Source organism: Bos indicus x Bos taurus, chromosome 3 (genome assembly GCF_003369695.1).
Source record: "Bos indicus x Bos taurus breed Angus x Brahman F1 hybrid chromosome 3, Bos_hybrid_MaternalHap_v2.0, whole genome shotgun sequence".
Lineage (NCBI taxonomy): Eukaryota > Metazoa > Chordata > Mammalia > Artiodactyla > Bovidae > Bos > Bos indicus x Bos taurus.
Genome location: NC_040078.1, coordinates 13,040,895 through 13,185,073, shown reverse-complemented (window position 1 = coordinate 13,185,073; position 144,179 = coordinate 13,040,895). Strand labels below are relative to the sequence as shown.

At 41.6% G+C, this 144,179-nt stretch overlaps 1 protein-coding gene across 2 annotated transcripts; it reads left to right on the top strand.

Annotated features, from left to right (window-relative positions):
- Nucleotides 1–38,558: 38,558 nt before the first annotated feature.
- LOC113884691 lies at nucleotides 38,559–88,078 on the top strand. 2 transcript variants are annotated; one of them, XM_027529553.1, is made up of 5 exons: nucleotides 38,559–38,699; nucleotides 59,081–59,458; nucleotides 78,470–78,766; nucleotides 80,227–80,361; nucleotides 87,503–88,078. In XM_027529553.1, exons 1-4 carry the CDS (start codon nucleotides 38,627–38,629, stop codon nucleotides 80,307–80,309), a joined length of 831 nt encoding a protein of 276 aa, XP_027385354.1. In that variant the 5' UTR covers nucleotides 38,559–38,626; the 3' UTR covers nucleotides 80,310–80,361; nucleotides 87,503–88,078. The 2 variants fall into 2 exon arrangements, with proteins under 2 accessions (XP_027385354.1, XP_027385346.1); XM_027529545.1 differs by lacking the exon at nucleotides 87,503–88,078 and having other exon boundaries at nucleotides 78,470–80,317.
- Nucleotides 88,079–144,179: the final 56,101 nt, after the last annotated feature.

The following is a 144,179-nucleotide window of genomic DNA, read 5'->3' as shown; positions in this document are numbered from 1 at the left end:
GAAAGAAAGAAGTAGTGAATCTTAGGGAAGAAAGAAATAGTGAAACTTTAGTTGTTTTTGGTACTTGTTGATGAGGACTGGAGAAGGAAATGGCAAACCACTCCAGTGTTCTTGCCTGGAGAATCCCAGGGACGGGGGAGTCTGGTGGGCTGCCATCTATGGGGTCGCACAGAGTTGGATATGACTGATGGAACTTAGCAGCAGCAGCAGCAGATGAGGACACTTAAGCAGAGTTCCATTAAGTCATCACATTGTTTCTCAGCTTACCCCACATGCCTAGAGCTGTGGTGCCTAGAATAGGCTTGCCCATCCCCACCCCTCTCTCTGGCCGCTGACCAGTGGAGATACTCCTCTTATTTCCCTATAACTTCTCATCACACTGTATTGCAATGTTCCATGTTCCTTTTTTAGTATTATATTGAACCTAGTGAGAAATAGGAAGGATTCTTCTCTCATAGGAAATAAATGCAGAAACAATCACTGCTTGAGTATTCAGGCAATACATGTATTCTTTCTTTAGTGGGTAGGTTATAGTATTAACAGCATAAGCTGGTTTACCTGAGTCTAAAAAATTCATTGAAAAGTTATCTTCTCTTGTATAGCAAATTCTTTTTTTTTTTTTCACCACCAATATTACCCCTCAGTACAAATAAAGAAAGTCCCCAAAGTTTGCTATGGGGAGGGAGGTGGGAGGGGGGTTCAGGATTGGGAATATGTGTACACCTGTGGTGGATTCATGTTGATGTATGGCAAAACCAATACAATATTGTAAAGTAAAAAAAAAAAATAAAGAAAATAAAATGCAAACAAATCAAAATTGTGTCTCTTCTCTTTCCTTCAATCTTCCCAGCTTAGCCTGCAAGCTCCACCTAAATTAGATTCCCAAAGATCAGAAAGAATCATGGGAATCTATCATGCCAATCCCAGCCTCTTCAAACAAGCACACACACACAAACCCAGATACACACACACACATATATACACCAACACACCAGCCCCCCAGTCATGCAGCTGTGTCAGTTATTACTAAAGCCGCCCCCCAAACTCAGATTACAAATAGAAAGGAGGACACAAAGTACTTGAAATGCAATGTTCTCAATGGATAGGGACAAAGTTGCTTCTCTGAATTGTACAGTGAATGCATTGAACTGGATTTCTTCCCCTAAAGTTTTTCAGAAGCTCAGCTTTGCTAGTGGAGGGGAATAAGAAGGAAGAATTCGACAGGACATAAGGTGCACTAGACACGGTATATAGGATATTCTCATTAAGTACTCTGCAAACAATCTGTGGGAGAAGTGCCCCAATTTGAATTTTAAAAAAATTCATATTTTCAATATAGACTGAATGGTAATGGGGATGGATTGGGAACTAGAGGTGAGTACCTGAGGCCAGGATAAACCTTCAAATCCTGTTGGGGCTCTGTTCCACCAGTGCCTACTGAACTCTCTTGATCACTACGCACAGCTTGCTAGATGATCTCTGTCCCTACAGATTTTTTCAAGAATCTCAATGGACTTCCTGCAACATGGAATTAAAACTTTTAAACCTGGTATCTTTCATTAGTACACAAAAGTATGTTTTTTTTCCTCCGTTGGCCTTTTTTTCTTTTAATCTTAGTAAACTTATTAGTTCTAGAAAGCTTTCTCCATAGCCAAGCATTTTGTCTACAAAAATGTTTCGTTTCCCACCCCCTGCCCTTTAAGATCTGTATACTTTTTATTTATTTTATTGTCTTAGTGGATAGATAGAACAGTTAGTATGATGTTGAATAGAAGCGGTTTACCAGAACATCTTTTTTTTTTTTAATCAGGTAAAAACTTTCAGTTTTTCACAATTAAGTGTGATTTTAACTGTAGTTTAAAAAATGTATACCTGTTTTTAGACTTATCAGTTTTATCTGCTCTGATATTTGTTTCCTTTTTTTTTTTTTTTTGCTTGTTCTAAAGTTAGAGCATGAAGTATTAATCAGCTGTTTCTTCTTTCCTAATCTAAATCTTTAATTCTACAAATTTCCTGCTAAGTGCTACTTTAGTTTCAGTTCATGAATTTTGACACATTATGTTTTAATTTTTATGAAAAGTTTTCAACCCATTTTTAGACTTCTGATGGCTAGGTTTCCACCATTGTTTTTACATACACAAGACTATTGATACTGAGATATATTGGGGCCTAGGCAAGGAGTTGAACCTCTGTTTTGCTGGCATGGAATGCAAGCAGAGATAGCATGATTAGAGAGTAGCATCTCTTGATACTGCAGATTCCTGTTCATGGCAGAGGCAGCAACTGTTAGCAGCCCAGTTCTACAGTGTGATTCCAGATGCCGTTTCTGGGATCTCTGATTTGAATTTGTTTCTTTGATTCTACAAAAAAATCATTGATATAAAATATGCCTTTTAGTAAAATTTTTTCTTAGAACTAGCTAAGAGAATGCTTCAGTCTCAACTAAAATTTTAAAACTGTAATAAATTATATAAAAGATAGTTGATGGTGAGAGAATCTAAAGAAAGAGTGTAAAATTTCTATCTGACCCAGGTGGGTTTGAAGGCCATTTGGATATGAATATGTTGTTTAACTTATTTGCTGCAGTATCAAAGATAAAATAAAAACAGCTATATTGTTCCATGTGACAAATGAAAATTATCTCCATTTTGTATGACTGGGTCCATGAGAAACTCCTGTAGAGATGCTGGGCTCCAAAAGGTGGATGATAAGAGGTCCTGGGTTCAGGTTAATGAAATGGGACCCTGTGTCCATGGCAGTGAAATAGGAATACTGCTGGTGCTAAGATCTAAAGGGTTAAGGATGTGAGGAAGCTTGATGTGGATAAATGAGGTCACTGCTTAATCCACTACCGCGAAATCAACATAATGGACATTTCCTCTGGTCTCGGGCCACTTAGGTAATCACCATCAATGCCTGCCACCTCCGGCACAGCAGGTGAGAAAAACCTGAAAAGGGGGCGAGCCCGTAGTGAAAAGACAGACACGTGTAATTTGTTAAGTGGGGAGTCAAGGGACCCTCTTGCTCCCCATGGCAGGAAGACAAAATGGCTCCTTTCAGCCTGCACTTTTATTGGTAGAAGTCACATGAGATCTTTAGGAAATAGCTATATTGGGGAGTTTGATCAGTGCACCATAAAGCAGGAGTAAAGTTAAGGCTCTGCTGTTGATCAGGAACATCTTGTTTTGTTTCCAGGGGGCCGGACGCAGGGGCAGGCAGTGAAGCAGAGCAGAGAGCACCACCTACCACAAGTGTGTCCCTTTGGCATGCTTACCAGCACAATCATGACGGCACAGTTTGCTGCACCCTCGAGTCATGGGGCAGGTTCTGGTCTCTGCTCCACAAGGCTGCAACAAATACCCATCATTTGCCCATCAGCGTCATATCATAGCTTTTGGTATGTATGTGAAACACTTTCACCCATGAGATGCAGATAGGTACAATTGTGATCACTTCCCATTTTCCAGGTGTGGAAACTGAGGATCCACAGACATTAATAGACAAGCCCAGGGTCTGCAAAGTCAGTACATGACAAAGTCAAGACTGGGACCAGGTCTCCACTACCCAGCCAAAGGTCTTTCTGAATCCAAGTCTCTTTCATCACAGTGAATCTCCCACACTAAGCCTTGAAAAAGGCTTTTCAAGGTTTCAAGCCTTGAAAAGCCACATGAGGGGAAGGAGGCCAGACCTGTCCCAGCACAGCTTCTCACTTCCCTCACACCACCTCAGGAGAGGAACAAAGGCCTGTGATGTGTCTCAGTAGCCTCTGAGAAATAAAGTGGTATTTGGCCAAACACAGCCACTTCCCTCTACGCTCAGTGCGTCACAGATAGGCCAGAACCTCCAGCCTCTCCCACACCTGCAAAAGCCACTAGCACAAGAAGCTCAGCTGGCCTCCCAGTGGGGCCTAGGGACCCTCACTGTCTGAGAGCCGAAGGCTAGATGATCCTGCTGTCCTTCCTGGGGCAGTGAACTCTCTTCCTAGAGAGTCTCATGGTCCAGCTTTCACAGGGCCTTTTCATCTTAGTCTAACCACCATCTGATCAGTCTCACCAACTATATCACCTTTTAAACCCGGAGAAGTCCCCCATGGTAGAGAGACTGCTCCCACATTGTGCTTATACCCCATGCATGGCTCCTGCCCAACCATAGTGTGTCGGTGACTCTCCCCAGGCACATTGGTCAGGCCTCTTTCTGCAGGGCTTCCTTTACCACACAACTTCCCTCTTAGCTCTTGGCTGGACTGGTTCTGAGCATCTCTTTTCTCTCCAGTGTGAGAACAGACCACAACATTCGACACAACCTTCTACCCACCCCAGGGACTCAGATCACACTACTCTACCTCATAGGGAAGAGAGCAGGCTTTTCAGATCCCTACTCACAGCCTCTGAGGACTTGCCCAAGATCTTTGAGAATCACAGTGGGGACAGGAGGAGAAGGAGAGCCCCAGGGGATGCAGTTAATTGGGAAAAACCTTTCCATATTAAGGGTTAATAGCCCTTATGAGCCTAAGTAAAGAAACCCCATCAGTCTCCAGACTGCATATCTGCTCCCACTCCCTGGAGTAAGACCCTTTCCTCCCTCCTCTTTCAAATAAAGCTCAAATGACCTCCTGGGAGCCTTCCCCATGCTGCCCCAGATGGAATTAGGTGCTCTCTTTGCTGGGCTCCCACAGCACTTCAGCAAGTTGTCTGTCATTTGTGATGTGACCAGATCACTGGCTCTTGCCCTCCCCCTTGTGGTGCAGACCCCTGGCCCTGTGCACAGAGAAGGCAAGGAGATCCCACTCTCTGGCTGATGCAAGTCCAGGGTTAGCACCTGAGAGTGGGAGTCTTGTCGTCTCACTTTTGTCCCAGGCCTCCTGTGAGAATGCTGCAGTGTCACACATGTTCCCTAAGGCAACCATCTTTCACTTACACTGCAAGTGGCAACTTGGGCTGTATTTCACCTAGCACGTATTTATTGATCACTGTTGTGTCTCTGCACAAGCAGGGCCCTCCTTTCCAGTCCAGTCACTGCTTCAGTCACTAAGCCCTGAGCTGGCTTAGTGTCCCATATTTGGGAATTTCCTACCAGACTGGAAACACTGCTCTGGGGCACAGGTTGCTGGTGACCTTATTCTGGGGACACATGCTGACCTGCATTGCTTCTGCCCTGACCAGTGCCTTTCATATTATAAACTCTTTACATGTGCTGGTTCCATACTCTGCTGTCTTGGAAAACTAGGGCTTTGGGACCTGACAGAATTATGTCTGAATCTCATCTTATTCACTTATTATATGAATAACCCTGGAAACTGCTGAACTTATTTGAGCCTGTGAGCTTTTCACAGCTGTGGTGCTGGCAGGGGGAATATTTATCTATTTCAGCAGTCTATGAAGGGTTTAGTAAGTCGCCCCCTTGATCATGCCATCAGTCAGATCACTTGTAGATGTTCAACAACATACCTGTTTTTATTTGAATCCCCTGTCTATGAGCTATTTCTTTCATTATGAAGGTGTTGATTGTACTAGTAGATCAGAATTACAGGGATTCCCTTTCGTGATACTACATTTTCAATAAAAAGTAAAATGGTCATTGGGGATGGTAAATACTGAAGATAGGCACATACTAAGTCCTTCATCCAACTCAGTTCTATATTTTAAAATGTGAGCCACTGTTTCAGTACTTACAGTTAATGAAAAATGTGAATGTGCTTCTATAACATATCTGCTCACACATAGTAGATGTTTCACTTACCAGAAAGAAATGTCATAAACCTAAGCAAATGGATAAGCAGACAGGATTATATACTTATGGACAAAGAATGAGGAAGGTCAGGTCAGAAAACAAGAAATATAATTATTTCACATGTACAGTAGATGGGGAATGGAATAACTTTTCGCTAGGTTTGTAGCCTCTGGAGTGAAGTTTTGAGTGTATGGCAGGCTCCTATGTTGCTTCATCAACTATAAGAGAGATAAAAGATAGTATGAGGCAGAGACCCCTGTGTATCACTTGGGAGTTTATTTAGAGAGGACAGGTTTTTTTTTTTTTTTTTTAATTTCCCCATCATTTGAAATACCAGCTCCATCAAGGAGTTGATGCTTTCTTCCTTACTGATCTTCACAGTCCATGGTACAGGGCAAATGGTACTGGCATCTACCACCAAGCTCCTCAAAACCTACCAGATGAGTAATGGAAGAATATGTCCTTCCAAGGACAGTGCATAATGATCAAGGGATTAATGCAAGAAGAAGACATCAGACAGTCAGTACAGCTGCTCAGTCATGTTCGACTCTGCAACCCTATGGACTGCAGCATACCAGGCTTCCCTGTCCATCACCAACTCCCGGAGCTTACTCAAACTCACGTCCTTTACAATTGATGGGTTTGATCTCCTTGCTGTCCAAGGGACTCTCAAGAGTCTTCTCCAACACCACAGTTCGAAAGCATTAGTCTTTGGCACTCAGCTTTTTTAATGGTCCAACTCTCACAACCATACACGGCCACTTGGAAAACCATAACTTTGACTAGATGGACATTTGTCGGCAAAGTAATGTCTGATTTTTAAAATGCTGTCTAGGTTGGTAATAACTTTTCATCCAAGAAGCAAGCGTCTTTTAATTTCATGGCTGCAGTCACCATCTGCAGTGATTTTGGAGCCTCCCAAAATAAAGCCTGTCACTGTTTCCAAATCTTTTTGCCCTGAGGTGATGGGACGAGATGCCATGATCTTAGTTCTTTGAATGTTGCATTTTAAGCCAAATATTTCACTGTCCTCTTTCACTTTCATCAAGAGGCTCTTCAGTTCTTCACTTTCTGCCAAAGGGTGGTGTCATCTGCATATCTGAAGTCATTGATATTTCTCCTGGGAATCTTGATTCCAGCTTGTGCTTCATCCAGTCCAGCATTTTTCATGATGCATTTGCATTTTGCATAGAAGTTAAATAAGCGGGATGACAATATGCAGACTTTATATATTCTTTTCCCAATTTGGAACCAGTCCGTTGTTCCCTATCTGGTTGTACCTGTTGCTTCTTGACTTGCATACAGATTTCTCAGGAGTCAGGTAAGGTGGCTTGGTATCCCCATCTCTTTAGGAATTTTCCACAGTATGCTCTGATCCACACAGTCAAAGTCTTTGGCATAATCAAAAAAGCAGAAGTAGATGTTTTTCTGGAACTCTTTTCCTTTTTCTATGATCCAACAAATGTTAACAATTTGATCTCTGATTCCTCTGCCTTGTCTAAATCCAGCTTGAACATCTGGAAGTTCATGGTTCAAGTACTGTTGAAGCCTGGCTTGGAGAATTTTGAGCATTGCTTTACTAGTATATGAGTGAGTGCAATTGTGCAATAGTTTGAACATTCTTTGGCATTGCTTTTCTTTGGAATTGGAATGAAAACTGATGTTTTCCAGTCCTGTGGCCACTGCTGAGTTTTCCAAATTTGCTGGCATATTGAGTGCAGCACTTTCACAGCATCATCTTTTAGGATATGAAATAGCTCAACTGCAATTCCATCACCTCCACTAGCTTTGTTCATAGTGCTGCTTCCTAAGCCCCACTTGATTTCATATTTCAGAATGTCTGGCTCTAGATGAGTGATCACACCATCATGGTTGTCTGTGTCATTAAGATATTTTTGTATAGTTCTTCTGTGTATTCTTTCCACCTCTTCTTAATATCTTCTGCTTCAGTTAGGTCCGTACCGTTTCCATCCATTATTGTGCCTATCTTTGCATATAATAGTCCCTTGGTATCTCTAATTTTCTTAAAGAGATCTCTAGTCTTTCCCAATCTATTGTTTTCCTCTATTTCTTTGCATTGGTCACTGAGGAGGGCTTTCTTATCTCTCCTTGCTATTCTTTGGAACTCTGCATTCAGATGTTTATATCTTTCCTTTTCTCCTTTGCCTTTATTTTCTCTTCTCTTTTCTCAGCTGTTTTTAAGACCTCCTCAGACAACCATTTTGCCTTTCTGCATTTCTTTTCCTTGGGGTTGGTCTTGATCCCTGCCTCCTGTACAATGTCGTGAACCTCTGTCCATAGTTCTTCAGGGATTCTGTCAGATCTAATCCCTTGAATCTATATGTCATTTTAATGTATAATTGTAAGGGATTTGATTTAGGTCATTCCTGAATGGTCTAGTGATTTTCTCTACTTTCTTCTGTGTAAGTCTGAATTTGGCAATAAGGAGTTCATGATCTGAGCCACAGTCAGCTCCTGGTCTTGTTTTTGTTGACTTTATAGAGCTCCTCTATCTTTGGCTGCAAATAATATAATCAATCTGATTTTGGTATTGACCATCTGCTGCTGCTGCTGCTGCTGCTGCTAAGTCGCTTCAGTCGTGTCCGACTCTGTGCGACCCCATAGATGGCAGCCCACCAGGCTTCCCCGTCCCTGGTATTCTCCAGGCAAGAATACTGGAGTAGGTTGCCATTTCCTTCTCCAATGCATGAAAGTGAAAAGTGAAAGTGAAGTCACTCAGTCGTGTCCAACTCTTAGTGACCTCATGAACTTCAGCCTACCAGCTCCTCCGTCCATGGGATTTTCCAGGCAAGAGTGCTGGAGTGGGGTGCCACTGCCTTGGTGATGTATATTTGTAGAGTCATCTCTTTTCTTGTAGCAAGAGGGTGTTTGCTATAACCAGTGCATTCTTTTTGCATAACTCTGTTAGTCTTTTCCCTGCTTCATTTTGTACCCCAAGGCCAAACTTGCCTGTTACTCTAGTTAGCTCTTGACTTCCTACTTTTTCGTTCCAGTCACCTATGATGAAAAGGACATCTTTTTTTTTTTTTTTGTGCGTGTGTGTTAGTTCTAGAAGGTCTTATAGGTTTTCATAGAACCATTCAACTTCAGCTTCTTCACCATTACTGGTTTGGGAGTAGACTTGGATTACTGTAGTATTGAATGGTTTGTCTTGGAAATGATCAGAGATCATTGTGTCATTTTTGAGATTGCACCCAAGTACTGCATTTCAGACTGTTTTGTTGACTCATGGGCTACTGCATTTCTTCTAAGGTATTCTTGCCCACAGTAATGGTTATAATGGTCATCTGAATTAAATTCACCCAGGCCAGTCCATTTTAATTCACTGATTCCTAAAATGTCAGTGTTCACTCTTGCCATCTCCTGTTTGATCACTTCCTATTTGTTTTGATTCTTGGACCTAACATTCCAGTTTCCCATGCAATATTGTCCTTTGTTGCATCAGACTTTACTTCCATCACCAGTCACATCCACAACTGGGTGTTGTTTTTGCTTTGGCTCTAGCTCTTCATTCTTTCTGGAGTTGTTTCTCCACTCTTCTCCAGTAGCATATTGGGCACCTACTGACCTGGGGAGTTCATCTTTCAGTGTCATATCTTTTTGCCTTTTAACACTGTTCATGGGATTCTCAAGGCAAGAATACTGAAGTAGTTTTTCCATTCCCTTTTCCAGTGGACCATATTTTGTCAGAACTCTCCACCATGACCTGTCCATCTTGGGTGGCCCTACGTGGTGTGGCTCATTGTTTCATTGAGTTAGCCAAGGATGTGGGGCATGTGATCAGCTTGATTAGTTTCCTGTGTTTATGGTTTTCATCCTGTTTGCCCTCTGATGGGTAAGGATAGAGGCTTATGGAAGCTTCCTGATGGGAGAGACTAACTCTCCCATCAGTTTCCCCCCCCACTCTTTCCCCAGTGGGGGAAACTGGGTCTTGTTCTGATGGTCAGGACCATACTTAGTAAATCTTTAATTCAATTTTCTGTTGAAGGGTGGAGCTGTGTTCCCTCCCTGTTGTTTGACCAGAGACCAAACTATGGTGGAGGTAATGAAGATAATGGCCAACTCCTTCAAAACGTCCCATGCACCCACTGCTGCACTCAGTGCCCCTGACCCTGCAGCAGGCCATTGCCAACCCATGCCTCCACTGGAAACTCCTGGACACTCACAGGCAAGTCTGGCTCAGTCTCTTGTGGGATCATTGATCCTTTCTCCTGGGTCTTCTCCTGGTTCTGTTTGTGCCCTCCAAGAGTCTGTTTCCCCAGTCCTGTGTAAGTTCTGTAATCAAGTCCCACTGGCCTCCAAAGTCAAATTTCCTGTGGGTTCTCAGTCCCTTTGCCAGATCCCCATGTTGGGAAATCTGTTGTGGGTCCTAGAACTTTCTCAACTGTGTAAGAATTTATTTGGTATAATTCCGCAGTTTGTGCGTCATCTGCTCAGTGGCTCTATGGTAGGGCTACTGGTGATCTCCTCTGGGAGGTTTTATGCCACATGCTGTGTGACCCAAGTCTGGTACACCAGAGCCCCTGCCCCTGTGGCAGGCCACTGCTGACCTGTCCCTCTGCACAAGGCACTCAAACTCTCAAAGGCAAGTGTGGCTTAGTCTCTGTGGTCTCTGGGTCCTGGGGTGCACAAGGTTTTGTTTGAGTCCTCTGGGCATCTCGGGGGTGGGTATGGGGTTTGATTCTAAACATGATTTTGCCCCTTCTTCCATCTTGCTGGGGCTTTTCCTTTGCCCCACCATGGCCAAGATGGCAGAATGGAATGTGTGCACTCATCTTCTCCTGCTGGAACTCCAAAATTACACTCACTGCTGAGCAAGCATTGACAGGAGAATGTTGCATCCTATGAAAAAATCATACCCGACATCCAAGGGCAAAGGGGAAGCAAGAAGAAGACATAACAGTTTTAAATATTGCACTCAACATAGGAACACCTAATACAGAAGGCAAAGACTAACAGACATAAAAGGGGAACTTGACAGTAACACAGTAATAGTAGGGAAGTTTAACACCCCACTTACACCAATGGGCAGATTATCAAAGCAGAAAATTAATAAGGAAACACAAGCCTTGAATGACACATTAGACCTGGTGGACATGATTGATATCCTCAGAACATTCCATCTAAATGCAGAATATACTTTCTTCTCAAGTGCACATAGAACATTCTCCAGGATAGACCACATCTTGGGTCACAAATAAAGCCTCAGTAAATTTAAGAAATTAAAAATCATATCAAGCATCTTTTCTGACCACAACACTAGGAGTCTAGATTTCACTTACAGGGAAAAGAAAACTGTAAAATACCAAAGACATAGAGATTAAACAATATACTTCTAAATAATAAATGGCTTACTGAAGAAATAAAAAGGGAAATAAAAAATTCCTAGTAACAAATGACAAGAAAACACGATGATGCAAAACCTTTGGGGTGCAGCAAAATCAGTTCTAAGAAGGAAATTTAAAGCAATACAATTCTACTTCAAGAAACAAGAAGATCATCAAGTAGACATACAGATGGCTATTAAAGAAAAGAAAAGATGCTCGACATTGCTCATTATTAGAGAAATGGAAGTCAAAACTATAACTTCAAAATCACCTCTCACTGACCAGAATACCCATCATCAAAATATGCACAATCAATAAATGCTGGAGAGGGTGTGGAGAAAAGGGAACCCTTTTGCACTGTTGGTGGGAATGTAAATTGATACAGACACTATGGAAGACAGTATGGAGATTATTAAAAAAAAAAAAAAAAAACAAGGAATAAAACTATCATGTGTTTGTGTGCTAAGTTGCTTCAGATGTGTCCAAATCTTTGCAACTCTATGGATTATAGCTCTCCAGGCTCCTCTGTCCAGGTAATTGCCCATGGAAGAATACTGGAGTGGATTGCCATGCCCTGCTTCAGGGGATCTTCCTGACTCAGGGATCAAACTTGCATCTCTTATATGTCCTGCATTGGCAGGTGGGTTCTTTACCACTAGTGCCACCTGGGAAGCCCCATATGACACAGCAAGCTCACTACTAGGCATATACCCTGAAGAAACCAACATTGAAAAAGACACATGTACCCTAATGTTCACTGCAGCACTATTACAATAGCTTGTAATGGAGCAACCTAGATGTCCGTCAACAGATGAATAGACAAATAAGCTGTGGTATATTAATACAATAAGATATCACTTAGATATAGAAAAGAATGCATTTGAGTCAGTTCTAATGAGATGGATGAACCTAGAGCCTATTATACAGAGTGAAGTAAGTCAGAAAGAGAAAAACAAATATAGTATATTAATGCATGTATTTGGAATCTAGAAAGATAGTTCTGATGAACCTATTTGCAGGACAGCAATGGAGAGGCAGACATAGAGAACAGACCTGGATTGGGGTGGGGAGGGGTGGAAGGAGAGGGTGGGACAAATGGAGAGAGTAGCATGGAAGTATATACACTATCATATATAAAATAGATAGCCAATGGGAATTTGCTGTATGATTCATGGAACTCAAATCTGAGCTCTGTAAACCTAGAGGGATGGGAAGGGGTGGGAGGTGGGAGGGAAATTCAAGAGGGAGGAGACATATGTATGCTTATGGATGATTCATGCTGATGTATGGCAGAAACCAACACAATATTGTAAAGCAATTATCCTTCAATTAAAAATAAATAAAATAAGAACAGAGAGAAAAAAGAATATGTTCTTGCTAGAAATAGCTCCTACTGTGGGCTGAAACCATCCACATACTTAGATCTGCCTCTGAGTCTCGGCAAGCCTCTGAGTCTCTTCAAGCGTGTCAAGAGAGCTGGCCTTTGTGCATTCTAATAATGTATTACTATGTGACACTGTTTACCTTTTCTTTCTCCTGAGCCTTCTGCTAGGGAATATATGGAGGAGAGAAGTCGAGTCCACTCCACATTCTCTGTAGGGTTGGCAGTCTAGGAGGATTAATTTATCAGAATCTAGGCAATTGATCAACATCTCCATCCCCACTTGTAAAACACATCTGCCATTAATTGTTCAGCCTGGGTATCACTATATTTTGGCTCTTGAAATAGTTTTGATCCATATTCTAAAACTAGTCTCACTAAAAGCCAAAAAATTGCAAGCATATCTGTGCAGAGAGTGCAACTGGTGGGCAGAGGCTGAGGCGTGCATGGCTTTTGGGGTTCCTCTCCCTGCACCCTAGAGTGGGTACCACCATGGGCCCTTCAGGTGAGCACCAGTCTCTGGGAGCTGTGAGTTGGGGGCAGACCATCGTGGCACCAGGACCATGAAGCTGCACAATCAGGCGCCCACTTCAGGTGGAAGAACTTGGATGTGATCTTGTGGGAGGATGAGGTGCTGAGCTTGTACAGCTAGCAGGACATTGAGGGCTGGCTCAAGGGGATCAATAGCCTTGGGGCCCAGGTTTCTTCTTGGCCTCGTACGTGAAGGTGATCCATACCCCTTAGCCTGGACTGACAGGCAACAGTGGCCTGGGCCCATCATTGCCTTCACTGCACGTACCTAGAAAGCCATTGGTGAGCTCTCAGAGCAGACCAGGCAGTACCTGGACCCCATCATAGACATGTTAGTGCTGTATCAGAGGCACCTGGCCAATTTCCCTGACATCATCCAAGTTCAGAAAAGAGCTCTTACCAAAGTAAAGGAGAATTGGCAACACAAGGAAGAAGGGAAAGATGGAGGTGCTGATGGCCTTGAGGATTGCTGTTGCACTGTTTCTATTTGCCACTTTGGCTGAAATTCATTACTTTCATCAAATTCCAATAAGAGACTTTAAATCACAGATGCAGCATTTCTTACAGCAATAAATAATATTTTTCCCAAAAGTGACACGGAAGTTAGAAGATGCTCTTCATAAATATGGTAGTATTTCATGACTGGACTTGGATTGTGGACTGTTTCCCAGTTCAAGGATAATTTCTACAGTAGAGTAAAACCTGCTATCAAAGAGTTATTACCAACTATCAGTAGTGGCACAAGGATGGTTCATGTTCAACTAAAACTTGGCTGAATAGATAATTATGTAGGAAAAAGCAGTTAATATGATTATATAATAGAAACAGTACCACATATTGTAACCAAATTATACTGTGTATGCCTACACCACTTTTGCAACTTTCAGAATGATGATTATACTATTTGTCTTATCGCTTTTTAAAGTATAGTGCATATTTTGTAGACTTCAAAACCTATGGAGGGTTTCAAAGAAGCTGACTGGTTAAAAGCCTACTGTGGATGCCTTTTTACTCTCATAGGTTGGGATTATTAAATTCAACCTATTCTCTGTTTCCAGACTCCAACTAGAGCAGCTATTGGACTTTGTGCCTTTAGACTCTTGGATTTTCATTTCTCCACTCCCACCCACTTTTTAATGTAACCACAAGTTTTCTGATTGAAAGAGTGAAAGTCCAGTATACACAATGATACACTGCTGGGAACCTCCTATTGGTACTGGAGGTGGGGTAGGAGGATCACCTGTCATCAGTCTCCTGATAACATGCTGGGAAGTGCAGTGGAAGGAGACTCATGCTCATCTTGAATATGGTGTCTGTCAGGGAAGAAAATGGTGCCACTCTGTTCTCTTAGATCCTAGCATAGTCTGTCCACTCAAGTGACCTGGAAACTTGGTGTAGAGATTTAATCAAACATGTCTTATAACCCGAAGAAGGAGTTTAATCAGTTGGGGACTTGAACACAGAATCAGTGACAACACACACTAGGTTTTAATATTTAGGATGGCTACTTTTTCTTTTCTGACTTGTATGATGTGAGCTCTCATTATAGTTTTGATTTGCATTTCTCTAATAATTAATGATGTTGATCATCTTTCCATGTGTTTGTTGGTCATCTGTATAGAAATGTCTGTTTGGGTCTCCTGCTCATTTTTTGATTGGCTTTTTTTTTTTTGGATATTGAACTTCATGAGCTGTTTGTATATTTTGGAGATTAATCCGTTGTCAGTTGCTTCATGTGCAAATACTTTCTCCCATGCTGAAGATTGTCCTTTCATCTTGTTTATGGTTTCCGTTGCTGTGCAAAAGCTTTTAAATGTATTTAAGTCCCATTAGCTTATTACACTAAGAGGTGGGTCATAGAAGATCTTGTCACAAGTTATGTCAAATAGTGTTATGCTTACGTTTTTCTCTAAGAGTTATTATAGTTTCTGGCCTTATGTTTGAGTCCTTGATCCATTTTTTTTTCAGTTTTTTTTTTCCTAATTTTATTTTATTTTTAAACTTTACATAATTGTATTAGTTTTGCCAAATATCAAAATGAATCCGCCACAGGTATACATGTGTTCCCCATCCTGAACCCTCCTCCCTCCTCCCTCCCCATACCATCCCTCTGGGTCGTCCCAGTGCACTAGCCCCAAGCATCCAGTATCGTGCATCGAACCTGGACTGGCAACTCGTTTCTTACATGATATTTTACATGTTTCAATGCCATTCTCCCAAATCTTCCCACCCTCTCCCTCTCCCACAGAGTCCATATGACTGTTCTATACATCAGTGTCTCTTTTGCTGTCTCGTACACCGGGTTATTGTTACCATCTTTCTAAATTCCGTTCTAATGAGGTGGATGAAACTGGAGCCTATTATACAGAGTGAAGTAAGCCAGAAGGAAAAACATAAATACAGTATACTAACGCATATATATGGAATTTAGAAAGATGGTAACAATAACCCGGTGTACGAGACAGCAAAAGAGACACTGATGTATAGAACAGCCTTGATCCATTTTGAGTTTATTTTTGTATATGGTGCTAGCGGGGCTTCCCATGTGGTGCTGGTGGTAAAGAACCGACCTGCCAATGCAAGAGACAGAGGAGATGTGAGTTTGTTCCTGGGTGGGGAAAATCCCCTGGAGGAAGGCATGTCAACTCACTCCAGCATTCTTTCCTGAAGAATCCCATGGACAGAGGAGCCTGGCAGGCTATAGCCCATAGGGTTGCAGAGTGTCAGCATGCCTGAAGCGACCTGCATGCACGCATGGTGTTAGGGAATTTTCTAGTTTCATTCTTTTACATGTAGCTGAGCAGATTTCCTAGCACCACTTACTGAAGAGGCTGTCTTTGCTCCATTGTATTTTTTGTCATAGATTAGGTGACAATAGGTGGGTGGTTTTGTCTTGGACTTTCTGTATTGTTTCATTGATCTATATTTCTCTTTCTGTGCCAGTGCCATACTATCTTGATTACTGTAGCCCTGTATTACAGTCTGAAGTCAGGGAAAATGGTTCTTTCAACCCCATTTTTTTTTTTTTTTTTTTGCTTCAAGATTGCTTTGCTATTCAAGGTCTTTTGTGTTTCCATAGAAATTGTAAACTTTTTCTCTAGTTTCGTGGAAAAAGTCATCGATAATTTGATAGGGCTTGCATTGAATCTGTAGATTGCTTTGAGTAGTATAGTCTTTTTCACAATATTGATTCTTTAATCCAAGAACTTGGTATATCTCTTCATCTGTTTATAACATCTTTGATCTCTTTCATCACTGTCTTCTGGTTTTCAGCATGCAGGTCTTTTTCCTCCTTAGGTAAGCTTATGTCTATGTATTTGTTGCTGTTGTTGCAATGGTAAATGGGATTCTTTCTTTAATTTCTCTTTCTGATCTTTCATTGTTAGCGAGTAGGAATGCAAAAGATTTCTGTATACTAATTTGTATTCTGTGACTTTACTAAATTCATGGATTAGCTCTAGTTGTTTTCTAGTGGTATTTTTAGGATTCTCTTTACATAATATCAAGTCATTGGCAAACAGTGATAGATTTATTTCTTCTTCTTCTTCTTTTTTTGTCAATTTAGGTTTCTTTTACTTCTTTATCTTTTCTGATTGCTGTGGCTTGGACTTTCAAAACTATGTTGAATAATAGCAGTGAGAGTGGACACCCTTATCTTGTTCCTGATCTTAGAAGAAATACTTACAGTTTTTCACCATTGAGAATGTTTATTGTGGATTTTTTACATATTAAATATGACCTTTATTATGTTGAGGTAGGTTCCTTCTGTGCCCAGTTTCTGGAGAGTTATCTAAAATGGGTGTTGAATTTTGTTGAAAGATTTGTTGCATCTGTTGAGATGATCGCATAACTTTCATTCTTTAATTTGTTAATATGGAGTATCACATTGATTGCTTTGCATATATCAAAGAATCCTTCATCCCTGCAATAAATCCCACTTGATCATAGTATATGATCATTTTAATGTGTTAACGGATTCATTTTCTAGTATTGTATTGAGGATTTTTGTGTCTATCTTCATCAGTGTTGTTGGCCTGTAATTTTTTTCTTTATGATATTTTTGGTTTTGTTATCAGGGTGGTGGTGGTCTTAAGGAATGAGCTTGGGAGTGTTCTTATTTCTGCAATTTTTGGAAGAGTTTGAGAAGGATAGGTGTTAATTCTTCACTAAGTGGTTGATAGAATTTACTGTGACCATCTGGTCCTGGACTTTTGTTTATTGGATGATTTTTAACCATCAGATCAGATCAGATCAGATAGGTCGCTCAGTTGTGTCTGACTCTTTGTGACCCTATGAATCCCAGCACACCAGGCCTCCCTGTCCATCACCAACTCCCGGAGTTCACGCAGACTCACGTCCATCGAGTCAGTGATGCCATCCAGCCATCTCATCCTCTGTCGTCCCCTCCTCCTCCTGTTCCCAATCCCTCCCAGCATCAGAGTCTTTTCCAATGAGTCAACTCTTCGTATGAGGTGGCCAAAGTACTGGAGTTTCAGCTTTAGCATCATTCCTTCCAAAGAAATCCCAGGGCTGACCTCCTTCAGAATGGACTGGTTGGACCTCCTTGCAGTCCAAGGGACTCTCAAGAGTCTTCTCCAACACCACAGTTCAAAAGCATCAATTCTTTGGCACTCAGCCTTCTTCACAGTTCAACTCTCACATCCATACACGACCACAGGAAAAACCATAGCCTTGACTAGACGAACCTTTGTTGGCAAAGTAATGTCTCTGCTTTTGAATATGCTACCTAGGTTGGTCATAACTTTCCTTCCAAGGAGTAAGCGTCTTTTAATTTCATGGCTAGAGTCACCATCTGCAGTGATTTTGGAGCTCAAAAAAATAAAGTCTGACACTGTTTCCACTGTTTCCCCATCTATTTCCCATGAAGTGATGGGCCAAGATGCCATGATCTTCGTTTTCTGAATGTTGAGCTTTAAGCCAACTTTGTCACTCTCCACTTTCACTTTCATCAAGAGGCTTTTTAGTTCCTCTTCATTTTCTGCCATAAGGGTGGTGTCATCTGCGTATCTGAGGTTTTTGATATTTCTCCCGGCAATCTTGATTCCAGTTTGTGTTTCTTCCAGTCCAGCGTTTCTCATGATGTACTCTGCATTTATGTTAAATAAGCAGGGTGACAATATACAGCCTTGACGAACTACTTTTCCTATTTGGAACCAGTCTGTTGTTCCATGTCCAGTTCTACCTATTGCTTCCTGACCTGCATACAAATTTCTCAAGAGGCAGATCAGGTGTTCTGGTATTCCCATCTCTTTCAGAATTTTCCACAGTTTATTGTGATCCACACAGTCAAAGGCTTTGGCATAGTCAATAAAGCAGAAATAGATGTTTTCCTTTCCAAGAAAAGGAACTTTCTTGCTGTTTTGATGATCCAGTGGATGTTGGCAATTTGATCTCTAGTTCCTCTGCCTTTTCTAAAACCAGCTGGAACATCAGGAAGTTCATGGTTCACATATTGCTGAAGCCTGGCTTGGAGAAGTTTGAGCATTACTTTACTAGCGTGTGAGATGAGTGCAATTGTGCGGTAATTTGAGCATTCTTTGGCATTGCCTTTCTTTGGGATTGGAATGAAAACTGACCTTTTCCAGTCCTATGGCCACAGCTGAGTTTTCCAAATGTGCTGGCATATTGAGTGCAGCACTTTCACAGCATCATCTTTCAGGATTTGGAATAGTTCAACTGGAATTCCATCACCTCCACTAGCTTTGTTCGTAGTGATGCTTTCTAAGGCCCACTTGACTTCACATTCCAGGATATCTGGCTCTAGGTCAGTGATCACACCATTGTGATTATCTGGGTCATGAAGATCTTTTTTGTACAGTTCTTCTGTGTATTCTTGGCACCTCTTAATATCATCTGCTTCTGTTAGGCCCGTACCATTTCTGTCCTTCATCGAGCTCATCTTTGCATGAAATGTTCCTTTGGCATCTCTGATTTTCTTGAAGAGATCTCTAGTCTTTCCCATTCTGTTGTTTCCCTCTATTTCTTTGCATTGGTCAGTGAAGAAGGCTTTCTTCTCTCTTCTTGCTATTCTTTGGAACTCTGCATTCAGATGTTTATATCTTTCCTTTTCTCCTTTGCTTTTCGCTTCTCTTCTTTCCACAGCTATTTGTAAGGCTTCCCCAGACAGCCGTTTTGCTTTTTTGCATTTCTTTTCCATGGGAATGGTCTTGATCCCTGTCTCCTGTACAATGTCACGAACCTCATTCCATAGTTCATCAGGCACTCTATCTATCAGATCTAGGCCCTTAAATCTATTTCTCACTTCCACTGTAAAATCATAAGGGATTTGATTTAGGTCATACCTGAATGGTCTAGTGGTTTTCCCTACTTTCTTCAATTTCAGTCTGAATTTGGTGATAAGGAGTTCATGGTCTGAGCCACAGTCAGCTCCTAGTCTTGTTTTTGCTGACTGTATAGAGCTTCTCCATCTTTGGCTGCAAAGAATATAATCAATCTGATTTCGGTGTTGACCATCTGGTGATGACAATGTATAGAGTCTTCTCTTGTGTTGTTGGAAGAAGGTGTTTGTTATGACCAGTGCATTTTCTTGGCAAAACTCTATTAGTCTTTGCCCTGCTTCATTCTATAGTTTCAACTTAATTATTTGTGATTGGTCTGTTGGTATTTTCTCTTTCTTCCCTGTTCAGTGCCTTTCTAAGAATTTGTCCATTTCTTCCAGGTTGTCCATTTTACTGTCATACAGTAGTAGCAGTGAAGCTCGTAGTAGTCTCTTATGATTCTTTGTATTTCTGCAGTGTCAGTTGTAACTTTTTTCATCTCTAATTTCATTGATTTGTAGCTTCTCCCTTTTTTCTTTATGAGTCTGGGTAATGATTTGTCGATTTTGTTTATCTTCTCAAAACATCAGCTTTTAGTTTTATTGATCTTTGCAATTTTTTTTTCATTTCCATTTCACTTATTTCTGCTCTAATCTTTCTGATTTCGTTCCTTCTACTAACTTTGGTCTTTGTTTGCTCTTCTATCTCTAGTTGCTTTAGACATAAGGTTAGAGTGTTTATTTGGGATTATTATTGTTTCTTGAGATAGAGTTGTATTGCTATAAACTTCCCTTTTAGACTGCTTTTGCTGCATTCCATAGATTTTGGTTCATTGTATTTTCATTGTCATTTTTTAAGGTATTTTTTTATTTCCTCTTTTATCTCTTCAGTATTCTCTTGGTTTATTAATAGCACATCATTTTGTTTCCATGTGTTTGTGTTTTTTACAGTTTTTTTCCTGTAATTAATTTCTTTTTTTTGGGGGGGACAGTTCTTCTTTTTTAATTTGTGTGTTTTTTTAAAATTTTATTTAATTTTTAAACTTTACATAATTGTATTAGTTTTGCCAAATATCAAAATGAATGCACCACAGGTATACATGTGTTCCCAATCCTGAACCCTCCTCCCTCCTCCCTCCCCATACCATCCCTCTGTGTCGTCCCAGTGCACTAGCCCCCAGCGTCCAGTATCGTGCATCGAACCTGGACTGGCATCTCGTTTCATACATGATATTTTACATGTTTCAATGCCATTCTCCCAAATCTTCCCACCTTCTCCCTCTCCCACAGAGTCCATAAGACTGTTCTATACATCACTGTCTCTTTTGCTGTCTTGTTCACAGGGTTATTGTTACCATCTTTCTAAATTCCATATATATGCGTTAGTATACTGTATTGGTGTTTTTCCTTCTGGCTTACTTCACTCTGTATAATAGGCTCCAGTTTCATCCACCTCATTAGAACTGATTCAAATGTATTCTTTTTAATGGCTGAGTAATACTCCATTGTGTATATGTACCACAGCTTTCTCATCCATTCATCTGCTGATGGGCATCTAGGTTGCTTCCATGTCCTGGCTATTATAAACAGTGCTGTGATGAACATTGGGGTACACGTGTCTCTTTCCCTTCTGGTTTCCTCAGTGTGTATGCCTAGCAGTGGGATTGCTGGATCATAAGGCAGTTCTATTTCCAGTTTTTTAAGGAATCTCCACACTGTTCTCCATAGTGGCTGTACTAGTTTGCATTCCCACCAACAGTGTAAGAGGGTTCCCTTTTCTCCACACCCTCTCCAGCATTTATTATTTGTAGACTTTTGGGTCGCAGCCATTCTGACTGGTGTGAAATGGCACCTCATAGTGGTTTTGATTTGCATTTCTCTGATAATGAGGGATGTTGAGCATCTTCTCATGTGTTTGTTAGCCATCTGTATGTCTTCTTTGGAGAAATGTCTATTTAGTTCTTTGACCCATTTTTTGATTGGGTCATTTATTTTTCTGGAGTTGAGCTGTAGGAGTTGCTTGTATATTTTTGAGATTAGTTGTTTGTCAGTTGCTTCATTTGCTATTATTTTCTCCCATTCTGAAGGCTGCCTTTTTACCTTGCTAATAGTTTCCTTTGATGTGTAGAAGCTTTTACGGTTAATTAGGTCCCATTTGTTCATTTTTGCTTTTAATTCCAATATTCTGGGAGGTGGGTCATAGAGGATCTTGCTGTGATGTATGTCAGAGAGTGTTTTGCCTATGTTCTCCTCTAGGAGTTTTATAGTTTCTGGTCTTACGTTTAGATCTTTAATCCATTTTGAGTTTATTTTTGTGTATGGTGTTAGAAAGTGTTCTAGTTTCATTCTTTTACAAGTGGTTGACCAGATTTCCCAGCACCACTGGTTAGATTGTCTTTAATCCATTGTATATTCTTGCCTCCTTTGTCAAAGATAAGGTGTCCATATATGCGTGGATTTATCTCTGGGCTTTCTATTTTGTTCCATTGATCTATAGTTCTGTCTTTGTGCCAGTACCATACTGTCTTGATAACTGTGGCTTTGTAGTAGAGCCTGAAGTCAGGTAGGTTGATTCCTCCAGTTCCATTCTTCTTTCTCAGGATCGCTTTGGCTATTCGAGGTTATTTTGTATTTCCATACAAATTGTAAAATTATTTGTTCTAGCTCTGTGAAGAATACTGTTGGTAGCTTGATAGGGATTGCATTGAATCGATAAATTGCTTTGGGTAGTATGCTCATTTTCACTATATTGATTCTTCCAATCCATGAACATGGTATATTTCTCCATCTATTAGTGTCCTCTTTGATTTGTTTCACCAGTGTTTTATAGTTTTCTATATATAGGTCTTTAGTTTCTTTAGGTAGATATATTCCTAAGTATTTTATTCTTTCCGTTGCAATGGTGAATGGAATTGTTTCCTTAATTTCTCTTTCTGTTTTCTCATTATTACTGTATAGGAATGCAAGGGATTTCTGTGTGTTGATTTTATATCCTGCAACTTTACTATATTCATTGATTAGTTCTAGTAATTTTCTGGTGGACTCTTTAGGGTTTTCTATGTAGAGGATCATGTCATCTGCAAACAGTGAGAGTTTTACTTCTTCTTTTCCAATTTGTATTCCTTTTATTTCTTTTTCTGCTCTGATTGCTGTGGCCAAAACTTCCAACACTATGTTGAATAGTAATGGTGAAAGTGGGCACCCTTGTCTTGTTCCTGACTTTAGAGGAAATGCTTTCAATGTTTCACCATTGAGGATAATGTTTGCTGTGGGTTTGTCATATATAGTTTTATTATGTTGAGGTATGTTCCTTCTATTCCTGCTTTCTGGAGAGTTTTTATCATAAATGGGTGTTGAATTTTGTCAAAGGCTTTCTCTGCATCTATTGAGATAATCATATGGTTTTTATCTTTCAATTTGTTAATGTGGTGTATTACACTGATTGATTTGCGGATATTGAAGAATCCTTGCATCCCTGGGATAAAGCCCACTTGGTCATGGTGTATGATCTTTTTAATGTGTTTTTGGATTCTGATTGCTAGAATTTTGTTAAGGATTTTTGCATCTATGTTCATCAGTGATATTGGCCTGTAGTTTTCTTTTTTTGTGGGCTCTTGTTCAGGTTTTGGTATTAGGGTGATGGTGGCCTCATAGAATGAGTTTGGAAGTTTACCTTCCTCTGCAATTTTCTGGAAGAGTTTGACCAGGATAGGTGTTAGTTCTTCTCTAAATTTTTGGTAGAATTCAGCTGTGAAGCCATCTGGACCTGGGCTTTTGTTTGCTGGAAGATTTTTGATTATAGTTTCAATTTCCGTGCTTGTGATGGGTCTGTTAAGATTTTCTATTTCTTCCTGGTCCAGTTTTGGAAAGTTGGACTTCTCTAAGAATTTGTCCATTTCTTCCACGTTGTCCATTTTATTGGCATATAATTGTTGATAGTAGTCTCTTATGATCTTTTGAATTTCTGTGTTGTCTGCTGTGATCTCTCCATTTCCATTTCTAATTTTATTGATTTGATTTTTCTCCCTTTGTTTCTTGAGGAGTCTGGCTAATGGTTTGTCAATTTTATTTATCCTTTCAAAGAACCAGCTTTTGGTTTTGTTGATTTTTGCTATGGTCTCTTTTGTTTCTTTTGCATTTATTTCTGCCCTAATTTTTAAGATTTCTTTCCTTCTACTAACCCTGGGATTCTTCATTTCTTCCTTTTCTAGTTGCTTTAGGTGTAGAGTTAGGTTATTTATTTGACTTTTTTCTTTTTTCTTGAGGTGTGCCTGTATTGCTATGAACTTTCCCCTTAAGACTGCTTTTACCGTGCCCCACAGGTTTTGGGTTGTTGTGTTTTCATTTTCATTCGTATCTATGCAAATTTTGATTTCTTTTTTGATTTCTTCTGTGATTTGTTGGTTATTCAGCAGCGTGTTGTTCAGCCTCCATATGTTGGAATTTTAAATAGTTTTTCTCCTGTAATTGAGATCTAATCTTACTGCACTGTGGTCAGAAAAGATGCTTGGAATGGTTTCTATTTTTTTGAATTTACCAAGGCTAGCTTTATGGCCCAGGATGTGATCTATCCTGGAGAAGGTTCCATGTGTGCTTGAGAAAAAGTTGAAATTCATTGTTTTGGGATGAAATGTCCTATAGATATCAATTAGGTCTAACTGGTCTATTGTATCATTTAAAGTTTGTGTTTCCTTGTTAATTTTCTGTTTAGTTGATCTATCCATAGGTGTGAGTGGGTTATTAAAGTCTCCCACTATTATTGTGTTATTGTTAATTTCTCCTTTCATACTTGTTAGCATTTGTCTTACATACTGCGGTGTTTCCATGTTGGGTGCATATATATTTATAATTGTTATATCTTCTTCTTGGATTGATCCTTTGATCATTATGTAGTGACCTTCTTTGTCTCTTTTCACAGCCTTTGTTTTAAAGTCTATTTTATCTGATATGAGTATTGCTACTCCTGCTTTCTTTTGGTCCCTATTTGCATGGAAAATCTTTTTCCAGCCCTTCACTTTCAGTCTGTATGTGTCCCCTGTTTTGAGGTGGGTCTCCTGTAGACAACATATGTAGGGGTCTTGTTTTTGTATCCATTCAGCCAGTCTTTGTCTTTTGGTTGGGGCATTCAACCCATTTACGTTTAAGGTAATTACTGATAAGTATGATCCCGTTGCCATTTACTTTATTGTTTTGGGTTCGAATTTATACACCGTTTTTATGTTTCCTGTCTAGAGAATATCCTTGAGTATTTGTTGGAGAGCTGGTTTGGTGGTGCAGAATTCTCTCAGGTTTTGCTTGTCTGAAAAGCTTTTGATTTCTCCTTCATACTTGAATGAGATCCTTGCTGGGTACAATAACCTGGGCTGTAGGTTATTTTCTTTCATCATTTTAAGTATGTCTTGCCATTCCCTCCTGGCTTGAAGAGTTTCTATCGAAAGATCAGCTGTTATCCTTATGGGAATTCCCTTGTGTGTTATTTGTTGTTTTTCCCTTGCTGCTTTTAATATTTGTTCTTTGTGTTTGATCTTTGTTAATTTGATTAATATGTGTCTTGGGGTGTTTCGCCTTGGGTTTATCCTGTTTGGGACTCTCTGGGTTTCTTGAACTTGGGTGATTATTTCCTTCCCCATTTTAGGGAAGTTTTCAACTATTATCTCCTCAAGTATTTTCTCATGGTTTTTCTTTTTGTCTTCTTCTTCTGGAACCCCTATGATTCAAATGTTGTAGCGTTTAATATTGTCCTGGAGGTCTCTGAGATTGTCCTCATTTCTTTTAATTCGTTTTTCTTTTATCCTCTCTGATTCATTTATTTCTACCATTTTATCTTCTAATTCACTAATCCTATCTTCTGCCTCTGTTATTCTACTATTTGTTGCCTCCAGAGTGTTTTTAATTTCATTTATTGCATTATTCATTATATATTGACCCTTTTTTATTTCTTGTAGGTCCTTGTTAAACCTTTCTTGCATCTTCTCAATCCTTGTCTCCAGGCTATTTATCTGTGATTCCATTTTAATTTCAAGATTTTGGATCAGTTTCACTATCATTATTTGGAATTCTTTATCAGGTAGATTCCCTTTCTCTTCCTCTTTTGTTTGGTTTGGTGGGCATTTATCCTGTTCCTTTATCTGCTGGCTATTCCTCTGTCTCTTCATCTTGTTTAAATTGCTGAGTTTGGGGTGTCCTTTCTGTATTCTGGTAGTTTGTGGAGTTCTCTTTATTGTGGCTTTTCCTCACTGTGTGTGGGTTTGTACAGGTGGCTTGTCAAGGTTTCCTGGTTAGGGAAGCTTGTGTCGGTGTTCTGGTGGGTTGAGCTGTATTTCTTCTCTCTGGAGTGCAATGAAATGTCCAGTAATGAGTTATGAGATGTCTGTGGTTTGGGGGTGACTTTGGGCAGCCTGTATCTTGAAGGTCAGGGCTGTGTTCCTTTATTGCTGGAGAATTTGCTTGGTATGTCTTGCCCTGGAACTTGTTGGCCCTTGTGTGGTGTTTGGTTTCAGTGTCGGTATGGAGGTGTTTGATGAGCTCCTGTCTATTAATGTTCCTTGGAGTCAGGAGTTCCCTGGAGTCAGGGTTTGGACTTAAGCCTCCTGCTTCCGGTTATTGGTCTTATTTTTACAGTAGTTTCAAAACTTCTCCTTCTATACAGCACCATTGATAAAACATCTACATTAAAGATGATAAGTTTCTCTACTGTGAGGGTCACTCAGAGAGGTTCACAGGGTTACATGGAGAAGAGAAAAGGGAGGAGGGAGTTAGAGGTGACCCAAATGAGATGAAGTGGAATCAATTGTGGAGAGAGTGGGGTAGCCAGTAGTCACTTCCTTATGTGCACTCCACAACTGGACCACTCAGAGATGTTCACGGAGTTATACAGAGAAGAGGAGAAGGAGGAAGGAGACAGAGGTGGCCAGAAAGATAAAAGGGGGGAATGAAAAGGAGGGAGACAGATCCAGCCAGTAATCAGTTCCCTAAGTGTTCTCCACCATCTGGAACACACAGAAACTCACAGAGTTGGGTAGAGTAGAGAGGGGTTAGGGAGGAGACACAGGCGACCTGGTGGAGAAAAAGGAGAGTCCAAAGGGAGAGAGAGCAGTCAAGCCAGTAATCTCACTCCCTAGTGAAAAATGGGTCCTGAGGATTGGGTTCTTAAAGGTACAAAATTGGTAACAAATACATAAAAGCAAAAATTAAAAATCTAGAGTAGAGTTTGGAATTTCAAAAATACGATGTTAAAGAAAAGAAGAAGGAAAAGAAAGAGAGAAAAAACGAACAAAGAAAAACAAACAAGGTCGCGAAAATTATAAAGAAAATACAGGTACAAAATTGATAAGTAATACCAAAAAGCAAAAATTAAAAATCTAGAGTAGAGTTCGGAATTTCAAAAATACAATGTTAAAAAAAAGGAAGAAGAGACATAAAGAGAGAAAACAAACAAACAAACAAAAACACACAATGTCGCAAAATTATAAAGAAAATACAGGTACAAAATTAATATCAAATACCAAAAAGCATAAATTAAAAATCTAGAGTAGAGTTTGGAATTTCAGATATACAATGTTATATAAAAGAAGAAGAGAAAGAAACAGAAAAAAAAAAAAAGTCACAGAAATTATAAAACAAACTATAGGTACAAAATTGATAACATATACCAAAAAGCTAAAATTAAAAAACTAGAGTAGAGTTTGGAATTTCAAAAATACAATGTTAAAGAAAAGAAGGAAAAAAAAAAAAAAACAAGGTCAAGAAATTATAAAATATATATATATGGAGTTTGCTGAAGAAGAAAAAAATTAGGGTCTTTTTTTTTTTTTGCAAAGTAATAGGTTATAAGAGTGAAAATTAAAGGAACAATAGAGGACTTAAATTTTTTTTTCCTAAAAATTAAAAAAATAAAAAGAAAGAAAGAAAGAATGATCGTAAATATAGTAAAAATATATCTAGGACTTTTTCTGGTTTTATTTTGAGTATTGTGGGTTTAGTTCATTTTTGGCTAGTTCCTTGGTCCAACTTATATTTCTCTAGATCTATAGGCCCCTTCCTATGTAGTCCGTAGTAACCATGGGGTTTTAATCTATTGCCCGTAGCTTCCAAGGCGTTTCCCTCTGTTATAACTTCTTCTGTTTGCTGGTCTCTTCAGTGTCTGGTTACCGCCCTGACACAAAGGGGGCGGTGGGGGAAACTTTTTTTCTTTTTTAGGCTCACTTGTTCATTCGCGCTGTGGGGAGGGAGGGAGGGATGCTGCAAACAAATAACACTGGCGTGCGCTCGCAGTGCCTCAGCCACCCTGGGTCTGCCCCCGCTCACGGTGCGTGTAGCCTCCCTGCCCACGCTGCTCGGTCTCTAGGTTGTTCCGCCGGGAACAATCCGAGGCCGGCCCTGGGCTGCATGCACCTCCCAGGTCCAAGCCGCTCAGGTTCAGGCACTCGGGTAGTCCTCAGAGGCGCAGACTCAGTTGGGCCTGTGTTTTGTGCTCTTCCCTGGTCCAAGCAGCTCAGGTGATGAGGTGTTTGGCGAGCGTCAATGCTGCAACTTATCGCCTCCCCGCCACTCGGTTATCTGGGTGTAAAACTGGCGCACCTTCTCAGGCAAATGTTGACCATCCAGACCCCCAAGAAGTTTTCGTTAGCAAAGAAGCCTGCTTACAGTTTTATAGATAATGTCTCTCTGGGGCTGAGATTGCCCCCTTCCGGCTCTGGCTGCCTGTCACCGGAGGGGGAAGGTCTGCAGCCGACTCTCTGTGTTCAGTCCTTTGTTCTGTGCGCGGGCCTGGCGGTGTCTTAGGTTGGGGCTGGCTTTTCGCATGGTAGATACCCCACAGTCTGGTTTGCTAGCCCAAATTATTTCGCTCAGATAGTGCTCAGGGTATTCAGGCCAGATTCTTACTCTGAGCGATGCAGCCCATGCCGCGCCTCCCTGACCAGCCCCCGCTTGCTAATGGCGTGTGCAGGCATCTGCGCTGCTTCTCCGCTGGGGGCATTACCGTAGGGCTCGCAATCTGCGAGTTTTAATTGTTTATTTATTTTTTCTCCCTGTTATGTTGCCCTCTGTGCTTCCAAAGCTCGGCACAGATTCGGCAGTGAGAAGGTTTCCTGGTGTTTGGAAACTTCTCTATTTTTAAGACTCCCTTCCAGGGACGGAGCTCCGTCCCTCCCTCTTTTGTCTCTTTTTTTGTCTTTTATATTTTTTCCTACCTCCTTTCGAAGACTTGGGTTGCTTTTCTGGGTGCCTGATGTCCTCTGCCTGCATTCAGTAGTTGTTTTGTGGAATTTACTCGACGTTTAAATGCTGTTTTGATGAATTTGTGGGGGAGAAAGTGTTCTCCTCGTCCTACTCCTCTGCCATCTTGGCTCCTCCCTCTGTAATTAATTTCTAATCTCATAGTGTGGAGGTCAGAAAAGACACTTGATATGATTTCAATATTGTTTACTTTACCAAGCCTTAATTTGTGACTCAAGTTGTGATCTAACTTGGCGAATGTTCTGTGCGCACGTAAGAAGAAAGTGTATTCTGCTGCTTTGGAATGGAGTGTCCTGTAAATAGCAATTAAGTCTATTTGTTCAATTGTGTCATATAAAGTTTGTGCTTGCTTATTAATTTTCTGTCTGGATAACCTATCTATTGGTATAAGTGGAATGTTAAAGCCCCCCATTATCTTTGTGTTACCATCAGTTTCCCCCTTTATGGATATTAGGATTTGTCTTGTATATTGAGGTGTTCCTATATTTAATGTATAAATATTTACAATTTTATCTTTATATTTATATATATATATAAATTTGTATATATATAAAGATATAAATATTTATCTTCTTCTTGAATTGACCCTTTCATCATTATGTAGTGTCCTTTCTTGTCTCTTTTAAAGAGACAAAACTCATAAAGATATGAGTTTTGCTACTCCAGCTTTCTTTTGATTTCCCTTTGCACGAGATATCTTTCTCCATTCCGTCTCTCTGTGTCTTCAGGTCTGAAGTGGGTCTCTTGTAGACAACATATATACAGGCCTTTAAAAAAATATCCATTTAGCCAGTCCATTTCTTTCTTTCTTTCTTTTTTTGGGGGGGAATCTTTTATTTATTTTTTTAACCATTTATCATTTATTAATTATTATTATTTTTTTTTACTTTGCACCACCCTGAACGTGCCCGATCTCATCTGATCTCGGAAGCTTAGCAGGGTCGGGCCTGGTTAGTACTTGGATGGGAGTCCATTTCTTTTTATTGGAGCATTTAATCCATTTAAACTTAAGGTAATTATCAATATGTATATTCCTATTACCGTTTTCTTAATTGCTTTCAGTTTGTTTTTCTTGGTCTTTTTCTTCTCTTGTGTTTCCTACCTAGAGAGGTTCTTTTAGCATTTGTTGTAAAGTTGGTCTGGTGGTGCTGAATTCTCTTAGCTTTTGCTTGTCTGTAAAGTTTTTGATTTCTCTGTCAAATTTGGATGAGAGCTTAGGTGGATGAAGTAATCTTGGTTGTAGCTTTCCCCCTTTCATCACTTTAAATATATTCTGCCACTTACTTTTGGCTGTAGAGTTTCGGCTGAAATATTAGTTGATAACCTTATGGGGATTCTCTGTCTGTTATTTGTTGATTTTCCCTTGCTGTTTTTAATATTTTTTCTTTGTATTTATTTTTTGATAGTTTGATTAATATGTGCCTCAGCATGTTTCCGCTTGGGTTTACCTTGTATGGCCCTCTCTGCACTTCCTGGACTTGACTGACTATTCTCTTTCTTATGTTAGGGAAGCTTTCTACTATAGTCTCTTGAACTATTTTCTCAGATGCTTACACTTTGTCTTCTGGGAACCCTATAATTTGAATGTTGGTGCATGTAATGTTATCCCAGAGGTCTCTGAGGCTGACATCAATTCTTGTTTTCTTTTCTTTTTTTATTCTGCTCTGTGGCAATTATTTTCAACATTATATGTATCCATCATTTTATTCAGCTCATTCATTCTACCTCAGTTATTCTGCTATTGGCTTCTTCTAGTGTATTTTCAATTTCAGTTACTGTGTCCTTCATCATTGATTGTTTGTTCTTTAGGTTCTCCAACCAGTCCATTCTAAAGGAGATCAGTCCTGGGTGTTCATTGGAAGGACTGATGCTAAAGCTGAAACTCCAATACTTTGGCCACCTCATGCGAAGAGTTGACTCATTGGAAAAAACTCTGATGCTGGGAGGGATTGGGGGCAGGAGGAGAAGGGGACGACAGACGATGAGATGGCTGGATGGCATCACCGACTCGATGGACATGAGTTTGAGTGAATTCTGGGAGTTGGTGATGGACAGGGAGGCCTGGAGTGCTGAAATTCATGGGGTCACAAAGAGTTTGACATAACTGAGCGACTGAACTGAACTGAACAGAGTTTACGGGAAAACATATCCTTGAGCAAGATGAGTTGTTTTGTTGTGCAATCGTCAGTTCTGGCAGAGAAGGCAATGGCACCCCACTCCGGTACTCTTGCCTGGAAAATCCCATGGATGGAGGAGGCTGGAAGGCTGCAGTCCATGGGGTCGCTGAGGGTTGGACACGACTGAGCAACTTCACTTTCACTTTCATGCATTGGAGAAGGAAATGGCAACCCACTCCAGTGTTCCTGCCTGGAGAATCCCAGGGACGGGGGAGCCTGGTGGGCTGCCGTCTGTGGGGTCACACAGAGTCAGATACAACTGATGTGACTCAGCAGAGGCAGCAGCAGCAGCATCAGTTCTGGCGTTATAAGAAAAAAAAGTTTGTCCTTTTCTCTTCCTTGAGAACTCCAGACCCCTATCTTCTCCTTGAGATCCCTGGACTGGTTTCTCCTCCTTGGGGACCCCAGACTTCTTATCAACATGCCTAGGAATTGACTGTCTCACTCTTTCATCTCCATCAAGGGGCTGTTTTGCTCTTCTTCAACTTCTGCCATTAGAGTGGTATCATGTGCATATCTGAGGTTGTTGATACTTCTCCTGGCAATCTTGATTCCAGCTTGTGATTCATCCAGCATGGATTTTACATGATATACTCTGAACAGAATTTAAAGGAGCAGGGTGATAATATACAGCATTTTCATATTCCTTTTTATAATTTTCAACCATTCAGCTGTTCCATGTCTGGTTCTAACTGTTGCTTCTTGATCCACATACAGGTTTCTCAGGAGACAAATGAGGTGGTCTGGTACTCCCATGAATTTAACAATTTCCCACAGTTTGTTGTGATCCACACAGTCAAAGGCTTTAGTGTAGTCAACGAAGCAAAGGTAGATGATTTTCTGAATTCCTTTGCTTTCACCATGATCCGATGAATGTTGGCAATTTTATCTCTGGCTCCTTTCAAAACACCCTCACTCCCCAGTTTTCCCTTATAAGACTTTAATTAGTCTATAGTGGGCATTAACTGTTTTTCAATACTTTGGGAAGCTCAAAGGAATATCCCTTGTTAGGGCAAATATAGATTTTTTTTTTTTTCTTGCAAGTGGGATCTTCCAGAATACCAACAGGTATGTCAAATCATGACAGATTTATTGGGAATAAAACTCTGAATTGGCTGTCTGTGGTGGCTACAAGGTCTCTGGTGTTTACCAAGAATACAGGCTATTCTTTTTCCGGTGAATTATGCTACTTGGGAACATAGAGCAAGTTAAAACACCACAACACTTCCTGTTCTTATTGGGATTCTGTTGTTTTTCTTGAATAAATGCCCCATCATCTTACTGTGTGTCATAGTTATTTTCCAGAGTTCTGAAAAAGTGATCTACAAGGGAAGCCATTTCTCACATTTGTTTTATAAAGGAGAGAATTTTCTTACTCTGAAATTTTATGCCTTTCACATTTTAAGATGCATGTTGAATTATTCATTGTTTTCTATTTATGGCTATAGTTGCTCAATATTTACCTACTTTTCCCTGAATGACTCATTGAAAGCACCCATCATCCTCTTAATAATTTAAAAATTTTTAGTGCTGTTTATTTTTCATTAAAAATATTAAATATAATTTTAAACTGGAAAATTATTAGTTCTATTACAAAGGAAGAGAAGAGGAGAGGAGGATTACTGATGGCTAGACTCTACCTGCTTATGTCTGCTTCTCCTGCAAGCCCAACTCTAGGAATTCTCTGCTGTTCTGTGGTAAAAAATGCATGGCTGGCTTGGTGCCTCTTGTCTTTCACCCAGGAAGGGTGATTGTAGAAAAGACTAATGAGATCCTCTAGCCCCAATTTTTCTTTACCTAGGCTACCTAATCCTTCTCCCAGAGCAGCAGTTTCCTCCCATATAAGGAAAGAGCCAACCTCTAACTCCTCAGGCCTTTCCCAATCATGATGTAAGTTCCTCAGAAATTACACTCTCCTGAGCAAGTCCATGGCTGGGCTGATGTCGATCCTTGTGACCAACTTTTCGGTTACTTAAAACACAACCTTGAGCAAGTTATTTAATCTCTTTGTAATTTCAGGATGATCTTTCATTAGATGCATGCAATACTTAGGTAATATAATGTTTTGAGGATTTAATTAAGCATATATTGTAGGTAAGGTTTTATGTGTAATTTTTTTGCACATAATTATGTATAACAACAATGTGCAGTTAATTTTAATGTATAATTAAAAACACACAGAATATATATTCAATAAAAGTATTCTTCACATAACTCAGCTCTCCACTGGAATAGTTTGCTTTTGGAAATTCAAATAAAAATAGATATGATCACCCATCAAGTCTCTTGGACATCTAGAGTTCCTGACAATTTCTGTGCATTTTCTTGGGCTTAATTTCTCTTGGTCATCTCTCAGATCTCTGTTTCCTGGACTCTTTATATCACTGGACTCTACACTTTCCTCCTATCTGATCTTCCTGACACACATTATGCAGATCCAGGTCTGTCTTCCTTTAATTCCCCAAAGATTCCTAGCACCAAGTGTTTGTGTTCAGTAAACTCTTTGCAACGTTTCTGAAGTTGGTATGTGTGCTTCTTTATGTGTTATGCCTAGTACAGGATGGTTCAGTTCAGCTCAGTTCAGTCACTCAGTCATGTCCAACTCTTTGCGACCCCATGAATCGCAGCACGCCAGGCCACCCTGTCCATCACCATCTTCCAGAGTTCACTCAAACTCACGTCCATCGAGTCAGTGATGCCATCCAGCCATCTCATCCTCTGTCGTCCCCTTTTCCTCCTGCCCCCAATACCTCCCAGCATCAGAGTCTTTTCCAATGAGTCAACTCTTCCTATGAGGTGGCCAGACTACTGCAGTTTCAGTTTTAGCATCATTCCTTCCAAAGAAATCCTAGGGCTGATCTCCTTCAGAATGGTTGGATCTCCTTGCAGTCCATGGGGCTCTCAAGAGTCTTCTCCAACACCACAGTTCAACAGTATCAATTCTTCGGTGCTCAGCTTTCTTTACAGTCCAAATCCCACATCCATACATGACCACTGGAAACACCATAGCCTTGGCTAGGAGGACGTTTGTTGGCAAAGTAATGTCTCTGCTTTTCAATATGCTACCTAGGTTGGTCATAACTTTTCTTCCAAGCAGTAAACATCTTTTAATTTTATGGCTGCAATCACCATATGCAGTTATTTTGGAGCCCCCCAAAATAAAGTCTGACACTGTTTCCACTGTTTCCCCATCTATTTCCCATGAAGTGATGGGCCAAGATGCCATGATCTTCGTTTTCCGAACGTTGAGCTTTAAGCCAACTTTTTCACTCTCCACTTTCACTTTCATCAAGAGGCTTTTTAGTTCCTCTTCACTTTCTGCCATAAGGGTGGTGTCACCTGCATATCTGAGGTTATTGATATTTCTCCCGGCAATCTTGATTCCAGCTATGCTTCTTCCAGCTCAGCATTTCTAATGATGTACTCTGCATATAACTTAAATAAGCAGGGTGACAATATACAGCCTTTATGTACTCCTTTTCCTATTTGGAACCAGTCTGTTGTTCCATGTCCAGTTCTAACTGTTGCTTCCTGACCTGCATATAGGTTTCTCAAGAGGCTGGACAGGTGGTCTGGTATTCCCATCTCTTTCAGAATTTTCCACAGTTTATTGTGATCCACACAGTCAAAAGCTTTGACATAGTCAATAAAGAAGAAATAGATGTTTTTCTGGAACTCTTTGCTTTTTCAATGATCCAGCAGATGTTGGCAATTTGATCTCTGGTTCCTCTGCCTTTTCTAAAACCAGCTGGAACATCTGGAAGCTCTCCATTCACGTATTGAAGAAGCCTGGCTTGGAGAATTTTGAGCATTACTTTACTAGCGTGTGAGATGAGTGCAATTGTGCGGTAATTTGAGCATTCTTTGGCATTGCCTTTCTTTGGGATTGGAATGAAAACTGACCTTTTCCAGTCCTATGGCCACAGCTGAGTTTTCCAAATGTGCTGGCATATTGAGTGCAGCACTTTCACAGCATCATCTTTCAGGATTTGGAATAGTTCAACTGGAATTCCATCACCTCCACTAGCTTTGTTCATAGTGATGCTTTCTAAGGCACACTTGACTTCACATTCCAGGATGTCTGGCTCTAGGTGAGTGATCATACTATCGTGGTTATCTGGGTCCTGAAGATCTTTTTTGTATAGTTCTCCTGTGTATTCTTGCCACCTCTTCTTAATATCTTCTGCTTCTCTTAGGTCCATACCATTTCTGTCCTTTATTGAGCCCATCTTTGCATGAAATATTTCCTTGGTATCTCTAATTTTCTTGAAGAGATCTCTAGTCTTTCCCATTCTGTTGTTTCCCTCTATTTGTTTGCACTGATCGCTGAGGAAGGCTTTTTTGTCTCTTCTTGCTATTCTTTGGAACTCTGCATTCAGATGCTTATATCTTTCCTTTTCTCCTTTGTTTTTCGCTTCTCTTCTTTTCACAGCTATTTGTAAGGCCTCCCCAGACAGCCATTTTGATTTTTGCATTTCTTTTCCATGGGGATGGTCTTGATCCCTGTCTCCTGTACAATGTCACGAACCTCAGTCCATAGTTCATCAAGCAGTCTATCTATCAGATCTAGTCCTTTAAATCTACAAGCGCGGCAGCTGTGACAGCACACAAGCGTGGCCAAGAGGATCTACCCCGCGTCCGAGGTCAGGGGCCACGGTGGAGAGGAGCTACTTCGTGTCCGAGGTCAGGGGCGGTGGCCGAGAGGAGCAAACCCATGTCCAAGAGTGGTGGCTGCCGGGCGCAGGAGGGCCAGAGAAGCTACTCCACATTCTAGGTCAGGAGGGGCCCTTACCCCAGGACCAAGGTAAGGAGCAGCAGCTGCACTTTGCTAGAGCAGACGTGAAAAGATACCCCATGTCCAAGGTAAAAGAAACCCAAGTAAGATGGTAGGTGTTGCAAGAGGGCATCAGAGGTCAGACTCACTGAAACCATAATCACAGAAAACTAGTCAATCTAATCACACTAGGACCATAGTGTTGTCTAACTCAATGAAACTAAGCCATGCCCTGTGGGGCCACCCAAGACAGGCAGGTCATGGTGGAGAGGTCTGACAGAATGTGGTCCACTGGAGACGGGAATGGCAAACCACTTCAGTATTCTTGTCTTGAGAACTCCATGAACAGTGTGAAAAGACAAAATGATAGGATACTGAAAGAGGAACTCCACAGGTCAGTAAGAGCCCAATATGCTACTGGAGATCAGTGGAGAAATAACTCCAGAAAGAATGAAGGGATGGAGCCAAAGCAAAAACAGTACCCAGTTGTGGATGTGACTGGTGATAGAAGCAAGGTCCAATGCTGTAAAGAGCAATATTGCATAGGAACCTGGAATGTTAGGTCCATGAATCAGGGCAAATTGGAAGTGGTCAAACAGGAGATAGCAAGAGTGAACGTCAACATTCTCGGAATCAGTGAACTGAAATGGACTGGAATGGGTGAATTTAACTCAAATGACCATTATATCTACTACTGCGGGCAGGAATCCCTCAGAAGAAATGGAGTAGCCATCATGGTCAACAAAAGAGTCCGAAATGCAGTACTTGGATGCAATCTCAAAAACGATGGAATGAACTCTGTTCTTTTCCAAGGCAAACCATTCAATATCACAGCAATCCAAGTCTATGCTTCAACCAGTAATGCTGAAGAAGCTGAAGTTTAACGGTTCTATGAAGATCTTCAAGACCTTTTAGAACTAACACCCAAAAAAGATGTCCTTTTCACTATAGGAGACTGGAATGCAAAAGTAGGAAGTCAAGAAACACCTGGAGTAACAGGCAAATTTGGCCTTGGAATACGGAATGAAGCAGGGCAAAGGCTAATAGTATTTTGCCAAGAGAACACACTGGTCATAGCAAACATCCTCTTCCAACAACACAAGAGAAGACTGTACACATGGACATCACCAGATGGTCAACATCAAAATCAGATTGATTACATTCTTTGCTGCCAAAGATGGAGAAGCTCTATACAGTCAGCAAGAACAAGACCGGGAGCTGACTGTGGCTCAGATCATGAACTCCTTATTGCCAAATTCAGACTAAAATTGAAGAAAGTAGGGAAAACCACTAGATCGATCAGGTATGACCTAAATCAAATCCCTTATGATTATACAGTGGAAGTGAGAAATAGATTTAAGGGACTAGTACAGGCCGGTTAGTATGTTGAATATGAGATAGGCTACCTCAACTTTTTAAAAATTCTAGGTGTTTTGCCAGCATATAAATTCCACTGTGTGGCTCTCTCCCAGTGTCCTTGGCCTGTACCACATTGCTGCTTCTTTCTCTCTAGGCTCCTCCGTCCCAACCCCCTTTAGCAAATGATTTCCAAAACCAAACATTTCTCACACAAAGATTGCTCACAACAGATGTAGGGACATGACAGAGAAGGGCATACCAGCCTCATTCATCTTCACCCTGAGAATGACCCGTGGATGAGCTGCCTGGATTTTGACGGCATACAGAAGTTAGTGACCACAGGACCCACAGACCATCTTTTGAAGTAATTCCTCGATAATACATTGGGTTGGAGGCAATGAGCCTGGTGGATATTCTCTTGTCTGAGATGTTACAGAGCAGTTTAAGGGAGCAGAAAATGGACTCTTGTGAGTTGTTTGAGGTCACAGAGTGGGATGGGACAGTGGCTGTGATGTAGTGAAATTTTTTCTAGAGTTTGTTGTTGAGAGTACATACCTTTCCCTGATTCACTGTGTGATTTTTTTGTAGGTCATGCAGCCACACTTGATCTCGGTTTTCACATCCAAAAATGGGTTTAATGTACCGTGCTATGAATACCTTGAGTGCATGACTGAGTGCATGCCAGTCTTGTGGATGCAGCATTGGGTCTGGGCAGCTGAGGAGAAAGCCTCAGTGGGGAGAAGGAGGCATGGACCAGGAGTTAGGTAGATAGGGCTGCTCCTGTGGAGTGTGGGATGAGACAGTTCTCAGGTGTGGGGACTCAGTCTAGGGAGAAGACACCAGAGCCTGAGCCTCAGTAGGTGGAAGTGAGTCTGAGGCAGCTGAGGCTGTGGACAGGAGGAGTGTAGATATCCACGCCTGCTGCTCTGTGATAACAGGAGCAGGGCTGGCAGAGGATGAAAGGGAAGTGGTGGGTGTGATGCAGACAAGAGCCTATCAGAGACCATGGAGTCTGGCTTTGTCCTGTGTGTAGGGAGGATAACTGCTACTAGTGACAAGCAAGAAAACCAGAAGAGTGCAAGAACAGATATATGCTAATATTTGTACTGGGCATATGAGAACTCGACACTTTTCACAACAACTTTTAGTTTCTTTTGCTAATGGCTTCTGACTTGGGCAACTGATAGTTGAAGTTCACAGAAAATCAAACAGGAAATTTATCTCATTAAATGGTATAAAGAAGAAGATATCTTGCCCATCCTGGGTTTAATAGTGTAATTTCTGTGCTGGATCATAAGTTGATATTAGTGGCCAAGGATGCCTGGACTGAGCTGTTAACCAGGGGAAACTAGTAAAGGGATTATAATGAGGGTAGGGGTAAGGAGTGTGAGATCACCAAACTAGCATGACCAGAGGAATGGGGCGCCTTGCCAATACAGTATCAGTTCAGTTCAGTCGCTCAGTCATGTCTGACTCTTTGCGACCCCATGAAATGCAGTACACCAGGCCTCCTTGTCCATCACCAACATAGGTATATCATAAAGTAGAGTTGTTTATATATTTATTCTGCAATAGTTTATTGAGGTCCATTGTAGGTTCTGGGGATAATATGAAACATCTGAATGGCTTATTGGAGCCCTGTGAGCTGATATCCAGAACTAACTTGTTAGCCCCACCCTTGGGGTGGAGATGAGCCCAAGAACTCTTAGGAGTGAAGCATTTCCCGCTCTCTTGCTGTTCCTCCTAAATGTTTCCTCTGTAGCTGCATAAGCTGGCAGGCAGCCTGAGATGGAACCCTCCTCAGAAGACCCCCACCTCTACTGGACCACCCGGCTCCTGGGACTCACTAGCCTGCTCCTCAGTGAGTAGCCTGGGCTCTTTGTGGCAGGGGGCAAGATACAGGGACCCCTTCTCTCTCTGATGTCTTAAGTTGTGTTGAGGCTGGGACCCCTGATTGGAGGCAGCCTTGGCTAGAGTAAGGGATCCATTACTAGGGAGGTGAGGTCACTACTGTTTCAATAACAGGGAAGCCAAGAGAGCCTGGAGCTACTTGGGGAGAGGAATAGAGAGAGATACAGAAGCAGCTTCTGGGGACCAAATGGAGTGGGAACAAGGTCCCCTTGACCTGACAGAGGGAATGTAACAGGCTCTGACAGTGTCCATGGAGAAGGGGCAGACCTAGAACACTGTATCTGAATTGGAAGAAGCACCTGGAGTCTAGTTTTCTTGGGCCGATGCAGGATGTTGAATACAGTAAAATTCTAATTTCGTAAAAGGAGGAGCAGCCTCCAAAATTTAAGGGTGTCTGTATAGCCACGTGTTGTAAAAGAATGAAGAAACCATGGAAGGAACAGTAAACTGCTAAGTGGGTTGCAGCAGGGGGTGAACTTGGAGAAGAAAGAAAGGAGGGTGAAGCAGAGAGGATGGAATTAAGCCAAAAGGGAACTTAAAGAATGATAGTCATGAGAAAGCTATATATCTCATTTATTTATTTTTAGCTTTCTATTTATTTTTTTACATTTAAGGATAATGGCTTTATAGTATTTTGTTGTTTCCTGTCAAACCTCAAGATGATTCAGCCATAGATATACATATATATCCTCCCTCTTGAAATTCCCTCCCATCTCCCTCCCCATCCCACCCTTCTAGGTTGATACAGAGCCCCTGTTTGAGTTTCCTGAGACATACAGCTAATTCCCATTGTATATCTACATTACATATGGTAGTGTAAGTTTCTTTTTTTTTTTTTTTAATTTTTATTTTATTTTTAAACTGTACATAATTGTATTAGTTTTGCCAAACATCAAAATGAATCCACCACAGGTATACATGTGTTCCCCATCCTGAACCCTCCTCCCTCCTCCCTCCCCATACCATCCCTCTGTGTCGTCCCAGTGCACTAGCCCCAAGCATCCAGTATCGTGCATCGAACCTGGACTGGCAACTCGTTTCTTACATGATATTTTACATGTTACAATGTCATTCTCCCAAACCTTCCCACCCTCTCCCTCTCCCACAGAGTCCATAAGACTGTTCTATACATCAGTGTCTCTTTTGCTGTCTCGTACACAGGGTTATTGTTACCATCTTTCTAAATTCCATATATATGCGTTAGAATACTGTATTTATGTTTTTCCTTCTGGCTTACTTCACTCTGTATAATAGGCTCCAGTTTCATCCACCTCATTAGAACTGATTCAAATGTATTCTTTTGAATGGCTGAGTAATACTCCATTGTGTATATGTACCACAGCTTTCTTATCCATTCATCTGCTGATGGACATCTAGGTTGCTTCCATGTCTTGGCTATTATAAACAGTGCTGCGATGAACATTGGGGTACACGTGTCTCTTTCCCTTCTGGTTTCCTCAGTGTGTATGCCCAGCAGTGGGGTTGCTGGATCATAAGGCAGTTCTATTTCCAGTTTTTTAAGGAATCTCCACACTGTTCTCCATAGTGGCTGTACTAGTTTGCATTCCCACCAACAGTGTAAGAGGGTTCCCTTTTCTCCACACCCTCTCCAGCATTTATTATTTGTAGACTTTTGGATTGCAGCCATTCTGACTGGTGTGAAATGGTACCTCATAGTGGTTTTGATTTGCATTTCTCTGATAATGAGTGATGTTGAGCATCTTTTCATGTGTTTGTTAGCCATCTGTATGTCTTTTTTGGAGAAATGTCTATTTAGTTCTTTGGCCCATTTTTTGATTGGGTCGTTTATTTTTCTGGAGTTGAGCTGTAGGAGTTGCTTGTATATTTTTGAGATTAGTTGTTTGTCGGTTGCTTCATTTGCTATTATTTTCTCCCATTCTGAAGGCTGTCTTTTCACCTTGCTAATAGTTTCCTTTGATGTGCAGAAGCTTTTAAGGTTAATTAGGTCCCATTTGTTTATTTTTGCTTTTATTTCCAATATTCTGGGAGGTGGGTCATAGAGGATCCTGCTGTGATGTATGTCGGAGAGTGTTTTGCCTATGTTCTCCTCTAGGAGTTTTATAGTTTCTGGTCTTACGTTTAGATCTTTAATCCATTTTGAGTTTATTTTTGTGTATGGTGTTAGAAAGTGGTCCAGTTTCATTCTTTTACAAGTGGTTGACCAGATTTCCCAGCACCACTTGTTAAAGAGATTGTCTTTAATCCATTGTATATTCTTGCCTCCTTTGTCGAAGATAAGGTGTCCATATGTGCGTGGATTTATCTCTGGGCTTTCTATTTTATTCCATTGATCAATATTTCTGTCTTTGTGCCAGTACCATACTGTCTTGATAACTGTGGCTTTGTAGTAGAGCCTGAAGTCAGGTAGGTTGATTCCTCCAGTTCCATTCTTCTTTCTCAAGATCGCTTTGGCTATTCGAGGTTTTTTGTATTTCCATACAAATTGTGAAATTATTTGTTCTAGCTCTGTGAAGAATACTGTTGGTAGCTTGATAGGGATTGCGTTGAATCTATAAATTGCTTTGGGTAGTATACTCATTTTCACTATATTGATTCTTCCAATCCATGAACATGGTATATTTCTCCATCTATTAGTGTCCTCTTTGATTTCTTTCACCAGTGTTTTATAGTTTTCTATATATAGGTCTTTAGTTTCTTTAGGTAGATATATTCCTAAGTATTTTATTCTTTCTGTTGCAATGGTGAATGGAATTGTTTCCTTAATTTCTCTTTCTGTTTTCTCATTATTAGTGTATAGGAATGCAAGGGATTTCTGTGTGTTGATTTTATATCCTGCAACTTTACTGTAGTCATTGATTATTTCTAGTAATTTTCTGGTGGAGTCTTTAGGGTTTTCTATGTAGAGGATCATGTCATCTGCAAATAGTGAGAGTTTTACTTCTTCTTTTCCAATTTGGATTCCTTTTATTTCTTTTTCTGCTCTGATTGCTGTGGCCAAAACTTCCAAAACTATGTTGAATAGTAATGGTGAAAGTGGGCACCCTTGTCTTGTTCCTGACTTTAGAGGAAATGCTTTCAATTTTTCACCATTGAGGATAATGTTTGCTGTGGGTTTGTCATATATAGCTTTTATTATGTTGAGGTATGTTCCTTCTATTCCTGCTTTCTGGAGAGTTTTTATCATAAATGGATGTTGAATTTTGTCAAAGGCTTTCTCTGCATCTATTGAGATAATCATATGGTTTTTATTTTTCAATTTGTTAATGTGGTGTATTACATTGATTGATTTGCGGATATTGAAGAATCCTTGCATCCCTGGGATAAAGCCCACTTGATCATGGTGTATGATCTTTTTAATGTGTTGTTGGATTCTGATTGCTAGAATTTTGTTAAGGATTTTTGCATCTATGTTCATCAGTGATATTGGCCTGTAGTTTTCTTTTTTTGTGGGATCTTTGTCAGGTTTTGGTATTAGGGTGATGGTGGCCTCATAGAATGAGTTTGGAAGTTTACCTTCCTCTGCAATTTTCTGGAAGAGTTTGAGCAGGATAGGTGTTAGCTCTTCTCTAAATTTTTGGTAGAATTCAGCTGTGAAGCCGTCTGGACCGGGGCTTTTGTTTGCTGGAAGATTTTTGATTACAGTTTCAATTTCCATGCTTGTGATGGGTCTGTTAAGATTTTCTATTTCTTCCTGGTCCAGTTTTGGAAAGTTGTACTTTTCTAAGAATTTGTCCATTTCTTCCACGTTGTCCATTTTATTGGCATATAATTGTTGATAGTAGTCTCTTATGATCCTTTGTATTTCTGTGTTGTCTGTTGTGATCTCTCCATTTTCGTTTCTAATTTTGTTGATTTGATTTTTCTCCCTTTGTTTCTTGATGAGTCTGGCTAATGGTTTGTCAATTTTATTTATCCTTTCAAAGAACCAGCTTTTGGTTTTGTTGATTTTTGCTATGGTCTCTTTTGTTTCTTTTGCATTTATTTCTGCTCTAATTTTTAAGATTTCTTTCCTTCTACTAACCCTGGGGTTCTTCATTTCTTCCTTTTCTAGTTGCTTTAGGTGTAGAGTTAGGTTATTTATTTGACTTTTTTCTTGTTTCTTGAGGTGTGCCTGTATTGCTATGAACTTTCCCCTTAGGACTGCTTTTACCGTGTCCCACAGGTTTTGGGTTGTTGTGTTTTCATTTTCATTCGTATCTATGCAAATTTTGATTTCTTTTTTGATTTCTTCTGTGATTTGTTGGTTATTCAGCAGCGTGTTGTTCAGCCTCCATATGTTGGAATTTTTAATAGTTTTTCTCCTGTAATTGAGATCTAATCTTACTGCATTGTGGTCAGAAAAAATGCTTGGAATGATTTCTATCTTTTTGAATTTACCAAGGCTAGCTTTATGGCCCAGGATGTGATCTATCCTGGAGAAGGTTCCATGTGCACTTGAGAAAAAGGTGAAATTCATTGTTTTGGGATGAAATGACCTATAGATATCAATTAGGTCTAACTGGTCTATTGTATCGTTTAAAGTTTGTGTTTCCTTGTTAATTTTCTGTTTAGTTGATCTATCCATAGGTGTAAGTGGGGTATTAAAGTCTCCCACTATTATTGTGTTATTGTTAATTTCTCCTTTCATACTTGTTAGCATTTGTCTTACGTACTGTGGTGCTCCCGTGTTGGGTGCATATATATTTATAATTGTTATATCTTCTTCTTGGATTGATCCTTTGATCATTATGTAGTGACCTTCTTTGTCTGTTTTCACAGCCTTTGTTTTAAAGTCTATTTTATCTGATATGAGTATTGCTACTCCTGCTTTCTTTTGGTCCCTATTTGCATGGAAAATCTTTTTCCAGCCCTTCACTTTCAGTCTGTATGTGTCCCCTGTTTTGAGGTGGGTCTCCTGTAGACAACATATGTAGGGGTCTTGTTTTTGTATCCATTCAGCCAGTCTTTGTCTTTTGGTTGGGGCATTCAACCCATTTACGTTTAAGGTAATTACTGATAAGTATGTTCCCGTTGCCATTTACTTTATTGTTTTGGGTTCGAGTTTATACACCGTTTTTGTGTTTCCTGTCTAGAGAATATCCTTTAGTATTTGTTGGAGAGCTGGTTTGGTGGTGCAGAATTCTCTCAGGTTTTGCTTGTCTGAAAAGCTTTTGATTTCTCCTTCATACTTGAATGAGATCCTTGCTGGGTACAATAATCTGGGCTGTAGGTTATTTTCTTTCATCATTTTAAGTATGTCTTGCCATTCCCTCCTGGCTTGAAGAGTTTCTATTGAAAGATCAGCTGTTATCCTTATGGGAATTCCCTTGTGTGTTATTTGTTGTTTTTCCCTTGCTGCTTTTAATATTTGTTCTTTGTGTTTGATTTTGTTAATTTGATTAATATGTGTCTTGGGGTGTTTCTCCTTGGGTTTATCCTGTTTGGTACTCTCTGGGTTTCTTGGACTTGGGTGATTATTTCCTTCCCCATTTTAGGGAAGTTTTCCACTATTATCTCCTCAAGTATTTTCTCATGGTCTTTTTTTTTGTCTTCTTCTTCTGGAACCCCTATGATTCGAATGTTGTAGCGTTTAATATTGTCCTGGAGGTCTCTGAGATTGTCCTCATTTCTTTTAATTCGTTTTTCTTTTATCCTCTCTGATTCATTTATTTCTACCATTCTATCTTCTAATTCACTAATCCTGTCTTCTGCCTCTGTTATTCTACTATTTGTTGCCTCCAGAGTGTTTTTAATTTCACTTATTGCATTATTCATTATATATTGACTCTTTTTTATTTCTTGTAGGTCCTTGTTAAACCTTTCTTGCATCTTCTCAATCCTTGTCTCCAGGCTATTTATCTGTGATTCCATTTTAGTTTCAAGATTTTGGATCAATTTCACTATCATTATTCGGAATTCTTTATCAGGTAGATTCCCTATGTCTTCCTCTTTTGTTTGGTTTGGTGGGCATTTATCCTGTTCCTTTATCTGCTGAGTATTCCTCTGTCTCTTCATCTTGTTTAAATTGCTGAGTTTGGGGTGTCCTTTCTGTATTCTGGCAGTTTGTGGAGTTCTCTTTATTGTGGTGTTTCCTCGCTGTGTGTGGGTTTGTACAGGTGGCTTGTCAAGGTTTCCTGGTTAGGGAAGCTTGTGTCGGTGTTCTGGTGGGTGGAGCTGTATTTCTTCTCTCTGGAGTGCAATGAAATGTCCAGTAATGAGTTATGAGATGTCTATAGTTTTGGGGTGACTTTGGGCAGCCTGTGTCTTGAAGCTCAGGGCTGTGTTCCTTTGTTGCTGGAGAATTTGCTTGGTATGTCTTGCCCTGGAACTTATTGGTCCTTGTGTGGTGCTTGGTTTCAGTGTCGGTATGGAGGCATTTGATGAGCTCCTGTGAATGAATGTTCCTTGGAGTCAGGAGTTCCCTGGAGTCAGGGTTTGGACTTAAGTCTCCTGCTACCGATTATCGGTCTTATTTTTACAGTAGTTTCAAAACTTCTCCTTCTATACAGCACCATTGATAAAACATCTACATTAAAGATGATAAGTTTCTCTACAGTGAGGGTCACTCAGAGAGGTTCACAGGGTTACATGGAGAAGAGAAGAGGGAGGAGGGAGTTAGAGGTGACCCAAATGAGATGAGGTGAATCAATAGTGGAGAGAGTGGGCTAGCCAGTAGTCACTTCCTTATGTGCACTCCACAACTAGACCACTCAGAGATGTTCACGGGGTTATACAGAGAAGAGAAGAAGGAGGAAGGTAACAGAGGTGGCCAGAAGGATAAAAGGGGGGAATGAAAAGGAGGGAGACAGATCCAGCCAGTAATCAGTTCCCTAAGTGTTCTCCACCGTCTGGAACACACAGAAATTCACAGAGTTGGGTAGAGTAGAGAGGGGTTAGGGAGGAGACACAGGCGACCTGGTGGAGAAAAAGGAGGGTCCAAAGGGAGAGAGAGCAGTCAAGCCAGTAATCTCACTCCCTAGTGAAAAATGGGTCCTGAAGATTGGGTCCTTAAAGGTACAAAATTGGTAACAAATACATAAAAGCAAAAATTAAAAATCTAGAGTAGAGTTTGGAATTTCAAAAATACGATGTTAAAGAAAAGAAGAAGGAAAAGAAAGAGAGAAAGAACGAACAAACAAAAACAAACAAGGTCGCGAAAATTATAAAGAAAGTACAGGTACAAAATTGATAACTAATACCAGAAAGCGAAAATTAAAAATCTAGAGTAGAGTTTGGAATTTCAAAAATACGATGTTAAAGAAAAGAAGAAGGAAAAGAAAGAGAGAAAAAACGAACAAACAAAAACAAACAAGGTCGCGAAAATTATAAAGAAAGTACAGGTACAAAATTGATAACTAATACCAGAAAGCAAAAATTAAAAATCTAGAGTAGAGTTTGGAATTTCAAAAATACAATGTTAAAAAAAAAAAAAGAAGAAGAAGAAAAATAAAGAGAGAAAACAAACAAACAAATACGAACAATGTCACAAAAATTATACAGAAAATACAGGTACAAAATTGATATCAAATACCAAAAAGCATAAATTAAAAATCTAGAGTAAAGTTTGGAATTTCAGATATACAATGTTATATAAAAGAAGAAGAGAAAGAAACAGAGAAGAAGAAAAAAAAAAGTCACAGAAATTATATAAAAAAAAACTATAGGTACAAAATTGATAACATATACCAAAAAGCGAAAATTAAAAATCTAGAGTAGAGTTTGGAATTTCAAAAATACAATGTTAAAGAAAAGAAGAAAAAAACAAAAACAAACAAACAAAAAAAACAAGGTCAAAAAATTATAAAATATATATATATGAAGTTTGCTGAAGAAGAAAAAAATAGGGTCTTTTTTTTTTTTTGCAAAGTAATAGGTTATAAAAGTGAAAATTAAAGGAACAATAGAGGACTTAAAATTTTTTTTTAATTAAAAAAAAAAGAAAGAATGATTGTAAAAATAATAAAAATATATCTAGGACTTTTTTTTTTTTTTTTTTTTTGTGGGTGTTGTGGGTTCAGTTCATTTTTGGCTAGTTCCTTGGTCAGATTTACATTTCTCAAGATCTATAGGCCCCTTCCTATGTAGTCCGTAGTAACCACAGGGTTTTGATCTATTGCCTGTAGCTTCCAAGGCGTTTCCCTCTGTTATATCTTCTTCTGTTTGCTAGTCTCTTCAGTATCTGGTTTCCGCCCTGACTCAAAGGGCACGGTGGAGGACACCTTTTTTTTTTTTTTTTTTTTTTAGGCTTACTTGTTCAGTCGCGCTGTGGGGAGGGAGGGAGGGAGGGATGCTGCAAACAAATAACACTGGCGTGGGCTCGCAGTGCCTCAGCCACCCTGGGTCTGCCCCCGCTCACGGCGCGTGTAGCCTCCCTGTCCACACTGCTCAGACTCTAGGTTGTTCCACCGGGAACAATCCGAGGCTGGCCCTGGGCTGCATGCACCTCCCAGGTCCAAGCCGCTCAGGTTCAGGCACTCGGGTAGTCCTCAGAGGCGCAGACTCAGTTGGGCCTGCGTTTTGTGCTCTTCCCAGGTCCGAGCGCCAATTTGCTCTTCCTAGGCGAGCGCCAATGCTGCGACTTATCTCCTCCCCGCCACTCGGTTATCTGGATGTAAAACCGGCGCACCTTCTCAGGCAGATGTTGACCGTCCAGACCCCCAAGAAGTTTTAGTTAGCAAAGAAGCCTGCTTACAATTTTATAGATAATGTCTCTCTGGGGCTGCGATTGCCCCCTTCCGGCTCTGGCTGCCTGTCACCGGAGGGGGAAGGTCTGCAGCCGGCTATCTCTGTTCAGTCCTTTGTTCCGTGCGCGGGCCTGGCGGTCTTAGGTTAGGGCTGGCTTTTCGCGTGGTAGGTATCCCACAGTCTGGTTTGCTAGCCCAAATTATTTCGCTCAGATAGCGCTCAGGGTATTCAGGCCAGATTCTTACTCTCAGCGATGCAGCCCACGCCGCGCCTCCCTGCCCAGCCCCGGTTTGCTAATGGTGGATGCAGGCGTCTGCGCTGCTTCTCTGCTGGGGGAGTTACCGTAGGGCTCGCAATCTGCGAGTTTTAAATTGTTTATTTATTTTTTCTCCCTGTTATGTTGCCCTCTGTGCTTCCAAAGCTCGGCACAGATTCGGCAGTGAGAAGGTTTCCTGATGTTTGGAAACTTCTCTCTTTTTAAGATTCCCTTCCCGGGACGGAACTCCGTCCCTCCCTCTTTTGTCTCTTTTTTTTTTGTTTTTAATATTTTTTCCTACCTCCTTTCGAAGAGTTGGGTTGCTTTTCTGGGTGCCTGATGTCCTCTGCCGGCATTCAGAAGTTGTTTTGTGGAATTTACTCGACGTTTAAATGCTCTTTTGATGAATTTGTGGGGGAGAAAGTGTTCTCCCCGTCCTACTCCTCCGCCATCTTGGCTCCTCCCCTCGGTAGTGTAAGTTTCCATGTTGCTCTCTCCATACATCTCACCCTCCCCTCCCCTCTTATCATGTCTGTAAGTCTGTTCTCTGTGTCTGTTTCTCCATTGCTGCCCTGCCAATAAATTATTTGGTACCATCTTTCTAGATTCCATATATATGCGTTAGTATACAATATTTATTTTTCTCTTTCTGACTTACTTCATTCTGTATAATAGGCTCTGTGTTCATCCACCTCATTAGAACTGACTCAAATGCATTCCTTTTTATGGCGAAATAATATTCTATTGTGTATATGTGCCAAAACTTCTTTATCCATTCATATGTTGATAGACATTTAGGTTGTTTCCATGTTCTAGCTGTTGTAAATAGTGCTGAAATCAACAAGGGGATATGTGTGTCTTTTTCAATTTCGTTTTCCTCATGATATTGCCTAGAAGTGAGATTGATATTTCCTCATGTATATGCCTAGGAGTGGGATTGCTGTGTCATATAGTGGTTTTATTCCTAGTTTTTAAAGGAATCTCCATACCATCTTCCTTACTGGCTGTATCAATTTACATTTGCACCAACAGTGCAAGTGTTTCCTTTTCTCTATACCCGCTGCAGAATTTCTTGTTTGTAGACTTTTTGATGATGACTTTCTGTCCAGTGTGAGGTGATTGTAGTTCTACAATGAATGTACTATCTCATTGTAGTTTCGATTTGGATTTCTCAAATAATAAGCGATGTTGAGCATCTTTTCAGGTGTTTGTTAGCCATTTGTATGTCTTCTTTGGAGAAATGTCTCTTTAGGTCTTTCCCCCGTTTTTTGATTGGGTTGTTTGTTTTTCTGGTATTGAGTTGTATGAGCTGCTGGTATATTTTGGAAATTAATCCTTTGTCGGTTGTTTCATTTGCTACTATTTTCTCCCATTCTGAGTGCTCTTTTCACCTTGTTTATAATTTCCTTTTGTGTGCAAATTTTTTAATATAAATTTATTTATTTTAATTGTAAGTTAATTACAATATAAAATTTTAAAGTTTAATCAGGTCTTTACTTTTGTTTTTATTTCAATTACTCCAGAAGATGTGTCATAGAGGGTCTTTCTTTGATTTATGTCATTGAGTGTTCTATGTTTTCCTTTAAGAGGTTTATAGTTTCTAATCCTAAATTTAGGTCTGTAATCCATTTTGATTTTATCTTTGTGTATGGTGTTAGGAAGTGTTCTAATTTCATTCTTTTACATGTGACGGTCTAGTTTTCCCAGCACCACTTATTAAAGAGGCTGTCTTTGCCCTATTATATATTTTTGCCTCCTTTGTCAAAAATAAGGTACCCATAGATGCCTGGGTTTATTTCTGGGCTTTCTATCTTGTTCCATTGATCCATATTTCTGTTTTTGTGCCAATGTCATACTGTCTTGATGACTGTAGCTTTGTAGTATAATCTGAAGTCAAGAAGATTGATTCCTCCAGCTCTACTCTTCTTCCTCAAGACTGTTTTGGCTATTTGGGGTCTTTTGTGCTTCCACATGAATTGCAAAATTTTTTGTTTTAGTTCTGTGAAAAATGCCATTGGTGATTTGATAGGGATTTTATTCAATCTGTAGATTGCATTTGGTAGTATAGCCATTTTCACAATATTGATTCTTCCTACTCAGGAACATGGAATATCTCTCCATCTGTTTATGTCATTTTTGATTTCTTTCATCAGTGTCTTATAATTTTCTGTATACAATTCTTTTGTCTCCTTAGGTAAGTTTATTCCTAGATATTTTTTTGTTGTTGCAATGGTGAATGGGATTGATTCCTTAATTTCCCATTCTGATTTTTCATTGTTAGTATATAGGCATGCAAGTGATTTCTGTATTGATTTTGTATCCAGTGACTTTGCTAAATACACTAATTATTTCTAGAAAATTTCTGATACTATCTTTAGGGTTTTCTAGGTATCGTATCATGCCATCTGGAAACAGTGAGAACTTTACTTCTTCTTTTCCAGTCTGGATTCTTTTTATTTCTTTTTCTTCTCTGATTGCTTTATCTAGGACTTTCAAAACTATGTTGAATAATAGTGGAGAAAGTGGACACCATTGTCTTGTTCCTGATTTCAGGGGGAATGCTTTCAATTTTTCAACATTGAGAGTAATTTTTGCTGTGGGCTTATCATAAATGGCCTTTACTATGTTGAGGTCAGTTCAGTTCAGTTCAGTCACTCAGTCATGTCTGACTCTTTGCAACCCTATGAACCACAGCACGCTAGGCCTCCCTGTCCATCATCAACTCCCGGAATACACCCAAACCCATGTCCATTGAGTTGGTGATGCTATCCAACCATCTCATCCTTTGTCGTCCCCTTCTCCTCCTGCCCTCAATCTTTTCAAGCATCAGGGTCTTTTCCAATGAGTCAGCTCTTCACATCAGGTGGCCAAAGTATCGGAGTTTCAGCTTCAACATCAGACCTTCCATTGAACACCCAGGACCGATTTCCTTTCGGATGGACTGGCTGGATATCCTTGCAGTCCAAGGGACTCTCAAGACTCTTCTCCAACACCACATTCAAAAGGATCAATTCTTCAGTGCTCAGCTTTCTTTATAGTCCAACTCTCACATTCATACATGACTACTGGGAAAACCATAGCCTTGACTAGATGGGCCTTTGTTTGCAAAGTAATGTCTCTGCTTTTTAATATGCTGTCTAGATTGGTCATAACTTTCCTTCCAAGGAGTAAGCATCTTTTAATTTCATGGCTGCAATCACCATCTGCAGTGATTTTGGAGCTCAGAAAAATAAAGTCAGCCACTGTTTCTCCATCCATTTGGTATGAAGTGATGGGACCGGATGCCATAATCTTCATTTTCTGAATGTTGAGCTTTAAGCCAACTTTTTCACTCCCCTCTTTCACTTTCATCAAGGGGCTCTTTAGTTCTTCTTCACTTTCTGACATAAGGGTGGTGTCATCATATATGAGGTTATTGATATTGCTCCTGGCAATCTTGACTCCAGCTTGTGTTCTTCCAGCCCATCGTTTCTCATGATGTACTCTGCATATAAGTTAAATAAGCAGGGTGACAGTACACAGCCTTGACGTACTCCTTTTCCTATTTGGAACCAGTCTGTTGTTCCATGTCCTGTTCTAACTGATGCTTCCTGACCTGCATATAGGCTTCTCAAGAGGCAGGTCAGGTGGTCTGTTATTTCCATCTCTTTCAGAATTTTCCACAGTTTATTGTGATCCACACAGTCAAAGGCTTTGGCATAGTCAATAAAGCAGAAGTAGATGTTTTTCTGGAACTCTATTGCTTTTTCCATGATCCAGCGGATGTTGGCATTTTGATCTCTGGTTCCTCTGCCTTTTCTAAAACCAGCTTGAACATCAGGAAGTTCATGGTTCACATATTGCTGAAGCCTGGCTTGGAGAATTTTGAGCGTTGCTTTACTAGCATGTGAGATGAGTGCAATTGTGTGGTAGTTTGAGCATTCTTTGGCATTGCCTTTCTTTGGGATTGGAATGAAAACTGACCTTTTCCAGTCCTGTGGCCACTGCTGAGTTTTCCAAATTTGCTGGCATATTGAGTGCAGCACTTTCACAGCATCATCTTCCAGGATTTGAAATAGTTCAACTGGAATTCCATCACCTCCACTAGCTTTGTTCATAGTGGTGCTTCCTAAGGCCCATTTGACTTCAAATTCCAGGATGTCTGGCTCTAAGTTAGTGATCACATCATCGTGATTATCTCGGTTGTGAAGATTTTTTTGTACAGTTCTTCTGTGTATTCTTGGCACCTCTTAATATCTTCTGCTTCTGTTATGTCCCTACCATTTCTGTCCTTTTTTTGAGCCCATCTTTGCATGAAATGTTCCCTTGGTATCTCTAATTTACTTGAAGGGGTCTCTGGTTTTCCCCATTCTATTATTTCCCTCTATTTCTTTGCATATATCACTGAGGAAGGCTTTCTTATCTCTCCTTGCTATTTTTTAGAATTATGCATTCAAATGGGTATATCTTTCCTTTTCTACTTTGCGTTTCACTTCCCTTCTTTTCACAGCTATTTGTAAGGCCCTCTCAAACAGCCATTTTGCTTTTATGCATTTATTTTTCTTGGGGATGGTCTTGATTCCTGTCTCCTGTACAATGTCATGAACCTCTGTCCATAGTTCATCAGGCACTCTGTCTATCAGATCTAGTCCATTAAATCTATTTCTCACTTTCAGTGTATAGTCATAAGGGCTTTGATTTAGGTCGTGCCTGAATGGTCTAGTGGTTTTCTCCACTTTCTTCAGTTTAAGTCTGAATTTGGCAATAAGGAGTTCATGATCTGAGCCACAGTCAGGTCCCAGTCTTGTTTGGCTGACTGTATAGAGCTTCTCCATCTTTGGCTGCAAAGAATGTAATCAATCTGATTTTGGTGTCAACCATCTGGTGATATCCATGTGTAGAGTCTTCTCTTGTGTTGTTAGAAGTGGGTGTTTGCTATGACCAGTGCATTCTCTTGGCAGAACTCTATTAGCCTTTGCCCTGCTTCATTCTGTACTCCAAGGCCAAATTTGCCTGTTACTCCAGGTGTTTCTTGACACCCTACTTTTGCATTCCAGTCTCCTATAATGAAAAAGACATCTTTTTTGGGTGTTAGTTCTACAAGGTCTTGTAGGTCTTCATAGAACCGTTCAACTTCAGCTTCTTCAGTGTTACTGGTCAGGGAATAGACTTGGATTACCGTGATATTGAATGGTTTGCCTTAGAAATGAACAGAGTTCATTCTGTCATTTTTGAGATTGCATCCAAGTACTGCATTTCAGATTCTTTTGTTGACTATGATGGCTACTCCATTTCTTGTAAGGGATTCTGGCCCACAGTAGTAGACATAATGGTCATCTGAGTTAAATTCACCCATTCCAGTCCATCTTAGTTCGCTGATTCCTAGAATGTCAATGTTCACTCTTGTCATCTCGTGTTCGACCACTGCCAATTTGCCTTTATTCATGAACCCTAACATTCCAGGTTCCCATACAATATTCCCTTTACAACATAGATCCTTGCTTCTATCACCAGTCCCACCTACAACTCCATGTTGTTTTTGCTTTGGCTCCATCCCTTCATTCTTTCTGGAGTTATTTCTCCACTGATCTCTAGTAACATACTATGCATCTACCGACCTGGGGAGTTCATCTTTCAGTGTCCTATCTTTTTGCCTTTTCATACTGTTCATGGGGTTTTCAAGGCAAGAATATTGAAGTGGTTAACCATTCCCTTCTCCATTGGAGCACTGCTTTGCTGTAGCCATGAAGAGATATTCCGCATCGAAGGTAAGAGAAACCCAAGTAAGATGGTAAACGCTGAGAGAGGGCATCAGAGGTCAGACAGACTGAAACCACAGTCACAGACAACTAGCCAATCTGATCACATGGACCACAGCCTTGTCTAACTCAATAAAACTAAGCCATGCTGTATGGGGCCACCCAAGATGGATGGGTCATGGTGGAGAGGTATGACAGAATGTGGTCCACTGGAGAAGGAAATGTTGAGGTAGGTTCCTTCTATGCCCATTTTTTGAAGAGTTTAATCATAAATGGGTGCTGAATTTTGTCAAAGGGTTTTTCTGCATCTGCTGAGATTATCATATGGTTTTTATCTTTAAATTTGTTAATATGATGTATCACACTGATTGATTAGTGTTCATTGAAGAATTCTTGCATCCCTGGAATAATCCCAACTTGATCATGGTGTATGAGCTTTTTAATGTGTTGTTGAATTCTATTTGCTAAAATTTTGTTGAGGATCTTTGCATGTATGCTCATCAGTGACATTGGCCTATAGTTTTCTTTTTTGTGTGTTGTCTTTGTGTGATTTGGTATCAGGGTGATAGTGGCCTCATAGAATGAGTTTGGAAGTGTTCCTTCCTCTGAAAGTTTTTGAAAGAGTTTTAGAATGATAGGCATTAGCTCTTCTCTAAATGTTTAATAGAATTCTGTGAAGCCATCTGTTACTGGGCTTTCATTTTTTGGGAGAATTTTGATCACAGCTTCTATTTCAGTGCTTGTAATTGTGTTGTTCATAATTTCTATTTCTTCCTGCTTCAGTCTTAAAGATTGAGTTTTTCTAAGAATCTGTCCATTTCTTCCAGGTTATCCATTATATTGCCATATAGTTGTTCATAATAGTCTTTTATTATAATCCTATGTATTTCTGCATTGCCTTTTAACATCTCCTTTTTTATCTCTAATTTTGTTGATTTGATTCTTCTCTCTTTTTTCTTGATGAGTCTGGCTAAAGGTTTGTCAATTTTGCTTACCTTCTCAAAGAACCAGCTTTTAGTTTTATTAATCTTTACTATTATTTTTTTCATTTCTTTTTCATTTATTTCCACTCTGATCTTTATGATTTCCTTCCTTCTGCTAATTTTTGGACTTTTTTGGTTCTTTTTCCAGTTGTTTTAGGTGTAAAGTTAGGTAGTCCATTCAAGGTTTTTCTTGTTTCTTGAGATAAGATTGTATTGCTATGAACTTCCCTCTTAGAGCAGCTTTTGCTGCATCCCATGGATCTTGAGTTGTCATCAATTTGTCATTTGTTTCTAGGAATTTTTTGATTTGACAAATGGCAGTTACAAAATCAGGAAAGTAATCATTTAAATAATGGAATATACACATATACATATACACCCCTAAGCAAAATCAAAACAAACAAAAATAAAGTACAATAGACTGACCTGGTGAACAAAGGAAACCAAAAATGATATCTACCAGTTAAGAACACAACTAACTGAAGCAGACACTGGGAAAAAAAAGCCAAAGCAAGGTGCCCCTGGATTTCACTTGTGAAACCCCCTTGGCTCCACCCTCGATTCATGACTCAGCAGTTTTGCTTTGCTTCCATGGCTGCTTGAGTTTCCCCACAGGCATTTCCCACCACAACCTGCTGCCTCATGTCCCCTAGGTTTGCCTCTCTGCAGTCAGCAGCAGCCCTCACCCTGGGATTGCTCCACAATCCCTGCACTCCAGCTCCCAGACACTGTGCCTTCTGGGGGACCTGTGTCCCTGTCTGGGGTATGACTGTGCCAAGGACTGTCTGATTCTCCTTCCATTTAGGCTGCCACAGATCAGCTGTTTCACTCTCAGCCTTAAATCTTTCTCCTCTTACCCAGATAATTGCCCTGATATGGGGTCAGACCCCTGCTTCATTTCCCCCAACCACTGAGGGCGGGTCCAGTCCCACTGTTTTCCCCCCTCCCCCCAGTTCCTTCATCCTACCGAGTTTTTCATGCTTCCATATATGCTTTTCCAGTGGCCAGGCACTCCTGTCTGCTCTCAGGTGGTGTTCCACAAGCACTTCTGTGTCTGAAGGTGCGTTCCTGATGTATCTGTGGAGGGAGATGTGCTCTGCATCCACCTACTCCTCTGTCATCTTGTTCTCTGTATATCTCATTTATGACTTCATCACAGATTATGTGTTTATAGTGAAATTAAATAAAAATTGATGAGAAATAATAAGACCCAGTGAAGTATCAATTCTGAAGAAAGTTTGGAAAACTTTTATTGTTTTAATTTTTGGATTTAGTAGCTCAGTCATTATATGAACTTTTCGGAGTTATACAAAATTCAGTGGATTAGAGAGCATTTGCAAACATTCATTCTATGTTGCTTCAGTTGTATCTGACTCTTTGTGACCCTATAGACTATAGACCTCCAGGCTTCTCTGTCCATGAGATTCTCTAGGCAAGAATACTAGAGTCCACTGCCATGCCCTCCTTCAGGGGATTTTCCTGACCCGGGGATCGAACTCATGTCTCTTAAGTCTCCTGCATTGGCAGGCCAGTTCTTTACCACCAGTGCCACCTGGAAAGCATTTGTAAACAGATGTTTTGAAACAACAATGAACTTTGCATGACATTGCATCCTGTTTGATTAAGTACCTTTGTGTCAACAGTAAAATGTAAGCTTTCTCTTCTGTGAATTTTATTTCACTAGAGAGATATGTTAGAGTTATTTTGTTTTTCCTATAGTTCCTGAGACTCAAAGGTTACATAAGAAAGACAGACAGACATGTAGAGATGGTGGAGAGAGAAAGGGGGAGAGAATGGTGGAGGGGAGAGACAACTTCTCTCTTCTTCTTCTTCCTTTATAGGCACTAATCTCTTCATGAGAACCCCAAATCTGGATGACGTAAAAGAACAAAAATGTATGGTTTCAGTTCTCGTGCTCACAAGTCCAAAAGCAAGGTGTCAGCAGGAATATATTCTCTCTAAAACTTGTAGGCTGTGTTACACTGCATGGACTGCTAAAACAAGATGCCACAGACCAAGTGGCTTAACAACAGAAATTTGTTTTCCCTTAGTTCTGGAGGTTATAGTCTAAGATCAAGTTTTGTGCCAGCTGTTTCTGATGAGAGAAGGATAGGGCTCTGTTTCATGGGCACCTGCTGGCCATGGTGTTTGTGTCCTGATTTGTTTAGAGGGACTGGTAGCAAAGTTCTGCCCAGTTCTTCTCAACTGACCTTCTGTGAACTGTGTGGGGGGGCCCATTCTCACACCAGGGTGTGTGCTTTACAGTGGGGGCTCCCAATTCCTGGGACATGGACAAGCACTGGTCCCTGGCCTGTTAGGAACCTAGCCACAGAGAAGGAGCTAAGTGGCAGGTGAGTGAGTGAAGCTTCATCTGTATTGACAGCCACTCCCCATCACTCAAATTACTGCCAAAGCTCAGGAAAACAAGCTCAGGGCTCCCACTGATTCTGCATTATGGTGAGCTGTATAATTATTTAATTATATGTCACAATGTATTATTATGATAATAAAGTGCATAATAAGTGTAATGTGATTGAATCATCCTGAAACCATCCCCAGTCTGTGGAAAAATGGTCTTCCATGACAGCAGTCCCTAGTGTCAAAAGGTTGGTGACTGCTGCTCTACAGGGCAGCAGTCCTTTGCACCAGACTTAGTCTTGCACTAGGGTCTCATAGGGGAGTGAAGTGTGGAAAGAAGGGACAAAAGAGGAGCTCTGAGGAGCCAGACAGGATATATGGATGAGTGAATACCTTTGCTCTCATGAGCCACTTTCCCTAATATACATGTTGTGAAGCCTTTTGACCTGGGACTAAAAGGTCATTAAGGTCAGTGTGAAGGTCTGTAAGAGGGTCTATGAGTTCTGTAAGAGGAGCTGAAAGGACTGTGGTGAAGGCCTGATCCTGAGGAAATGCCTTCTTAAATGAGTTGATGATTAAATGAATACAAAAAATCTGAAACACCTGTGCATATGAATGCTGGTATGAGCTATTCTCTGCTTCCAGTGAGCCCAGGAATGGGTATTAGTACAGCAGGAGGAAGGCAGGTTTGAGATGAGAATGTACTGATTTGGAGAGAAGACTGTGTCTCCGGCAGTCAGAGGCCCACCCAGGCAAATCTTGACATGCTGGAAGAAGGAGATTGTTTTTCCTTTCAGGATAAAGTTATTCTGTGGCACTTTCCCTGTCCTACCTTGGTCTCCTAAAGGGCAGAGAGTATCAGGTCCCTGGAATGTAAGCCTCAAGGTGGAAAGTAAGTTCTGGAGCAATTGGCCCTGAGGGTAATGTGCCAACTGGTCACAGTTCTGCACTAAAGTGTCTGAGTAAGGCCCACTGCGATCTCTCAGAGACTCTTTGGGAAGTGCTGACTTGGTGGCATGGACTGCAGAGTTCACTAAATGCTCACTTGCTCCCTCTCATATTTGAGTAGCTGGCAGTTAGCCAGGGCCTTGTGACCAGTGCTGGCAAAAAAGCAAAAACAGAAATCAAACTATTTCTGGACAGAAGCAGGAAAACTCTTGGGTGATTCTCCTGTCTCCCCTCCCTGCTGGGGGGTTGGGAGCCTGTGAGGATGCTGTGAGTTCCATGGTGCAGCTACAAGGAGGTGGCACCTCCTCCATGTGTGATAGGACTTCTCTCTCACTCTCTTTTGGGACCTGGGGTGGGTGATATAAACACCCCTTGTTCTAAGACCCTGAGGTATTATAACTGTTTTTTACACAGCACAGTCTATCTGTCCTGACTACTACACTGCCTGTAAAGGACAGGAAGGAAAGCAGCCTTCATATTTGTATTAGGTGTCTACTGCTGTATAACCTGTCACCCCAAAACGTAGTGTCTTAATCACCACCCAATATGGTTTCAGAGTTTCCGTGGGTCAGGGCTTAGGGGTAGTTCAGCTGGGTCCTCTCTGGCTCAAAGTGTCCCCAACTAAAATCAAAGTCTTGGCTGGGGCTGCATCAGCCCTAGGGTCATCTGAGAAGGATCTGCTTCTAAGCTTACTTGTGCAGTTAATGATGGGAGGGTTTCTGTGCTTGTTGAGATGAGGGCCTCAGTTCCTCCCTGGCTGTGGGCCAGAGGCTCCCTCAGTGCCTTGCCATGTGGGCCCCTCCTTAGGGCAGCTGACAACATGATAGCTGGGTTCCTCAGAGTGAGAAAGAAAGAAAGTTAAGGAGAGAAAGAGAGTGAAGGAGAGAAAGAGAGTGTGTGTGCAAGGAAGAGGGACATCACAGTCTTGTGTAACCTAGTATCATGTAGTGACATCCATCTGTGTCCATATTGTGTTCCTTGAAAGAAGATCACTAGGTGCAGCCCATATTCCAGGGGAAGAGGTGTCAAAACGGTGTGAACAGGACGGGGCGGGGGTGGGGGGGGGTCTTTGGGAGACACTTTGGGAGCTCCTTCTACAATTTCACACTTATATGTACCTGAAAATGTGATTCAGACCATGATCTGACATAATTCACACACATCAATATCAGCCAAGCAAGGAAAATCTGGGTTAGCAAGTTTAAGTAACTTGTTCAAGGTTAGGCACCATGAGAACCAGGATTAGATTCCAAAATTATTTCAAATTGATTGTACTTGCATTCCAAGAATCAGGAGAATATATTGGATGGATTTCATGAAAAAGATGAGTTCTGTTGCTTTCTCTTTTTTTCTTAAAAACTTTCTGAAAAACTACTCACATTTTCTATGTCCATTGTCCTAGGCATCTGTAGCACAGTGGCCAGTAATTCTGTATCACATGGTTCTGAAGCTCAGGATCCTGGATTTGTTCCTATGTATGGGACCCAAGGAGGTTCTGTGTTGTTTCATGTGATCAAGAAGCAAGAAGCTGACCCAGAGGAGATCTCATGGGGCTTTGGTCCTCAGTCAAACTACAGAGTCCTGCTGCGAGTCCACCGTGGGGCAGACACCCCAACCTGGGTCAGCCTCCAGGACAAGTACCAGCAGAGGGTCCATGTGCCCAATGTGACATCCTTGAAGATTGAGAACCTGACCCGAGAGGACAGTGGGCAGTACCGGGCTCGAGCCAGGTTCACTGGAGGAAGAGAACTTACCCAGGTTTTCCACCTCACTGTCTATGGTAAGTGACACCTCCTCACCCAACCCTAAGCCTTCCCTCCTGCTTTTGTGCTAGGAGTTTCACACAGGCCCCATTTTTCAGGATCCCTTCAAGACACCAGTCTTCATATCCTATTTTCTCATTCAGAATTAGGATAGGTAGGTTCACCACAAATGAACAGAGCTGAGATTCAAACCAGGGATAAAATCACTTCAGTGTTTTGGAAAAGGAGAAAGAAAATTTGGGGTAAGTGTATTTGTCATCAGTTCAGTTCAGCTCAGTCACTCAGTCATGTCTGACTCTTTGCGACCCTATAGACTGCAGCATGCCAGGCTTCATTGTCCATCACCAAGTCCCAGATCTTGCTCAGACTCATGTCCAATGAGTGAATGATGCCATCCAGCCATCTCATCCTCTGTCTTCCCCTTCTGCTCCTGCCTTCAGTCAGTTCTTCACATCAGGTGGCCAAAGCATTGGAGCTTCAGCTTCAGCATCAGTCCTTCCAATGAATATTCAGGACTGATTTCCTTTATGATTGACTGGTTTGATCTCCTTGCAGTCCAATTGACTCTCAAGAGTTTTCTCGAACACCACAATTCAAAAACATCAACTCTTTGGTTCTCAGCTTTCTTTATGGTCCAACTCTCACATCCATACATGACTACTGGAAAAACCATAGCTTTGACTAGATGGACTTTTGTGGGCAAAATAATGTCTCTGCTTTTTAATATGCTGTCTAGGTTGGTCATAGCTTTGCTTCCAAGGAGCAAGTGTCTTTTAATTTCATGGCTGTGATCACCATCTGCAGTGATTTTGGAGCCTTAGAAAATTAAGTCTGTTACTGTTTCCATTGTTTTCCCATCTATTTGCCATGAAGTGATGGTACTGGATGCCATGATCTTAGTTTTTTGTTGTCGAGTTTTAAGCCAGCTTTTTCACTCTCCTCTTTCGCTTTCATCAAGAGGCTCTTTAGTTCCTCTTTTCCTTCTCCCATAAGCGTGGTGTCATCTGCATATCTGAGGTTATTGATATTTCTCTTGGCAATCTTGAGTCCAGCTTGTGCTTCATCCAGCAGAGCATTTTGCATGATGTACTCTGCTGCTGCTGCTGCTAAGTCACTTCTGTAGTGTCCGACTCTGTGCGACCCCATAGACGGAAGCCCACCAGGCTCCTCCATCCCTGGGGTTCTCCAGGCAAGAACACTGGAGTGGATTGCCATTTCCTTCTCCAATGCAGGAAAGTGAAAAGTGAAAGTGAAGTCGCTCAGTCATGCCCAACTCGTAGCCACACCATGGACCACAGCCCACCAGGCTCCTCCGTCCATGGGATTTTCCAGGCAAGAGTACTGGGATGGGGTGCCATTGTCTTCTCCATGATGTACTCTGCATAGAAGTTAAATAAGCAGGGTGACAATATACAGCCTTGACATCCTCCTTTCCCAATTTGGAACCAGTCTATTGTTCCATGTCCCATTCTAATTGTTGGTTCTTGACCTGTGTACAAATGTCTCAGGAGGCAGGTAAGGTGGTCTGGTATTCCCATCTCTTTAAGAATTTACCACAGTTTGTTGTGATCCATACAGTCAAAGGCTTTAACATAGTGATGCAGCTGTACTTGTTTTTCTGGAACTCTCTTTCTTTTTCTATAATCAACAGATGTTGGTGATTTGATCTCTGGTGGTCCCTTTTCCTTTTCTAAATCCAGCTTGAACACCTGGAAGTTCTCAGTTCAGATAAAGTTGAAGCCTATTTTGGAGAATTTTTAGTATTACTTTGCTAGCATGTGAGATGAGCACAATTTTTCAGTAGTTTGAACATTTTTTGCATTGCCTTTCTTTGGGATTGGGATGAAAACTGATCTTTTCCAATCCTGTGGCTGAAGAGGAAAATTTAAAATTTACACTCAGTTAGAAATAACTTCATGCTCATTCTGCTTCTGTTAGATATTTTTGCTGGGCCAAGATGGTACACAATGACCTAGCAATCAACTACTACCATAAGTTATTCTGATAAGTATGGAATATTCTGTTCCTGCTTCTATGAGTTTCTGTTTGGAAATTTCCTGCATGTAAGCCATAGCAACTCCTGTGCTCTGTAGTTGCCCATAATCCATAGTAACCAGGTAACCAATCAACCAGTGCCAACTGTAATTATGTGTACTGACCCTATAAGAGTAAAGCTCATCCTGAACGCGGGCCCCCAGAACCTCAGAAGTTTAGCTTGTCTGAGACCACTGGCTTAATAAACCTGAGTTCTCCAACCCTCAAAGTGTGATGCTTGGTTTCTTGATGGTCTGACTTCTGAAACATTTCTGGAAGCCCCAGGGAGATTCCAGCCGCACTGGTCCCTTGAGACACTGCACTGGTGGCTTGGCCAGTTTGGAGTGGAGTAACTCCAAAACAAATGAGGAGAACCTTTATGGTTTTCTGGGTTCTCTTTTGGACTGGCATTCTGACTCTCCATGTGGCCGAGCCCTGACTGGACTCATTGGAGGGATGGGCCAGTTCATCAGGCAAGACTTCTCAATAAGGTAAGGCCCCAGAGCCAGTCCCCAGTCATGTCATACCTCAATGGGTAGAAGAGGAGATTGATCATCTCCTTGAGCAACAGTTAGGGAAACCCGGGAACTATGGAGAAGGGAGGTATTGTGACGACCTCTGCTCTGAATGTGTGTGTGAGTGAACTCCCTGGTTTGTCCTCATTCCAGGGTGACTGTGTGGCTACATGGCCCTCATGGCTTTGGATTCTGAGTGGGTCCTAACCTGCAGTTCCGTGGTGACCTCATATGGCTCAGGGCAGTGTCTGTCTCTGAGGGACCCTGTCCCTCCCTGTGAGTCAGATTCTGGTCAGGGGCTTATACTGACTTGCCAAAGCTAAGAGGTATCTAAGTTCCACATGGAGACATGGCCAGGTGGGCACCTGAATGGTCTCCTCCTGGAGGGGGAACCCACACTTGTTTGTCTTCGTGCCACCAACACAAGGAAGGATACACAGGGAGGGGGAAAACTGGTTACTGATTTGATTTAGAAGTTGTGTATGTCCAAATGGCTCTTTTGCCCTAGGACCCTCTGTCAAAATTATTTTCTTAAAATTTTGAACTCTCATTTCCCCCTTCCATCAGCTGACTCTGAGCCAATTATTGAAAAATTGAATTTTCCTCAAAAAACTTGCCTCTTTTGCCAGGCAGTTCTGCACCTCCTTTTCTCTTGGTCCCTTGAGCCAGCCCGTGTGGAGGGGCACACTCTGACGTGCTCCTGCATACTTTTGGATTCTCATTATGAGGCTGCCTTCCTCTTTCACCTTTTCCTCATGATTCCCTGATTCCCCAAGGGTTTCAGGCCCTTCACCTAGGCAAGGAGTATGCATACTGCTCTCTCCACTTGCTCAGTGCCTTTGAGAGGGTCAATCAAAGGCACTGAGCCCCACCTGAAATTATTCCTCCATGAATCCCATTACAAGGGATTGCCTCCTTTCAGTCCTGTCTCCCTGAGGCATTTAGTGATCAGGGCCATCTTCAAGGAGACCTGTAACTGCGCTGTGTGGGAATACTGGGCTTTCCAGGAGTGGTGATGTCATTGCTACCTAGGCTTTAAGGCCCTAAGACAAGGCCCTTCCCATGTGCACCCCTCTCCTTCCTGGTCAGAGAGGTAGATTACATTTATCAATATGGGGGAAGCTACTCTAAGCCAACTGTTTTAGATCGTATGATGAAAAATTTTAAGAAAAATTTCTCTGGAGACTATGGGGTTAAGATGACCTTGGGAAAGCTCTGCACCCTGTGTGAGTCAGAATGGCCCACCTTCAGGGTGGGTTGGCCTGCAGAGGGTACTCTAGACATTCCTACGGTTAGTGCTGTATACTGAGCAGTGACAGGGACCCCTGGGCACCCAGACCAGTTTCCATACATAGAGTCCTGGTTTCAAACCACCAATCAGCTAACTCCTTGGGTTCAGTTCTGTGCAAACCGGCAGGGACATTGTAGGGTCTTTGTGACCCCGCTGGCTCCAAGAAAAGGCAAAGAAGGACCAAAAAAAGGTTACCCACCAAGGGGACCCTGAAGAAGAGTCCCCTGTGCCTCTGCACTACATTCCAACTGCTCCACCAGTCCTCATTCAGCCTTCTCACCATTTACCAGACAGCTGTTTACCATCTGTGTCACCATCACCTCCAAATCCAGAGCACCCTCCGAGCCCACAGCAACTTTGCTCAGACAACCAGCCGGCTCAACAGCCCTAAGCCCTGCTGATATCTTTACGAGAGACCTGAGGCCCTCTCTAGATTAATGAGGATGACTCTGTCCAGCTAGGATGCCCAGTCCTTTATTACCAACCCTTTACCACTACCAACCTCCTCAACTGGAAACACCACACTCCATCTTACTCAGAGAAACAGCAGGCAATGATTGATCTTTTTCAGTCTGTTTTTCACACCACCAACCTACCTGGGACAACTGTTGTCATCTTTTGCTGACTCTCTTCGACACTGAGAAATGCTGCTGAATCCTTTCAGAGGCTCAGAGATGGATCCAAGGGCAGGGATCAGCTGGTACAGTAGATCCTGCAGCCTGGGCCCTGGGGGCTACCCTGGACCTTCAGCACAACTGAGACTTTAGTGCACTGGATGGAAAGGACTCCCTCAACATGTCCTGGAAAGCACTGCTACAGGGACTGAGGGCAGGAGCAAGAAAACCAACCAATATGTCTAAGACAACAAAGGTGCACCAGAAGCCAGGTGAATCACCCATGGAGTTCTATGAGAGACTGTGTGAAGCATTCTGGGTGTGTACCCCTTTTGACCCTGCAGTGCGAGAAAACCAACACATGTTCAATGCGGTGTTTGTGGCTCAGTCTTACACTGACATCTGACATAAGCTCCAGAAACTTGACAGCTTCACTGGAATGAATGCCACTCAGCTGCTGGAGGTTGCAAACAAGGTGTTTGTGAACCACTATGAGAAGCCCAAAGGATGGCTGACAAGCAAATGAAGCAGAAGCTGTGGCTGCTGGCTGCTGCACTGGGGAACCCAGATCCAGTGAAACAGACTGTTCCCCCTTGGAAAGGGAAAGACAAGAAGAGACCACTCTTACATCTTGACCAGTGCACCTATTGCAAAGAGACTGGACACTGGAAGAATTAATGCTTCCATTGCAGAAGGATGTGTGAATGGTCAAAGAAGTTCAATCAACTCAATAAAGGAAGGTACCAGCCTGAGCCAGTCATCCAAGACTTTATTGGCCTGGCAGGGAAGAATCAGACTAGGAAGGACCAGACTCCCTGACCCTGGTCTCCTGGCAGCCTATGGTGGCAATGAAAGTAGGGAGGGCAATTAGTGACTTTTATGGTGGACTCTGGAGCTGAATGCTCTGTGATAATCACACCTGTGCTCCCCTCCCAGGTCGAACAGCAATTATCATCAGGGCCACAGGGGACAGGACTGCCCACTCATGCCAGCAAGTCCCCTAGTGACTCATGAATTCCTGTTCTTACTGGAGTGCCCTATTCCCCTACAGGGCAGTGATTTACTGACAAAGCTTGGAGTGCAGATTACCTTTGCCCCCAGGAAGCATGTGAGCCTCATCCTGTGGAGCCAATCAACTCTGATGATGGCTGTGACCATGCCCAGGGAAGATGAAATTTGCCTCTATTCTTCAGACAGAGAACAGACAAATCCAACCAACCTGCTAAGAGTTTCCTGCTGTCTGAGCAGAAAAGGGGCCCCCAATTTTAGCCAAAAATCACACACTCATCATGGTGGACATGAAGCCAAGGGGCACTCCTCTCAGAGAAGCAATATCCAGTGTCACAGGAGGCATGCCTGGGAATTTGAGACCACACCCAATGCCTGCATGGCACCAAAATTTTGATTGTCAGTCTCCCTTAAACACTATGCTCCTACCAGTTAAGAAACCTGGAGGGAACTACTGTCTCCATAACCTGTATCTCAGCACCATCATCAACACAATGATCACTAGCCATCCAGTGGTCCCAAACCCTTACACACTCCTGAGCCTCTTACCCATCTATGCAAGCTGATTCACCTGTCTCAATCTCAAGGACTCCTTCTTCTGTCTCCGCTGTCATGGGCCAGCCAGTCCTTCTTTGCCTTTGAGTGGGAAGACCCACACACCAGGAGACAGACACAGCTGACTTGGACCTGACTGCTGCAAGGCTTCAAGAACGCACCTACCCTGTTTGGTGAAGTCCTGGCTATGGGTCTTGCTGCCTTCCCCAGAGAAACCTTGAACTGCACCCTCCTCCCGTACATAGATGACCTGTTTCTAGCCAGTCAAACCAGAAAGGACTGCTAGAAAGCCACCAAAGCCCTGCTGGCTCTACTCTCCACCACAAGGTACAAGATGTCATGGAAAAAGGTTCCGATCTGCAGACAGGAGGTCAGTACCTTGGGTTTATTATCTCTAGAGGCCACTGGGCACTTGGGCATGAGAGGAAACAAACTATCTGCTCAATACCTCAGCCAGGCACCAAGAAATGTTTGTGAGTTCCTTGGGGCTGCCAGATTTTGCCGGATCTGGATATTCGGTTTTTCTGAAATTGCCAAACCATTGTATGAAACCACAGCAAGGTCTGGTAAGGACCCCCTAGAGTGGGGGCCTAAACAAGAAAAAGCCTTCAGGGAGATAAAGAGACTTTTGACCACCGCTCCAGGATTAGAGCTGCTAGATGTGACGTGGGACTTTAACCTCTTCGTGCATAGAAAAATCACACTGCACTTGGGGTCCTCACACAGTTGGGCCATGGCAGTGCCTGGTCACATATCTGTCCAAATGACTGGATCTTGTGACCACGGGATGGCCTCCATGTCTCCAGGCATTAGCTGCCACTGTGGTCCTGGTTAGAGAAGGTAAGCTTACACTGAAAGTGAAAGTGAAGTTGTGTTCAACTCTTTGCGACCCCGTGGGCTGTAGCCCACCAGTCTCCTCCATCCATGGGATTCTCCAGCCAAGAACACTGGAGTGGGTTGCCATTTTCTTCTCTAGGGGATCTACCCGACCCAGGGATTGAACCCGGGTCTTCCGCATTGTAGGCAGACGCTTTACCGTCTGAGCCACAAGGGAATGCTTACACTAGTACAAAATATAAATGTAAAATTTCCCCATGCTATTATGGTGCTGATAAACAGCCAAGGGCACAAGTGGCTCACCAACACCAGGATGACTCATTGTTATGGACTACTCTGCAAAAACCCACGGGTCCACTTTGAGACTGTGCAGATGCTGAATCCCACTATCTTCTTACCTAAGGAGGCGTGAAACCCTGATCATAACTGCAAAGAGGTCATAGATGAAATTTACTTGAGCAGACCAAGCCTGATGGATATTCTCCTCCAAAACCCAGAACTGGAACTGTTCACTGATGGAAGCAGTTTCGTCAGGGCAGACAACACAAGGCAGGTTATGCAATAATGACAACAGACAAGATAGTTAAGTATGAGGCTTTGCCACAAGGGTAGGCAGCACAACGGGCTGAGCTATGGGCACTTATTCAGGCACTAAGGCACACTGAAGGAAAGCGAGTCAATATCTACACTGACTCAAGGTACGAGTTTGCTGCTTTACATGTTCATGGAGTCCTTTATAAAGAAAGGGGACTACTGACAGCAGGGGGAAAGGAGATCAAAAACAAAGAAGAAATTCTTCAGCTGTTGGAGGCAGTTTGAAAGCCTTCCCAAGTGGCAGCCATCCATTGCAAAGGCCATCAAAGAGGAACTGATCTAGTTAGCAAAGGGAATCTATTGGCCGACCAGAGAGCCAAGAAGGCAGCAACCCAACCAAGTCCCACAGTAGGCCCTGAGCCAATTTCTAAGGTACTCTTGGCACCAGAATTGCCTCCATTCCTGAGATATACCAAGGAAGAAGATCAATGGGCTTTAGATGAGGGTGGAACAAAAGAAAAAGAGGGTTGGTGGAGGCTTCCAGACCAAAGGGTCTTTGTCCCCAGCAATATAGCAGTCCAGCTGATGAAACAGCACCGTGAGACAACTCACTTAAAGAAAACTGTGCTGGAAAGTTTACTGAGCTGCTACTATTTCGTTCCTAAGTTCCCAACCCTGTGTCCCCAGATCAGTGCTAGGTATGTGACTTGTATGCAAAACAATGCCAGCCAAGGACCAAGACCCAGCCCAGGAGTTCACACAGTTGGGACACTGCTCTTTGAAGATTTAGAAATTGAATTCACAGAAGTCAAGCCCTGCAAGTGTTCTAAATATTTAGTTGTGGTAGTCTGCACCTACTCGGGATGTGCTGAGGTCTATCCCAGGCATGTGAGGTGGCCAAGGCCCCACTAAGAGAGATAATCCTGAGATATGGGCTACCTCTCTGTATAGGGTATGACAACAGGCTGGCCTTTGTGTCTGAGATAATCCAGACTTTGTCCAAGACACTGAGAGTCAAATGGAAGCTCCACTTTGTGCCTGCTTACAGGCCACAAAGCTCAGGGAAAGTTGAGCACATGAATCAGACTACGTTAGTTAAGCTCTGTCAGTAGAGAGCCAGTTACCTCGGGTCGACATGCTACCTCAGCTTTGCTCTGAGCCCAGTGCTCCCGGAGATCCTCAGGCTATTCTCCCTTAGAGGTCGTATACGGGAGACCACCCCCAGTGATAGGGAAGCTCAAGGGAGACTCCCAACAACTAGCTGATCTGAAGATGTCCTGACACCTCCAGGCCCTGGGAAGAGTCTTCCGCCATATCACTTGAGAAACCTTAGAAAGGACCCCCTGTTCCTTTGGGGAATTGGGTTCATTCCTATAAGCCAGGAGATGAGGTACGGGTTAAAGATTGGAAATAGGAACCACTTCAGGCAGTCTGGACAGGCCCTCAAACAGTTGTCCTGGTGACCCCTACTGCTGTTAAGTTACATGTGTCACTCCGTGGATTCACCATACCTGGGTGAAGATAGCAGCACCTCTAGAAGTGCAAGAGAACTGGACTGCTGAGGCTCATCTGAACCAGCCATTTTGGGTCTTCCTTCATAGACACCCAAATCCTGCCCAAGATCTTCAACCCTGCTCCAGTCACTCCAGGGTTGGCTGGTCCACACATGATGGAAATTGAGGAATTTGATAAGGGACATCTGAAAGTCAGGGTTATGATGACACCCTGCCAAGTAAGGACTGGTTGCACCACTGGCCTTGATGCTTTCTGTGGGTCAAACATGAGGGATTGCTTTGGCTACAATCTATCCCAAAATTAATGGAATTAATAATGGAATCAAATGTTTTGTATAATAGCAGTTTATATCCTGCTGAGCTATAGTGTATTAGAAAGTAAAACAGACCCCACATGTACTCCATGCATTCACATGACTAGATCAGGTCAGGGGGTAACTTGGACCTTGCTTCACCATACTCACTTCCCCAGCCAAGGAGAGGCCCAATGAAACCTGTGTTCATAACAAGGCAACCTATTCTATTTGTCAACAAGAAGGCCAGTATATTTGTTTTGACCACCAGATTCCCCTCCTAATGTAGATTGGTTAGAGGTTTGGCACCAAGAAGGAGGGCTTCTGACTAACCAGATACGAATTACAAATTTAGAATTTCTGGTGTCAGTTCACTTTGATGTGTGTGCTGCTATTAACAGAAACCCCTCAGTTCAGTTCAGTTCAGTTCATTCGCTCAGTTGTGTCCAACTCTTTGCGACTCCATGAATTGCAACACGCCAGGCCTCCCTCCCTGTCCATCACCAACTCCCAGAGTTCACTGAGACTCACGTCCATCGAGTCAGTGATGCCATCCAGCCATCTCATCCTCTGTCGTTCCCTTCTCCTCCTGCCCCCAATCCCTCCCAGCATCAGAGTCTTTTCCAGTGAGTCAACTCTTTGCATGAGGTGGCCAAAGTACTGGAGTTTCAGCTTTAGCATCATTCCTTCCAAAGAACACCCAGGGCTGATCTCCTTTAGAATGGACTGGTTGGATCTCCTTTTGGTCCAACGGTCTCTCAAGAGTCTTCTCCAACACCACAGTTCAAAAGCATCAATTCTTTGGTGCTCAGCTTTCTTTATAGTCCAACTCTCACATCCTTACATGACCACTGGAAAAACCATAGCCTTGACTAGACAGACCTTTGTTGGCAAAGTAATGTCTCTACTTTTGAATATGCTGTCTAGGTTGGTCATAACTTTGCTTCCAAGAAGTAAGTGTCTTTTAATTTCATGGCTGTAGTCACCATCTGCAGTGATTTGGGAGCCCAGAAAAATAAAGTCAGCAACTGTTTCCTCATCTATTTGCCTTGAAGTGATGGGACCAGATGCCATGATCTTAGTTTTCTGCATGTTGAGCTTTTTCTTTTTTTCCTTGCTGCAATATTTTTTAATATTTTATTTTTTAACTTCACAATATTGTATTGGTTTTGCCATATATCAACATGAATCTACCACAGGTATACATGTGTTCCCCATTCTGAACGCCCCTCCCACCTCCCTCCCCGTACCATCCTTCTGGGTTGTCTCATTGCACCAGCCCCAAGCATCCAGCATTGTGCATTGAACCTGGACTGGTGACTCATTTCAATTATGATATTATACATGTTTCAATGCCATTCTCCCAAATCATCCCACCCTCTCCCTCTCCCACAGAGTCCAAAAGACTGTTCTATAGCTTTAAGCCAACTTTTTCACTCTCCACTTTCACTTTCATCAAGAGGCTTTTGAGTTCCTCTTCACTTTCTGCCATAAGGGTGGTGTCATCTGCATATCTGAGGTTATTGATATTTCTTCCTGAAATCTTGATTCCAGCTTGTGTTTCTTCCAGCCCAGCGTTTCTCATGATGTACTCTGCATATAAGTTAAATAAGTAGGGTGACAATATACAGCCTTGACGTACTCCTTTTCCTATTTGGAACCAGTCTGTTCCATGAATACTATAAAATGTGGGGCTTATCATGGGACAAGAGTACGTGTTTAATGACAAATATATGTGTGAATTAGCATCCACCCACTCCTCTTGCTATGGTGATTACTGGGCTTACTGCTCTCACTGGAGTTGTGTCATATGGACAACCTGAAAAGATAAAAGAAGATAACTCTCCTTCAAAAGGGAACTGTTGGCCCCAGTTGAGAACTAGGGCTGAGCACCGAAGAATTGATGCTTTTGAACTGTGGTGTTGGAGAAGACTCTTGAGAGTCCCTTGGACTGCAAGGAGATCCAACCAGTCCATTCTGAAGGAGATCAGCCCTGGGATTTCTTTGGAAGGAATGATGCTAAAGCTGAAACTCCAGTACTTTGGCCACCTCATGCGAAGAGTTGACTCACTGGAAAAGACTCTGATGCTGGAAGGGATTGGGGGCAGGAGGAGAAGGGAACGACAGAGGATAAGATGGCTGGATGGCATCACTGACTAGATGGACGTGAGTCTGAGTGAACTCCAGGAGTTGGTGATGGACAGGGAGGCCTGGCGTGTTGCGATTCATTGGTCGCAAAGAGTCGGACATGACTGAGTGACTGATCTGATCTGATCTGATCTAATCCTGTCAGTTTCACTATCTTCAACCCTGGGAACTCAAAATGAAAAAACATGGATTCAAAATTGGTAATTATATCAATGGGAGAGGTGCTGACCCAGGAACTGTGTTGGATTTCCAGAGTATTTCTGTTTCATTCCTGGCATCTACACACAAGCTCTTCCATTCTTTTTATAAAGAGATAGAAAGTGGTCCCCATCCTGTTTCAGTTCAAACTAAAACCCTGTTCTTAGCTCTAGCAGAGACCATAGCCGACATTAATGGTTATTTCTTGCTATGTGTGTGGGGTAACTATGATGGGAGAAAAATGGCCCTGGAAAGCTAAAGAATCAGATCCCCAGAGACCCTTCAACAGCTCAGGGGAATTCAAGAAAACCAGGGTCAGAATTTGGCATTTGAAGGCTTCCATAATTGGCAAGAACTGTCTGGTGCTGTGGGGCCCAATATTCAATGTTCCGGTAGGAAGCCTCATTGTCTTGGACAAAGATATTATAATGCAACTACTCACATCTCTGATTGATGGGGAAACACAAACCATACAGAGCCTAATCCTCACCCTCTAGCAAGCTTCCCCAGTTTAAAGACCAGATGGGATGACTTGTCCACTGAAGGCCATTGGCCTGCTCCAGAAGGATTATTATACTGGATTTGTGGGGCTAATGCATATTCAATTTTGCCAGCCAGCTGGTCAGGAGGTATGCTTATTGGGGACTTTCCATCTCTCCTTTTTCCTACTTCCCCTAGCCCAAGGTGAATCATTGGGAGTCCCAGTTTATAAAGACAGAGGCCTCATCAAAAAGCGCAGATCTCTACAGATTGGAAATTAGAAAGTTGATGAATGGCCTCCTGAATGCCTAATCCTATACTATGGGCCAGCTAATTGGGCAGAAGATGGGTCCTGGGGATACCAAACCCCAATTTACATGCTTAACAGAATTATTTGGTTCCAGGCAGTGGTTGAGATCTTTACTAATGAAATGGTCAAGTTTCATAACTTATTGGCAGAACAACAAATCAAGGTGCATAATGTTGTCTATCGGAAACACCTGGCTCTAGATTACTTACTGGCTACAGGGGGTGGGGGTGGGGGCATCTGTGGGAAGTTCAATCTTAGCAACTGTTGTCTACAGATAGATGATAAAGGCAAGGTCATAGAAGAAATAACCAGGAAAATGACTAAAATAGCTCATGTTCCAGTCCAGACTTGGAAGGGATGGAATCCTGGAGAGCTACTTGAGGGATGATTTTCTTATCTAGGAGGATTCAAAACTCTAGTATGAATAGTCCTACTCTTCCTTGGGACCTGCCTCCTCTTATCGTGCCTTTTGCCATTCATCAATCATGAGGACAGTTTCCAGCCTAGCAGAAGCTGCCGCAGATGGAGGGCACCACACACCTCCTAGCCCTGAGAGGTTATTAGCCCCTGGGCCAAGAAAATCAAGAAGTTGATGCCTTATATGATTTAAGGGGCTTCAAGAGGGGAGACTGAGGAGGAAAATTTAAAACTTACATGCAGAAATAACTTCATGCTAGTTCTGCTTCTGTAAAATATGCTTGCTGCACCGAGATAGGAACAAGATGACCTAGCAATCGACTATTACCATAAGATGTTCTGATAAGTATGGAATGTTCTGTTTCTGCTTCTATGAGTTTCTGTTTGGCAATTCCCTGCACATAACCCATAGCAACTCCTGTGCTGTGTAACTGCCCATATCACATAGCAACCAGGTAACCAATCAACCAGTGCCAAGTGTAATTGTGTGTACTGAACCTATAAGAGTAAAGTTCACCCTGAGTTCAGGCTCCTAGAACTTCAGAGTGCTAGGTCATCTGGGACCACTGGCTTAATAAACCTGAGTTCTCCAACCTCCAGGTGTGGTGCTTGGTTTCTCAACAGTCGTATTTTTGCAACATGGCCACTGATGAGTTTTCCAAATTTACTGGCGTATTGAGTTCAGCACTTTAACACTATCATCTTTTAGGATTTGAAATAGCTCACCTGGAATTCCATCACCTCCACTAGCTTTGTTTATAGTGATGCTTCCTAAGGCCCACTTGACTTCATACTCCACGATGTCTGGCTCTAGGTGAGTGATCACACCACCATGGTTATCTGCTGCTGCTGCTGCTAAGTCGCTTCAGTCGTGTCCGACTCTGTGCGACCCCATAGATGGCAGCCCACCAGGCACCCCATCCCTGGGTTTCTCCAAGTAAGAACACTGAAGTGGGTTGCTATTTCCTTCTCCAATGCATATAAGTGAAAAGTGAAAGTGATGTCGCTCAGTCGTGTCTGACTCTTAGCGACTCCATGGACTGCAGCCCACCAGGCTCCTCCATCCATGGGATTTTCCAGGCAAGAGTACTGGAGTGGGGTGCCATTGCCTTCTCTGGCCATGGTTATCTGGGTCATGCATATTCAAAAGCAGAGACGTTACTTTGCCAACAAAGGTCCGTCTAGTCAAGGCTATGGTTTTTCCTGTGGTCATGTATGGATGTGAGAGTTGGACTGTGAAGAAGGCTGAGCGCTGAAGAATTGATGCTTTTGAACTGTGGTGTTGGAGAAGACTCTTAAGAGTCCCTTGGACTGCAAGGAGATCCAACCAGTCCGTTCTGAAGGAGATCAGCCCTGGGATTTCTTTGGAGGGAATGATGCTGAAGCTGAAACTCCAGTACTTTGGGCACCTCATTTGAAGAGTTGATTCACTGGAAAAGACTCTGATGCTGGGAGGGATTGGGGGCAGGAGGAGAAGGGAACGACAGAGGATGAGATGGCTGGATGGCATCACTGACTCAATGGACTTGAGTCTGAGTGAACTCCGGGAGTTGGTGATGGACAGGGAGGCCTGGCGTGCGGCAATTCATGGAGTCGCAAAGAGTCGGACACAACTGAGTGACTAAAGTGAACTGAACTGAAGATCTTTTTTGTATAATTTCTGTGTATTCTTGCCACCTCACTTTATATCTTCTCCTTCTGTTAGGTCCATACAGTTTCTGTCCTTTATTGTGCCCATCTTTACATGACAAGTTCCCTTGGTATCTCTAATTTTCTTGAAGAGATCTCTAGTCTTCCCCATTCTATTGTTTCCCTCTTTTTCTTTGCATTGATCACTGAGGAAAGCTTTCTTATCTCTCCTTGCTATTCTTTGGAACTCTTCATTTAGATGGCTATATCTTTCCTTTTCTCCTTTGCCTTTCACTTCTCTTCTTTTCTCAGCTATTTGTAAGGCCTCCTCAGATAACCAGTTTGCCTTTTTGCATTTCTTCTTGGGATTGATTATGAGCACCACCTCCTGTACAATGTTATGAACCTCCATCCATAGTTCTTCATTAGTATTTATTTGTCATAATAATTATTATTCTTTATAGGACTCAGTTTATTTGATTTGTATATTAATTTTCTATTGCTTCTATCACAGATTAGTATAAAGTTTGAACAGGGAAAGTAAGCAGGAAGCCCAGTTGTGGAGAGCTCAGCTATTTTTATTCTTGGTTTTCTGTTGCCTTCCTTCTACAAGTGTATTAGAGAACCATTGGAGACAGAAAACTATGAAGTGTTGATTTTTAGAAATGACTATGAAAGCTTTTATCACTGCTATACCGTTAAGAGCCTAAGCTCTACGCTTTTTGAAATTTTAGGGACAGTGAGCCTATAATTTCAAGATACCTTAAATAGCAAAATTTGAACCACATCTTCCAAGTGCCATTCTTCATAAATCTATTTAGAATCAAGCTTAAAAATCACCACCAGCAATCATTTTCATAGCCTATATGGCAACTTAACATTCTTCTATTTAATTTTTCAGCACTGCTTTATTATAAGACATAGTTTGCAAAAAATAATAAGTTATTTTTATTGTAAGCTGAAAAGAATGAGAATCATAGAGTAGATCTGCAGCAATCTCTTCTGAGGAAGGCAAGAAAAATAGACATTTCAACTGCGCCTTTAGATTCGCAATCAGGTTGTTGGAAACAAATAGCCCCAGGTCATTCACCTTTGCCGGGGTCCAGCCCCGGCTGATCCAGGGTATTCGAAGGAGAGATGGCATAGGTGACCTATTTATTTAAATATTTATCAAAGATATAAAGAGTAATAGAATGAGGATAGCTCAGTGAGGAAATTCAGTGGAGAAAAGAGGCTGAGTAGCTTGGTTTAGGCGGGAGACCAATAAAACTTCAAGACAAGAAGTTTGCACCACTTACGTAGGCCGCAGGCATCCTTCTGTTCTCCCGAAGGAGAGGAGACACTGAGGCCTCCCCGGTCGGATCTTAGAAGCCCAGGTATAATTAGCAAGCATGTCGGGTTCCGTGCTCCAGATATAAACTCAGCCAGAATTTGGGAGAGAGAGTGACACGGGGAGACCAAGTTTCGGTGAACAAGGCCTGCACTTTATTTTCCAAAGTAGTTTTTATACCTTAAGTTATGCATAGAGGATAATGGGGGAAGGGGTAGAGTCATGCAGTAAGCCAGGCTTTCTTCCTGCAAACTTATCATACGCAAAAGTTCAGGTGAATTACATCATCTTCTGGCCTGGAGGCCTGTTAACATTTTAAGAAACTTATTTTTCTCTAAAGGTGATTATTCTAAAGTCAGGCGCCAGTCTCCAAAAAGCATTGGATAGAGTTGCATTCCTATAGGGCAAAGGTGAGGTGGGCTCAATCAAGAAAAGAATTAACTCAAGGGTCCAAGGTTACAAACATTGAGGCTACTACTTACATTTCTATAAACCCATTATATCAATCAATACTCTGCCAAGGACACAATAGGTAAGGGGTATGGTAAGTACTTAGCAGCAAACATTGGCCCAATAAGTGAAAAACCCTTCACCAATACAATTTCTAATCAATCTTTTAACTACTCAAAGGACTCTGTGTTTAGACAGTTTAGAACATCTCCCGCCTCTCTCAGTTGGGAGGCTCTGAACAATCACATGTGGCCGGAAAAACCTATTCAGGCAGGCTAGAGGATTTCCAAAGGAGTTTGTAGGTTGAAACACTGTCACACCCAGGAATTATTAACTGGAGCTGTAAGCTAACTCTTTTTTCAGAGAGAGGTAGTGGGGAACAGCTCCCTGTAAAGTCAGAGGGGTAGGTGAGAGCACAAAGCAGAAAGTAGGCAGACTCTGGTTTGGGGGGTAGATGCTCGAGAATTTCCAGGGGGACTCCTGAGGCTCAATCCCGCCTTTGCGTATGCCGAGCCTCCTTCCTCATGACCTTTGCCACGGGCGGAGTTCCTCACGCTGGCTCCCGGCAGTGATAGAATTCCAGTTGAGCTATTCCAGATCCTGAAAGATGATGCTGTGGAAAGTGCTGCACTCAATATGCAATATGCACTCAATATGCAATATGCCAGCTCCCGGCACACCTTAAAACCTAAATAAAGAAACAAACAATCAGCCAACCTGAGGTGTAGAATTGGTATGGAATTTAAAGGCTCAAGAGACAGTTTTCTATGACAGTTAACCTGGGGTATCCTCTAATGCACATTGATGAAGTCTCCTTTATGTACAGTTGGAAAGGTCCCCTGGAGGAGGAAATGGCAACCCACTCTAGTATTTTTGCCTAGAGAATCCCATGGACAGAGGAGCCTGGCGGGCTACAGTCCATGGGGTTGCAAAAAGTCGGACACGACTGAGTGACTAGTCTGAGTGACTAGTGGCTTAAAACACAAAAGTATTATTTTATCTTTCTGGATATCAGAAGTCAGATAGGGGTCTCACTGGGCTAAATCAAATCAATTAAAACAAAATTATCACAACCAAGAAATTGAGAATTATGTTTTATTTGGTGGACATTTTTACGATTTCAAGCCTGAGAGACAGCATCTCAAGTAACCCTGAGAGAACTGCTCTGAGTAGGCAGAGGAAGGAGTCAGGTCATATGTAAGTTTGCAACAAGGGGCAGGTAGTCTGAACATCAAAAGACAATTACTAATTAAGGAAAAACAGATATCTCAAGGAATTTAGCACTCTTCTATGTGTGGGAAGGTAGAAAAGTCTGGGCTTACTGAAATCATTCCTTTCATATTCAGCTCAGCTCTCTGGGGCTTTTTCACACCCCCCCTGTCCCCACCACCCCAGGTCCTCAGGGATCACCATGGGAAATGACTGATGGCTGCAAGATAACAGGCACTGTTCTTCCTGGGTCCCTTCTGAGCTCAGAAATTCACATTTGGGGGCTGGAATCACTGATGGCTGTGACATACTTGTTTATTGATATGGCAGGAAATTCTCCATTTCTCAGTGCTGTCGGGGCTGTGTGCCTTCCTGGAGGTTCCAGAGGAACAAACATTTTCTTTCACCTTGTACCTTTTAGTGGCTGCCTGCATTCTTTGGCTCATGGTCACACTTGTCCATCTTCAGAGCCAGCAATGGAGGGACAATTCCTTCTCACATTGATCTCTCTGACCTCCTCCTCTTCTTCCTCCTTCTTCTTGTAAGGACCCTTGCAATTACCTTGGTTCCAACCAGATATTCCAGAATAATCTCCCTATTTGAAGGTCAGCTAATAAATATCCTTAACCCATCTGTTACTTTCATTTCCCTTTGCCAAATATCCTAACACATTCGGAGGTTCTGGAATTGGGGCCCTATGCATCTACCACAATTTGGAAATCCACATGTAGGCAGTCCTCCCTGTCCTCTCTCTTCTTACCAGCCAGAGGTTTCAATTCAGTTCAGTCACGCAGTTGTGTCTGACTCTTTCCCACTCTCTGGACTGCAGCATGCCAGGCTTCCCTATCCATCCCCAACTCCCAGAGATTGCTCAAACTCTGGTATGAAAAGGTCAGAGATATAATTGCTCACAAAGACCCCTCAAATCTAGCTCTCAAATCCTCAATAGATATAGGGGAAAATTTACACTGCGATACGTCTTAAGAGCCTCATTTAGTCAACTCTTTTTTTCCCCTAAAGTTTCTGTTGCATAGGGAAATATCTGCTATGAGAGTGACTTTGACAGCTTTTGTTTCCCATGTGATATCTATGACAAACTTGTTAGTGACTTATCTGCCTGTGTGGACCTCAAGTTTAGTGGCATGTTCTAACCACACTTGGGTTGTAGTTGCTGGTCACTACCACTGCGTCTCTCAGAAATGTCTCTACTTTTGGCATCCAAGCATAGGCCATATGTCAATGCTCCATAAGGGCCGTACAGTCCCAGGCATCATCTGAACAGGAGAAGCAGGGCAATGGTCCTGGACCAGATCAAGTCCTTCCTTCCCCGACTTCTTCCCCTGGAAAGAAGGAAACATCCCAATTTCTTATATTCAATGAATCCTGGAAGGTGAGGTCCAGCATATAGCTTTTCTTTTTAATGGAAGAATTTTAAGGCTTAGTAATCTAGGAAGATCACATAGGGCTTACCTCAATTGTTTCCTTTCCTATTGTCATTGCTGTATATTGGGGATTTGGGAAAATGGTGTTTCTTCTGGAAAATGCATTCACCATCCTGAGAGGGAGGTTGCCTGAGCTTCAGTGAGACAATGGATGAGAGAATGTGAACTGCCGTGTTCTCCACACATGTGATGCTCCGTTCTTTTGTCTCACCTGCCCCAGAGCCCTTGATCCTTCCTGAGATCCTGGTGAAGTCATCATCCACCACACCGAGCTGGTGCAATGTCACCCTGGAGTGCAAGTCCCCAGGAAACAGAGAAGACCTGAAGGTAACCTGGGAGAGCAAGGGCCTTCCCAGTGAGCTGGCGTGGAGTGAGACACCAGAACTAGCCCCCAACACCTGGCAACTGACTATGAACTTGTCTCTGAATAAGCCCAATGCCATCCTCAACTGTGTGGTCAGCAACAATGTGGACAAGAAAACTGCCTCTGTAGACTTTGTGCAAGTCTGTTCCCATGGTGAGTGCAAGCTGCCAGAGGGGAGGGACACTCCTGAAGTTCAAGTGTACTGGGGTGAGAGCTCTGGGCTTTTCTCCCCACTCTGTTATTAGCACCACCTTCCACCAGGGCCACCCCATACAGGAGCCTGCAAAGCACAACCAATTTGCTTCTGTTTTTAAATTTCTCTCACATCCATGCTCTCCTCTCCACCTCTTGCCATTGCTGGTCCAGACAGTAGCCTTCCAGTACCTCTCCCCACATCATTCATCATTCATTGTGTGTCTATTGTGGTCTTTAGAAAAAGTGAATTGGATTGTGTCAACTGTGTCATCTGGGGGATTTGACCTCCAGTGTCTCCCTGTAGGATTCAGGGCTCAAATGCTTCTCTGCCCACGTCTCTCTCCTCATGTATTTCACACTGGATTGCTTAACTAGAGACCCTGAATGAGTCTTGCTATTAACAGCTTCTGACCCTCTGGAAATGCTGTTTCCTCTGTCATCAGTCCTCCAAAGTCAAGAGCCCTTCACTTTCTTATTTACTCCTGTTGAAGGATGTCTCTCAGTTAAGGCCAGCTTCATGGGGGAGTGATCAATACAGTTACACAGGGTCCTGTGCTTGGTTATGGTTCCGCTCTTAATAAAGTTTGAAGAAAAGGAACCTCCATCTCATTTGGTACAGGACCTTGCAGGTGTTATAACCTTCCAGCATAGACATTATCTTTTTTAAGGAGAGGTCCAAGGCCACCCCACACTGAGTTAACAATGCTGTTTGTGGACTTGTCTCCTGTGCAGATTAGAACACCTTGAGGGCAGAGGCCATGTCTTGTTTTCTTTGAATTCATGTCCCAAGCAAAGATTCAGCAATGTTTGCTCACATTCATTGCTTCATTGAATCATGAATGAATATGTGTAGTTTGCCCTTCTAACCCATCCTCCACAAGGAAGAACTGACCTGCTGGAGGAATCTGATATGTCAGCATTACTTTAAACCCCTATTACCCTCCCCTCAGCCTCATCATGGACTCTCAGATAAAATAAACATTCAGAAAGACCCTTGGGAAGGAGATTCTTTCTCCCTCTTATCCTCTTCACCTGGTTCCTTCCTGTTCTGTTCCTGTCCAGCTTGGAGTGTAGGGTGATGGCAACCCTCAGGTCTGATGATCTGACAATAACATTCCCTGAACATGGTGCTCCTCCTTTCAGAAATTCTGTGCCCACCTTGAATATCTGGGGAACTCCTACTCCTCCCTCAAGACTCAGTTTATGCATTACCTCCTCTGGAAGGCCCACCCTGAAGGCATGTGTACAGATGGTATTTTCTCAGTTCAGTTATGAATGAACCTACTGCACTCTTACCTCTTCAACTTCTGAACCAGGACTTTGGACTTCTCCATATGTTCTATCTCCCTATGGCAATGGTTATTTAAAATTCTGTCTTCCCTTAACTATTCTCCATTCTCTCTGTGTGAGGGAAACAGGTTCACACAGACAGACGATTGCTGACTCCCTTGGAGGCATCCTGTGGACCATCGTGGTTGTGCTATTCTTCCTGGGAACTTGACTGTGCTTTTGGAAAATGTATAAGAGGGAAAGGAACATGGATACCAGAAGAGGCAAGTTGCACTTCTTTTTCCTCCTCAGATAACTCCTCTCTTCCACTGAAACCCTTTTTTCTTCACTTTGCTGCTCAGAGATTTCCCCCTGCAAAAGGGCTGGTGGGTGTGCTAATGGCTTTAGCGTCATAACCATGGAACTAGGTACAGGTTTTTGAGACTGAGATTCAATCTCCACTCTGTGTGTGACTCAGGAGAAGCATTTCAGGAGGACCAGAGGAAACATGATGATGGCAACCGGATAGAGCAGAGTTAAGAAGAGTATCAAGAAGGCATGTACCAGGCAAGAGGTGGGAGCTGTGATCATCGAGGGCTGTACCAGGTTCCTCTGCAGCTGCACTTGTGCTTATCAGACCTAATCACTGCTACTTCTTGTCCCACTGCCTCTTTCTGAACAATCAACAGTATTAACTAGGAAATTTTACATCTGAGACCTGTGTAGTACTGGGAACTTGGGGGGCATCCATAAACAGTGCATGTCAGCAGCATTGGTTCCATGTGGGTTTCTTTGTTGTTTATTGTTTAGTCACTAAGTTGTGTCCTACTCTTTGTGACCCCATGTTCTGTAGCATGCCAGGCTTCCCTATCCTTCACTATCTCATGGGGATTGTTCAGACTCATGTCCATTGAATTAGCAATGTCATACAACCTCTTTTGCCCCCTTCTTATCTTGCCCTCAATCTTTCCTAGCATCAGGGTCTTTTCCAATGAGTCAGCTGTTTGCATTAGGTGGCCATATTATTGGAGCTTCAACTTCAGCATCAGTCCTTTCAATGAATACTCAAGAGTGATTTCTGTTAGGATTGACTGGTTTGATCTTGCAGTCCAAGGGACTCTCAAGAGTCTTCTCTAGCACCACAGTTTGAAAGCATTCATGCTTTGGTTCTCTCTCAGCCTTCTTTATGGTCCAACTCTCACATCCATACATAACTACTGGAAAAATCATATCTTGACTATACAGTTCTTTCTGTTAAAGTGATGTCTCTGCTTTTTAATATTCTGTCTAGTTTGGTCATAGCTTTTCTTCCAAGAAGCAGGAATCTTTTAATTTCATGGCTGCAGTCACCATCTGCACTGATTTTAGAGCCCAAGGAAATAAAATCTGTCACTATTTCCACTTTTTCCCAGTCTGTTTGCCATGAAGTGATGGGACTGGATGGCATGATCATAGTTTTTTGTATGTTGAATTTTAATCCAGCTTTTTCACTCTCATTAGGAGACTCTTTAGTTCCTCTTCACTTTCTGCCATTAGAGTGGTATCATCTATATATTTGAGGTTGCTGATATTTCTCCCAGCAATGTTGATTCCAGCTTGTGATTCATCCAGCCCAGCTTTTCCCATTATGTACTCTGCATACAATTTAAATAAGCAGGTGACAATACACAACCTTGATGTACTCCTTTCCCAATTTGGAACCAGTCTGTTGTTCCATGTCTGGTTATAACTGTTGCTTCTTGATGCGCACATAGATTTCTCAGGAGACAGGTAGGGTGATCTGGTATTCCCATCTCTTTAAGAATTTACCACAGTTTGTTGTGATCCAGACAAAGGCTTCAGTGTAGTCAGTGAAGCAAAGTAGATGTTTTTCTGGAATTCCCTTGCTTTTTCTATAGTACAAGGCATGTAGGCGATTTGATCTCTGGTTCCTCTGTGTTTTCTAAATCTAGTTTATACATCTGGAAATTCTTGGTCATGTACTGCTGATGCCTAACTTGAAGGATTTTGAGTGTTACCTTGCTAGCATGTGAAATGAGAGCAATTGTATTGTAATTTGAACATTCTTTGGTATTGCCTTTCTTTGGGATTGGAATGAAAACTGTCCTTTCCTATGGCCACTGCTGAGTTTTCCAAATCTGGATCTGCTTTATACTTCATCTGCTTTTAGAATCCATTTTCTTTTATTCCCAGGGTATCAGTGAGCAATGTCTGAAAGAAGAGTTGCCTCTCAGCACTGTCTACTCTGTGATCCAGAACACAGGCCAGAGCATGAAGAAAATTAAAAAAACAGGGTACTCTTGGGACACCTCCTCCACTCTGATGCTGACATCCTTCAGACACCCGCTTCTCCAATTCAGTTTCAGCCCCAGCTGCCCCTGGTCTTTTACTTTGACTCATGTGATGCCAGCTCAGCAAGAGACTGAGCTGGAGTTTCAGAGCCAATATTGGGCCAAGTTTTGTCCTGGTCACTTGTTGGATTCCTTTAATGGACCGGAACCTGGTGGTATGAAGTCAACGATAAGAAAGTGAAAGAGAGAGAGAGAAAGAAAGAAAGAAGGAAGGAAGGAAAGACACAGGGACCCAAGCTCGGATGGAGCAAAGGTATTGTATTAGAAGAAATGCAGGTTTACATATCTTTAGTAAGATGATTACTCAGCTGTTACACAGGATGAAATTTTATCAATAGCCACAATATGGATAGTCTAATACATTCAAGGTCGCTGACAGTGAAAAGAGTCACTGAAGGAAGTTACTGAAAGGAATCCAAGCAGATACCTTTTCTCATGATCTCAGTCCTGAGAGCTGCGTGCAGCTCTACTTGTTCTCGGAATAAGAACTGATAAGGAACAGATAATTTATGAGAAACAGCACGTAGGAATCCTCCTGTTAAACATTCCCTGACAATTCCCCTTTATTTATTTATAATATTTGTAAAAAGTGTTCTGACCATTTGAGTTTGTTTAGTTTTAACAACTTTTGCATGAAGGCAATGGTAAATGACAAATATAATTGTCAAGACAATCACAAAAATTACAGTCCCAGACCCGATGCTGTGAATAATGCTTTGAAACTATCTGCTTGGGTCTAGCCCAGATAATCGATCAGCTAGTTGTTCAGCTAAACTTTTCAAATTAGTGGAAAAGGGCAGATTTTTAGAAAAGGTTTCAAAGATTTTTTTTTTTTGGTAATAATTGTATATTCAGAGAGGCATTATCATGTATGTTTTATAAATGAAATTCAGTTTGTTTCCAGTTGTAGGCACTATTGAATTGAACAGGAGTAACACAAAACTGAGTAGAATTTCAATCATATTTTAGCATCACCTGTTTTTGTACATCTATTAATTGATCACCAACCCATCTGATGGTTGTTTTTAGTTCCTGTATTTCATCCTGAATATCTTTGTCTATCTGAGCTTGAGTGTTCCACATAGTATGAGCATCTTTAGTCCAATTTTGGATAAAATTATGTGTTTGAATTGAGGTTTGTAATGCAATGCCAGTGACAGCAGCAGTGGTGCAAATAGCTATTAATCCCAAAATGCCAAAAATCAGCCATCCAATGAATTGTTTAGATCACTGGAGCAATTTAGTAAGTAACTGAGAAGCAAGTCCAGCCATGGGACCTTCTTTCCAGGGCCACTGGAGATTTATTGGTAACCACAGACTACTTTAAGATTGAAGAATCAAAAGGGATTCATTTCTTAAGGAAACAGAAGAGTTGAAACAAGTATATAATTTGCAATTTACATAAGTTATAGAACATAAAGTCTTACTGAATTGTAAACTTCCTATGCTAGAACAAAAGGAAGGGGAACACAAGCTTGCATGAAATATAATTGATTATAACAAAAGAAATAGTTTCTATGACTACGATTGGTACCTATGAAATATCCAGTCCAAGTCCCAAGTTCTTCAGTGCTTGCAGCAAGTTTCCAGATGTTCCATTGTTTAGGCCCAATCTGTTTATCGAGGACGATTCAAGGACCAGGGAGGGCAATTCCACTGTCAAGCCATCCAAGAAGTCCTTTGTCATGGTAATGTTCCACTGTAGTGTTAGTAACCTTCTATGCTACCTGAGTAGCACAGTCACACATCAGATCAGATCAGATCAGTCGCTCAGTCGTGTCTGACTCTTTGCGACCCCATGAGTCGCAGCTCGTGAGGCATCCCTGTCCATCACCAACTCCCGGAGTTCACTCAGACTCACGTCCATCGAGTCGGTGATGCCATCCAGCCATCTCATCCTCTGTCGTCCCCTTCTCCTCCTGTTCCCAATCCCTCCCAGCATCAGGGTCTTTTCCAGTGAGTCAACTCTTCTCATGAGGTGGCCAAAGTACTGGAGTTTCAGCTTTAGCATCATTCCTTCCAAAGAAATCCCAGGGCTGATCTCCTTCAGAATGGACTGGTTGGATCTCCTTGCAGTCCAAGGGACTCTCAAGAGTCTTCTCCAACACCACAGTTCAAAAGCATCAATTCTTTGGCGCTCAGCCTTCTTCACAGTCCAACTCTCACATCCATACATGACCACAGGAAAAACCATAGCCTTGACTAGATGAACCTTTGTTGGCAAAGTAATGTCTCTACTTTTGAATATGCTATCTAGGTTGGTCATAACTTTCCTTCCAAGGAGTAAGCATCTTTTAATTTCATGGCTGCAGTCACCATCTGAAGTGATTTTGGAGTTCCCAAAAATAAAGTCTGACACTGTTTCCACTGTTTCCCCATCTATTTCCCATGAAGTGATGGACCAGATGCAATGATCTTCATTTTCTGAATGTTGAGCTTTAAGCCAACTTTTTCACTCTCCACTTTCACCTTCATCAAGAGGCTTTTTAGTCCCTCTTCACTTTCTGCCATAAGGGTGGTGTCATCTGCATATCTGAGATTATTGAGATTTCTCCTGGCAATCTTGATTCCAGCTTGTGTTTCTTCCAGTCCAGCGTTTCTCATGATATACTCTGCATATAAGTTAAGTAAACAGGGTGACAATATACAGCCTTGATGTACTTCTTTTCCTATTTGGAACCAGTCTGTTGTTCCATGTCCAGTTCTAACTGTTGCTTCCTGATCTGCACACAGATTTCTCAAGAGGCAGGTCAGGTGGTCTGGTATTCCCATGTCTTTCAGAATTTTCCACAGTTTATTGTGATCCACACAGTCAAAGGCTTTGGCATAGTCAATAAAGCAGAAATAAATGTTTTTCTGGAACTCTCTTGCTTTTTCCGTGAACCAGCGGATGTTGGCAATTTGATCTCTGGTTCCTCTGCCTTTTCTAAAACCAGCTTGAACATCAGGAAGTTCACGGTTCACATATTGCTGAAGCCTGGCTTGGAGAATTTTGAGCATTACTTTACTAGCGTGTGAGATGAGTGCAATTGTGTGGTAGTTTGAGCATTCTTTGGCATTGCCTTTCTTTGGGATTGGAATGAAAACTGACCTTTTCCAGTCCTGTGGCCACTGCTGAGTTTTCCAAATTTGCTGGCATATTGAGTGCAGCACTTTCACAGCATCATCTTTCAGGATTTGGAATAGCTCAGCTGGAATTCTGTCACCTCCACTAGCTTTGTTCATAGTGATGCTTTCTAAGGCCCCCTTGACTTCACATTCCAGGATGTCTGGCTCTAGATGAGTGATCACACCATCGTGATTGTCTGGGTCATGAAGATCTTTTTTGTATAGTTCTTCTGTGTATTCTTGCCATCTCTTCTTAATATCTTCTGCTTCTGTTAGGTCCATACCATTTCTGTCCTTTATCGAGCCCATCTTTGCATGAAATGTTCCTTTGGTATCTCTGATTTTCTTGAAGAGATCTCTAGTCTTTCCCATTTTGTTGTTTTCCTCTATTTCTTTGCATTGATCACTGAAGAAGGCTTTCTTATCTCTTCTTGCTATTCTTTAATATCCTTTGAGCAGTTAGATACCCACATACCATGGGGTCCCCAGTCAACAATGGTGTAATTGGCCATAAATATTAATTTCCCTGATTTAGCTTGACATTTATCTCAATAAACAGGAGTATATTTAAAGTCTTTATAAGTAAACCCCTTACATTTTAACTTTTGTCCTTTTCCTAGAGTTTTGGGAGTATTGACATGGTTTTTATAAAAGGACAGGACAGTAAATAGTCCACGCACTGTGTGGAAGTTCCCTTTTTGGAGGCAGGATGAAAGCCCATGTTTGTTGATTAACATTAATACATAATTTTATTGGGCCTATGTATAAAGTAAGGATTTCATAGCCTAGAGAAATGTTAATTAGTCTTCCTTCTTCCTCAGGATGAGAGGGCCCCTCCAAACTCCAAGGAGGGGGCATATGTGTTGAGTCATTAGTGGATACGATTAGTCCTATATCTGTCCACTCTACAACCTGCAATAAAAGGGGGGGGGGGCGGTGTTAGATACATAAGTCCAATAAGTGTAATCAATCAAGTCAGCCTGAGCAGGGGAAGCAGAAGCAAGCAAAGCAAGCATAGTGAAAAAAATATTTTCAGGATTCTGAGGCATTTCCTGTTGAGAAATCAGAGGTTCAGCTTGATTAGAAAGGGTTTTTATCTGTCCCCAAGTAGGGAGATCATGAGGTCGATGACGTTGAGTTCGGCGTCTTTTGGAAATTTTTAAAGCTGCCATGGCTTGTATTGGAATTTCTTCCTCCTGGGGTTTTTGTTGTTTCATCTCTAGTTTGAATATTGGGGGCCCCCTCAGGTCTAATCTTTTGAAGAGGAAGCCATGTGAGTTCGTTGAATCCATCTGGAGAAATAGAAGCATACCCCTTTCCCTGTAAGATTAGTTTTCTAGATTTCCGTTGATTAGTTAACCCGTCTTGATACCAAATGGGCAAAGGAAGGGAGGTGTCCTTCAATGTCTCAAAATGTTTTTCTGCTTTTGTCAAAATATCTCCTTGCAAGTTTAAAAAATTTAAAACAAATAAAGCTATATTAACAATAGTTATATAAAGAAAGGAAAGCAATAATGATGAAAACATTCCTAGGAAATATTTCAGTCCAAAAAAAATCATCTAGAGATCAGTTTGGGGACTGGTAGATAATGTCCCCCAAGAGGACACTGAGAAGCTTTTATTTTAAATTGACCTTAACTCTTGACTACCTAAGCCTTTCCTCCTGAGTGTTATTTCCATGAATTTGTTTACTTTTGTGTCAAATGTATGAGGCACCATCTTGCTCAGCCAATGCTACTGTTTCTCTTTTTCACATATGCAAATCAAACAGACCCAATTTTGGCTTTAAGTTAACTTCTTGGTCTTCGGGTGTCTTGGAACTGACAACACTGATAGTGTTAGAGATAGGTTTTTCTGGTTGATACAGTTTATGTCTCATGTTTAACAGATGGGACAGTCACTGGCCTAAAACGTGACTTTGTAGACATATGCACCCATTAAAAAAATGTTTTTTTTTCTTCATTAGGCCCAGGTGTCGGTGGCACAGTCTGTCTAACATAGAGTTCATCAGCTCCAACCAAGGAACGTGTCAGTAAGCAAGCCTGCCCTAACTTCCATGAGGCACCACAGTCTTCCTGCCATCATTGACTAACCATGAAAATTTGGCTGTGGTTTTGAAATAATGGGTTGAGTTCTTCCTCATTCAGTATATACATTTTTCCTGATATAAAAAGAAATGGGATCTGACTGTGTTTTAAATGGTTTGTGTTATTTGGGGCAAAGGATTAGGAACAAACACTCAAACATTTTTTCTTAAGTGAAATTACTGAAAAGCTTATGCAGAACAACTTGACAAATGAAACGCTGTTCATGTCCAAATACCTGACCTTGTCCCTGGAGAAGAAACACAGCCTGGCAGCTATTGAATCTCTCTGTTCAGTGTGTCAAGGAAGATGATTATACTTTCAAGACAGACCTGAAAAGAAGATGAATATTTTGCACTTTTGATACTTTTAGGAACAAATAACTTATTTGGCAAATGGTGTTTTTTTTTTTTTTTTTTAATGTTGTTTTTGTTTTGTATTGTGAAATAGGCACTGAAGCTGATGTTATTTTATTTTAAGAATCTGACAGACTGGAAACAGAAATAAAGCTATATTAACAATAGTTATAGGCTTAAAGAATATATTACATTGGAATCTAGTAAAGTCTGCTCTGGATAAGAAAGATAAAAGTGTTTCTGTGTATTCACCCTTATTTAATTTTTTATTTGTAGTTTCAGTGTGTAATGTGTTTAATTATGTCTTGTGTTTGTGGATTATAAGGAATGTCTATAATTTGTTTAATAGAGAATTAATGCAAAAATTGTTTGAACCGCTTAGAACTATAGGCAGGGCCATTGTCTGTTTTTATAGAATTAGGTATTTTCATTATTGCAAAGTAAGCTAACAAGTGGGTTATAACGTCTCGTGTAGTTTCACCTCGGGGAAGTGTGGCCCATATAAAAGAAGAATTTGTATTGATCGAGACATGTAAGAAGGAAGAGGAAGAAAGTTCAGGGCAATGCGTTATATTCATTTGCCATAAAATTATCTTTCACTTGTTATAAACCTTTTTTATATTTTTGTATTCATCATTTTATTTGCCATTTTTTATATCTTTTTATTAAAAGCATATATATTACTTTTCTTTAGCAACTATGAAGTGTCTTGTTTATTAGCATTTTATAGATTGGTGAACATATTTATTATATTTTATATTATTATATATATATTATTTATATTTGTTAATAGTTTAAAATCTCTTTAGTTTTTCTGTAAGAAAAACTTTTTGTAAAGAGGAAATTAGTGTTCAGTAATTAATGTTTAAAAATCTTACTTTATTTGGAAATGACCTAGTTATTTAATAAACTTTTATCATTTAGTTTAGTACAATTGTAGAAATTTAAGTCAGGCTGGGGGAGGAGCTAAGACGGCGGAGGAGTAGGATGGGGAGAACACTTTCTCCCCCAAAAATTCATCAAAAGAACACTTAAACACTGAGTAAATTCCACAAAACAACTTCTGAATGCCGGGAGAGGACATCAGGCACCCAGAAAAGCAACCCAAGTCTTTGAAAGGAGGTAGGAAAAAATATAAAAGACAAAAAAAAGGGACAAAAGAGGGAGGGATGGAGTTCCGTCCCAGGAAGGGAGTCTTAAAAAGAGAGAAGTTTCCAAACATCAGGAAACCTTCTCACTGCTGAATCTGTGCCGAGCCTTGGAAGCACAGAGGGCAACATAACAGGGAGGAAAAATAAATAAACAATTAAAACCCGCACATTTCAAGCCCTACGGTAACTCCAGCAGCGGAGAAGTAGCACAGACGCCTGCATCCGCCATTAGCAAGTGGGGGCTGGGCAGGGAGGCGCGGCGCGGGCTGCATCGCTTAGAGTAAGAATCTGGCCTGAATACCCCGAGTGCTATCTGAGCGAAATAATTTGGGCTAGGAAACCAGACTGTGGGATATCTAGCACGCGAAAAGCCAGCCCTAACCTAAGACACCGCCAGGCCCACGCACAGAACAAAGGACTGAACAGAGATAGCTGGCAGCAGACCATCCCCCTCCGGTGACAGGCAGCCAGAGCTGGAAGGGGACAATCGCAGCCCCAGAGAGACATTATCAATAAAACTGTAAGCAGGCTTCTTTGCTAACTAAAACTTCTTGGGGGTCTGGACGGTCAACATCTGCCTGAGAAGGTGTGCCGGTGCACACCTAGATAACTGAGCGGCAGAGAGGCAATAAGTCGCAGCAATCGCGTGCGCCAAACACCTCATCACCTGAGCTGCTCAGATCTGGGAAGGGCACAAAACTCAGGCCCAACCAAGAGTCTGCGCCTCTGAGGACTACCCAAGTGCCTGAACCTGAGTGGCTTGGACCTGGGAAGTACAGGCAGCCCAGGGCCGGCCAAGGATGGTTCCCGGCGGAGCAACCTAGAGCCTGAGCAGCGTGGGCAGGGAGGCTACATGCGCCATGAACGCGGGGCAGACCCAGTGTGGCTGAGGCACTGTGAGCACACGCCAGTGTTATTTGTTTGCAGCATCCCTCCCTACCTCCCCTCAGCACGACTGAACAAGTGAGCCTAAAAAAAAAAAAAAAAAGTGTCCTCCACTGTACCCTTTGTGTCAGGGCGGAAACCAGACACTGAAGAGACCAGCAAACAGAAGAAGCTATAACAGAGGGAACCGCCTTGGAAGCTACAGGCAATAGATTAAAACCCTGTGGTTACTACCAACTACACAGGAAGGGGCCTATAGATCTTGGGAAATATAAGTCGGACCAAGGAACTAGCCAAAAATGAACTGAACCCACAATACTCACAACAAAACCAGAGAAAGTCCTAGACATATTTTTACTATTTGTACGATCATTCTTTCTTTCTTTTTTTTTAATTAAAAAAAATTTTAAATTCTCTATTATTCCTTTAATTTCCACTTTTATAACCGATTACCTTGCAAAAAAAAAAAAAAAAAAAAGACCCTATTTTTTTTAAAGCAAACTTCATATATATATATATATATATATATATATATTTTATAGTTTTTTTGACCTTTTTTTCCCCTTCTTTTCTATAACATTATATTTTTGAAATTCCAAACTCTATTCTAGATTTTTAATTTTAGCTTTTTGGTATTTGTTATCAATTTTGTACCTATAGTTTTTTTTTTTTTATAATTTCTGTGACCCTTTTTTCTTTTTTCTTTTTCTCTGTTTCTTTCTCTTCTTCTTTTAAATAACATTGTATATCTGAAATTCCAAACTCTACTCTAGATTTTTAATTTATGCTTTTTGGTATTTGTTATCAATTTTGTACCTGTATTTTTTTTTGTTATAATTTATGTGACTTTGTTTGTTCTTGTTTTTTTTTTTTTTTTCTCTCTCTCTTTCTTTTTCTTCTTCTTTTTTTTAGCATTGTATTTTTGAAATTCCAAACTCTACTCTAGATTTTTAACTTTTGCTTTGTGGTATTAGTTATCAATTTTGTACCTATATTTTCTTTATAATTTTCACGACCTTGTTTGTTTTTGTTTGTTCATTTTATCTCTCTTTCTTTTCCTTCTTCTTTTCTTTAACATGGTATTTTTGAAATTTCAAACTCTACTCTAGATTTTTAATTTTCGCTTTTATGTATTTGTTACCAATTTTGTACCTTTAAGAACCCAATCTTCACTACCCATTTTTCACTAGGGAGCGAGATTACTGGCTTAACTGCTCTCTCTCCCTTTGGACTCTCCTTTTTCTCCACCAGGTCGCCTGTGTCTCCTCCCTAACCCCTCTCTACTCTACCCAACTCTGTGAATTTCTGTGTCTTCCAGACGGTGGAGAACATTTAGGGAACTGATTACTGGCTGGATCTGTCTCCCTCCTTTTCATTTCCCCCATTTATCCTCCTGGCCACCTCTGCCACGTTCCTCCTTCTTCTCTTCTCTGTATAACTCTGTGAACAACTCTGAGTGGTCCAGTTGTGGAGTGCACATAAGGAAGAGATTACTGAATAGCCCACTCTCTCCTCTATTGATTCCACCTCATCTCATTTGGGTCATCTCTAATTCCCTCCTCACTCTTCTCTTCTCCATATAACACTGTAAACCTCTCTGGGTGAAACAAGTTTCAGGGCAAGACATACCAAGCAAATTCTCCAGCAGCAAGGAACACAGCCCTGAGCTCCAAGATACAGGCAGCCCAAAGTCACCCCAAAACCATAGACATCCCATAACTCATTACTGGACATTTCATTGCACTCCAGAGAGAAGAAATACAGCTCCACCCACCAGGATACTGACACAAGATTCCCTAACCAAGAAACCTTGACAAGCCACCTGTAGAAACCCACACAGAGTGAGGAAACACCACAATAAAGAGAACTCCACAAACTGCCAGAATACAGAAAGGACACCCCAAACTCAGCAATTTAAACAAGATGAAGAGACAGAGGAATACCCAGCAGATAAAGGAACAGGATAAATGCCCACCAAACCAAACAAAAGAGGAAGAGATAGGGAATCTACCTGATAAAGAATTCTGAATAATGATAGTGAAATTGATATAAATTGGTATAAAATTTCAGAGTAAGAAAATTCTCTCCTTTATAAAACAAATGTGATATTAATCAAATTAACAAAGATCAAACACAAAGAACAAATATTAAAAGCAGCAAGGGAAAAACAACAAATAACACACAAGGGAATTCCCATAAGGATAACACCTGATCTTTCAATAGAAACTCTTCAAGCCAGGAGGGAATGGCAAGACATACTTAAAGTGATGAAAGAAAATAACCTACCGCCCAGATTATTGTACCCAGCAAGGATTTCATTCAAGTATGAAGGAGAAATCAAAAGCTTTTCAGACAAGCAAAAGCTGAGAGAATTCTGCACCACCAAACCAGCTCTCCAACAAATACTCAAGGATATTCTCTAGACAGGAAACACAAAAACGGTGTATAAATTCGAACCCAAAACAATAAAGTAAATGGCAACGGGATCATACTTATCAGTAATTACCTTAAACGTAAATGGGTTGAATGCCCCAACCAAAAGACAAAGACTGGCTGAATGGATACAAAAACAAGACCCCTACATATGTTGTCTACAAGAGACCCACCTCAAAACAGGGGACACATACAGACTGAAAGTGAAGGGCGGGAAAAAGATTTTCCATGCAAATAGAGACCAAAAGAAAGCAGGAGTAGCAATACTTATATCAGATAAAACAGACTTTAAAACAAAGGCTGTGAAAAGAGACAAAGATGGTCACTACATAATGATCAAAGGGTCAATCCAAGAAGATATAACAATTATAAATATATATGCACCCAACACGGGAGCTCCGCAATATGTAAGACAAATGCTTACAAGTATGAAAGGAGAAATTAACAAGAACACAATAATAGTGGGAGACTTTAATACCCCACTCACACCAATGGATAGATCAACTAAACAGAAAATTAACAAGGAAACACAAACGTTAAATGATACAATAGACCAGTTAGACCTAATTGATATCTATAGGACATTTCATCCCAAAACAATGAATTTCACCTTTTTCTCAAGCGCACATGGAACCTTCTCCAGGATAGATCACATCCTGGGCCATAAATCTAGCCTTGGTAAATTCAAAAAAATAGAAATCATTCCAAGCATCTTTTCTGACCACAATGCAGTAAGATTAGATCTCAATTACAGGAGAAAAACTATTAAGAATTCCAACATATGGAGGCTGAACAACACGCTGCTGAATAACCAACAAATCACAGAAGAAATCAAAAAAGAAATCAAAATTTGCATAGAAACCAATGAAAATGAAAACACAACAACCCAAAACCTGTGGGATACTGTAAAAGCAGTCCTAAGGGGAAAGTTCATAGCAATACAGGCATACCTCAAGAAACAAGAAAAAAGTCAAATAAGTAACCTAACCCTACACCTAAAGCAACTAGAAAAGGAAGAAATGAAGAACCCCAGGGTTAGTAGAAGGAAAGAAATCTTAAAAATTAGGGCAGAAATAAATGCAAAAGAAACAAAAGAGACCATAGCAAAAATCAACAAAGCCCAAAGCTGGCTCTTTGAAAGGATAAATAAAATTGACAAACCATTAGCCAGACTCCTCAAGAAACAAAGGGAGAAAAATCAAATCAATAAAATTAGAAATGAAAATGGAGAGATCACAACAGACAACACAGAAATACAAAGGATCATAAGAGACTACTATCAACAAATATATGCCAATAAAATGGACAACGTGGAAGAAATGGACAAATTCTTAGAAAAGTACAACTTTCCAAAACTCGACCAGGAAGAAATAGAAAATCTTAACAGACCCATCACAAGCATGGAAATTGAAACTGTAATCAAAAATCTTCCAGCAAACAAAAGCCCAGGTCCAGACGGCTTCACAGCTGAATTCTACCAAAAATTTAGAGAAGAGCTAACGCCTGTCCTGCTCAAACTCTTCCAGAAAATTGCAGAGGAAGGTAAACTTCCAAACTCATTCTATGAGGCCACCATCACCCTAATACAAAAACCTGACAAAGATCCCACAAAAAAAGAAAACTACAGGCCAATATCACTGATGAACATAGATGCAAAAGTCCTTAACAAAATTCTAGCAATCAGAATCCAACAACACATTAAAAAGATCATACACCATGACCAAGTGGGCTTTATCCCAGGGATGCAAGGATTCTTCAATATCCACAAATCAATCAATGTAATACACCATATTAACAAATTCAAAAATAAAAACCATATGATTATCTCAATAGATGCAGAGAAAGCCTTTGACAAAATTCAACACCCATTTATGATAAGAACTCTCCAGAAAGCAGGAATAGAAGGAACATACCTCAACATAATAAAAGCTATATATGACAAACCCACAGCAAACATTATCCTCAATGGTGAAAAACTGAAAGCATTTCCTCTAAAGTCAGGAACAAGACAAGGGTGCCCACTTTCACCATTACTATTCAAGATAGTGTTGGAAGTTTTGGCCACAGCAATCAGAGCAGAAAAAGAAATAAAAGGAATACAAATTGGAAAAGAAGAAGTAAAACTCTCACTATTTGCAGATGACATGATCCTCTACATAGAAAACCCTAAAGACTCCACCAGAAAATTACTAGAACTAATCAATGATTCAATATAGTAATGAATCAATGATTCAATATAGTAAAGTTGCAGGATATAAAATCAACACACAGAAATCCCTTGCATTCCTATACACTAATAATGAGAAAACTGAAAGAGAAATTAAGGAAACCATTCCATTCACCATTGCAACAGAAAGAATAAAATACTTAGGAATATATCTACCTAAAGAAACTAAAGACCTGTATATAGAAAACGATAAAACACTGGTGAAAGAAATCAAAGAGGACACTAATAGATGGAGAAATATACCATGTTCATGGATTGGAAGAATCAATATAGTGAAAATGAGTATACTACCCAAAGCAATCTATAGATTCAATGCAATCTCTATCAAGCTACCAACGGTGTTCTTCACAGAGCTAGAACAAATAATTTCACAATTTGAATGGAAATACAAAAAACCTCGAATAGCCAAAGCTATCTTGAGAAAGAAGAGTGGAACTGGAGGAATCAACCTGCCTGACTTCAGGCTCTATTACAAAGCCACAGTTATCAAGACAGTATGGTACTAGCACAAAGACAAAAATATAGATCAATGGAACAAAATAGAAAGCCCAGAGATAAATCCACGCACATATGGACACCTTATCTTTGACAAAGGAGGCAAGAATATACAATGGATTAAAGACAATCTCTTTAACCAGTGGTGCTGGGAAAACTGGTCAACCACTTGTAAAAGAATGAAACTAGAACACTTTCTAACAGCATACACAAAAATAAACTCAAAATGGATTAAAGATCTGAACGTAAGACCAGAAACTATAAAACTCCTAGAGGAGAACATAGGCAAAACACTCTCCGACATACATCACAGCAGGATCCTCTATGACCCACCTCGCAGAATATTGGAAATAAAAGCAAAAATAAACAAATGGGACCTAATTAAACTTAAAAGCTTATGCACAACAAAGGAAACTATTAGCAAGGTGAAAAGGCAGCCTTCAGAATGGGAGAAAATAATAGCAAATGAAGCAACAGACAAACAACTAATCTCAAAAATATACAAGCAACTCCTACAGCTCAACTCCAGAAAAATAAATGACCCAATCAAAAAATGGGCCAAAGAACTAAATAGACACTTCTCCAAAGAAGACATACAGATGGCTAACAAACACATGGAAAGATGCTCAACATCACTCATTATCAGAGAAATGCAAATCAAAACCACTATGAGGTACCATTTCACACCAGTCAGAATGGCTGCAATCCAAAAGTCTACAAGCAATAAATGCTGGAGAGGGTGTGGAGAAAAGGGAACTTTCTTACACTGTTGGTGGGAATGCAAACTAGTACAGCCACTATGGAGAACAGTGTGGAGATTCCTTAAAAAACTGGAAATAGAACTGCCTTATGATCCAGCAATCCCACTGCTGGGCATACACACTGAGGAAACCAGAAGGGAAAGAGACACGTGTACCACAGTGTTCATCACAGCACTGTTTATAATAGCCAGGACATGGAAGCAACCTAGATGTCCATCAACAGATGAATGGATAAGAAAGCTGTGGTACATATACACAATGGAGTATTACTCAGCCATTAAAAAGAATACATTTGAATCAGTTCTAATGAGATGGATGAAACTGGAGCCTATTATACAGAGTGAAGTAAGCCAGAAAGAAAAACACCAATACAGTATACTAACGCATATATATGGAATTTAGAAAGATGGTAACAATAACCCTGTGGACGCGACAGCAAAAGAGACACTGATGTATAGATCAGTCTTATGGACTCTGTGGGAGAGGGATAGGGTGGGGAGATTTGGGAGAATGGCATTGAAACATGTATAATATCATGTATGAAACGAGTCGCCAGTCCAGGTTCGACGCACGATACTGGATGCTTGGGGCTGGTGCACTGGGACGACTCAGAGGGAGGGTATGGGGAGGGAGGAGGGAGGAGGGTTCAGGATGGGGAACACATGTATTAGAAATAAATTAAAAAAAAATAAACAGCAGAAGGAGGGGAAAAAAATAAAAATAAAATAAAATTAAAAAAAAAATTTAAGTCAAAGAGATTATTTTAGATAGACATTTTAAAAATTTTAATTATTTTTAATAGAGTTTATCCAAAAGTTTTCATCTTATTAATATATATATATATATATATATATATATAAAGAGTTAGTTTTTTGTTGACAAATTTAGTTTTATCTTAAACTTAGGCATAATAAAAGTATTATACAATGTTGATGACTTAAGACATGTCTTAATTAGATTAGCAAACAATTATATTTAAATTATATATTTATATTTAAATAAACATTATATTTAATATTGAATATTTTTCAGTCCATGTGAACTTGAATTTAAATAGAGCTCATTAACTTCATATTATCTAAAAATAAAGACATACATTGAGACATAGATAATTTTAGATAGATAGACATAGTTTTCCACTTGAAATTTAAAAATTCTTTTTGTCCTTTTTTTTTTTTTTTTTTTTGAGTTCCACCAATTTGTTTATGGCTGGAGTCCCAGATAGAGTGGACTGTGTATCCCAAGGACGTGATAAGAGTTAACTTTAGGTTTTTTCTTAGGCCAGTTTGTTTCCCAGGCAGAATTGGAGCTCCAAAAAAGTATTTTAACAAGTCAACCTTTTCCTAACTGCATGTGTAAGAAGAACTGGTTTTGCAACTTCAAAAAAGATTTTATTTTAATCAGTTTTCTCTGGAGTCTAAAGAATATCATAGCCATTCAGTGTCAAAAATATCATTTCTCCTTTTTGTAGTTCAGTTCAGTTCAGCCGCCTAGTTGTGTCCGACTCTTTGTGACCCTGTGAATCACAGCACGCCAGGCCTCCCTGTCCATCACCAACTCCTGGAGTTCACTCAGACTCACGTCCATCAAGTCAGTGATGCCATCCAGCCACCTCATCCTCTGTCGTCCCCTTCTCCTCCTGCCCCCAATCCCTCCCAGCATCAGAGTCTTTTCCAATGAGTCAACTCTTTGCATGAGGTGGCCAAAGTACTGGAGTTTCAACTTTAGCATCATCCCTTCCAAAGAAATCCCAGGGCTGATCTCCTTCAGAATGGACTGGTTGGATCTCCTTGCAGTCCAAGGGACTCTCAAGAGTCTTCTCCAACACCACAGTTCAAAAGCATCAATTCTACGGCGCTCAGCCTTCTTCACAGTCCAACTCTCACATCCATACATGACCACTGGAAAAACCACAGCCTTGACTAGATGGACCTTTGTTGGCAAAGTAATGTCTCTGCTTTTCAATATGCTATCTAGTTTGGTCATAACTTTTCTTCCAAGGAGTAAGCATCTTTTAATTTCTTGGCTGCAGTCACCATCTGAAGTGATTTTGGAGCCCCCCAAAATAAAGTCTGACACTGTTTCCACTGTTTCCCCATCTATTACAGTATATTATTAAAAGATAGATTTGCCCCTGGTTTTTGTTGAAGGGGAACTGGGGGTTCCCCTGCTTGGAGTTTCCTGGAATAGGTTTTCTCTCAATATCAAATTTAGATTTACAGTCTTTGGCCCAGTGCATTCCTCTATGGCAGCGAGGGTAGATTTTTGTAGGTTTTTTATTAGTCTTCTTAGGGCAGCCCCTTTTTAAATGGTTTTTATCTTCACATGTAAAGCATCCTTTATTTCCCTTTCTAAAGACAGCAGCCATTGTGTCAGCTAGCATTTGCATCTTTTAGTTTCTGATCCTAGATTTCGATAAGCCTTCAGATAATCAAAAATAGTTTCAGTCCCAGAAGGAAATGGCAACCCATTCCAGTGTTCTTGCCTGGAGAATCCCATGGATGGAGAAGCCTGGTAGACTGCAGTCCATGGGGTCGAACAGAGTCGGACACGACTGAAGCAACGCAGCAGCAGCAGCAGCACGAATTGGAGCAATAGCTTTTTGACATTCCTGATATGCATTTTCATAAGTAAATACTTTCTCTCGTTGTTCTTTGGTTTCTTCTCTGATTAGTGTACAGGAAATAGCAGTTTCTATTCTAGCTAAAAAATCAGCATAATTTTCATTAGGTCCTTTTAATATTTTAGTGTAGCTACCTGTAGGCTCTTCTTGAGGAGTAATTCGATCCCAAGCTTCAAGGCCACTGTTTTTAATTGTTCATGCAACAAAGGAGGGCATTGTATTTGAGCTTCTTTGGTATCAAATTGTTTGGTGCCAGTTAACATTTTAAAAGTAATTTGGTTTTGGGGAGTGCCAGCTCGAGCTTTCTTGTTAGCATGATCTCTGGCTATATCATGAAACTACATTGTCCATTGAAGATATTCTCCTGGTTTAAGGAGAGCTTTCATTAAAACTTGCCAATCATAGAGAATAAAGCTTCCAATAGAAGATACCACAACATTCAGAAACTCTTTAGTAAAAGGCAAATGTGGGCCATACATAGTTAATAGCCTTTTTCATTTGTTGCATGTAAAAAAAAACTAATACCTTCATATTGAGGTATTATGTGCCCTTGAGCATCGGGATTTCTTAAAACTGGGAAGATGGAAAACCCATTGGCTTCAGAGACTTGTGATTGCAAAGCCAGTAATTCAGAGAGCCTCTGTCGTAGAGGAGAGTGAGTAAGGGCCAATTTTTTTGCAAATATGAGTCTGTGCTAAGGACTTACCATTATTATCTAAAAAAGTATTTCCAGTTTTGATGTCAAAAAGTGTCTCAGGAGAGTCATTGTTAGAACCATTAGGTTCTAGCAAAGGAGAGACTTTTGGAGTTGCACCTGTTGGCAGAGGAGGAGCATTTGGAGTAGCTGGGGCAGGGCTTGTAGGAAAATTCTGAAATATTTTATGTTGTTTTAATTGGGCCTTTTGTAAAGTTTTATCATTTAATTTATATTCATGTATTAAGTGTTCTGTCTGTTGTTGAATATTGGGAGGGCTAGAATTTACCTTGAAATGGCAGAATTACAGCTCTAATGAGAGCCCATAGGGGCCAGAAATCAACTGGAATATTTTTTTCCCTGCGTGGCGGCTCGTTCAACATTTTCTTTGACCCAGTGCCAAATTTCTAAGTCAAAACTGCATTTATCAGGGAACCAAGGATTACATTTAACCAATGTTTGAAAGCAAGCCTCTATTCATTGGCTTGAAACCAAAAGCCCCTGAGTTTTAAACAAATGGTGAAGTAAAGTAGAGAAAGGATGGGGCTTTCCAGCCATTTGACCTGTGTCTTAGTACTTACCGACCTCATTAGGTCCCAACCTCAATAGGCCTTGAGTCACTCCATCCGAAATGCCACGTATACCAGAGTCCCTGTTCTGGGCATCACTTGTTGCGGTCCTTTAATGGACTGGAACCTGGTGGTTCAGAATCGACGATAAGAAAGAGAAAGAGAGAGAGAAAGAAAGAAGGAAGGAAGGAAGGAAAGACAAGGGGACCCAAGCTCTGATGGAGCAAAGGTATTTTATTAGCAAAAATGCAGGCTTACATATCTTTAGTAAGATGATTACTCAGCTCTTTCAGTTCTGTCACTCAGTCGTGTCTGACTCTTTGCGACCCCATGAATTGCAGCACGCCAGACCTCCCTGTCCATCACCAACTCCTGGAGTTCACTCAAACTCACGTCCATCGAGTTGGTGATGCCATCCAGTCATCTCATCCTCTGTCATCCCCTTCTCCTCCTGCCCCCAATCCCTCCCAGCATCAGAGTCTTTTCCAATGAGTCAACTCTTTGCATGAGGTGGCCAAAGTACTGGAGTTTCAGCTTAAGCATCAGTCCTTCCAAAGAAATCCCAGGACTGATCTCCTTTAGAATAGACTGGGTGGATCTCCTTGCAGTCCAAGGGACTCTCAAGAGTCTTCTCCAACACCACAGTTCAAAAGCATCAATTCTTCGGTGCTCAACTTTCTTCACAGTCCAACTCTCACATCCATACATGACCACAGGAAAAACCATAGCCTTGACTAGACGGACTTTTGTTGGCAAAGTAATGTCTTTACTTTTCAATATGCTATCTAGGTTGGTCGTAACTTTCCTTCCAAGGAGCAAGCGTCTTTTCATTTCATGGCTGCAATCACCATCTGCAGTGATTTGGAGCCCCCCAAAATAAAGTCTGACACTGTTTCCACTGTTTCCCCATCTATTTCCCATAAAGTGATGGGACCAAACGCCATGATCTTCTTTTACTGAATGTTGAGCTTTAAGCCAACTTTTTCGCTCTCCTCTTTCACTTTCATCAAGAGGCTTTTTAGTTCCTCTTCACTTTCTGCCATAAGGGTGGTGTCACCTGCATATCTGAGGTTATTAATATTTCTCCTGGCAGTCTTGATTCCAGCTTGTGCTTCTTCCAGTCCAGCGTTTCTCATGATGTGCTCTGCATATAAGTTAAATAAGCAGGGTGACAATATACAGCCTTTATGTACTCCTTTTCCTATTTGGAACCAGTCTGTTGTTCCATGTCCAGTTCTAACTGTTGCTTCCTGACCTGCATATAGGTTTCTCAAGAGGCAGGTCAGGTGGTCTGGTATTCCCATCTCTTTCAGAATTTTCCACAGTTTATTGTGATCCACACAGTCAAAGGCTTTGGCATAGTCAATAAAGCAGAAAGAGATCTTTTTCTGGAACTCTCTTGCTTTTTCCATGATCCAGTGGATGTTGGCAATTTTATCTCTGGTTCTTCTGTCTTTTCTAAAACCAGCTTGAACATCAGGAAGTTCATGTTCATATATTGCTGAAGCCTGGCTTGGGGAATTTTGAGCATTACTTTACTAGCGCGTGAGATGAATGCAACTGTGCAGTAGTTTGAGCATTCTTTGGCATTGCCTTTCTTTGGGATTGGAATGAAAACTGACCTTTTCCAGTCCTGTGGCCACTGCTGAGTTTTCCAAATTTGCTGTCATATTGAGTGCAGCACTTTAACAGCATCATCATTCAGGATTTGAAGTAGCTCAACTGGAATTTCATCACCTCCACTAGCTTTGTTCATAGTGATGCTTTCTAAGACCCACTTGACTTAACATTCCAGGATGTCTGGCTCTAGGTCAGTGATCACACCATGGTGAATATCTTGGCCATGAAGATTTTTTTTTGTACAGTTCTTCTGTGTATTCTTGCCACCTCTTCTTAATATCTTCTGCTTCTGTTAGGTCCGTACACAGGATGAAATTTTATCAATAGCCACAATATGGATAGTCTAATACATATGAGGTCGCTGATGCTGAAAAGAGTCACTGAAGGGAGTTACTGAAAGGAATCCAAGCAGATACTGTTTTTCATGGTCTCAGTCCTGAGAGCTGCATGCAGCTCTACTTGTTCTCGGAATAAGAAGTGATAAGAAACAGAGAATTTGTGAGAAGCAGCACGTAGGAATCCTCCTGTTAAACATTCCCTGACAGTCACTCTACAAACATTATCTCTTCTAATTCTCACAAGAACCCTCTAGGGTAGGTACCATGTTCTGTATTTTACAGGACAGTAATTGTTATTCCCAAGCTGGTTGGTGACAGAGGAAAGCCTTAAATCCAACACTGAGTGATTGCAGATTTCACATCTTATCCTTTCTCTACATGGTCAGTGAATCCTGGAGTATTGGATGGGAATATTCTTCATTTGTTCCTCTCCCAAGGACCTAGTCTCTGATGCTGCTGCTGCAATATGGACTGAGTTCACTGTTGATGAATCAGCTGGTGGCTAATAGAGGAATTACCCCTTAAATGAACAATGGGAGACCTGGAAAGGGGGACCTTGACCTCAGTTCAGAGGAAACATTCTGAGAGGACATGCTTCTCAATCTCCGGTTTTGTAAGTGTTCTTCCTCTCTCTACAAGGTGTGTTTTGGATTTCAGCAGCACAGTCTTCCAACTAGCTGCCCTGACATTGTTATTCAGAGGTCTGCTCAATATGTTTTACATAAGTTTTTCATTTAAACATTCAATGATACTGTGAGGCAGAAATTTCTACTGAAGAGATGGAAAAATAAAACTTACAGATGTTAAACACCACATTTAAGTTTCCCAAATAAAGTAATATGCCTGATTTGGGTTTACAGAGGATTATAATTTCACTAATTCTGACTCTTTTTTCCTCCATTATTCCAGGCATCCAGGTAAATTCAGTTCAGTTCAGTTGCTCATTTGTGTCCAACTCTTTGTGATGCCATGAACTGCAGCACACTAGGCCTCCCTGCCTATCACCAACTCTCAGAGCTTGCTCAAACTCATGTCCATCGAGTTAGTGATGCCATCCAGCCATCTCATCCTCTGTCCTCCACTTCTCCTCCCACCTTCAATCTTTCCCAGCACCAGGGTCCTTTCAAATGAGTCCATTTTCATCAGATGGCCAAAGTATTGGAATTTCAGCTTCAGCATCAGTCCTTCCAATGAATATTCAGTACTGATTTCCTTTAGGATGGACTGGTTGGATCTCCTTGCAGTCCAAGGACTCTCAAGAGTCTTCTTCATCACCACAGTTCAAAAACATCAATTCTTTGGTGCTCATCTTTCTTTATAGTCCAACTCTAACGTCCATGCATGACTACTGGAAAAAACCATAGCTTTGACTAGATGGACCTTTGTCAGCAAAGTAATGTCTCCGCTTTTTAATATGCTGTCTAGGTTGGTCATAGCTTTTCTTTCAAGGAGTGAGTGTCTCTTAATTTTATGGCTGCACTCACCATCTGCAGTGATTTTGGAGCCCAATAAAATAAAGTCTTTCACTGTTTCCATTGTTTCCCCGTCTATTTCCCATGAAGTGATGGGACCAGATGCCATGATCTTAGTTTTCTGAATGTTGAGTTTTAAGCCATCTTTTTTCACACTCCTATTTCACTTTCATTAAGAGGCTCTTTAGCTCTTCTTTGCTTACTGCCATAAGGGTGGTATCATCTGCATATCTGAGGTTATTGATATTTCTCCCAACAATCTTGATTCCAGCTTGTGCTTCATCCAGCCTGGCATTATGGATGATATACTCTGCATATAAGTTAAATAAGCAGGGTGACAATATACAGCCTTGACATACTCCTTTCCTTATTTGGAATCAGTCTGTTGTTCTGTGTCCAGTTCTAACTGTTGCTTCTTGACCTGCATACAGATTTCTCAGGACATCCAACCAATCATCATCTTCCATTGGGCTATTCTTCAACATGCTTCTTGTAGTCCATCCTCCTCTCATTCCTTTATTCCTATATTCTACCTGCAGTTTCACCATTTTCACATTGCCACCAGCATTATAGGAGAATTTCTGTGTATAACTACTATGCATTTTTAAATTATAGCCTTCCTAGTGTGTGTGATGTAATATCTCATTGTCATTTTTGAATTGCTTTTCCCTAATGATTAATGAAATTAGAAGGATATTGCTTCTTGGCAGGAAAGCTATGACAAGTCTCAACAGTGTTTTAAAAAGCAGACATCACTGTGTGACATAGGTCCATATAGTCAAAGCTATGGTTTTTCCAGTAGTCATATATGGATGTGAGAGTTTGACCATAAAGAAGGCTGAGCACCAAAGAATTGATGCTTTTGAACTGTGGTACTGGATAAGACTCTTGAGAATCCTTTGGAAAGTAAGGAGATCAAACCAGTCAATCTTAATGGAAATCAATACTGAATACTCTTTGGAAGGACTGATGCTGTAGCTGAAGCTCCAATACTTTGGCCACTTGATGACAACAGCTGACTCTGGAAAAACCCGATGCTGAAAAAGATTGAAGGTAGAAGGAGAAGAGAGTTACAGAGGATGACGTGGTTGAATGGTATCACTGATTCAATGGCCATGAACTTTGTCAAAGTCTGGTAGATGGTGATGAACAGGGAAACCTGGAGTGCTGCAACCCATGGGGTTTGTGAAGAACCAAACATGACTGTGACGGAACAACAACAACAATAATGATAACAAGGTTGAACATCACTTCCTGTGTATTAATCATTTGTATACCTTATTTGAATTAATTCATTTCTCTCTCTGGGTCTTTCTCATCATGCTTTATTCCCACCACACCAATAGAACTTCTTTTGTTCAAGTCAGTAGGAAACTTCATTAAACTATCATTAAATCTAATAGACAACCTGTTTCATCTCCCTTCAATCTCCCTTCAACAGCAATGGAGCTGTCTTTGCTTGAATCCCTGCATCACCTTGCATTCAACAGTCTCAATCCTTTCTCTCACACTCAGTGGTAGCTCCCTAGTTGCTTTGACTAGTTTCTTTCATATCTCTTCAATCTCTAAATTCTGGAATATCCCAGGGGTCAGACACAGACCATCCATATAATTTTTCTTCACTATCTATACTCATTATTTTCTTGTGTTATGGCCATGTACTAATCCCTGAACCTGAGACTGTGTAAACTTAGGAGGCAAAAATGTCTTACAGATGTGATCAAGGTTAAGGTCCTTGAGAGTGGGAGATGGCTCTAAATTATCCAGGTGTCCTATTTTAATCATGAAAGTTCACAAAACTAGAAAAATAAGAGGTAGAAAAGTGAGTCAGAAAGATGAAAGATGAGAATTTGACATACTATTTCTGTATTTGAAGATGGAGTAAGAGGGACAGAAATTCAGGACATGTGGTGGTCTCCAGAAGCTAAGAAAGCCTACAACCAAATTAAAATGAAAACGTCAGTCTTACAACTGCCAAGAACTGAATTCGGTCAATAACAAGAATATGTAAACATGGGGCCAATTTATATTGATATATAGAACAACCCAGACATTTTGGTCTTTGTCCGTGGGTCAGTCCAGCCCCTGGGTCCACATGGCGTGAAAATAGGAAGGTCACTTCTTTGTGCACCGTCCTCATCCTTCAGAAGGCCGGGAGGCCCCAGGGCTCAGCCGAGTTTTAGGAGAGAACTTTGGCTCCAGCATTAACATTCTAGTGCTGTGTCATTTCCCCAGTAGCAGGTTGTGAACTGATCAGGCTGGATGTGATCCTCTGTTGAAGCATGAAGATGAACTCTGGATGGTGGAGAAAGAAGTGGAAAGGAAGTTTGTTCAGAAGAAGCTTGAGAAGATGATGAACAGATAGATTGGCAACAAGACTTGGGAGACAAGTTGCATCCAGCTTCAATAAAGTACAGACAGAAAAAAAGCAGTGACTAAGAAAATTGGACAAGTGCTTCCTCTGATATCAGACTATATTTTAAGGCAAAAACTTTTTCAACCTAGAGTTTGAAACATAATTTAGAGTTAGTTGTGTAGGAAAGAATCATCAATTTAAATACTGTGGAAATCTGCCACAGCTTGCTCCTTGTAGTAATAACCCTTTTTATAAAAGGGTATAAAATCAGTGTGGAAATGCCTTCATTAAAAATTTGAACCCCACATGATATCAGAGCATTCATACTGGAGAGAAAACCTATGAATTTACTGAATGTGGGAAAACTTTCATTTGTATGTTGCACCTCATTCAATGTTGAAGTCAGGCTGGAGAGAAATCCTGTACTTCTAAAGAATATTGAAAAGTCTTTACCTAGATAACATCTCATTGAGCAGAAGAAAATTCATACTGGAGAGAAGTCAGTGAAGGTTATAAATCTTCACTGAATATTTTAGAAAATTTAGAGTTAGCTCTGAATGTACTGATTATGATAAAGTTTTCTCTTGAACCTTATCTCTTACTCTGCATTTGAAAGGCCATACACAGAGAAGCCCAGCACGTGTAAGAAATGTGGAAATACCTTCAGCTAAAAGTAAATTTTCATTCATCTTCAGTAGAGAGTATGGTAAGTCAGAGAGATGTCATCTTCTTAATAAACCGCATAGCACCAGCTCAACCACAAATCTGATTTTACACAGAGATTCCACAATATGTGGTGAACTGGTTAATGAGCCCTGTGACTCTCAAGTTTGGTGTGTTCACCTGTTTTATCCCTTAGCCTTTCAGTAAGTTCTTCTTATATTTAAAACTGCAAAATACAACACAACAACAATAGAACTCTAAGAGAATGTCATCTATTGAAAGAAAAAGTTTCATGATGGGCAATTTCTGGAAAAATATAAATCACTGAAATTTAGTTATGTGTGTACATCAATCTCAGAAAACCGACACAGAAATTATCATAAAACTTCTAAGTATGCATTTCTCCTTTGAAGGCATAAGGGCCAAATTCTATCAGCAGTGAATTCTTTCAAGTCTTTATAGAGGGGCTAACTTTTATGGCAACAAACACACCTTAAAACTTGGCAGATGATAGAAATCATTCATTTATGAGTCTTAAAACTTGACAAAGCACAAAAAGAAACCCCCAACCCATTTCTCAAGGTTGTTTGGGCACCTCTCACTTTCCTGCTTCTGATGAAAACCTTTTCTTGTAAACTAAACTTTCAGTTTCCCAAGGAGCCTGAGGAGCAGAAAGCTTTTCAACAGTCTCATCTATAGTAATGGGAATAAGCATAGAGTTTTCATCTCTATTGGGTAGAAGCAAGAGGAGGAAGAAACAGGCTTCTGGATGATGGATACTGGACTGGCCACTCTACAGTAGACTGGCTCAATGCCAGGGAATTTGCTTCACTTGATGGTTATGGGGAAAATGGGATTTTGGGATCAGAATTATCCTGTTACTTTGGTAAAGAGAGTTTCTTATTCTAAGAATGTCTCATTGGAAGCTGGGATTCACTGGTGGGTCAGATGGTAGAGAATCTCCCTGCAATGCAAAAGACCTAAGTTTGATTCCTGGTTAGGGAAGATCCTCTGGAGAAGGGAATGGCAACCCATTCAAGGATTCTTGCCTGGAGAATTCCTTGGATAGAGCAGCCTGACTGGCTACAATTCATGGGGCTGCAAAGAGTTGGACACGACTGAGCATTTCATTGGAAGTAATCTCACCATGGAGTTCTACTCCATCCCCATCCATCTACCCCATCCTGTGGCTTATAACTACCCATAAACTGACTGAGCCTAAGGTTATATTCTACCAGTTATGGGAGCTCACTGTGTCCCAAAGCATCTATTTCCTTTTTGCATGACTCTGACTATAGAAAGACTATAGAAAGATCTCCTATAATGTTTAAGATCTCTAATATTTAAGTCAAAACCTGTCTTCCTCTATCTTCATCCTCTGACAATAGTTTCTGCCTTGAGTTTTCTCATTACAAATAGGATTCCTTGTCAACTCAATGGCCCTTCAAATGGGTTTTTGAGCAGAGATAAACATCAGTGCCCAGCAGAGCTGTTTCTTCTTAAAAATCCCTACTTAACCCCAACTCAATGGTTTCCTGGGGCACACAGTAATCTGTACAGTCTCTGCAATCCCATTTGGCATCAGGCCGAGGCTTGAAGAGATTGGATTTCACATTTCCTGGTGATAGTGAGCAGTACCACTCCCACAATCTCCTGGAAAAGAAGTGTGCTCTGAAGTGGCTGGCATCACCCGCCTGGACATTTTTTATCCTAACAGATTTCTAGGATTCAATGGGTTGGTTTTCTTGTCCCTTGGGTTCTCACCACGCAGCTGGGGCTGGTGTTGGACTGTCCCTGAGGTTGGCTCATAGTTAGGGCCCAAAAGTTGGGGCTGGTCCCAGGTCCTTCTCTTCTCCAGCTCTTGGAGGTGAATTTTGCTTTTCCAGGTGAGGTTCAGGTTCTCTGTTGCCCTGTTTGTACCAGCCTATTGTGATGGACTGTGAAAATAGAATCTGTGGAGTGGATTTGGGTTCTGTGATAGCAGGTAACAAATGAATATTAGTGGATGAATGGGCATGGCACATTTTTTTCGGAGTGCATATAGTGAAAATATGATACTATGTGCTGGAAGGACTGATGCTGAAGCTCCAATACTTTGGCTACCTGATATAGAGAGCCAACTCATCAGAAAAGGCCCTGATACTGGTAAAGATAGAGGGCAGGAGGAAAAGGGGGTAGTAGAGGATGAGATGGTTAGATAGCATTACCGACTCAGTGGACATGGGTCCAGGAGGTAGTGAAGGACAGGGAAGCCTGGCTGCAATCCATGGAGTTGCAAAGAGTTAGACATGCCTTAACAACTGAACAACAGCAACAACAACATGATGGTAAGCACATGTCATATTATATTAGTCCTAACCTATACTATATGTGATACCAAGAATGAATAGCAGTGTCAGCTATGAACTTTAGGTGATAGTGTCAACTGTAACAAATATGCGACTCAGTTTAGGGATTTTGGTACTGGGAAAGGCTATGGATGTGTGGAGGCAAGAGGTATGAGGGAACTCTTCATACATTCTGTTGAGTTTTTCTGTGACCTTAAAAACCTAAAAGTACTCAAAAACAGAGTTTACAATAAATACATACAAGGTCCATAAAAACAAGAAACTATATGTATATATATATAATATATGTATATATGTTTTCACATATATGAAAACATATGTATATATTTTTGAGAAAAAAAGTGACTATAACAGCTATTTCACAGGGTGATTTTCAGGATTTAGATAATTTATTCCAGCTGTCTCGTACAGTACCTAAAACAGAACAGAGTGGGTACTTCAAGAACGTTTTTTTAATAAATGATGAAAGTTATTTGCTATCATTAATAACAGAAACAATCATAAAATAGTTTGAGAACATCAGACAAGGCTTCATTTGTGCTGAGTTTTAAAAAAGTTTAATTTTGTTGCCATTGTATTCTGAGCCTTTAAGCCTGTTGGTAATAGGGAATAATTCTACATTTCATCTTAGTATCTTTTCTCTTTCAAGGCATAGGAAAACAAGATGGGTACCGCTGCTGTATTCTATTTGGCTTTTTCCCAGAGTTTTCTGGTTCTATTTTCTCAGCAATTCTGTAAATGTCTACAGCAACTAAATTTCCTCTTTGGATTAGCAACATCTCACTTATTTTTGCATTGTGGAGCATATTGCTCTTCTATTATCTTATTTAGTTTCAGAAAACCCTTCTAGGAAGGCAGGGCATTTCACAGATGAAGCAACAGAAGTTTGGAGAGTGAAAACATTTTACCCAAAGTTATATAATGAGAAAGGATTTCAGAATATCAGTTTTAGAGAAGGGAAGGTGGCTAAAGTCTCTCAGTTTCCCCCACCATGCATATCCCCTGCCCATACCACACAAACAGGTGAATTCTGCAGTTGACCTCCACACATGTCACCAGATCCTTAACAAGACCCATAGCCCTTGGGAAGTAAAATAAAATCTCTTGGGAAAATACCTTCACAGGCAGAATATGCAAGTTAGTGTATGAAAAGTGGTTTGAGACTCTTAAGCTCTCAGACATACTGAAGGCATAAAAATGTAGGATTGGACACAAGGACATAGACAATTTGTCTAGAGAAAGCTATATTGTGATTCCTTTGCTCCCCTCTGTGGGTTCCCAAAAGCTATGAGCTGATGAGATTGAGCTTTAATGAGACTATTCAGAGAGCTTGACGTGTCTCTTGTCCTTTGAGGATGCAATGGGGGAGGTGACTGACTCACACCTGAGAAAGCCTAGAGGAGAGATGCCACTGAGACAGCCTACACTGCCTCCAGTAGTGAGTTCTGTGTCCTCTGAATTTTCCTTTTCTCCTCTCAGGTGTATTCTGCCACATGATCCTCCCAGGACTTTCTTCCTCCTGTACGGATCCATAAGAACCTCTGAATCTCCCTATAGTCATGTATAGGTTGATGGGAAGTTGGAGCACTTTTGAGGTATTCTTCTGCCTAGATGCACCATGCTTTGATTCCTATCCATGAGGACTTCCTTGGAGATGGCACTACCATCCCAGATGAATTATGAGAGGCACATGGCTTCTTCTGCTACAGTGAGCATGTGTGCGTGCTGAGTTGCTTCAGTCGTGTCCTACTTTTTGTGACCCCATGGACTGTAGGCCACCAGGCTCCTCTGTCCATGGGATTCTCCAGGCAAGAATACTGGAGTGGGTTGCCATGCCCTCCTCCAGGGGTATTCCTGACCCAGGGATTGAACCCACGTCTCATGCCTCCCACACTAGTGGGTAGCCAGGTTCTTTACCACTAGCACAAGCCAGGAAGCCTTTGCTGCAGTGCTCCTTCTTAACCTGTTTGGAGTTTCCATCATCTGGCTTGTTCCACATCTCAGATCCACAGCTTGTCTGGCATTCTTTTGCTGCTGCTGCTAAGTCGCTTCAGTCGTGTCCGACTCTGTGTGACCCCATAGACGGCAGCCCACCAGGCTCCTCCATCCCTGGGATTCTCCAGGCAAGAACACTGGAGTGGGTTGCCATTTCCTTCTCCAATGCATGAAAGTGAAAAGTGAAAGTGAAGTCGCTTCAGTCTTGTCCGACTCTTTGCGACCCCATGGACTGCAGCCCACCAGGCTCCTCCGTCCATGGGATTTTCCAGGCAAGAGTACTGGAGTGAGGTGCCATTGCCTTCTCCTGGCATCCTTTTAGTTTGTTTTAAATAAACAGAGGACTTCCTGGGAGATGGAATTAACATCCCAGATTAATTATGAGAGGCACTACAGCTCCTCCTTCTGCTGTGCTCCTTCTTAACCGGTTTGGAATTTTTATCACCTGGGTTGTTACACATCTCAGTCCTAGAGCTTTCCTGGCATTTTTTCAGTTTGTTATCAGTACTTTTGAAAAATATTTTTTATCTGAATCTATAATCCTTAGTTTTGGAAAGCACAAATCTCTTTTTAATCAATAAAATATAGTCTTGCATACTTTGAAGTTAAAAGATGAACATGGAGTTGCACCTTCGGTGGAGTTCTAGCATCCATCTTAAGCATGGCTGTTTCAGTCCCAAGTGTTGGAGGCTGTGGGGAATAAGGATTACAGGAGTGGAAAAATACTTTAGAATTTTCCAGAGAAGAAGACACATGAACTGACTCAGGAGCACCTCCTCAAATTCTGACTATACAATAATGCTTGATAACTATATAATAAAAGTGTTTTAGTTAGGTAATAACAGTGCTTTATTAAACTAAGTGTGTGTGTTTTTTTTTTTAACTAAGTGTTTTAATTGTGTAAGTGAGATTCAGGAAACTCCAGTTACAGAAACAAGAGAGAATTAAGTGTTAAAGGGGTGCATGAGATTTAAACTTCTCATATCCCATGGAGTTGTCAGAAATGTATCTGTCCCTTAGAGGCCAATGTTATATGTTCTTACATGTGACTTTGACCTTTAGGGGTATTGCACGAGGCCAATAAATAGCTGGAGTAAATATAAGGTGAGAAAGTATCTGCCTTATAGGAAATCGGCTTGAGGGCTGCCACCTGCACTGTAAGGGAGGAATCTGTGAGAAATTAGTGGGAAACTGGCGCCCAAGCCTGTACTATATGTAATTGTGAGTGTGATTTCTCACCATGCTTTAAAACTCAAAAACAATACCATAAAATAGAGCCTACAGGGCTTTGGCAGGAGCAAAGAGTAAACAGATCAGTGAGGCAACTTCCCTATCAAGTCATGTGTTTGGACTCATAGAGAACAGTAGAACACTACTAGTTTGTTCAGTTCAGTTCAGTTCAGTTCAGTCACTCAGTCGTGTCTGACTCTTTGCGACCCCACGAATCGCAGCATGCCAGGCCTCCCTGTCCATCACCAACTCCTGGAGTTCACTCAGACTCACGTCCATCAAGTCAGTGATGCCATCCAGCCATCTCATCCTCTGTCGTCCCCTTCTCCTCTTGCCCCAAATCCCACCCAGCATCAGAGTCTTTTCCAATGAGTCAACTCTTCACACGAGGTGGCCAAAGTACTGGAGTTTCAGCTTCAGCATCATTCCTTTCAAAGAAATCCCAGGGCTGATCTCCTTCAGAGTGGATTGGTTGGATCTCCTTGCAGTCCAAGGGACTCTTAAGAGTCTTCTCCAACACCACAGTTCAAAAGCATCAATTCTACGGCGCTCAGCCTTCTTTACAGTCCAACTGTCACATCCATACATGACCACAGGAAAAACCATAGCCTTGACTAGACGAACCTTTGTTGGCAAAGTAATGTCTCTGCTTTTCAATATGCTATCTAGGTTGGTCATAACTTTCATTCCAAGGAGTAAGCATCTTTTAATTTCTTGGCTGCAGTCACCATCTGCAGTGATTTTGGAGCCCAAAAAAATAAAGTCTGACACTGTTTCCACTGTTTCCCCATCTATTTGCCATGAAGGGATGGGACTGGATGCCATGATCTTCATTTTCTGAATATTGAGCTTTAAGCCAACTTTTTCACTCTCCACTTTCACTTTCATCAAGAGGCTTTTTAGTTCCTCTTCACTTTCTGCCAGGAGATGCATATCCCTCTGAGACAGAGTCAGCAGAGGCCACCAACACAAAACCACAGTCTAAAAACCATAGTTAACTGAGAAAGCTGCAAGGGAACTTCAGAGAACTATGTTTATACTTTTCAAAAGAATCAGAAAGGAATTAAATCTATAATACAAAATGAAAAATGTTTGAAGAAAGGACAAAGAGGAGGGATTAGGAAGGAAAAATTAGAGCAAAATAATAAGTAAAGGGGGCTTCCTTTGTAGCTCAGTAGGTAAAGAATCTGGCTGCAATGCAGGAGTCCTGGGTTTGATCCTTGGGTTGGGAAGATCCCCTGGGGAAGGAAATGGCAACCCACTTCAGTATTCTTTCCTGGAGAATCCCATAGATGCAGGAGCCTGGTAGGTTTGCATTCCATGGGGTTGCAAGAGTAGAACGTGACCGAGACTAAACCACCACCAATAGGTAAAAGAGATTGGCGAATCTAAGTTTGTATTGATAGCATTGATATCACACAGAAAAAATCAAATAGTATTATAATAAGTTTGCACTTATCTGCAGACTGCTCTCCACGGAAGGGTCTATGTGAGTCAACCCAAGTTCATGATTCTTGAAGCCCAAGACAGAACAAATCAAAGTCATAACCTCGGGAACCTGTGCCTGTTTGAAGTGTCCTGAGGAGAAAACCAATCCAAGTCATAACCTTGGGAACTTGTGCTTATTTGGAGTGACATCCTTGACTGATTATTACACTAAGGACCACTGCAGGAGCATGTGGCCCCCATTCACTGGGATAGGAGGTATGCCAGTCTCTGCCAGTGGTCCAGTGGTGCTTCTTCAACAAGTAGTGGAAGCAGGGTGTTGATTATGCCAGATATCTTACTCTAGACAAGGTCTGCCCCTGTCACTCAAGAAAAGTTAAAACAAAGATATTTCCAGTCAAATTAAAACTGAGAATGTTACCACAAATAGTTAATCACTAAACATAACTTCATTAAAAATGACCTAGTAGGGAAGTTTGAAAACATAAAGGAATGGTGAGTGGAAAAAGTGAGTAGAACTTAAACAGGGAGTAGAACTTAACAGGGAGTACATTGTAAAAAAATAACAAAAGTTTAGAATTTAAAGAATATTTTTTATTAGAGTGTAGTTGATTTACAATGTTGTGTTCAGTTCAGATCTGTCACTCAGTTGTGTCCGACTCCTTGCAACCCCATGGACTGCAGCACACCAGGCTTCCCTGCCCATCACCAACTCCCGGAGCTTGCTCAAACTCATGTCCATTGAGTCAGTGATGCCATCCAACCATTTCATCCTCTGTCATACCTTTTTCCTCCTGCATTCAGTCTTTCCCAGCACCAGGGTCTTTTCCAATGAGTCAGTTCTTTGCAGTCAATATGTGTGTTGTATATGGTCTTTATTATGTTGAGGCAGTTTCCCTCTATGCCCACTTTCTGGAGAGCTTTCATCATACATGGGTGTTGAACTTTGTCAAGTCTTTTTCTGCATCAGTTGAGATTATTGTATGGTTTTTATTCTTTAATTTGGCAGTATGGCCTATTACATTGATTGATTTTCATAGATTGAAGAATCCTTGCATCCCTGGGTTCAGTCCTACTTGATCATGGTGTATTATCCTTTTAATGTGTCTTTGGATTCAGTTTGTTAGTACTATATAAAATATTTTTACATCTGTATTCATCAGTGATGTTTACCTTTCTTTCTTTTTTTGTGATATCTTTGTCTGGTTTTGGTATCAGGGTGACAGAAGCCTCATAGAATGAGCTTGGGAGTGGAGAATATACAAGTTCTGTAGTGAAACTACAGAACACAAACATTGGGTAAAAATAACATTAAGGACTAGAGAGAGAAGAACTAAAGTGCTCTAAGTTCCTTTTCAGCTTCAGGAAGTGGGCAGAGGTATTGATGTAGGGTTTGGATTAGGTATGCATGTTATAAGGTTAAGTCAAATCTCCAAAGGAATAAAAATGAAGCATATAACTTCCAAAAAAGAAGCTGACTTATTAACTGTGGTCCTGGCCACAGAAACGGAATCAGCTCTCTATCTTTGAGAAGTCAGTTAGAACCCCTTTTGGCTGTGGGCCTGTCACCAACATAGGCAGAAGGCCCAGGAAAAATCATGTCCACCTGTGCTCGGGTAATAAATATACAGACCTTGGTCCTAGCTGTGGACCCTGAAATTGCCTGTGAATGCAGTTCAGCCCCTCTGTGTAGGGAAACTCTTGGAAGTAAGTCCACCAAAGTTTGTCTGACTAGATTCTGAAAGATTTAAATGTGCCCCTTTTGTCCCCATCACAGACCAAGAATGTCTTGATGATACAGGTACCCTCAGGAGACACTCTCATCTCCATCTCTGGAGATACTTAAAGGGCTCCATATTAGGTAATACCCCTCTTTTGGCTGCCATCCATGGACTACTTGCTAGACAGGGACCAGGTCAAGGAAACTCCCATCTGTACCCCCAGAGATCCTGAAACATACATGGCTCCAGCTTCTTTATAGCTCTTCTACAACCAAGGTTGTAGAGAAAGGATACATGGAGAATCTGGTAGGAAAGAAGGAGAAGTGTTCTGTTCAGGTCCCACACCACTATTAGGGGGCACATGGAGGAAAAGGGGTAGCACAGGCTCAAGAATCCCCCTTGGGGATGAGGAGTATGAGACATATATTAAACACGCTACCCCAGGTCTGATACTGGGAAGATGAACCCACTTAGCTGGTTTGAATACCCACGTGCTTATTAGAACACTGTAAAGAAAAATGCATTCTTGAAGAGCATATACACACATATGCTTACTTCCAGTCACCATTTGGAGGAAACAGATGGAAAACTGCCTGTGGCTCTTGCTAGCTACCCAGCCTTCCTGCTGGGCACACAGTGGGCTCCTGCTTCAGCCCTTCTAGTTCCAATGCTGCTCCCCACTAATTCAGAGGCTGTTATTGCCCATGAGAGTGTGCACACTTGGAAAGAATGGAGCCAGCTTGGACCCTGAACTTGTCTTTTATCAGGGTAAAGGCAGCTCATTGTCAACTCGTGTATCCGTGCATACACTCCAGAGTGAGGAAAGTTAGCTCCAGGGTAGAGATCACCATCACCAGAGTGTGTGTCACGGTGCATATTTAGGAGGAGGCAGGGCCAGCTCATTCAGGTGGAATCAACCACTCTGAAGCCAACCAAGCCTCCATCCAAGGCACATCAGGGAAAAATGGCAACCAACATAGAAGTACATCCCCAAGCCCTCAGGAGCCCAATGCTTACTGACCATGTACCAAACCAAAGAAGGAAGTGCTATCACGCTGAGAGAAACTCAACTCCCTCTGAGCTCCTGCTCTACCCCCTTGAGCCCACCTCTGCCCCCAGCCATTAGAGCATAGGAGAAACCCTAGCTTTACCTGGCTCTGAATCCTGCCCCTACACCTCCAGCTTAGCTCCCACCAAAGTGGTGTCTGCTAGCATACTCCAGAATAAGATGCAGCCTGCTCTCACTTAAGATCCAGCTCTGCCACCAAAGCCACTGGCTAGATGCAGATTGCATAGGGACACTCTCACACAAGGATATGCCTTCAAGACTGGGAATGGCAATTGTTTTACTTAATTTCATAGAGACAGAGGAAATGAAACAAAATGAGCACACAGATGAATATGCTTCAAATGAAAGAACAACAACAAAAGAATCCTGAATAAAACCTTAATGAGACAGAAACAATTTATCTGATAAAGTGTTCAAAGCAATAGTTAGAGATTTCTAATGGAACTGGGAAACATAATAGGTGAACACAGTGAGAATTTCCAGGAGATGGTGAAGGATAGGGAAGCCTGGCATGCTGGAGTCCATGGTGTCACAAAGAGTCGGACATGACAGATCAATTGAACAACAACAACAAGAAAATATAGCAAAGAACTAGTCAGACTGGAAAATAAAATAATGAAATAAAACCACACTGGAGTGTATTAATAGAAGATTAGGTGACACAGGAGAATGCATAAGTAATCTGGAAAATAAAATAATTGAAATCACTAAGTCAGAACAACAAAAGACAAACAAAAGTTTTAAAAATGGGGATAGTTTAAGGGACCTCTGGGACAGCATTCAACACACTCACATTCACTTCATAGGTCTCACAAGGAGAAGAGAGAGGGGAAGGAGGCAAAAAAGTATTTGATGAAATTATGGCTGAAAAATTTCCTGAATCTGAAGCAGGAAACAGAAATCCAGTAATGGGAATCACAGAAAGATTCAAACAAGAGGAACCCCAATAGACACACACCTGGACATGATGCCAAAACTAGATAAAGACACTATAAAGAAGAAAATTATATCACTGATGAATATAGATACAAAGATTCTCATCAAAATATTAGAAAACAATTCTATCATACAAAAAATGGATCAAAAACAACAATTAAGTAGGATTTATTTGGGGAATTCAAGGATGGTTCAATACCCACAAATCAATTAATATGACTCAGTACTTTAACAAAATGAAAAATAAGAGTCACATGATCATCTTAATAGATGCAAAAGAAGCATTTGACAAAATTCAAGACACATTCATGATTTAAAATTCATAACAAAGTTGATGTAGAGGATACATAGCTCAACATGACAAAAGCAATATACACAAATCCATAACTAGTGTCAGTTTCAATGCCTTACTAAAAAATTAAAAGCCTTTTCTCTAAAATCAGGAGCCAAACAAGGATGGATAAAGAATAAAAGAATGTACTTATATAAAAGAATACAAACACTACAAGAAAGTAGTTTAATGCTATTCTAATATAGGAGTAGAAAATATATTTTAAAGCAGGTCTCCAAAGCCAGCCATCATATCTTCTTATTCAATAGAAATGAGCACTGAGAAATATTAATGTCTCACCAGCAGAGAATGCTATAAAATTTTTAAAAGAAAAAAAAATGTATAGAAATTTGCTACATTTATGACAGCATCTTAATTATCTAAATGTTGAGAGCTGAACCTCTGTGAGACAGAAGGTTTGTTGGATTCATTAGTGGATGTATCCTAAGCAAATGGAGCAGAGACTGTAGTAGTTTCTCAATAATATTTGTGGAAGGAAGAGGATACCATTGAAGAGGACCTGGGCTTGGGGCAGACAGGTCTACTTCAAATAGCTCATGCTTAATGCAGAGATATGGTTGTGTTACTTACAATAAAATGGGGGTCCATTAAAAGGATCACATTGCTGATGATCTACCATAGGTGGGGGAGATGGAGAGGAAGGTGAGGACCCATGAAGAGAACAAAACATAGCTTGGCTCCTGTACACACTGTACCACATGCTGGCACTCAGTTTACCTACATCAGAAATTCTCAGGGCGCTCTATGGACCATCAGTTCTAAGAATACTCCTCAAAAAGATGGTGGGGCCCATAGGTCAAATAATTTTTACAAAATACACAGACTGATCCCTTCTGAGAGACTTAACAGTCCCCTATTCAGTGGGAAATTCAGTTTCAGTTCTTTAATCTGGCATTTCACAACATATGTGACCATGGGATTCCATGTTCCTTCTAATTTTTTCAAGCAAAAACCCTCCTGAGCTTTTACTAAATTAATGTCTGAGCTTTCACTAAATTAGTACTTTGGAAATCTCAGCTTACAAGATAAAGCTTGACTCTGAGCATGGCATCCAGGGCCTTCATGGTCTCTCCCAGTCTCCCCAGACCAGTTTCAAACATACTGAATGTTCCTTGCAGTTCTGTATCTGCTTGTGTTTCTTCTTCCCCCAGCCCTCACTGCCCCATGTCCAACCTCTTTTCTCAGACATTTCAAGGGCTCATTTCCCTACCCTGCCTGTTCATGTTGTCTACCTTTCATCACTGTGTGTGCTCCTACCAGTCCTGTGTCTCTGTTGTCTTGTTTTGATTTGTCTTCTATCCCTCTGGCCCTGCTTCTCCCAGGCATATGCAGTCGGCTCACTCTGCATCTCCAGGGTTTGTCCTATGAGCGGTTTCAGTGAACACAGGATGGGTGGGGCCAAACAGAAAGGATTCTCAGGGCTCTGCATCTGCATCCTGGGGAAGTGACACCAGCTGGTCCCCTCAGTTACCCCTGCCCATTGGTATCTTTAGTATCTTCTTCTTCATGGACACCCCATTGCCCTCAAGTCACTCTAAGTCAGCTTCCCAAACATGACTTGACTTCCCAAATGAATAATATTCAAAGGTATGTATAGAGAGTTCAGAAAATAAAAGTATAAGCAGTTAATAAACATTTTGGCACTCATTTGAACTTACTTGCAGTGGTGGAAATTCAAATGTAATGTGTATCAAAAACTATAAATTGTTCATGCCATCTGCTTCATTACTCATATCTGGGAATAAACTCTAAGGAAAAAACTCAAAAATATTGTAAATATTTTATGCTTCAAGGTTGTTCATAGTATTCTTTGCTAAAGACCTTCTTAATTGTGAAAAACAACAGAGGTAGGATGTAGCAATTAATGAATAGCCTAATGAATTATAAATAAACAGTCAACAAGAGCACCACAGGTCACTAGAGGAACACCCTTACATCCTAGGAATCTCTGTGTGTTCCTTACCAATGACAAAGTCCCCATCCCCAGAGATAAGCACTTGCTTTTCTCCAGAGTTTGACTCCCTTGGTTGGCATCCATGAACATGGAGACTTCCGTTGCTTGTTTGGGGGCTCACACAATGAATGCACAGAATTTGTGTTTTCTCCTCTGGCTTCACCCAACATTACAGAAGTTTTTTTCTCATGTCCCTTGGAGCCAGGTGTATGCATTTGTGTAGACCAGGTAGTTAGGAGCAGAATTAGAGTTATAGGGATAACATGGGAGAATGTATATAAGCTCCTGGCACAGTGCCCTTAACATGGTGGGGACTTACTACAGTTTCATTCTTACCCTCCCTCTTTAGCATGGGCCCAACTGCATGTTGAAGGAGGATTCTCTTTGCTCCCATTCTCAGTACTGATCTGCTTCACATCCTGGCACCAGTGCTTCTTTCCAGCACCCTGAAATTGAGTTTTGTCCTCCTGGCCACCAGGGCAGTCTCAGCATTTTATTCTCTACTATTCACACAGCTCCCAGACTCTGAGAGTTCCTTAGAATTTTCCTCCAGGAACAGGACAAAGCTGCCCTGGCAGAACTCACCCCTCTGTTTCCCACTCCTCACTCTTCATTATCATCCTTCATTGATAAGAGGGTGCTGCTTCACTTTTCAGTAGACGGATCTTTACACTACAAATGGAGATGATTTAATCTATATTTAAGAGGAAGAGAATCCTTAGGCTTTTTGAACATTTTTTTTTTTCTCCCAGAGATATTGAGGCAAGGGAAAGAAAGCTGGAAAGTGGAATGTAGAGTGATGGGCAGCAGGCATTGTTGGGAAGCAGGGATGCTCCCTGGCTGGGTAGGGATGCTGCGGGCAGTGTGGGGCCTGGAGAAACAGCCCTGTTGCCTTTGATTCCTTAAAAAAAATTATTTTAATGTCTCACTGTTGACTTCCAGTATTGTGCTGGTTTGCAAGGTGGGTCTTTTATTATTAACGTGATGTATACCAGTCAAAGTTATGTCACGCGAGTGTATGTTCCTCAGTTTTTGTCTCATCACAACAAAGATTTGGAATGATGGACATTAAAGTCCCCTTGGCATGTCACAGCTCTTGGGTCTTGGATAGAACATGTTATAGCTCTCAGGTCGCAAAAGGACCATGTTATAGCTCTTAGACAAATCAGTGCTACAGCTCAGTGTTACAGCTCTATTTTATTTAGAAGATAGCAGGAAAATCCATCTTCAAGGCGTGAGGGCACGTCGATCCAAAGACGCAAAGAGAAGAGCGCCCCAGTCCGTGGGAGAGAGAGTGAGAGCAAGCTAGCTTTGGGTCCTCTTTTTTTTTTTTTTTTAATTTAATTTTATTTTTAAACTTTACAATATTGTATTGGTTTTGCCAAATATTGAAATGAATCCGCCACAGGTATACATGTGTTCCCCATCCTGAACCCTCCTTCCTCCTCCCTCCGCATACCATCCCTCTGGGTCGTCCCAGTGCACTAGCCCCAAGCATCCAGTATCGTGCATCGAACCTGGACTGGCGACTCGTTTCATACATGATATTATACATGTTTCAATGTCATTCTCCCAAATCTTCCCACCTTCTCCCTCTCCCACAGAGTCCATAAGACTGTTCTATACATCAGTGTCTCTTTTGCTGTCTCGTATACAGGGTTATTGTTACCATCTTTCTAAATTCCATATATATATGTGTTAGTATCCTGTATTGGTGTTTTTCTTTCTGGCTTACTTCACTCTGTATGATAGGCTCCAGTTTCATCCACCTCGTTAGAACTGATTCAAATGTATTCTTTTTAATGGCTGAGTAATACTCCATTGTGTATATGTACCATAGCTTTCTTATAGAAATGCAAATCAAAACCACTATGAGGTACCATTTCACGCCAGTCAGAATGGCTGCCATCCAAAAGTCTACAAGCAATAAATGCTGGACAGGGTGTGGAGAAAAGGGAACCCTCTTACACTGTTGGTGGGAATGCAAACTAGTACAGCCACTATGGAGAACAGTGTGGAGATTCCTTAAAAAATTGGAAATAGAACTGCCTTATGATCCAGTAATCCCACTGCTGGGCATACACACTGAGGAAACCAGAAGGGAAAGAGACACGTGTACCCCAATGTTCAACGCAGCACTGTTTATAATAGCCAGGACATGGAAGCAACCTAGATATCCATCAGCAGATGAATGGATAAGAAAGTTTTGGCTCCTCTTTTTATATGTTTTTCTTTCCCTGGGCTTGTACTATGTAAATTGGGCCAGCCAGGAGTGTTGTTTGTTTTACTTGAGGTCCTCCCTCTGGTCCTACGACCTTCCTTTATTCTATTTTTGTGGGCTTTTCCCTTCCCTGTCTTTTAGCCACGGCCATTTTGGACTCCTTTTCCCTACTCTACCTACCTAACAGGTAGAATTCCTGAAAATTCATACAGTTAAGGAACTAGCTTTATGGAGAAAATTTACCAAGAGAGGTTGGCAAGAAGAGAAGGGTAATGTGATCCTGGCTCTCTCAACATCCATAGAAAGGAGTGGTCAGACCTCAACCATTTGCTGGACGCACAGAGTGGGGCTGCGCTCAGAAGAAGGATCCTGCTCCAGGGGTATTCTCACTGCTTACAGGACAAGGGGTGAGAACAGCCTTGACAGTGAGGGGACAGGCAGTAAAAGTCCAGGTTCGGTTCAGTTCAGTCGCTCAGTCATGTCTGACTCTTTGTGACCCCATGAACTGCAGCATGCCAGGCCTCCCTGTCCATCACCAGCTCCCAGAATTTACTCAAACTCATGTCATTGAGTCGCTGATGCCATCCAGCCATCTCAACCTCTGTTGTCCCCTTCTCCTCCTGCCTTCAATCTTTCCCAGCATCAGGGTCTTTTCAAATGAATCAGCTCTTCACATCAGGTGGCCAAAGTATTGGAGCTTCAGATGCAGCATCATTCCTTCCAATGAACACTCAGGACTGATCTCCTTCAGAATGGACTGGTTGTATCTCCTTGCAGTTCAAGGGAGTCTCAAGAGTCTTCTCCAACACCAAAGTTCAAAAGCATCAATTCTTTGGTGCTCAGTCTTTCTTCATAGTCCAACTCTCACATCCATACATGACCACAGGAAAAACCATAGCCTTGACTAGACCAACTGTTGTTAGCAAAATAATGTCTCTGCTTTTTAATATGCTGTCTAGGTTGGTCATAAGCTATGCTAATATGCTATGCATTGACCCCAAACTCTGTCTTCAAGTCGGTTCTGCCTTGATGGCTCAGAACCTACTTGACAAACTAGTATGTTATACTCAGATATTGTTTCCCTAATCTATGTAAACAAAACTATTTGTATGGCAATCTGTCCTACAAGATTCAAGTTAACCATTTTATGGCCCTGGATGAACCTTTTGGTGCCAAGATTATCCCAAAATGCATCTTATGGGTGAGGGGCCTGGTGCCATTCTGAGTTTTAAGACATTCCTTTCTTTCATTAACAGACTGCTAGTGACTATATAACATCCAGCTGAAGACTAGCAAGGGGATACTCTTCTGCCCCCTTCTGATGCCTATGTCAGAAGCTTTCTCTATCTCCTCTATACTTTTTAATAAATCTTTATTACACAAAAGCTCTGAGTGATCAAGCCTCATCTCTGGCTCCGGATTGAATTCTTCTCCTCTGGAGGCCAAGAATCCCGGCACCTTTTAATTCAATAACCTTTCACAATCACCATCTGCAGTGATTTTGGAGCCTGCAAAAAGAAAGTCAGCCACTGTTTCCCCTGTTTCCCCATCTATTTGCCATGAAGTGATGGGACCAGATGCCATGATCATAATTTTCTGAATATTGACCTTTAAGCCAACTTTTCACTCTCCTCTTTCACTTTTGTCAAGAGGCTCTTTAGTTCTTCTTCACTTTCTCCCATAAGGGTGGTGTCATCCGCATATCTGAGATTATTGATATTTCTCCCGGCAATCTTGATTCCAGCTTGTGCTTCATCCAGCCCAGCATTTCTCATGATGTACTCTGCATATAAGTTAAGTAAACAGGGTGACAATATACAGCCTTGAAGTACTCCTTTTTGTATTTGGAACCAGTGTGTTGTTTCATGTCCAGTTCTAACTGTTGCTTTCTGACCTGCATACAGGTTTCTCAGGAGACAGGTCAAGTGGTCTGGTATTCCCATCTTTTTCAGAATTTTCCACAGTTTATTGTGATCCACACAGTCAAAGGCTTTGGCATAGTCAATAAAACAGAAATAGATGTTTTTCTGGAACTCTCTTGCTTTTTCAGTGATCCAGCGGATGTTGGTAATTTGCTCTCTGATTCCTCTGCCTTTTCTGAAACCAGCTTGAACATCTGGAAGTTCATGGTTCACAGTTCAGTGGAGTCCAGGTTCGGTGTTAGCAATTTTTAAGGGTTTTCTCTTTGCAGGCATACCAGCACCAGAGATTTGAGGAAGTGGGACATTTGTAAGTCCTCTGGCCCAGGGATAGAGCTAAGTATCTCATGGGAAGTTGAGTTTGGCTACAGACTCTTCTGGGAGAAGGAGAAACATCTAATGTTATTTGGGATGGTGTCCAGAATATCTAGTCTGAGATCCAGGGCCATTTTTGTTCAGTTCTGTCCCAGGCTGTCTAGAAGGTATGAGCAACAGTCAACCTGTGCTCACTAAGTCCATGGATGGTTTCAGAGAAACTCCTGGTGTGTCATCCACAGTCACTGTCCCTTATTCTGAACCTGCACAGGTCCTGTGTCTTGGCTGTACTGGTTCAGGGGGAAGTTGGTACTCACTGGGTTAGGTCAGGGCTAGTGGGTAGAGGCAGCCTTGTGTGTAAGGGCCTCTGGGACCTGAGTTGTTGGCAGGCTGAGGAGCAGAATTCAGCCAGGCATGCACCTCCGAGCACTGACTAGAGTCTAGGACACCTTCTGGGGAAAGATTAGCTCAGAAACCAAGGCCCTTTATCTTCGGTGATAGGTAGTATAGGAATTTTCTGTTTGTTTCAGGTGGAAATTGAGTCATCCTCACATCCAGAAAATGTTTATTCAGCACGCAGTCTCTGAAGGGCTGTGGGAAGCCTGAGAACACTGGTGAAAAAGACTGTCCTGGTCCTTGGGCTCCATTTTCTAATGGAAGCCACAGGCCCCATCTGCCTCCATAAAAGACCAAAGTCTCCAGGGAGGGGGCTATCAGTCTTGCTGCTCTCCTGTATTTTCATCACATGATCTGGCTGTGACACTGGGCTCTGTCCAAATTCCCTGGATCCTGCTGCCCTGGTCTCCTGGCCTCACCCCTTTTCTGCCTCCCTGCATGTGGGACTTCTCTATACCCCTCTTGATGGTTGGTGGAGTCTTGATCTAAGTGGATGGCTTACCTGGAACTCACTGCGGCTGACTCTGCTCATCAGTTTTGCCTTCAGGATCCCATTGTCAAAGTCCATCCTCTTAGGCCCTGTCCATGGGACCCACCGTCCCTCCTATTCACATCTATGTCTGGACACTGTTGGACGTGGCCTGTTGGGGGTGTTTTGCCCTCCTCAGTCCTGTTGGCTCCGACCCTCTATGCTGAGATCTCAGCCTTACTTGAACCCCTGGAGATGTGTAAAGAGGGATCTCGGAAAAACCTAGGCAGACAATGAACTCACTTCTTCCCTTGTATCCTGCTCTCTCAGACTGTCGGTTCCTGGTAAATTTTTATTCATGAGAATCTCATTTTTTTTCTTTTTAAATTAACCTTAAGGCCATTGCATTGGCCATGTCTCACATCCCTAGTGTTGGACTAGTCTCCTCCCAGTTTACACCTGCCTTGGCCTCTGTAAGGGGCAGAGACCCTGGCCACAGGCTTCCCAGCTACAGCTCTTTCTACTGAATCAGCCCTTCCCCCTGCTGGTGGTCAGGTCTACCTGCCTCCTGAAGGTCATCCTGAAGTCCTCCTCCTGGAGGCCTTCCTCCTTTATTTCAGTTTCACACATGCTGCCCTTTACTTCTCTTTGAAAGAAAATGCTTCTTAACTCCTCTGTACTGTAGCTATACATACACCCACGCTGCAACAGTTTCTGCTTCTAGAAGTCTCCCCACTAGAGTTTGAACTCCTTTAGAACAGTGACTTTGCCTTTTGTCTTTGTATCTCAGTGGTGCTGCGCACAGTAGATTCTCACTGTGTGACTGATGGCTGAATGGTGAGGAAAGCACTAACATCAGTTTGGTGTTCAGCCACCAGGTGGCACTAGCGCTCAGTAGACAGGGTAGAAAGATGCTTTGAGGTAGGCTTGGATGCTGGTTGGAGGGTCATGGAGTCAATCCTTTTCTCTTCCTGAAGTACTGCTTGATCTTCTCAGGGAACTATTCCTAAATCCCATATACTAGATGACTTAAACAACAGAAATTAATTTTCTCATAGTCCTGAAGGTTGTGAAGTCCAAGATCAAGGTTGAAGATCAAGGTTGATCAGGTTGATGCTCTTCCTGGCGAGGGCCCTCTTCTTGGCTTGCTGTCTCCTTACATGGTGTGGAGGGAAAGTTCTGATCTCTCTTCCTCTTCTAATAAGGGAACTAATCCTGTCTTGGGGGCTTCACCCTCATGATTTGATCATAAAATAAACACTCCCTAAAGGGCCAGTTCCTAAAAACCCAGCATTGCGGATTAGGGTTTCCAAATATGAATTTTGTGGGTATACAAATATTCAGCTCTTAACATTGACCTCAGAGACTTATAGGTGTGGTTAGAACTAGAGACCAGGAGAGAAGATAGGTGTGGTTAGAACTAGAGACTGGGAGAAGGTGTCCAGTATATTGGTGGAGCATCAGTTCAGATGCAAAAACATATCTCAGGACCTTGTGATTAGGGCCTAAGTCCCTGGACAATATTATCCCACGTTAGAGGTCAGTGGTGATGTTCCTATGCAGGAGAAGTCCATATTCGTGATTATAGTGGGGGAGAATTTGGGCTAAAATTTAGACCCTTGTGGGAGACAGTTTAGGACTGAGAGTGGAGTGGGTACCATTGGGAATGGGGAACCCTTGAGAATTCTGTGTCTTTCATCTGAGCTCTTGATCCAGATAAGAAACTTCTGAGTGAAAAACAGCTTCAGAGAAGAGAGTGGTATTCTGCCCCAACCCTTGCGACAGACTCTTAGAAGTAAAGGCAGGTGTCTTGCAGGTAGGGAGTACATGGGTCACGGGATTTTCCTTGAAGTAGAATTTATTCATGGGGGGAAATGTCAGACTCTGGAGAAACTATTTGTTCCCTGGAAGGTCGACTGATTTGAAAGACTAAGAGAAGACCGCACATTAATAGCAAGTCCAGTTTCCATGTCAGATCTCTGTTACCTTTTCCATGATCACTTTCTCCCCTCTGAGAGCTGGTTTTCTTTTCTGCAGAGTGGAGATTAGTCACCACTGCCTCTCAGGTCAGTTTGGAGACAGCCCGAGACGAATGATGTGCAGTGTTTGGAACCTGTAGGACACCTACTGCCTCCTTCTCATCCTGAGCACTCACAACTGAGCACCTGCCTGCTGGGGTTGTGAATCTGACCTTCCCCACTGTGTGAGCCTGGTCAGTTTATTGAGCCTCAGGGCACCTCATGATCCTAATGAGGATTCTCATGATCCTAATGAGGATTTTAACATGACAGACTTCATCTATTTGTTGTAAGGATTAAGTGAACGATGTATCACTCAGTGCCTGATATAAATAGTCAACAAATAACACTTACTTAAAAACAATCTATCATATAAGAAATGAATTGTCAGTCCAGGTTCGATGCAGGATACAGGATGCTTGGGGCTGGTGCACTGGGATGACCCAGAGGGATGGTACAGGGAGGGAGGTGGGAGGGGGGTTCAGAATTGGGAACACGTGTATACCCGTGGTGGATTCATGTTGATGTATGGCAAAACCAATACAATATTGTAAAGTAATTAGCCTCCAATTAAAAAAAAAAAACTAACATTTATTAGTTTAATTTAAAAAAGTGACACAAAGAAAACAAATTGCGCAATAAAGATCATGTGATAATACACATATGATTAAAAAGTTTAATTCACTGTTTATAGAAAGCGTATCCTTTTCACCTTTGATTCCCATAGCCACTCTCCTCAGGGGTAACCTCTCTTGTTTCTTGCAAATAGTAACTATTGCCTTTCATCAAGTCTATAATTGTATGGATATTTTAATACCTTAATATTTTACTGTAGAACTATGTAACATTGATTTAAAGTTGTACATCAAATTCAAAAGTGTTATATATAGAAAGCACTGTGTGTGAGGTTCTTGACATGCAGAACACCATCCCTTCCCTCCTCTGAACCACAAATAGCAGTGGACTACAGCCTCCTTCCTGGTCTTCTCCTGGGACTTAGTTCAAGCTCCTTCCCTTTGGAGGTTCTGATGGAAGTACAGGAATGCCTTCCTAGAAAAATATACACCCTTGCCCAACAGCACAAGAAAGGAATAATCTGAAAATTGAGAAAAGATCACAGAGTGAAGATAACAACTCAAAGAAAGAAAATAAAAATTGTTACAAGGTACTACCTCCGGCAGAAGGTCATGGTCAAAATCAAGTCATGTCATGTTAATGGTTGAGATAATGAAAATAGCACTTTCCCTCTGTGATCTTCCTTCAAAAACCTTTTAACTGCAGTCTGGTTGTGAGAGAACCATCGTACAAATCACAAACACAAGGCGTTCCACAAAATGTCAATATCTGATTGCAAAGGTACAAACTTTTAGTTGCAGATACTTGAAATCTGCTATGAGAGTAAATCTTAAGTGTTTTCCCTGAAAGCAAACCAAAAAAAGAAGAAAAAAAAGTGAGGTAAGGAATATGCTAGTTAGATATAGAACAAACAAAATCCAAAATTATGTCAAGAGAAGAAATCATAAAGATCAGAGTAGAAATAAATGAAATAGACTAAAAGAATAGATCGGTGAAACTAAGAATGGGCAACATTGGCAGTGGACTCCCAGTGAGGCTCACCCGAAGAAATTCTCTTCCCACTTACCACCAAATTCTATTTTTGTGTGCCTTAGGATAGGTGAGAGATTGAGTTTGAAAACCAGTTTTCAGATCTCTTTGTGAACTCGACTTCTGGAGTTTTATCTCAAGAGATTTGATTATACCCTCCAAGGGATATAGGATTTGTGAAGGATCTGATGATGTATGTGAAGGACACTTGGTGTGAATTAAGCTGTGTGGTACAGGCATGGGATATGGATGGTAGAAGGAGCTGAGAGACTCTGGCTGGCTTTCATTCTCTTAAAAAAAAAAAAAAGATTTTGTTTCACTTTCTTATTATTTGATTTTGGCAAGCAATTATACCACTTGAAGCTTCAATTTTTTGGCTGTAAAATGCAGTTTCATCCCACTTGGCTTCTCAGAAACTACATAATGGATGAGTAGCATGCTCTACAAATGCACTAATGAACTCTTTTTCTCTCCAAATCTTGGCCAAATAACCATCCATCACACCAAGCTTGTGCAAAACTGCCCTGGAGTGCAGGGCCACGGGGGTCACGGAGGACCTGAAGGTGACCTGGGTGAGTAAGCGCTTCCCCAGGGAACTGGAGCAGAAAGTGAAATGGGGGCCAGCCCCCTCCTGGACTCTCCCTGTGAGCTGGCCTCTGAGTTGTCCTGACTCCAACCTCACCTGTGTGATCATAATCAGATGGAATAGAAAACTGTCACCTGAGATCTTGGAGAAGTCTGTTGGGATGCAGAGAGTGCTCAGAGAAGTGAGTGTGTTAGACTCCTGGGATACTTTTCCTCTTGGAGATTGGGGTGTGGTGTGTAGGGCTCTCCACCCTAGGAAATGTGATGCCAATATTAGTTGGGGGAAAAGACAATAAAAGTTTGCTTGTGATCCAGGAAACTATGGAAGTGTGGACACATGATGCCAAGTGTGCTCAAAGGGTCCAGGCATCTTTATTTTTGCGAGTTCGATTGGTGATTGTGAACAATTTTCTATTTTAAGCCAAATTTTCACTTTTCTTGTATGGTCTAGATGGATCTAGAGATATTTAGGCTGATTTCAATAAAAGTACTGGAAATTACTTTGAACAATCTTTCAATAAAGATACTGATATTGAGCACAATAAAAAGTAGAGTCTGAGAAAAAAATACTTTAGATTCCAAGATTGTAAGTCTGGTATTGACATAGATATAGTTTTATCTATCAGAAACAGAACTCTAATCATGTCACTGCTCTGCTCAAAACTTTTGATAGTTGACGGTTTGTCTAGTAACAGTTATAAAAATCTGATAATATAAAGAAAGAGACATACCCCAGAAGATAACCACTGCTGACTTCTTGACACATCAACATTTAGATATTCTTTATAACACAAAAATACATATAAATATATATACATTTATATCTATAATTGTAGAGTAATACTGCACATGTAATTATAAAACATTTAATATTTCATGCACACCTTCCAATTTAAATATATAAAAATGAGCTTTAATATTTTTATGAATTGAATAGTATCTTGTAGATAGATTATACATTATAAGTCAGTTTAATTAGTGGTCAAGATCAGTGACCTCTGAATCTGACTCCAACTTTGGACTACAACTCTGCCCATGTATTGGCTACCTGATCCAGGGAAAGTGCATTAACTTCTCAGTGTTGCAATTTCCTGGGAATAATGAAGACATCTGAATACTAGCATTTCCAGGTTACTCTTTGAGACCTGATTCACATGTTTGTCTTTAAAGAACAGCCTGGAGTGAATGAGTGCTATGGATAAAATAGAGCAAGGAGTGAGGAGGATGCCAGAAGGAGGGTGCAGTATTAAATAGGGCAGAGGGGAAGATACAGTATGTGCAAACCCCCAAAGAAAGTGAGGGAATGACACATATAGATGCATGGAAGAAGCGAATTCCATGGAAAAGTAATGACTCTGAGGCATGAGCCTGCCTGTTTTATTGAAGGCATAGCAAAAAAGCCAGTGCACAAAATAGACTAAGGAAAGAAGGGAGCATGGGAGGTGAGGTCAGATGGCGCAGGGTCCCTCAGGGAAGGTGGAAGTGATGGAGGAGTACTGAGCTAGAGTGATTTAATACAATTTGTATTTAAAAGAGGGCTTCCCAGGTGGTGCTAGAGATAAAGAACCCACCCGCCAATGCAGGAGACATAAAGAGACTCTGGTTTGATCCCTGGTTCCGGAAGATCCCCTGGAGGAAGGCAATGTTACCCATTCCCGTATTCTTGTCTGGAGAATCCCTTGGACAGAGGAACCTGACGGGCTACAGTCCACAGGGTCACAAACAGTCAGGCAAGACTGAAGCAACTTAACATGCAAGCATGCCTATTTGAAATGATTGCTCTGGACACACATTTGTAAATAGACTCTGAGGAGCCAAGAATAGAAACAGAGACAGTGAGGCTATTACAATTGTCAGATGGGAGATGATAGTCATATTGAATCAGGGAAGTGGTGACAGGATTATGTGTACGTGTGTATGTATACATATACATACATATATAATATAATTGTTCAGTTATTAAGTCTTCCAACTCTTGCGGCCCTGTGGAATGCAGCATGCCCAGCTTCTCTGTCCTTCACTATCTCTCGGGGTTTGCCCAAATTCATGTCCATTGAGGCAGTGATGCCATCCAACCATCTCATCTTTTGTCGCCCCCTTCTCCTCCTGTCCTGTCTTTCCCAGCATCAGGGTCTTTTCCAGTGAGTCAGCTCTTTGCATCACATAGTGAAGTATTAGAGCTTTGGCATAAGTCCTTCCAATAAATAGTCAGGGTTGCTTTCCTTTAGGATTGACCAGTTTGATCTCCTTGCTCTCAAGGCTCTCAAGAGGCTTCTCCAGCATTATATACATTAAATATATAATATAACATATATATGTAAAATATATAAATATTTTCTGAGAGAGCATGGTATATGAAAAAAAAAAAAGAATAAACCAAGGATGACACTAATGTTTGGTAATGAAAAGAAAAAGAAAGATAGAAATAACATTTATTAAACGGGAGGACTGCATGTATGGGAAGCATGTTAAGAGAGTTCAAGTTTAGACATGTTAGACATCCAAATGGAGATGTCAAATAAGTAGTAAGGTTTATGATTGAACTAGACACTCTTCCCAGTACACAGACATGTGCACACACACAGCCTAACACAGATTCTTGGCCCGAATGAGGTGCAAAGGAACCTTGGGCTTGGGGGCTCCCATCCATTCATGCTGCCCCATGGATTCCCAACTCAGAATCCAGGACCAATTCTGGCTCTTTTCTCTGTGGCATGATCAAGACTTCTACACAGTCCCTTCCTGGTCTCGTGTTCTCAGAAAGACCCATTCCAGCCACAGAGCTGAGGATGGGGGATTAACATGAGCATAGTCAGGAATTTCCTCTTCAAGAAGCTTCAGCAGGAGAAGGGTTAGGAGCAGAGTCCATGAAAGGAAGAATTTTTGTCTGCAGGGGTGAGAATCCTTAGAGGGAGGGTATTTTGGAGAGGAAGTAATAGGACCACCAGTGCCCCAAGAGCTGAAGCCATGAGGGTCAAGGTAGAGCAGACCAAGAGCATCTGGAACTGGAGCAGAAGAGGAGCAGATACCATCTGGAAGAGGCAGGTATCTAAGTGGTCAGGTTCACAGCAAAAATGTACCAGGCTTGTCAATTCTCCTACTTCCTCCAATTAAATTATCTTCATGACATGGCTTGGGTATGGACCTCACCAAAGACACTAGTAAAAGGTTCCTTTTCCTCCAGATATTGTTCAGAAAAACCCTAGTGATGCAAGAAACAGGTTTCCTGAGTCAGCTGAGGGATACAGAAGCCCAGAGGGACTCACATGGAACCAACTCCCATTGACATGCACCGCTTACTAATTCCCTCTAAAAAACCCAGCACTTCACTGTCCTACTAATACATTTTCTTAGTCAATAGTGCATTGTGTGAAAAGAGTTAGAGGCCAGAGGGTGCAGAAGCAGCAGTGATTAGTTGGACAAATCCAGGCAAAGTCAGTGAGGGATCTTGTATATCCCAGTCTTGCCTCTGCTCACAGTTGTCATCTTACCCATGCCCTCTCAAGAGTCCTACTGACTCAGCTCTAAATAGTAGCTGCCACCAGCATGGTCCTTCTGGTCCTCCCCCAGTCCTGTTTCTGTGCCAAACACACAGTGGAGCCTGAATCCTCATCCATCACTATGAGCTCCAGGGCCAGGGTGATACCTGCCATTCCCTCTGCAGAGGGATTCCTTGTGTATCAAGATGCAAAAGAGAGGGACTCTGAGTCCAGTGAGGGAGGGCAGGGATCTGGAGCAGGGTGGGGGGGTGGTGGTGGGAGAAGGGCAACCTGTCGCCACATTCCAGTCTCCTTATTCTTTTTCTTACCACATGTCTTCCAAAGGTACAGTTCACCTCCGAGGATCAACAGCATAGCCATGACAGCACCTAGGATGCCTTTGTGGACCTGTTTCCCTCACACAGAGGGAGTAAAGAATGTTAAGACAAGAGAGAACATGAGATATCCATTGCCAAGGGGAGATAGAGAGAAAGCAGGTGGATAGGTCTAAGGGTCCTGGTTCAGAAGCTGAAGAAGGAGGAGCATGGCAGGTTAATTCAATCAACCAGGTCCTGAGCTCCTGCTTGGTTCCAGGAATACTGAGATGAACATGACATGGTCATCTAGAGGGGAGGACTGAGAAAATACCAAGGTCTGCCAGCCAGAGGGACTGCAGTGCAATCGAGATTTACATCTTATACACAGGACTTTGGGGAGGCCCTCTCAGAAAAAGTAATGCACAACGAGACTTTAGGAAGGAATAAGAGTTTCCCAGGTACAGTTGGATGGGTATTGCATTCCAGGTAGGAGGGGCACCTTGATCAGAAAATGGCTGTTTCAGAAGGGGAGGCCCTGGGAGGTTCCTGCATCCAACTAGGGCAGGCAGGGGGACAGAGTAGGGAGGAGCTGTTGGCAAGGGTGTTCAGAGGGCTCTTGCTGGTCATACTGAGTGTTGAAATTTATCTGACCTTTCAGCCTGTGTCTAGAGACTAACAAACATTGAGGCTAACATTCAGATCTCTCCACCAGCTCATGTGTAGAGGATGGTAGAAAGAGGATGAGACTACATACAGTTATCAGGTCATTCATTGATTTAATAAAACACTGATTGCAAGTAAAGTTTGGATAGAAGTTGTTTTTTGTCCAAGAATTCAAAGGAGGACAAAACGTGGCTCTCAAGATATTCCTGTCTATGGAGGAGAGAAATGCATAAACAAAACATTACTACCCTTTGTGGGGGTGACTAAGGAAAGGTCCTTAAAGGAGGTGATGCTAGAGGGCAGGATGGCTAAACCAGTGCAGGGCTCTGTGCAAAAACAATCAGAAAAAAGTTTATAAAAAGTTATTAAAATTTCAAGACAACACATAAAATACTAAATGAATATTGGGCCACTTGTTAGGGTAGGGCCACGGGTGTATGCATGTTCACATGATCACAAGTCTGCAGTCACTATGGAGAATCCTCATACAAAATAAGACAGATTTCTAGGATGAAGAAGGGCTAGTGATAGAGAAACAGCATATACAGAGTTGAAATACCAGGGCACATTCTATGAACTACAAGCAAGAAATTCACGGTGAAATGTGCAGGACCATAAACGTGGACAGAGGCCCATCTAACCCCTGGAGGAATTCTGGAGAGTGAACTCAGTGAAGAGCAGAGAGAAATGATCCAATATTATTTACTTTTCTGAAGACCACTCATGAACAATGAATGGGAGTGGTGAGGGGTATTGTAACGATCTGGCCTTGCAGGGACCAGGGATTTACAAGAAGGCATGGATGTGAAGACATTTAGCAGCAAAAATAATTTGAATGTGTGTCCCAGACTATTGTAAGAAATAACCAGATAAAAGTCATTGCTATTACAACAATGGGGAGAAAAGCCCTGAACATCAAGGACTCAGTGTTACCTGAGCTCTCAGGGGGCCCGTCCCCTCTGGAAGGTACACTCACCATGGGCACATACTTCTTCAAGGTCTAAGGTGGCAGTTTTCTGGTCCACCTGGTTGCTGACCACACAGGTCAAGCTGACACTGAGCTGGCTTAGGAACAGGCTCACAGACAGAGTCCAGGAGTTGGAGGGTCGTCCCCATGTTGCTCTCTGCTCCAGCTCCCTGAGCAGGCCCTTGCTCTCCCAGGTCACCTTCAGATCCTCTGTGTCACCTGAGGCTGTGCCCTCCAGGGTGGCATTGCACCAGTCTGGTGTGATGGATGTAGACTTGACCAGGATCTGTGGAAGGGGCACAGGATCTGGGAGAAAATGGACAAAAGAATGGAGTTCACATGATTGGAAAATATTCCAGTATGCATATTCTCATCTATTATCTCATTGAAACTATGCCATCATCCCTTAAGTGTGTTTTACGGGTAAAACACAATTTGCCCAATACTTAATATATAGCAAGTGACAATAAACAGAGAGCTACTGAGTTAAGCCCTATGTGGTTTCACTAGACGGAGAAGCCTCTTATGGACTCTGTGGGAGAGGGAGAGGGTGGGAAGATTTGGGAGAGTGGCATTGAAACATGTAAAATATCATGTAGGAAACGAGTTGCCAGTCCACGTTCGATGCACGATGCTGGATGCTTGGGGCTGGTGCACTGGGACGACCCAGAGGGATGGTATGGGGAGGGAGGAGGGAGGAGGGTTCGGGATGGGGAACACATGTATACCTGTGGTGGATTCATTTTGATATTTGGCAAAACTAATACAATTATGTAAAGTTTAAAAATAAAATAAAATTAGAAAAAAAAAAAAAAGAAAAAAAAATTTCCAATAAGAAAATAAAGCCTGGGTCCCACCTCTATGAGGCCCATTATTTCTGAGAAAATGAGGTTTCTCCTGGAAGGGAGGAAGTCTGGAACACAGGGTCATTCCTGGATCAGGACCTTGTCCTCTTCTTCTGCTGAGACAGTGCCTGGGATTGCATAGCCTCTAGAGAATAAGGACACTGTCTAGTGCTGAGAGCCCAGAGAAAGGCCCTGTGCTCCCAGTAGTGGACACACAGTTGCTGGAGATGCAGTGGTAGCAACTAGGATGATGACTCTGAGTCTGGTTGGAACATGCCACTGAACTTGAGAATTGACACACTGATAAGCTGGTCACAGAAATCACATCGGGGCCTAAAGCTTAAAGAGCTGCTCTCTCACAACAGATACTTTCCATTCAGGCAGGGACTTCAGGGAAATAAGTATTGGCTAAGCGAGGTTCTTTGGAAATGTTGCAGTGTAATCTTTCTCCTCCATCTACCGACGCTTCTAGGGCTGGATTTGTAGACTCTTTGTGAGTGAGACTGGTGCTGAGTAACAGGAGAGGAGGCACTGACTACACTTGGATTTCAGAACTGTGGTAGGTGAATAATTGACCTCAAATATGTCCATGTGCAATCTTCAGAACCTGTGACTATGTTAGGTTACATGGCAAAGTGGAATTAAGGTAGCAGAGGGAACTGAGGCTGCTAATAAGCTGACCTTAAAATAAGAAGATTGTTGATTACCTGGATGGGCCCAGTGTAAGGACCAATTTAAAGAAAAGGGTCCTTAAATGTGGAAGAAGGAAGAAGCAGAGGAATCAGAGGGATAAGAATGTGAGAAGAATTGGTCCCATTATTGCAGTCATTGAAGGTGTCGGAAGGTGGTCATGAGCCAAGTAATGTAAGCAACCACTAGGATGTGGAAAATACAAGTAAATGAATCTTCTGGAACCTCTAGAAAACAAGACAGCCCTATCAAAACCTTGTCTGTGGCCCAGTGAGACCCAGTGTCTGAGTTGTGATCTACAGCCCAGTGAGATGATAAATACATGTGTGATAAGCTTCTAAATGATAGCAGCAATAGACAACTAATGCACACATTTAAGTAAATCTAGGCCTATAAAGAATAATAATTGCTATGGCAATATCATTTCCTCAAATATCCATTCTCCTCTTCCAAAATACTTAGGTGGCTTTATCCATGGTGTGGATCACAACTCTGTTTATCATTTGCAGTAAATCCACTTACCCTAATTTCAAAGGAGAAAAAAGAGTCTGAAGGCTGGTGTCTGGAAATAATTCTGAAAATTGATGCATATGTGACACTTCTACCACAAAAGGAGGGAAGCCATGCGGTGGGGTGACGAGGTGTCACTTACCATAGACAGTGAGGTGAAAACCTGGGTAAGATCTGTTCCTCCCTGGAAGCTGGCTCGAGCCCGATACTGCCCACTGTCCTCTTGGGTCAGGTTCTCAATCCTCAGGGACATCTCACTGGGCACATAGACCCTCTGTTGGTACTTGTGCTGGAGGCTGACCCAGGTGGGAGTGTCTGCCCAACAGCAGACTCGCAGCAGGACTCTGTAGTTTGACTCAGGGCCAAAGCCCCATGAGACCTCCTCTGGTTCAGCTTCTTGCTTCTTGATCACATGAATCAACACAAAACCTCCTCAGATCCCCTGAAGAGGAACAAATCCAGAATCCTGAACTTCAGAACCGTGTGCTCCAGAACTCCTGGCACCAATGTTGTAGACACCTAGGGCAATGGAAACAGAACATGCAACTTTTTGCATAGTAACAATAAAGGAGAAAAAGATACAACCCATCTTTTAAATAAATTTGTATAGTATACACTTTTAATTCTAGGCAGGCAGGCTAGTACAATGAATTTGAAACAATGTCTGATATCCAATTTTGGTTCTTGTTTTTGTTCAGTTGCTAAGTCATGTCCAACTTTGCAACCACATGACTGCAGCATGCCAGGCTTCCCGGACCTTCACTATCTCCTGGAGATTGCGCAAACTCATGCCTATTGAGTCAGTGATGCCATCCAACCATCTTATCCTGTGTCCCTCCCTTCTTCTCTTGCCCTCAATCTTTCCCAGCAGTAGGGTCTTTTCCAATAGGTTGGTTCTTTGCATCAGCTGGCCAGAGTACTGGAGCTTCAGGATAGATATCCTTTAGGATTGACTGGTTTGACTCTCTGCTGTCCAAGGGACTTCTTGGACAAGAGTCTTCTCCAGTACCACAATTCTAAGCCATCAGTTCTTTGGTGCTTAGTCTTCTTTACAGCCCAACTCTCAGATCTGTACATGACTACTGGAAAAGCCTAACTTTGACTATACATTTCTTTGTTGGCAAATAAATGTCTCTGCTTTTTAATATGCTGTCTAGGTTTGTCATAGCTTCTCTTCCAAGGAGCATGTATCTTTTAATTTTATGGCTGCAGTCACCATCTGCCATGATTTTGGAGCTCATGAAAGTAAAATCTGTCACTGTTTCCATTTTTCCCCATCTATTTGCCATGAAATCATGGTACCGGATGCCATGATCTTTGTTTTTTGAATGTTGAGTTCTAGTCTAGTGATCCTTTACTGAGTTTTGCTGTCCCTGCCACCAAGACAGCATATCCCTAGTCAGTCCTGGAGAGGCTGAAGTGGGCCTTGCTCGGTCACTTTCCTGCAGAGCTGTGACAAGGGGGCACATTCCCCTTAGGACCAACATTTCTTGAACTCATTCTCCTACTGAAGACACATGCTTCAAGGCACTGATACCCTTTGTCCTTTCTGGAAACCAGGGTAGGACAAAGCAGGACCAGGGGAAGTGCTACCTTATCCTAAAAGGAAGAGCAACTTGATTATTTTAGAAGGTCAGGATCCTTCTGGCTTAGTAGTTGCCCTCCAGGAATCCAGTCCTCTCTCCAGTCTGGTAAATTTTTCTGCCTTCCTCTGATGTACTTACCCCCATTCCTGACTCTCACTGAAAGCAGTCATGGCAGTGTTCATAGGCACAAGTATTTCAGATATGTCTTTATATTAATTTAATCACTAACTTGCTTAATTAGGCATGTCCCCTGGGCTCAGACCTTCAGTCCAGTCTCTTCAGGTCACCTCATAGGACTGGGGCCCTCAGCTCCTGCTTAGACCCAGAGCCATAGGCCTTCAAACTTGTATCAATGTGGGCAGTTGTCAGTGTAATGTCCTTTCCTCCTTAGGCTGTCCGAGGGAGTAGTAGATCTTCACTAATCAGCCTCCTGTCTGTCTCATAGCCAGTTCTCCTTGGTCTTTTCCTTCCTTCCTGACACTCCTCTGATACCCCAGGGTAGGCACAGGTCTGGTGCAGACACCATGTTGTCCTGCAGAGCACACACCTTGTAGGCATGAAGGATTCCCCAACACAATACATAGAAGGTCAACTGAGGAAAGCTGGATGGGACTGTGCCACCAGGTCCCTCTACACAAGTCTGCAGAAAATCTCATGGTCATCAAGCCCAAATAAGTCATTGGGCTCAATTGTCAGGAGGTAGCAGAAGTATATTCTATAAGCTCCAAAACCACAGTCCCTTTTATGCCCACAGGACCTTGAGTATTTGGGCATCTTATTTTCTCAGTTGGGAGGAATCTAATCCAGGAATCTGCCCTAGTGGGATGTGCTGGCTGGGAGAAGGGGAAGGTGGCTCCATGGCTAAGGAGATGTTCCTCATTTTAGATCTTCTCACTGGAATAGAAGGCACATAAGTTCCCCTGTTTCTCTATTTGTGATGAGTGAGAGCACATTATAGTATATGTTTGCAACACACTGGGGGTCTCTCCTCCTCCCTAAATCTACCCTACGAGAAGGGACCCCCAACAAAGTGACCTGGTTTTGGAAGCAGATGCCATGCACATTTCTTGGGACTTCCCTAAGGTAGAGGTGACGGTACAGAGGTTAGGGTGAGGCATGTAAAGTGACCGTTGTCACCAAGTGACACTGTCACTGGGCTCTGAAACCCTCATTATGGGGCAGTTGTGCCTTGGTGTCAGGATGCAGGCAGAGGGAGGGCAGGCATCACAAGTGAGTTGAGCTTGCTCAGGACCTTCTTTAAATCTTCCTTATGGAGATCACAAGAGAGACTTAAGGACCACACAAGGGTCATAATATCCCTGAAAGGAGGGTCTTGGACATGGTGATTGAAGCTTAGAGAAAAGACCATCCTTATTCTAGGGTCTCATCCAAATGGCAGTCTTGGCCCCAGATACCCTGAAGTCTCAGTGACTGTAGGCGAGATCCCCCTTTCAGTTCATAGTTGGCCACTTCAGTGGCATCTGTCTCACAGACTCTGAACTTTAGGCTACTTTGCCTTGCATATCAATGAACTTCCAGATACACCTGATACCTAACACCTTTCCCCAACATGCTCTCAATACTCTTCATAGGAGGGCACTTCTAAGTGTCTCAAAACCCTAAGGTCTGGTTCTGAATTCCTTCTTGGACCTTCCTATGTTAACTTTTTATCACCAGGGGAGAGACGTGAAGGATTTAAAATTGGTGATGTCTTGCAAAGTGATTTTTGTGTTTCTTTTTTAATATGTATCTGTCAACATTAATTAATAAAGAAGAAGAAGAAAACAAAACAAAACAAACGTAGTCTTCAGCAGGATTCCCTACAGTGTGTGTGAGGTTGTAGATATAATTACCAGTGTCCCCCAGTAGGAGGGTGTGCTATTGAGGATGAGATAAGGGAGAACTTCCTGGGTCAAGTTGTTTCCCCCAGAAAAGACATATCGACACCCTAACCCTTAGCACCTAATGATGTCATTTTAAGTGGAAATAAGGTATGTGCATACACAGTTACGAGGAGGTAGTTAGGGTGGGCCCCAATATGATGTGATTGGTGTCTTTACAAAAAAGGGAAACTGGACACAGCACTGACATGCAAAGGGTATGTAAAGAGACAGAGAGAGAACACCATGTGAAAACAGAGGATTGAAGTGATGCACCTAAAAGGCAAGGAACACAATTGCCAGCCAACACTAGAAGCTAGAAGGAGGCTGGAAGGATCCCATTGTTATGGGCTGAATGTGTGCCCTTCCCCATTTTTATGTGAAGCCTTACCTGCTAGGTAGCTGTGTTTGGAGATGGGGCCTCTTAGGAAGCAATTAGGTTAAATGAGGTCTTAAGAGAAGTTCTCTGACCTGATTAGTGTCCTTGTAAGAAGATATATGCAAACTAGTACAGCCACTATGGAGAACAGTGTGGAGATTACTTAAAAAACTGGAAATAGAACTGCCTTATGATCCAGCAATCCCACTGCTGGGCATACACACTGAGGAAACCAGAAGGGAAAGAGACACATGTACCCCAATGTTCATCGCAGCACTGTTTATAATAGCCAGGACATGGAAGCAACCTAGATGTTCATCAGCAGATGAATGGATAAGAAAGCTGTGGTACATATACACAATGGAGTATTACTCAGCCATTAAAAAGAATACATTTGAATCAGTTCTAATGAGGTGGATGAAACTGGAGCCTATTATACAGAGTGAAGTAAGCCAGAAGGAAAAACATAAATACAGTATACTAACGCATATATATGGAATTTAGAAAGATGGTAACAATAACCCGGTGTACGAGACAGCAAAAGAGACACTGATGTATAGAACAGTCTTATGGACTCTGTGGGAGAGGGAGAGGGTGGGAAGATTTGGGAGAGTGGCATTGAAACATGTAAAATATCATGTAGGAAATGAGTTGCCAGTCCACGTTCGATGCACGATGCTGGATGCTTGGGGCTGGTGCACTGGGACGGCCCAGAGGGATGGTATGGGGAGGGAGGAGGGAGGAGGGTTCGGGATGGGGAACACATGTATACCTGTGGCGGATTCATTTTGATATTTGGCAAAACTAATACAATTATGTAAAGTTTAAAAATAAAATAAAATTAGAAAAAAAAAAGAAGATATATCAGAGAGCCTCCTCTCTCCCTTCTCGGTTTCTTTCCCCTCCCCCTCCACAGGCGTATTCTGAGAAAGGCCATTCGAGAATAGAGCTAGAAGGTGGCAGTCTACAGCCAGGGAGAGAGCTCTTCCCAGAAACTGATTCAACTGGCACCTTGATCCGGGACTTCTCCGCCACCAGAAGTGTGAGGAAATAAATTTCTGCTGATTAACACCCACCCAGTCTATGTTATCTTGTTATGGCAGCCCAAGCTGACATCATTACAGGTTTCAGAGGGAGCCTGACTCTGACAAATCCTTGCTTTAGACTCCTAGTTAATAGAATTGTGAGACAGTAAGTTCTTTTGTTTTTAAGTCACTTAGTATTTGGCATGTTGTTATGGCAACCCTAGGAAGTTATACAGGACCCTTAGGAAGTGTGGAACCCAGGGCTCACAGGTTGGCCCTTTCAGGCCTGCAAACCCCTGAGGTGTTAGCTTTAGAGTGAAACTTACCTGTGTTGTGTCCTAGATCCACCCTTTCCTGAGAGTGATATTTAGCAAGTTCCTATAGTGTCTAAGCCTTGAGTTTCCACATATGAACAACTGGAAAATAATTGAAGGCATTCAGGGGGCTCCAGTGAGGATTGAGTATGAAAATACATAAAAGAAATCAGCAATATGTGTTCAGTTCCCATTACTGTATTACTGTTATTAGGACCTACCAGCTGTGGAATTGCCACAATCAGCTGGATTTCACCTGATGCTTGCACCACCAGGGAAAGCGGTAGCCCAGCCCCCTGAACATGATTTTGGTCATTTCAGCAGCTCCATCAAACACTGAGTGTCTCATAAGACTCAGGACAAGCCAGCCACGCTGGCAGTTTCAGATTATAACCCCATTCAAGGAAGAGGAGATAGTATTTTAGTTACACTAAGTGACTTTTTAAATCTAAAAATGTAAATGGATTACACATTCTTTGGTTAAAACAGAGGAGAAATAGAGATTGAAAATGGAGTCTCTCCTCCCTTCCCAGAGGCAGGCACTATCGACAGCTTCCTAGGCATCCATCCAGACTTAATGTGGGTTTTTAAGTACATACATGAAAATACTTCTATCTTCATATACATAGAAGTGTTCCTCATGGGCTGTTCTGCTCTTTTTTTTCTATCAACAACACAAGCAGGAGCCCACTCAGTCTGTACACATAGAAGTGACTCATTTAATGTCTGCATACTACTCACGTGTGACGCTACTTATGGAGAGTTAAGTTGTTTCCCTTTCTCTGGTGGGTTACTTGTAACTATAAAAGTATAATGTGTTTATCAAAAAAAACTATGTGCATTATGGAGTCATTTCAAGTAAAATTTCAAAGTGTGCCTTTTCCCAAAGGTAAGCACTGTTACTGACGTGTATCCTTCTGGGCTTTCATTTCCATTCAGTTCAGTCGATCAGTCGTGTCCAACTATTTGCGACCCCATGAATTGTAGCACACCAGGCCTTCCTGTCCATCACCAACTCCTGGAGTTCACTCAGACTCACGTCCATCAAGTCAGTGATGCCATCCAGCCATCTCATCCTCTGTCATCCCCTTCTCCTCCTGCCCCCAATCCCTCCCAGCATCAGAGTCTTTTCCAATGAGTCAACTCTTTGCATGAGGTGGCCAAAGTACTGGAGTTTCAGCTTTAGCATCATTCCTTCCAAAGAAATCCCAGGGCTGATCTCCTTCAGAATGGACTGGTTGGATCTCCTTGCAGTCCAAGGGACTCTCAAGAGTCTTCTCCAACACCACAGTTCAAAAGCATCAATTCTTCGGTGCTCAGCCTTCTTCACAGTCCAACTCTCACATCCATACATGACCACTGGAAAAACCATAGCCTTGACTAGACCAACCTTTGTTGGCAAAGTAATGTCTCTGCTTTTGAATATGCTATCTAGGTTGGTCATAACTTTCCTTCCAAGGAGTAAGCGTCTTTTCATTTCATGGCTGCAGTCACCATCTGCAGTGATTTTGGAGCCCCAAAAAATAAAGTCTGACACTGTTTCCACTGTTTCCCCATCTATTTCCCATGAAGTGATGGGACCAGATGCCATGATCTTCGTTTTCTGAATGTTGAGCTTTAAGCCAACTTTTTCACTCTCCACTTTCACTTCCATCAAGAGGCTTTTTAGTCCCTCTTCACTTTCTGCCATAAGGGTGGTGTCATCTGCATATCTGAGGTTATTGATATTTCTCCCGGCAATCTTGATTCCAGTTTGTGCTTCTTCCAGTCCAGTGTTTCTCATGATGTACCCTGCATATAAGTTAAATAAGCAGGGTGACAATATACAGCCTTGACATACTCCTTTTCCTATTTGGAACCAGTCTGTTGTTCCATGTCCAGTTTTAACTGTTGCTTCCTGACCTGCATATAGGTTTCTCAAGAAGCAGGTCAGGTAGTCTGGTATTCCCATATCTTTCAGAATTTTCCACAGTTTATTGTGATCCACACAGTCACAGGCTTTGGCATAGTCAATAAAGCAGAAATAGATGTTTTTCTGGAACTCTCTTGCTTTTTGCATGATCCAGCAGATGTTGGCAATTTGCTCTCTGGTTCATCTGCCTTTTCTAAAACCAGCTTGTACATCTGGAAGTTCACAGTTCATGTATTGCTGAAGCCTGGCTTGGAGAATTTTGAGCATTAATTTACTAGCATGTGAGATGAGTGCAATTGTGTGGTAGTTTGAGCATTCTTTGGCATTGCCTTTCTTTGAGATTGGAATGAAAACTGACCTTTTCCAGTCCTGTGGCCACTGCTGAGTTTTCCAAATTTGCTGACATATTGAGTATAGCACTTTCACAATATCATCTTTCAGGATTTGAAATAGCTCAGCTGGAATTCCATCACCTCTACTAGCTTTGTTCATAGTGATGCTTCCTAAGGACCACTTGACTTCACATTCCAGGATGTCTGGCTCTAGGTGAGTGATCACACCATTGTGATTATCTGGGTCATGAAGATCTTTTTTTGTATCGTTCTTCTGTGTATTCTTGCCACCTCTTCCTAATATCTTCTGCTTCTGTTAGGCCCATAAAATTTATGTCATTTATTGAGCCCATCTTTGCATGAAATGTTCCCTTGGTATCTCTAATTTTCTTGAAGAGATCTCTGGTGTTTCCTATTCTATTGTTTGCCTCTGTTTCT

Coding starts and splice junctions, on each gene's coding strand:
- LOC113884691 (XM_027529545.1), top strand. CDS start 38,627: ATGGAACCCTCCTCAGAAGACCCCCACCTCTACTGGACCACCCGGCTC. Junction 38,700..59,080: donor ACTCACTAGCCTGCTCCTCA/GTGAGTAGCCTG, acceptor CCATTGTCCTAG/GCATCTGTAGCACAGTGGCC. Junction 59,459..78,469: donor TTTCCACCTCACTGTCTATG/GTAAGTGACACC, acceptor CACCTGCCCCAG/AGCCCTTGATCCTTCCTGAG.